General features: G+C 39.1%; 2 protein-coding genes and 1 long non-coding RNA gene across 9 annotated transcripts; all 3 read right to left on the minus strand.

Moving 5' to 3' along the window:
- Nucleotides 1-1,762: 1,762 nt before the first annotated feature.
- On the minus strand, nt 1,763-26,768 carry LOC120754952 (uncharacterized). The gene is made up of 5 exons (XR_005701617.1): nt 26,714-26,768; nt 5,600-5,638; nt 3,167-3,256; nt 2,206-2,261; nt 1,763-1,949 (listed from the first exon to the last, which is right to left on the minus strand). It is a non-coding gene; the product is annotated as an uncharacterized LOC120754952 (long non-coding RNA).
- A 15,196-nt stretch (nt 26,769-41,964) lies between these two features.
- On the minus strand, nt 41,965-89,759 carry ATF2 (activating transcription factor 2). 6 transcript variants are annotated; one of them, XM_040069257.2, is made up of 14 exons: nt 89,662-89,759; nt 86,019-86,049; nt 80,538-80,612; nt 79,835-79,904; nt 77,332-77,428; nt 75,558-75,676; nt 73,422-73,550; nt 68,310-68,488; nt 67,878-67,992; nt 67,613-67,699; nt 56,108-56,257; nt 54,102-54,308; nt 48,345-48,450; nt 41,965-44,626 (listed from the first exon to the last, which is right to left on the minus strand). In XM_040069257.2, exons 4-14 carry the CDS (start codon nt 79,880-79,882, stop codon nt 44,400-44,402), a joined length of 1,464 nt encoding a protein of 487 aa, XP_039925191.1. In that variant the 5' UTR covers nt 79,883-79,904; nt 80,538-80,612; nt 86,019-86,049; nt 89,662-89,759; the 3' UTR covers nt 41,965-44,399. The 6 variants fall into 6 exon arrangements, with proteins under 6 accessions (XP_039925191.1, XP_039925193.1, XP_039925195.1 ...); XM_040069259.2 differs by lacking the exon at nt 89,662-89,759 and adding an exon at nt 89,394-89,491; XM_040069261.2 differs by lacking the exon at nt 89,662-89,759 and adding an exon at nt 89,137-89,207.
- A 4,055-nt stretch (nt 89,760-93,814) lies between these two features.
- ATP5MC3 (ATP synthase membrane subunit c locus 3) lies at nt 93,815-97,194 on the minus strand. Of its 2 annotated transcripts, XM_040069764.2 has the most exons (5): nt 97,159-97,194; nt 97,000-97,077; nt 95,942-96,019; nt 95,405-95,598; nt 93,815-94,058 (listed from the first exon to the last, which is right to left on the minus strand). In XM_040069764.2, exons 2-5 carry the CDS (start codon nt 97,036-97,038, stop codon nt 93,944-93,946), a joined length of 426 nt encoding a protein of 141 aa, XP_039925698.1. In that variant the 5' UTR covers nt 97,039-97,077; nt 97,159-97,194; the 3' UTR covers nt 93,815-93,943. The 2 variants fall into 2 exon arrangements, with proteins under 2 accessions (XP_039925698.1, XP_039925699.1); XM_040069765.2 differs by having other exon boundaries at nt 97,000-97,178.
- Nucleotides 97,195-144,179: the final 46,985 nt, after the last annotated feature.

Consider the following 144,179-nt stretch of genomic DNA (forward strand, 5'->3'; position numbering starts at 1 on the left):
ACATTTTTTTAAATAAACTAATTCTTCAATGATAAGATGTGTATTTAATATGCTCTGTTCTGAAGCTAAATACCCGATTGATTCTTTCATAGTTTTGTGTTTACTTCTATTCTCACTGGTTTCTAAACCTGCAGCTTTTATTTCTCAGTTTCTGCAACAAAGTTCATGGTGCAGACACGGGTTTACTCTGCAGAGTCCAAGAAGCTATTTTAAAACACAAAATGTCTCAGTTTTTGTTCACTCTGACAAAGGGATAGTTTCACACTTAAAGTTTTGCATATGTCATAATCTTGTTTTAGAATAAATTCATTGAAACATGACATTACAGACACTAATGTGTTGCCTTTCTTTATGCACTGGAGACAGGACCTAGCAGTGTTTTGATTGTTTGTGATACTTTTGCAAATCCCCCACTGACTGTAACAGGCTAGAGGCCACCACTTACCTATAGCCAATTTTCCTTTGTAAACCAGTCCAACTTTTTAAATTACTATCTCTATTAGAGCTAATAAATTTTTCCAATTAACAGAATTTAAATTCAGTGAAAATGAGGATGAGAAAGTTGTAATAGTCAATGTGATTCCTATTTGAAGAAGATTTACACAGACGTTTTTATATTTGGCTAGCAGGTTTCTTGTTCTAGTCTAAAAAGGGGACAATCTGTATCTGATCAATAGCTGAACAATTTCCATTGAGGCAATTTTTTTTTTTTTTTTTTAATTTTCAGATACTGAATACACATTTATGTCTCCGCTTATTTGACTTCAGATACTTTGTATATTAATGTAAAGAAAAAATGTACCATAGAGAACACTCAAAATAGAGCAGAACCTTCTAAATAATGTTGCAATGGGAATAAAAAAACTGGAAAAACTTCCATTCTTTCATAGCTTGGGTCTTATCTTCTGTAGCTATCTTTCCTTCAAATCTCCATCCAACCTTATTTGATGCACCTCAGGTACCTGCACAACAATTTAAACTGGAATACCTCTGCTTGGATGCTCATTAACAGTAGAAATCCTTGTCAAAACAAATCTTTTTGCTATAATTCTTGTAAAATTCATGTATTGTTCTTTCCTATAGCTATATCTTGCTTAAGTGCAGTAAGTTACAGCTATACCTTTTTTAGAAATATCAAATTAACAGAGGAAAACTAGTGCTTCCATTAAATGCAGGACTTCACTTCTCTTAAATCTCTACATTTTATTTTGAAAACTGACAGACTACTTCATAGAATCATAGCTGGACTTCCGAAAAAATGACAGAGACCTGCCTGTTAAATTCTGTCAAGTAATCCTCCTTGTGATCAAAATTATAAGCTATTAACATTCCTTCCAGAGAGTGCTACATCCTTCTGTATTTAATGCCACATTGAAGCAACTAGCATATCTCAAAGATTAATTTTCTTTATCTTGACACATGATAAAAATTCTCAACTTCTATTGCAGCAATGTAATAACTTCCAGTTATACAGTAAGAGCCACATTTTGGTAACACTGCCTAACATGTCAGCATTTTTGAAATCCAAACAGTTTCCCAGGTTCTTCAGTGAAGGTGCACGACTGATGTAGTTATGAACAGATCTTGCTGGCACCAATGCCTGGTGTCACTGAACCCTTGAGCACCACAGCCCTGGAGAGGTGCTGCTCTGCTGTGCGGCAGCTCAGGGCACAGCAGCAACGTGGGATCTGCTCAGCAGCTGATCCACGGCTGCTTCTGTGTCACTGCCTGCCTATGGGACCCCACTGGTACCACTTCAGCCCATAAAATCTATGGCTCTGCACAGCTCAGTTCCTGCTATTAACGAGTCTTCAGTACTATTACTCAAACAACAGCACCAGGGGAGGCTTTAGTCTTCCCTCTACTGCTTTATTTCACACATCTAGCAGTGATGTCTGTACGAACAGGTGCATATTTCTGTACAGCTCTGCTCTTGCTCCTGTGAATTTCTGAAGAGGAGAAAAAGGTATGTTCACATGTATCTAAGAATCAAAAAGTAGTAAATTATTCTCAGTAAATGATGATACACAACAAAATGCTCTAAATTCCATTTTTAGAACAAAAGGATTTCTGAGTACCAGTGCCCCAAGGCTACTCACTCTAACCACAGCACAGTGTCCCAAGGAGCGGCTCTCTAGGCTGGACACAATTAAGTACAGACATGGAATTACTGGACTGTATGAAGCCAAAGAGCGTGGTACCCACCTCACAAGTGCAGGTTATTCTTCTAGGATGGGGAGCTTCCTGTTGCAACTGATACACTGGGAGGAGGCAGAAGTTAAATTCTAATTAATGCAGAATCATTGTGTAAGTTAGGCATTTTAACATTAAACATTGCGGTTTAAATAAAGGAGACTTTCTGCAAAGTTTAACTCAAGGTTACCAAGGATATAGAAATTTACTAACAAGTGGTCAGAAAGAAAGAATGCTGCAAGCCAAAACAGGATATTGATTTTCTTTACAACAAATTGATCAAGTAATATGAAATAACTAGGTGAGATCAGACAAGCTTCCAACAAACAGATCAGAAAAGAAAATAATAATAAACACAAACTAAAGTTTATTATATGTCAAATCAGGCTGCTGTCAGACTTTCTTCACTAAGCAGATGGAACCTAATCCTACTATGCTGGGCACACAGCCAGTCACCTGCAATATGTCAAGACTTTACAAGAATCACTCAGACCTGTGCACTATCAAAGCCTCTGCCTTTGCCACTGCAAAGAAAGAAAAAGATGGCCTTTGCATTTGCAGGTTTGAAGACATAATGAGTTGAGTAGTAGAGTAAAACAGCTAAGGCCCAAACTATGACATACACTTACATTTATATATTCCCTCCTCCTTTTTCTTTATTTTTAAAATAAGCTTCATCAAGCCAGAACAGATCTTTGCAACCAGATATAAATTTAATGCTACTAGCATGTGCAGACTTTCTAGTATAATACCAAAGGAATGACTTTCAACTTCCATGCCAAATGAATCTGGTTTGGCAAGTCACCGTCAAAATGAGACTGTCAACACTAAGTTAGTATTTCAACAATACAGTAGAAATGGTAAATGGACATTTGCAATTGTAATCTTTGAAAATTAAAGTACATTCCAATCATTAGTAGGAATACCAAGGACTACATTGTGCTATCACCTTCTTAAGATAATAAGACCTTACATTAATTTAACCAATACAATTTGGCTTCATTACGATTCTCATTTGATCCCACGTCTTTTCCACTGGCAAATGCTGTATTTATGTGTCAACCTACATGGGAATGGAGAAAATGGCAAGATGCCCAATGATCATTGAATCATAAGATAAAACAGGAAAAAAAACCCATTCTCTTTGTTCCAAAAAAAACCAACAAACCAAAACCAAAACAAAAGAAAAAAACAAAAAACAAAAAACAAACAAACAAAAAAAAACCACCCCCAAAAAAAACACCCACCACAAACAAACAAAAAAAACCAACCAACCAAAAAAACCCCTAATGTTTTTTCCCTATTGCTACTAAAATCAGTCATTTCCATGTTGGGCTGGTAAAACAAAAATGATTTTTGCAAGTGATGAAGAACAGCACACAGGTATATAAAAGTTATCATTTTAGGCATACATAGCATGACCATTTATATTGCCAGCACACAGATTCCCTAGCTTCTATTGTAAAAGCTGTATTTGCTGGCACTGGACTTTGTCCATATCTAACTCTGAGAACTGCAGAGCCAAGTTCAAAGGGGAAAAAAAAAAAATGAAAGAGCAAGTTAATATTTTTCTGAATTTCACAAAAGAGCAGTGGAGACCCAGAATCAGCATGCTCCACAGAAACTGGCTGAAAACTGAGAACTATATCCCACCTCACTTCAAGCCAGGCTGAAAAGATTTTCTGAAAGGAAATTCTTTTCCACCAGCGGCAATACCTTTCTCCTCTTCCAGTAAGAGGCACAGCAGGCTGACTAGCTAAGTTACAAAATAGGATTCCTCTCTCCTCCTCTAACTGATGTATGCAATTCAAACTGTTCAACATCAGTTTCCTTGCTGTAATTATTGCCATCCTTGCTGTAATTATTGCCAGGGAAGTCAAACAACATGTTCCTCTTTGTCTGCCATGAGACTGAAATCTAATCAAATCTCAGAATTCAGAGCTTGCTTCTGAACCATGGGAAGGTTCACCATAGCAGGAAAACCATGATGTAAGAGAGTGAGTGCAAACATATCTGCAAGTGCCCAGGCTTCCATCAAGCTGCCAATGAAGATCTGGTATTAGAGAGGTTCAACCTCCCTATTATAGATTATGGCATGGAATAAACTGAACTAGGAAGCAGCGTTCCCTGAGTCCACAGAAGGAACAGAGCTGAAAAAAATAATCAAATCTGCCCTCTTACACTTGCTCTCTTTCTAACCATGGTTCTCACTTAGTCTTTAATTCCACACCTCTGATTAAAAAGTCTCCCAGAGCAGGATAGAAACCTTTTAAAGTAACCACATTTTCTCAAGTGCTAAATCTCCTTAACCTTCAGAGAGCAAACATTTTCACAATACGAAATGTTGCTTGAGCAAATGCCAAATCCCTTTATCCAGGCTGAAGACACCAAGCTGAACATATACAAAGTAATGCAAATGTGAGTCTGACATCCCTAAACTGTTAAGTGTACTATACACACAAACATTCTGTTTTCAAAATCTGCTTTTCACAGAAGACTCTTCTTTCTTGCTGTGGTTCCTTGAGTTTCAAAATGTCTCACATCTTGGCTTTTCCATCTACAAACAACTAGAATTTATAGGTGAGCCACTGTGGGAAGCTACGATGCTCTTTTACATTTTTCTCATGTTTTCCTCCATGTCCCTAAACCTCCATTCACACAGCCAAATAAGAGCTCAGTCCTTTACATGGAATTGTTGTGCATTTAAAAATGGCCGTTTGCTTTTTTGTGGGTTTGGTTTGGGTTTGGTTTTTTTGAGATGAAAACAGCAAATTTTGAGTTCCCAAGAGAGTGGCACTCTGATCTCGGGGCAAGGCACCTGGGCTGCAGCTGAGTAGGGCAGCGTGCAGGACCAGCCCCCCGGGCTAGGGCACACACCCCCCAAGAACTGCAGAGCATGGGCAGGCTGGCAGCACACCAGGCTCTTCCAGTAAGGGCTTCAGAAAACCTGCTTGTGATTTGTCACACCGGGCCAAACAAATGCTCTCGTTTTACTACATTAGCAAATTCCTGAAGAAAACAATTTATTTTGAGTTTTCTTAATCAGCTCCGGTGATGCAGGGCACTAGATCACAGGAGTCCTAGAAGTTTGCAAGGACACCAGCTTCAAGGCATGAATGGAGTTTATGTAAGCTCATGTCTAGGCAGACAAACCATTACAAGCAAGGCCAAGCAGGAGTGGGACAATTCACATTAATAAGGGGCAGAGAATCTACTCTGCCAAATAATCTATGTTCACCTGTCCTTGGGGGTGGTTCAACTGCACCTATCTCTAAACAGAAGTGAACCCCTCTGATGCTTCTTAAACTCACATTCTCATGAAAAGAGAAATGAGTCTTTTAAAGCATCCAACTGAAACTTTTTCAGCTCTGACTTGGGAAAAAACCCAAAATGCTGAGATACTTACAGTAAGATTTCCAAACAGGTGGTCTGTATTCATCAGTATCTGAAAGAAAACAAAAAACCTTAATGTTATGTAGGAGACATTTTAACACAGAAAAAACCTGCAGAAGTGCTTGCAGAATCATTGAGATAATATTGCACCTAGGTTCTAAACTTACTTTTTTACTTTCATAGAACAACTTGTTAAAATTTCCCTCTTTCTACTTAAACTAAAAATGTGAAAAGGTATTTCTTTATCCAGCTAGAATAAAAACTGTAGAAACAAATATGAAAAATGGCAAACATGCAGATCAGAAGCATACTGTGAGGAGGAAGGATAATGTACATTATTTTACAATGTATAATCTTTAAGTTCCATTTTCAACTACACCAGAAAGAATTTTTAAATCTCAAGTTATATTCCAATAAATGAGTTTCCATGCAACTTATTGTTTTAATTCTCAAATAAAATTAAAAACAAATAAAATCCCAATGTCTTCTAAGTTCTGTCACCCTTATGACTTGTTTTAAAACTGATCTGACCTTTTGAGCTCAGGGCTCTGCTGCAAACTTTGACTCTGATCCACTCCTTTACTCCTCTGACCAGCTCCAGTTCTGAAGCCACAAGTCAGCAAGGCTTTCAGCAAGACGCTGTGCTTGTCTCCTTGGAGCTGGTGAGAATGATTCCATCCTCATTCCACGCCAGGGTCACGAGCTGAGGCACCCACACAGCCAGCCTCGCTATCTGAAGCCACTTCTGACTGCAGCGCCGCGCCTGAGCTCTGTCTGCAGTCGCCGGCTCACTGGAACTACCTGCTGCCTCCAACAAAATACCGGCTTCTAGATTTTATTATAAGGTTACATAAAGATCAAGCAATCTGGGAACCTGTTACTTGACTTTTGGCCTGAGTGGCATCTCCACTTGAGAGTCCTTAAGGCCTGCAAAACTGAGCCTGAAGCTGAGATTTTGCCTTGCCTCCCTTTAGAGTAAGCAATCTGTCTTCTTCAGATACTTGCTGTAGTCCATCTCTCACACATAGTCATGTCAAAAATCACTAAACTAGAGCTTAGTAGAAGGAGATATCTTCCAGTTTAACTGGCACAGACTTTTCCAGACCCTCCCAGAACACTCCCTGCCCTGACTATGCTGTAATTTAGTTCCATTTTTTCCCTCGTATTTTAGTTCTACGCACGAAGAGGGCCGCATCCTTGCAGACCACCTTGGTGGCAGTGGGTTTTCATAAATAAAATTTCATTATGATTTTACTATTAAGGCAGCACTCAGTGAAACTGTCATACCCCTGAATAAGATGGGGTTTGATCTTTGGAAGGCCCTGCAGATGCTCTACCACGTCCTGCAGATCAGCAAGAACACCTTGAGTCTGCAGAGAGACCTTAAGCAGCTCGTGCTTCACTGTGGCAGGAAAAGCAAATCAGCGGCAACAGATGCAGCCAGGGTTATTCATTCCTACTTTGATACCTTTAATTAAGGCAGTGCAAGTCGATTCATTCCAGAAGCATTGTAACATGATCCCTTAAGCAATGCAATGTCGCACGGAAAAGGGGCAAAAGTTTTAAGCAAAAATAATGGCTTTAGTCCCAGAAGACAATTCTTACCCCACCACCTGAATTTACTTTTGATATACTCTGGATTTTGGCAACGTGTGCTAGTTGAATTCACAAATAAATAATTTAAGTAAAGGACAACACTCAGAGTATTTTTATAATATGAGCTGACTGTTATGAAAATACAAACATCTTGGCAGTCTAACCTATACTTGCTCACACTCAAGCCATTTAATTGTTACAGCTAAGGGCATCGTGGTTATAAAACTAAAAAGTGACAATATTTGTGCCAAACAAAAAACCTCAAACCTTGTTAAAGTTAGCCAAGAACAGCAGTTACTTTCATACAAGAAATATCTAACATTCAGAAACAGGAAGGAATGATTTATGTTATGCAGCTGTGCAGAAGGATTTTGTTAGGAAAAAAATCTGTCGCTGAGCTTTATTGCCTTTACAGTGTGAGAATACCCTCCAGCCATCCCACACGAGGTAATGAAAAAACAAAAGGTCATTTCTATTGTGATTTTTTTTTAAAAAAAAAGGGTAGTAGCAAACACAAGCACAGTGAAACAGTGAAGCAGAGGGCTTGTAGTGTTTGTTTCTAAAGCAAGAATGTTTCTAAAACTATCCTACTACACAAAGATGAAAGAGTAAGCATAAACACCAGCCCTGTCTATTAGTTACCTGTTTTTAAAGGTTAACAGATGTGGTCACATTGAATACATCAAAAGTATTTAGAAATTCATCATTAGGAGAAGGGTTTGATTTTCAGATAGTACAGGCTTCCACGCATGGCATCTCCAATTAGGCATCTGAAAACCACTAATAGGTGTGATAAAAAACCCACAGCAAATGTGGAACCCAAAATACATTTTCTCACTAATGCTGCAGCACTTTCTAATTAATGCAATAAACTCTACACTGTCAGTTCTCAGATTTTTTTCACAGTAACTCAGCTCTGCTAAAGGTTTTCAGGATAAAATAGCTGCGCATCAGGTTCTATCTTAACTGTATTTTCTGCCCTGAGATGCAATTCAACTTAAAGCTATTCTTCTTCAAAGGCCTAGAGCATTACAGAAAACACAAATACATAAGCTGATGCTATCAGCTCTGTCCAGATGTGATCTTACCAGCAATGGTCAGATTTTTACCTTGCTCAACAGCAAGGACATTTTAGATCAGGAACACTGTCCAAGTACATAAATTGCAATTTCAAACCGAGACCAGTTTCAAGCTGACAGACACTTTCCCTCAGAATTAGCTGGGCTACAAACACAGGGCAGATCATATGTACTAAAAAACCACACAGATTTCCCATAAGCCAAATTCACCATGTAAGACAGTAAACACTTTTCTTCAGCTTTCTATAAAGCTTCTGACAAGTGGTGCTTCACCAGCTTTACTCGGAGCAACTCAGACATAGTGTTTGTTCTTACTTTGGCAGTTTGTACAGGCAATATTTAATGCCATCAGTTCATATACGTAGAATCCTGAGGATGACACGATCCAAATGGCTCATCCTTTCTTATTTTGTCTCATTCAGAAGTGCAATGTGTCCTGAAGATCTTCCTTTGGTTTCCTTATATTCTAATCACAGGAGAAATTCTGGATACTCAGCACTTGCTTGCCATCATCTTCTTTACTCACAGCACAGCCCTCCTCTTTTCCAGGGCTTTGCCTTCCCCTAGCCTTAGCAAGCTCCACCTGCATGCAAGATCTCATCCATCATCCTTGAGCAATGCTTGGTTTGCTTCCCAGGGTTGTCCTGTTAGGACTCACCTACCCATCCCACTCCATCTGCTCAGCATCTCATTCCATCTCCTTCCATCGCATCTCTACTCCGAGGTTCCTTACTATTTACTTAAATGCAAGGAGAACAGAGACAAAGCCCACAACAGCCCAACAGGGAGCTTCTGGCAGCAGTCAGAAATGTCACCGCGGGCAGGCGCAGTGCTCTCTGGGCCCAGAATGCCCTCCTCTGAGCACATCAATTGACCAAAATAAAAAGAAACTATGCATCTCAAGCATGAAACACCTGCAATGAAGAACTGAAAAGCATAGAGTGACCATGAGAAATACTTCCACAGAAATGGGCTTCTGCCAATAGACAACCATACAGCCATTTGGAAGCTCATATACAGACACAAGCACAAGGAGAACATCTCAGATTTTCCATAAACACAAACGTGACTAATCGTGATGTTACAATGTAACATTTCCCTACATTCTTCTGCTTCTTTCTTACCCACTCCTATTTTATTCACTACATAAATTTGGACAACTGCAGCATTTTCAGAGTGTACATTTTAACTGTAGATATGAAAACTGTTACTATTGCCTCAAACTGTTTAGAGTGCTTGTCTTTGTGTATTCCTTTTAAAGAAAGAATAAAAATGTTTACTTCTGCTTGAAATGGCTGTTTCTCTCCCCGCTGGAGATCAGCCAGTTCACGGGTAGAGGAGCAGCAGCAGCTTAACTCCCATAAAGCAATGTAGGATTTACAGAGAGATTTCCCATAGAAAATTCAGTTTAGTTTCATTTTACTGGATGGCAGTACCTGCACCTTGATCATCTCTAACATCAGTGATTAATGGTGTCTGGGAGGAAAGAATCATCTATCTGCTGAGACAGCAGCTCTTACCCCAACCTTTGGTTTTATTTGATAATATCTCTGTTGAATACAGGTGAGGCCTCAGGCAGGGAACTTTGTGGAAAAGGCCAGTTCTCAGCCATGTGGACCAAATACCAGCATGATCAGGAGAAAAAAATGTACATTTCATGTTCTGAACTCGTCTAGGACCAAAGAATGTGGTGTCAGTCACAAATATGAAAAGATGCAAGGAAGTATAAACATTCTTCTGTAAACTCCAACTAGGCACTAACCAGAAAGCGTGTGTTGCAAGATGCTAATCTTGCTTTGTTTGGCAGCAGCACGTGTCATAAATTAATTCCTGGAGAGATTCACAACCAGCCAAGTGGACGTGGCCATTTGCTGACCCATACAACAGACTCCTTTTTGTGCCTGAAAAGCAACTTCTAGAAAATTCGTCTCCAGCTCCCAGATCTTCCTTATTAGCACCTTCTCTATGCCCAAAGGATAAAAAAATAAATATAAAAAAACACATGTAAAAAGTCCCTTGACTTAGAGAAACAAAGCCATAACTTATTTGCTAGTGAGATTCTCAAGCCACAAAACCCAGCACAGTTGAACAGAAAATGTCATTTCATCTCTGTTTTTCAGACTATAAGTGCCAACAGCATTTCAGAAACTAAGCTCAAGCCATCACAAAATGTTTTCAGCAGCAGCCAAGCAGGTCCTAGCAGTAAAGGCTTTTACACACTCCAACCAAAATAAAACTCAAACAGCACAGCTGAGTTAATTGAAGGATGAATACAGCCACTGCCCGAGGCAACAGCACTAAAACAGATGGGCTACAACTCCATGGTTTCAGGGTATATATGAGAAGCTGATCCTTGGCTGCAGCAGCACTGGAAGCATTTTGCAGAAGTCTCTGGGTAGCTGGCAGCAGGAGGGGAAGATGATGCCAGGCAGCTTCTGGAGAGGGGCAGCAGGGTGAAGGGTGCAGAAAACACCAAACCACCCCATCTACAGCATGTGTAAGGGGCACACACTAAACATCCTTCACTGCTCCTAGACAAGACCTCTGGATGCCTCTTTCTCTGCACAAAGCCTCTTTCCACCCCTCTGCTCCCAGGAGCTGTAAGGTAGATGACAATCTGCGATGGGGTGCTGGGCAAGAGCAGGACCTCGGTACAAAGAGCACGTGTGACATGAGCACCTGCTGCCCAGACATGAGGAAACCAACCTGGCCTGCCCTGGCTTCAGAGTGCCACACACAGCTGCCAAAGGCTGCACAGAGCTGCGCTTCACTCGCTGTCAATGAACCAACAGAAAGCTGTGGTCAGGCTTTCCTACCTGGCAAGAAGTTTTCTTAGAAACAAATACTTTTTCAGCAATTTAAGTCCTTCACATGAATACAAAAAGGGAAATGATCCTCTGGCACAATCCTGTCCTGCCTTTACCTTTCCAAAGCAAAAGGGCAACCAACTATTTCTGACCAAAATATCTTGCATGGGCTTGCAGCACATTTTTAAGGATATGATGTGCAACATTTTGGAATATTCCTTTTCTCTTAAACAAAACCTGTTTTACTGTCACTTTACAAAAAAAGTTGGGGTTTAGAAGTCACTGAATAAATAATGTTAACCCAAATGTAACGTTGCTCTAATAGTGACTTAAAGACGTTAATGACAAGAACCTGATGGCACATATGGCCTGGGGCCATGTGGAAAACACTTAGGGTTTCACAACCGAGGCATCACAGAATTTCCTTTGTTTATGGAAGATCCCCACAGGGCTGAGAACACCCCAGGCAATAAGCATCACATTTCTCTATGTCACTCAGCAATGATGACTGATACTTCTACAATGTCTTTGATGCTTCTTTAATGTTATCTCTGGCACACAATTTCCTTTGAATTAAGAAAAAGAAAAATGCTTTGAAAACTTCTAGACCTATCAAGGCTCTTCCTAAGACACCAATGCTGTAAGGAGCTTCAGTGCAAAAGTCTCCAAATAAACCACCATCTATTTTCTCCACCTTCTCCAGGCAGGGAAAAGACATCAGACAGGCATCCAATCCAGTTCAGCATGCTGGCAGGTGTTAGAGCTCAGCATGCACCTGAGCGCTGTGCACACAGCAAATCCTCCCAGCAGAGCATCCCCTGCTCCGAGCCCACCGTGCTGCTGACACAACCCACCGTGGTGGGCAGCTGGAGTGAGGCAGCTGCTAAATGCCAACTAAATCCCAGTCTGACCACAGACACAAACCGCCTCTAGGTCCAAAAAGGAGCTTTTGCCAGCTTACGTGGTTTGTCTCCTGCCAGGGGATGGCAATCTGCAGGCAGAGGTCACAGGCAGCAGCTCAAGAGCACCCAGCTGCTCCCAGGCCAGTCCTGGGAACGCTGGCACACAAGAAAGGCACTCCACCACTAAAGCCAGCCACCCACAGGGATGTGCCCAAGCTTGTGGGGAGAGGTGACAGGCACCAGTGACAACCAACTCTTCTTATACAAAGTTTTACTCCTTTACCTTGCCCTTTGGCACAGGTAGCTACACTTCTCAACGCCCATAAATTCAGATGCACATGGTCAACTTTGGACTTTTAAAATTAAATGATATTTGAGTTATCTAAGCAAGAAAACAGTTCAATGTATTTTCTTCTCTTTTTCAGGGGCATTCCCATCTGTGAGGAGAACAAGAGGAAATTACAATCTAAGGGAAAGATGCTGAAAACAGGCACCAATAATGAAAGCATCCCTTCAGCTGCAAGATGGCACTATGTCACACACGCTGTATCCCAGGAATTTTTAATAGGACAAAACTTATTTTTATTTGCTCTTTCATCCTCTCATGCTTTTGCTTTTACCGCTCAAAAAAGGGTACAATTACGTTTCTAATTATTACTGGAGAAAAAATGATTGGTGTGAACAATGCCCCAGAAAGCCACAAAGGCTAATGGCATCTCTCTGATGTGACCAAGGGGGAGACAAGAAAGCACACTCAGCAAAAGTGAAGAGGCCTAAAGAAGGGCATGCTCTGATAATTACTTTAGTGTTGAGGGGGAAAGAAAAAAACAGATCACACTGCCATCCTGTTTCTACAAATGTCTGATCTGGCAACAATAAATTCTGTGGGAATGCTTCTAATGGGTTTGAATGAGAAACCCACTGAAAACAGCCAGAGGTCAATGCCTTTTATGAGCAGGTCTGCTATTATTGCCTCTTTATAAATGATGGGAAATTTTAAGAGGTAATATTTTGTTCATCACAAGCACTGCTGCAGTGAAATGAACTCATCCTCTAAGTGATCAAACTAGGTTGCAAATCATTCATTCCTAGATTTTCATTTAACCAAAGCAAGGGAAGCAAGTATTAATTTTTCCTCCTCTTTGCTAGATAAAATACTGGCATATGACTGCATAAGTAATGAGAAATAAAAAAAAAATTTAAAATCCTTTACAGAAAGAAAAAATTAAATTTTAAGGTGAAATTTTCACATATGCAAGGGTGACAAGCAAAACACAGTTGTTTTGCTCTTTCTCTTGACAGTAGTTTAATGGAGGGGTGGGGAAATACCCCATGAAAGCACAGGTAGCTTACTGTTTAAGGTAAGTTTCAAAACATCTAGTATGATTTCTTAGCGTTGCTGAAAGTGTAAAAATTTGTCTCTCAGAGAGGTAAAAAGATGAAAAGTGCCACCTTGTGGGCATTTAATAAAGACAGCATTTAACGTGGCCCCCTGTTTCCAGGGGGCTCTCTGTCTCCAGACAACAGGCTGCTGCTGATTTTCAGTGTTACTGGGAACACACCTTTGCTCTCTAAGAAAAGACAGACACGATGGGAATTGCTTCCTGACACAGCTCTGCAGATCAGCTGCAGGTGAAACAACAGAGGCAGGCCAAAGGCTGTCTTGTAACCCTCTGATTTATATCACCACATGTATCCTGAAATGTCTAATTTACACCGTAAACAACTCCCAACTGAAGATGTTGTCAAAATCAAACATGCCTCTCTAACGTATCTATTTAAAAGAAAAAGAGCCTTTTTTTTTTTTTTTAATTCTTTGTGACAAGACTGACCGTGACTGCAGCCCCGAAGAGATGGATCAATAAGTTTGGTAGTTTCCCATCCTCCCTATGGGTTATTTGAAAGGTCTATTGCAGATGAATTTTGCAAGGTTAAAATTTTCAGAAATAGGCTTTTATTGGATGAATTGCCTGTTTTAGATTTAACAGGAATTTTTTTCCAATTATCTTTTAGATCAGTACAGCAAACTCTTGTTCACTGTAAATTCAGAGTAATGTCAGGTTACGCAGACTTGAATACTGTAATCAGACGTTTTTGTTTTTAAACCCTGGTTTTCTTTGTAGACAGTATTTTGGTCATGGCCAGTGAAGTTCACATGGAAGGCTGGAGAAATGTCTGTGGAGGCTATTGCTTTTATACTCTCTCATTGCAACCATAGTAAGGGACAACAAAGGAGAAAACATTTACCCTTTGACATTGCCTTCCCTATTTTTTCTCCTGCAAATCCTTCTTTGTCTCCTATTTTAAAAGCTGTCTGTAGAGAGACAAAGCTCATTTCCCATTGCTTGCTTCACTTCTTCCAAACATTGATAATACTAACAAGAACACATCAGTTTTACCATAACTTCAAGCCAATGACAACTGTTATAGCCACGACCTCAAGGCATTCACAGAAATAGTGTTTTGTCTTCAGTTCTCTAAAACATCTAACAGGGAATATTGATTGGAGTTTGATTACACAAATATTCTGAACAGTTTCCCTATTAGTGAAAAAGAACAACATAATATGGTGTAAAAGTGTCTTCTAGCTATAAATTAATCTTCTCCCCTGAATACAGTGTCTGTCCAGTCAAAGCTGAGCAGAGGAGACCCTAAAAAAAGGACAAGCACTTTTGAAATACAACCCCTCCATCCATTGCATAATGGCCTAATTTGCTGAATGAGGAGACGTGCTTTATCACTGTTTGCTTGGTTGCTTTGATTTGTATTTCCACACACAACACCAACATAATGAACGTAAGTTCACTTTCCTACTGTCAAATACACTTTAAAGTAGAGCACTGTGGCTTTACCAAAAGCTAAACCTCAAAAAAAAAGCACAAGACTGACTCTGCCACCCTATCCCTTGGTAAAAACCCGCTGAGAACTTGTCCACCCTTGCATTTCAGACCAGGACAGCTCCTGTGCATTCAGTAACCACCTGGCATTAAACAAAAAACAAACCCACCCATTAGCAACCCAGGCAAAAATCAGAGCCTTCCAGAGAAAATTAAGAGCAGATCTGATTTCTGACTGCTATTACCGGCACCAAGACAGACTCATATGTTCCAAAGTTTCCAACTGTGTCAGATGGTCAAATAGATATAGTTTCTCCTTCCTCAAACTTGACCCATTTAAACTCTTAGACCATCAAGTTGTAACAAACCTATTATGATTCCTGTTACAAAGAGGTTTTTCATTTTATAAAACAGTTGTCAATAACACACACCATTGCTCAGGCAAAAATATAATTTGCATTTACATCCTTATTTTCAGAACAGATGCAACTACCAAGTAAAGTACCCCTGCCCAGGATCATGATTGTTTTTTATAGCGTCATCAAGCAAAGTCCTAAAAAAATTATTGGTAGAGTCTGAGACAGGAAATGGAAGCAATGTGGTACGATGCTTTCTTTTTAAATTGGAATTCAAGCTTTTGCTCCAAAAGGCATTCTCCAACTGCCGTGCTTCAGTCTGAGAGACGTACTACTCCTTACCTCTTCTGGTTCTCATATAAAACATTCAAGAGGCCTCCAAAGAAATTAATTAGGATGCTCCAGCTAGAAAAGCTGAAAACTTCACATTTCTTTTTTGGCAGTGCCAATGGCTCACTATTATAACTGCAGGCAAAGAACTATAGTGAAAGCTTTTCATCCAATAGTCCCTCCCTGTTTATAGCATTACATCCATTTTTTCATAATGATTTTCCTCCTTGGCAGGCTCATCTGCTGCACTAGGCAGGAACCAGACAAAGCAGAGAGAGCAGGGCCAGGCCATGGAGAATGTGTGCTCCGGGTGCACTCCTGCACCACCCAGCACACTGTGGGACTGGAGCAACAGCCAAACAATCTCACAGGTGCTTCAGCAGCTCTGCAAGCACTGAGAGGTTTTCTGCATCTTCCCCTTTGTCCTCAGTTCAGCTCCTTCTGGGTTTGGGAGGAGAAATGCAGATCAGGGGAGCTGGGAACAGGCTGCAGGAAGGAGAGATGAACAGAGGTTTGGTACTGCCCTGAAGGAATGGGAGAAATAGCTGGAAAGCTTGATATGAGCAATGCTCAGAGATAACCTCCAGGCCCTTTTCCAAGTAATCCCACATTTCTTTCCCCCTACAGGAGATGAACTCAAGATGGTTTTCTTGTCTCAGTTTTGAAATTGTTTTCTTTCTCCTTCTTTTTTCCCATTAATTAGAAGAAAGACAAATTGGTCCACAAGTAATGGAAACTTGGGTTATTAGCTCTCACGTTATCATGGTACTACATTAAACAGGTTTCCAACAATTATTAGCTACATTTTGCAGGATATCAAAGCATCCTTACTGCAACTAAGATCCCATGGAAATGTCCCCAAGTGAAAAGCAGACTTAGTCCTACATAATAACACATCTATAAGAACAGTAGCTGGTGAGAGAAGCAGGGGCTTTTGTAGATCAGTTCATCAAAGATCAGGATCTCTATTCTCAAGTCTTGCTAACCCAGTATGCCCCCAGCCAGCACTGTCTCTCTAGATAACAGCTGTTTTGTGATGTCTTCAGCCCCACTTTGACTTTATAAAAAGAACCCTATCATGGCAATTGACAGCACAGGAAAACACATACAGACAGACACAAGGATAGTGATAGGATATGACAGATGAAAAATCCATTTTATAATTTAAAAATGGTCCTGGCCTGACACAGCTTGGTGAAAACTGCTGTGAGGCAGAATGCAGCAAGCAATTGCCAGAGACTGTGATACACAGGATTTCCATACAGAAAGAAGGGCAAAGGCTAAGACAGCTCTGAGACACTGCATGCCCTGCCTGTCTTCCAAGCTGCTCTTGCACAGCAGTGGGAGAAGGAAGATGCCAGTGTTTTACATTTAAAACTCATGACTAACAGCAGCATCAACAGCACCCCACCAAAAAAGCAATAAAAAAAGATCTTTCTGCTTCTCATAGATCTTTCTACTAAGTGAGAAAAGAAGTCAAGCTGAGTTAGCCAGAGTGAGCTCTCCTCTGACAGAGCAGTCTGCAACTCCCTCATCTCAGAGGCTGCTTGGGTTTCTGTCCCAGGGGTGCTGCATGCTCTGTCCCACCCTGGGGCTCACCATGCTTTGGGACAACTGGGACACAGGGGCTACAGTTCAGCTCCTGCTAATTCTGAGCCTGCAAAAGAGCAAGTCGAGACTAAATTATCGTCTTTGGTCTAATGCAGCTGGAGGTGGATTGGGATGGGGATATCTTCTTATATAGTACACTTTCAACAAAACCTAAGGAATACAAGATGCTCCATCGAGTTACTGCTGTGCTTGCTGCTCTGCCCCTAAGGAAGAACACACAAGGGTGCTGGGAGGGGACTGTGACCACAGCTTGCTTTGGCATGACGTGGCATTGGGCAGATACACAGGTCAGCCAGGAGCTCCCTGAGCTCCCTGAGCACAATAAAGCAACAGCACAGCTACAGGCACACGAGCTCACCACTGGAAACAAATGCTGTGACAAGCTTCCTCTCCTTCTGTTTCTATTAAACCACTGAAGAATTTTCTCAACATTTGTTAAGTTCCATTTATAAATATACTGCTAAAAAAAAAAAAAAGAAAAAAGAAAGCTGAAAAGGAAATCACTAGAATTAATTGCTGTGTCAAAATCATGCTTCCTTTATTGGAAGGATAAACCCATGCATGCACGTTCTGCCTCTAAGAGAGAGGTGAGGAAGAAGTACATCCTGTTTGGGGTTTTTTTGTAGGCTGTTTTTATTAATGAAAAATTATCCAAGATTGCACTGAAATACTGTGTCCAGATTCACATGGAAACCACAAAACACAGCTGAAAAACACTGGAAGACTGGCCCTACCGAATAATTATCAGCAACTTTTACAGTCTGTAGTCTGCTCTGGACTGTACATGTATCAGATACTAATTCAGCATTGAGGACACTGATTTGTACCCTGCCAATGTGAGACAAGGAATGGTCAGGTACTACACTAAGGCACTGAGTTTGTTTTTCAGAAGTGTTCTCCTTCTTCACAGTCCCCTATTTATACAGCACAAGAAATAATTTAGTCTCTCCTTACCCATTGCTGCAGCAGTACTCTAAAACTTTCCTACATTAAATACTTTAGTGTGAGGATGCTGAGGCACTGGAACAGGTTCCCCAGAGAAGCTGTGGCTGCCCCATCTCTGAAAGTGTTCAAGGCCAGGTAGGACAGGGCTCTGCTCTAGTGGAAGATGTCCCTGCCCATGGCAAGGGGTGTAGGAACCAGATGACCTTTAAGGTCCCTTCCAACTGAAACCCCTCTGTGATTCTATGATGCTCTATTGTACTTGCTATGTAATTTAAATGGCTGCAGCTGTGGTAGCATACCACAATGCAGTGGGCAACAAAACAATTCCAGTACTTAGGAAACAGAGTTTTACCTTGATGTTTGGAGTGAAATTTCACACAAGCAAGATGCCTTGGGACACTGAGTTTCTGATTAAGATCAGAAAATATGTATTTTTATTTCAGCTTCCTAAATGGCAAGACTGCTCTTGCAACAAAGGAAGCAGGAAGGAGAAGGAGATGAGGACTGTAGCAGAGAGGAAACCACCACCTCCCTCCCACCAGCACCAGGAGCATCCAGACCCAAGCACGTGATGTTTTCAGCAGAGCCAGATCCTGCCACCTGCACCAAAGCTGGATGTGACAGTGGGCTTCCTTACAGAACTGACACAGCCCAAAGGAAGTTACCTGCTCACTGTGAGCAGGAAGGTCTAGCCTGCAACTTCTGCAGAGGTCCACAACCAGAGGACGCAGTTTTCCTAATGCATTCTCCCAAGGGACTGAGATTCAGTCACATGAAAAACAGACCACTTTATCACACCCTATAAGCATTAACAAAAATATAACATGACCAGCCTTCCATGATACTTATCATGGGACAGCTAATAAAGTCATGAGAATAAATTCAGGGATGAATATATCACGGAAATTAGACTCACAGAGGAATAAATAGAATTTTATGAGCACAGTTTCCAGTAACTTTGAAATAACTTCATATATGTGATTTTCACTTTATATACCTTTTTCATTCAGAGTGCTGTAAATGTCACTTGTCAACCAATTCTTAACACATTCACACAACTGAACCATTGGCTTTCCTAGCTGGGTGTGACCAACCTTCCTCCCTCCCCCTGACTAGAATCAGGACAATGACCCATCACTCACTCCACACACAGCCAAACCCTCAGAACAGGGTGGAGAACTGCAGGAACTCTTCCCAGCACCTTCCTGGGCATGGCCAGCACGGGTGCTTGAGGCCCAGATGTCATGCAATTACCAACTCCCAGCTATATTGTTAAATGCTTTAGAAGATCAAACATTTCAGAGACCTTTAATGGCACTTCTCCTTGTTTCAACACAGACTCCAAAAAGCAACATCTAGAGGGTTTTTTAATTTCTGCCATCATTTGTGAAGATATACAAGCCAGATATAATCCATGGCACTGAAAGAATAACCAAGCCAGTTCATGATTTTATGAGGGAGGAGGAAGCATCTCATCTTCTGTTAATAACTACAGAAGTGCCCTTGGGCAAGGTCTCGGGTCTGTTTTGTTTCACTGTGAAGACATTTGTGTGCAGAACTGTACAAGCTCTGTCCACAGGGTGGAGCAGCTCAGTAGCCTGAGCTGTGGATGCTACACCCCACCTTCAGAAAAAACAGAATTGTCCAACAATGTTTATTCAGCTTAGACTGCACAGAGCATCTACCAGTGCCTGCACCCCTTGGGGATCCTAAATAACCTGCTTTTATTTAACAAAAATAGCATAGTCTTCCAAAAGGCTTGCTTTGAGTTTATTGACTAGAGCAGTATTTAAATTATGACCATAGTACTGCCATTGTGAGTAAACAAAAACTTTTCTTGACACTGAGATGTGCTTTCTGTCCGTAGAAAACTTTTTGAACACCTAAAAAAAAACCAGACAAGACCTCTCAGAGAGAATTAGTGAGAGAATAAAGTCTCCAAAACCTGACAAAGCAAAAAGCATCAGCTGAGTCAAAAATAAACAGAAGAAACCCGACATTTACACCTGAAACATCAACCCTTGGCCAACGTGAAGTGTACATCAGGAAAATTTTCTAGATCCTCACATTCAGAATGTCTTTCACTTTGGCATTATCAGACGAGATTCTGTGATACACAGACTGTCTCCATTCTTAGTGGATCTGCAAGTGTCAAGGAAGAAAGGGATGTAATTGTTCAATGATGTGCCTGAGCTGATAATTGCATAAGAGAGTCTCTTTGGAGAAAATCCAAAAATCTCACCTTAATTCATTACCTGAGCACACAACTGGACATGTCCTTTCCAGTTTCAGCAATCATCCTCAAACATCTGATTTCTTTAGGTTCTTATACAATACTCACAACTGAAAGAAAACACGATTTTATACTAGCCACTGTGTGAAGCACGCTTCTAAGCACTAAGCCGAGAAGCCGTGACTCAATTTTTTTCATCCTTGTCTATACTGTTAGTGTCACTTCTCCGGTATTTTGATCAATTTATAACAATTTACTAGTTAATAGATCTTATACAGGTTTTTCTTTTGACTGCATTGCTGGCAAAACCTTTTCAAGCTTGCTGTCCTTATTTGTTTCATTAGGTTCTATAAGTCATAAAAGGTTAGCACAGCACTTAGGAGAAAACATTCTTATGACTCTCAGCACTTGGACACTTTTTCCTTCCAGACACGTGGATAGGAGTTGGAAGGTCTAAGTTTCTCTCTAAAGTGGTTTCAATTTTTAACAAATCACCTTCATTTTAAAGTGTTAATAAAACCCCAAACCTAAACATTGTACTAATATCCCTAAATTTTTTCATCTGATTAGGCTATTTGTAGTTCCCATTGTGACTAGATGTCGAATTGCTTAAATGTCCTCTAAAATTAGCTTTGTGTCAGCCGGTATTGAATGAAGCCCAAGTGTTTTAAGCAAGGGCTAACCACTTCAAGAGTATCTGTTGCAACCAGGTTAAATTTTGAATTCACTGCTTTTCTGGTGAAAAAGACCTAGCACAGGCAGTGCCACATGGGATATGTATCTACTTTGTTGCTCACCTTATGCTCTTCAGACAGTTTTCAAAGTTCTTTACTTTTTTTTTTTAGCCTAGCAGCATCCATGATAGGTACCGTTCCTGTCATTCTACATTTATGTTCCCTGTTGTGTCAAAAGCCCTACTATAAATGTCTCAATTCCATGAACAAGCTTCCGTTGCCTACTTCAGTTAAGGAACACTTTTCTGCTACAACTGGACTCTAATTAAGGGGCTCTGTCAGTAAACTTCAGGGTTGCCACAAGTTTTAAGCATAGTTCAGGGCCACATACACAAATATAGAGAAGAACCTGAATTATAGATGATCAGTTTATTTCTTGTTCTTAGAAGGCTCTGCACACAAGCCAAGAAATAAGCAGAATAATTTTTGAGTATTTCCCATCCTACAGAGAATCTGCAGCATTACCTGTTGCGAGCCATTTTTTAGAGGAACACTTACTTTCTCTGTACCTGTGCTAACCAAGCACTCTAAAATGGAATGCCCTTTCCCAGGAAAGAAAACATTTATTTAGAGAAAATTTTCTCTCTTTAAGACTGACACATTAGAAAATATGTGCTTGAACCAACATAAGCATATCCTACCTTTTGAAGCAGCCACGAGTCAGTAAGCACAGTTTGCATGGAGAACAGTAATCACAGATGCATAGATCTTGAAACAGTAATTTGTTAATTAGTATTTCAAGTATAGAAGAACTTATTTCAAAAGGCTCACTTCATACCCATAGTAGTAAATAGTCATAGAAAATTAATTCTGTATAGTATGACATCAGAGCTCACAGCTGGGGAAGCAATTCTGTTAAGTGGGCAAATTACTATTTATGTGCTCTTTCAGAAATGCATGGATACCTGAAACAGAGGTATCAATGGCCCCTTTGTCCCTGCCCTTTCTGCCTGTAGCAGTGTATTGCTTGTTTCTTTTATTCTGATATTTTCCCTAAAGATTTCTCTATAATGAGAAATTTCTATAAAATTTCTCTAAAAACTGCACTTGTTCATCATCTCCGTATAAAACCCTATCTGCCGTACTGACTACAGCTCTGTCTCTAATCCCATTCATCTGTAGCCACTCATCAGAGTGCAAGCACTTTGAAGATTAAAAGAGAATTGCTTTGCTTCTCATTTCTTAACCACCAATACTCAGGGATGAGTTTTCATCCACTGGCAGGCTCTGAGCAAGAAGGCAAGAGCATGAATAACTAATGACAAATATGCCCATGAAGATCTCTCCCAGCTGTTTTGAAATGTCTTCCTTTGTTCACACAAGAGAGTTGATGAGCAAATAAATGAACAGGAAGGGAATTCATAAAAGACAAGCACAACTCGCAAGCACTAAACTTAACAAAACTATTTTTCTTTCCAAGTACAACGTTGACTTTCTTTAAACATTTTTCAGGATATTCAAAGACACAAGCAAACAGTGGGATAACTTAATACTTCCCCTCCTTTTCCCTCTATGTTGTTTGTTATCTTTCCAACAGCTGAGTCATCCAAGTGGAATGACAGCGTGCACCTTAGCTGTGTCACTGTGCAATCTCGCATCTTAGGGTATGAACAGATGGCTTCAGGAAGTCTAGCCATAGAAACGTGACTGATTGCTCTTCCTGTCACTAGGAAGCTGCTACCCCGCAGGGACCCAGCACAGCAGGACTGGAGGGTAGCCCTGGGCCACCTCTCTGCTAAACCAGGCAAGTGGCTTCAGCTCAGCTTCCCGAACGCTGGGCATGCAGCCACCAGGCTTTGTGCTGTGGCAGCAGAGAAGGACACCAGCTTACACACCACTCCAGCTGCTGCATCAGGCAGAAAGAAATAGCCAGAAAGAAAAAGGAGGCTACACCTGTAATCAACACAACCTTCTGTAAGGCAACACGACTGTGCTGTAGAAGGGAAAAGAGCACTAGAACTGGGTATCTGCTCAGGTTCCGGACATCTACACACCCTGCATGTGAAAATGCACCCTTTGTGTGGACTAAGATGTTTTTAAAATCCCCACCAGCTCTTAATAAGCAATTCCCATGGATGTCAAATCTGTTGCATCTATTACTTGCAGCAAACGAAAGGATCAGCCAGTAATTTGTTTCTGCTTCTCAGAGAAAATTACTGTCTTCCAGTCTTCTGCTGATGCAGTCCTTGTGAAGGACCTGCTTTACCCTGTTAGATCAAACTTGCATTTCAGGTGCTTGGCCACTGGAACACAAACTGAATGTAGTGGTGAAACCCTACTTTGGCTGGTACCATGAAAAAGCATGGAACATATGGGTGACCACCTACGGTCACAAGAGGCTATTTCTGCCAGTGTAACTTTATCACAGTCCCTGAATATCCTGAGTTGGATCCCAAAAGGATCATGGAGCTCAGGTTCTGGCCCTGAACAGGCCAAAATCACAGCGTATGTCTGTGAGTGTTAACTCTGAGTAACTATGAACCCTGCTGGGATGACAAGTTTGCCTGAAGTAGCCAGGGTGATTGAGGTAACAGAGGTATATTTTCAGCTAACAACTTCCAGGCTCTCCCATTGCTGGCTAATTCCAAGAGGGGCTGCTCTTCTTCTTCCCATCTGTGGAGCAGCTGAACCCCTCTTTCCCATAACCCACATCACAAACAGTCTCATCATCTGTACCACTGCACCAGGGGAACACGGGCAGCCCCCTCTATATCTTCCACACAGCCAGCTGTCAGCACAGGATATCTTGGAAGGTCATGAGGGAGAGACAAGGATAAGACAAAGAAAAGAATTTCAAAATAACTAAAACTGATAAAGTGAAGAGTCTTGATGTTTTCCTCCCTTGTACTTTATTGTTACATCATAATCTTGCCAATGAGCTATAACTAAAAAAGGGTAACTCAGGAACCCCTTAGGCTTTATATGGTTTTCTGCAGAAAGACATTGTTAATACTAGAAACATTTTTCACAACCAAATTTCCCAAGAGTGCCAAGCTGCCACCTCAAAGGTGCAAACTGCAGACAGTGCTCCTGTGGCAATGTGGAGCTGTTCTGAGGACAATGGCAAAGGGCAACCACCACCAGGACCTGACTTTCAACCACCTGAGAAGTGCATGTCCCTGCCAGTTCAGGATCTGAAGCAATGCCAGCCTGGTCTCCAGACCTGTCCCCTTCTAGCAGAGTCTTTGGACTATGCACTGAAACAGCCATAAAACACACCCAAGAGCATGGAGAAAACACGTTATGAGAGTTCCCAACCCTCTCCTCTCCCTTGCCGTGTTCACACAAGTACACACTTGTTGAAAGGGACCCAGGAAACTTGGAGAATTTTCTCCCCCACCAAAATTGACATGGCAATTTATCTCAAATTTTACTTGCTTCTGGAGCACAACTTATTAGAAGCAGCCTGAGAGTGGTGAAATTTGGTTCAGTGTGATACACCTATATGGGCTAGGGAAAACACAAATGCAATGCTGAGCTCAGAATTTATGTGAGTGAGCAGAACCAAAGAAACCACACCCCTGAGACCTGTTTGCTCAGGACAATTTTACCAGTATAAGATAAATGTGATTTTAAAATAGTACAGTTACAGCTGCTTAATGCCTTAAAACAGATACATTAATCCAGACATTTATTTTGCCTTTCCTCAGATTTGCTGATATTGCTTTGGTCGGGGGTTATGTTGAAATAAACAAACCCCATCTTTTTTCATATTTTTAATGATTTACTGTGGGTCACCTCCAGTGTAATAACTGAAACTGTAACTATCCACCGGCAGCCAACATTTAAAATAAAGGGAGAACACTGTTCCTGAAGCTCAAAGCAAGCATGTTGTAGTCTGTCTTTGTTATGTGCTGAAACAAAGTGTGGCAAGCTACCTCAGCTCAGAGGACTCACAGCAACACAGTAAGCTGTGCTAGCTCAACCATAAATTAATCACAACCACATCTGCAAACATATTGCACTGACATACATTTGTGCATTTACACAACTTGCACTCTTGCACTCCTAGTTTAAGACATACTGTAAAGGCTTTACAGTTGTGAAAGGCACCACGTTCATTTGTTGATGCATATGAGCCATATTTGTTGCATTGTTTTATTGTCAGTTTTTGTTTTCTTAAAAGGGTGCAATCCTGAGGTTTTACCCTCAGCAAGATGTTTAAAAAACTAGACAGACACAGCAGAGCACCCCACTCTATCTTCTCTTGACTCATTACCTTTTACACATATCAATGACATTTACTGCAACAACAGATGTGGTAACACACAAAACCACCAAGTTACTTTGTAAGGCAAATTTGTAGTAATAGAATATGTCATGCAGTCGATCAAGCATATGCAAATTGGAAAAGAATGACGTTAAGTTTAAAGAAAAAAAAAAAAAGGAACCTGATATAGGAATGCCACTTTCTTTAAAAGTTAAAATTAAAATATTCTCAATTTTTGCAGACAAATATTATAATGGCACTCAGCATGGAGAATGCGTGTATTTCAGCCTAAATTTTTTTTCCTGTTAAGCAAAACTACAATATTTACCTCTAGTGCCAGTGTAGCAAACTACCCATTTTCCAACACGCTAATTCAAAAGGATACAATGTAAACAACAGGGGTTGTTACAAACAGCCAACCTGCCATTTGATCTCTGTGTTCACTTTCAATTTTAAGTTAAAGAGCTTGATCCTCACTCTACACCTGACAGCATGCAGGGCCCCCCAACCTGCACCTCCTGAAGCCCCGGGAACTCAGTAACAAGATCAGGCACATAACGACAGAGACAGTTCACTGTGACCTACGAACAACTTACATCATGAAAAACTCCAAGAGGAAATATAAATATGGGAGACAGCGCTGTAGCTAAATCCAATACAGCATAGATTTTATTTGCAGAGAGCTATCCTGCAACATGTGCTAAACTTCTTCTTAGATCGGGCTCAACAGGCAGAATAAAATAGCAGGTGTCAATTTTTAAGAAAATCCAAAAAACTGGTTTTAGTCTTTTAAGAAATTGTACCAGTACAAGAACCAGGAGATTAATGAAAGCGAACCATTTGTTTACATATGAAATAAAATCCACAGTCTAAACACAGTGAACAGACTTCGCATCCTCTATTCACTAGAAATCACTTGTGGTTCACGAGCTTCTTTCAATAAAGAGTATCCCGATTATCCTGTTAACTCCGTACTGACCTCAGTTGCACTAATTTCTGTTTTCCTTTGCATTGCTGCATTTACCTACTGCTGAGAGACACAATTTGAAGCTTTTTTGTTTGTTTGCCCGCTGTAAAATTGTGCACGTTAAGCACAGGCAAGCCTAGTTTAATAACGTTACTTAGCAGAACCCACACGTTCAACAGTTTAAACTAGAGTTTTCTCGAGCCGGTTCCCACCGCGCCGTCCCAGGCTGCGAAGCACGGCCAGAGCAGCACTCCCAAAGCCTCCTTTCCCGGACGGACCGCGGGCAGCTGCGCCCCGTGCGCCCCCCGGGGCTCCGCCGCGCAGCCCCTCGGCTGCCGGGGCTTCCCGGGCACCCCAACTTTTCTCATGCCGCCGCAGCCGAGCCCCCGCCGGGCCGGCATTCCCGCAGCCCCGGGCCCGGCCCTGCGGGGCGGCGCCCACGCCCAGGCGCTGCCGCGCCGCAGACAAAGGGGGCGGCGGCCCCGCGCCCGCCGGGCCGAGGCGGCGGCGCTTTACTCACCGAACAAGGTCAGAGCCATCGCGGCGGCGGCGGCGGGGCGGGCCCGGGGGGCGGCGGGGGCTGGCCGGGCGGCGCGGCGCTGGCATTGGCGCGGCGGCAGCTCTCGCATCAGCGGCGGGGCGCGCCTGCAACACAAGTTGGGCGCGGGGCTGTCAGCGCGCCCCGCGGCACCGGCGGCCGCTGCCACTTGCTGCCGCGGGGCGGGGCGGGCGCGGCCCGCGGGGAAGGGGAGGGGGTGGGCAGGGCAGGGCAGGGCCGGGGGGTGTCGGAGGAGGGCGGCCGGGGACGCGCGGCACCGGGGGCAGCCCGCGCCCGCCCCCCGCCCGGCGCTCACGCTGCGTCCCGCCGCCTCGGGGAGCCATCTTGCGCCGCGCACGGCCCGCCTCCGCCCGCCGCGGCCGCCGGGACGGTTCCCATGGCAACGCGGCCGCCCCGCCGCCGGGCACAAAGGGAAGCGCGTCCCCCCTGCGGGACGGCCCTCGGGGAGCCCCGGGCCCATCCCCGCACGCCGCTCCGGCTCGGCCCGCGGGCACCGCTGGGGCCGTCCCGGGCACGGCTGCTCCTCTGAGGAGATGCCCTGCGGAAAGCGACGCTGCCCCGGCCCGCGCCTCCTCGGCCGTGACGAGGCTGCGCCCGCCTGGTCCGGCAGAAGAGCCAGCGGTCCTGTGAAAAACGTGACTCGTTAAAGCGAGGTGAAAATTTCCACTTACGTGACGGCAAGCATGAAGAGAGCAAACACACAGATCTCCCCTCAAAATATTTCGGGCGAGAAATTTCAGCCAGCCCAGCTGTCATCGTTTTTCGCTGTCCAGGACTGTAAATTTCAGCGCTAAAAGCGCCTAACTGAAAAGGCGGCACCGTTCCTGGTGTAACTCGCTCGTGCTGCCGGCGTTTTCCACCTGAAAGCAGACACGTACCCCAGAGGCTGGCGAGCACCGGGCAGCCCCCGGCAGAGGCAGGGTGACCAGCCAGGGTCTCCCCGCGATCAGCGCGTCCCCGGCCGCAGCCTTCGCTCTCCTCTCTGGTGCGCGCTGAGAATTCAAATCCAGCCGCAGCACTATCCACGCAAGTTTAATCCGCTACAGCTGTGCGAATCCACCGCCTTCAGCAGAGGCTTCGCAGACCTCCGCCAGGGCAAGCGGGCTTTGCAGGTGTTCTCATGGGCGTCATGGAGCCTGTCCCACCCGCTCCTGGGGCACCGTGGTGGCGGCCGTGCAGTGGGAAGCCTGCCTGCCAGACACGGCTTTTGGCAGAGAAGAGCCTGAAGAATTAAAGCATGTACACAGGCTGAAATTAATGGTTTTGGTCCTGTGAATGCAGGTCAGGGTGGGCAAGTGAATAAAACAGCTTTCCTTCCACAAGGCAACTAAAGCATAAAGGCCTGTCTGAAAACCAGGTGGTTTATGCAGTCAGCTGCACTCAGGTTTTCGTGTTGGACGTTCTGCTTAATCTTTGTTTACAGACCCAAAGGAAAACACCACGGGGAGTTTTCAATACATCTAAATATTCTTTAAGACTAAAACATGGCATTTGTTATGTCTGTCATATATTTCAAAACATAGGTTTTTATGTTTATATACCTCACTTCGTGTGCAAAGTTAAAAAAATAACTGTGAGCGTGATTGTTTCCTTCTTCTTATTCCTTCCCAAATAAATTCTAGCGTGATGGACCTGATTTTACAAAACATGTTCATTTTACGTGTATAATCTGCAAAAGTTTACTGAGCAGATGGACTACCAAGAAATAACACTTTATTGCAGGTTTAAAAGGAGGTTAAAATAGATGAAAACTGGTTTGGAAAAAAGCAATGCAAAAAGTCTTTGCAATTCTGTGTACGCGATTTGGCCTTTGTGTGCTCAGAGTGTTTTCCTTGGCTTTTTGGAAATAAGTTGGATCTTCAGATTTTTTTCCCCCTTACATTTCCTGGAATTAAATCCCAAGCTTTCATTCCAACTTCCTTCAATTAAATGGCCAGCTTTTACCCTTCCACTACTCCCAAACCTTTTTTTTGCTAACTATTCAATTGCATGTTTACATTAAAAATGCTTTCCTGTTCAGGGTGCAAAACTATTTTTTGTAATAGGCAGTATCAATATTACAGTTAAGATCAGCCTGAGTGATTTGATTAGTCATTTCAATCGTGTAATAATGCCTTTGCTATTAGAGCAGTTAGCGCTAAAGCCTAGGGAAGCGTGTTGGGCATTTCACAGTTAGTTACTGTATTTTACTGTGCCTGGAACAGTAGCTGATCAGAGTTTTCAAAACAGAGCTCAGTCGCTATTTCTGATCAGATTCTTTGCTTGGCTTAGGAGGATGTTTTGGCCCCGGCTCCAGCAGCCTTCAGGGAGCAGCAGCAGCTTTTGGAAGGACTTCACCAGCAGGCTCATACCCAGAGCCCTCAGGGGTGTTGGCAAGCGACGGGGCCAGCACGGAGTGTGCCCGTCCACATCTGTACCATCTTCCACGTGGCAGCTCTGGCTTTGACAGCCTCAGCACGCCGGCAATAAATCAAAGGTGCAAAGCAGAAAAAAACCATTAGCCCGAAATTCACCGGGCGAAGGTCCCTGCCACCACATCCTGCTTTTGAATGGACCCGATTATCCTCATGGAGATTTCTCTTTAATAACAACGTTATCTTAAAATTACGTAATGCCTTATCAAGCCCTCACATCTTATACACAAGCGATAACAATGACTTAACTACAGCTCCGGGAATTTCATTGGCAAAGAGCTGGAGCGCAGGGAGCACGGGAGGAAATGCGGACGCTGGGGAGCAGCGGCACACAGCTCCCACCCGCCCCTGTCCGGCCGCAGGGGCTGCTCCTTCCCAGACACCCCAGCTCACAGGTTTGCCCTTTCGGGGGAGACAACAAAAGAGAACCCCGCCGTGCACGACCTTGGTTTAAATGGCAGCAAGGATGAGCTTGGCGTTTTGTCCCCCTGGACCTTTAGCCCTTGAAAAGCCCTCCCTTGCCAATCTGGCTCGTTGGCTTCACATTGTGTAGCAAAGGTGCTATTGTATTTTGCCACTTGGTAGGGATATTTGCGGGTGTATTTACAAAGTGCACCTGAAGGATAAAGGCTCCAGAAGACAAATACGTGTGTAACATGCTATTTTCTGGCCTTCTCATTGTCCTTCAGAGGTCTCTTGCCTCATCTTTCAAACCTCAAAATTGTTTAGAAACTGCAGTCAGTTACTACAGCTTCATTATTCATGTAAAATATCACCACTGGAGTTTGGGGTTGATTTCTACGGTTTAGTTTGGTGGTTTTTTTATTTTTGCTCCTCTTGTTTTGCTGTCTTGCTCTGGGTGCTGAGCACCATGGGACTAGTGGCCCATTTTCCAGTGGCTTTTCTGTGATCCATCACCTTGCCTGAGAGCCTGGTACAAAATTGCTTTTAATTACTTGACATTCATTCTTCAAACCTTAACTAATTCAATCATATTGTGATAAATGAGATTTTAAAATTAATCACTGACATTTTTAAAGATTTATACATAACTGCAAAAACAAGGTACCTAGCTAGTAAATATGTTGTGTGAAGGGAAAAAAAAAATCCAACCCACCATAAATTAAAGCTGTCCTGTATTAACGGGAAGCAGTAAAAGTAAAGACATGGTGAGATGTTACCTGATGAACAGGGGTAGCATCTTATCACAGTGTCTTCCTGCTATAGATCCCCTTGACAGCAGGAAAACAGCATTGTGGAAGCCTTGTCATGTGCAGAATTTAATTTAGCTTTTAATGTGTAATTGCTGGAAGTTTGTGGGGCAGACAGGGGAGTGGCCAAGTGCTGCCTTACCAAGCAGATTTGGAGCTCACAGTATTTTCAACGGAACATTTACTCCGTGGAAAACAGCAGGGCGGATTTCTACCTCTTCTTCAGTAAGATAAATTCAATTATTTTAGCTAATTTAAAAGTAATTAATAAAAAGTTTGAAGGCTGACCAGCCAGCTTGCTAGTTATAATTAATATTTATACAGATGACAGCTATTTGAATATAATATCAAGCCTATTAACCAACCCAGAACAGCCATTGCACATTGCCAGCAGTTTGGATAATCTTTCTCCCTTTGATGACAGAACTGCCATTTGAGCCTGTCTTCTGGATGCTGCTGTTGTTCATTATTAATGGCAAAATCATTTAAGCCCAATATTACCAAACACTGTACAGGCACAGAGGGAGAGAGAATCCTGCATCAACTGCAGCAGACATGAACATCCTTGGCAAATCAGACATAATCAGTGTTTTACTAGGATCTATGCTAGTCTGTAGATTTTTGAGGTTTTCTGGGTTTGTTTTTTTTTTTTTTCCCCTTCTTTTGTCTGCAGTGTACAGACTAGCAAAATAACAGTTACTAGGAGGAAGTTGCATCTTGAATTTTCTGATCATTGCTAAAGAAAGTGAGATATGTATAACACCCACCACAGCTCCTGTTTTAGATCACAAAATCCTAACTACCACATTTAGAAATTCACATTTGGCATCCTACCCCGGTCCACAGGACTTGCACTATGTCCTACAACAACTTAAAGCAGTTTGGTACACAGTGGGTCGTGTACATCAGTGAAATGAAAAACGGGCTTAACACACCTGCTTTTGGCTCTTGGGGTCATGAAAAAATGTTTGACAGAAATAGGTGACAATGACAACCTTTAGAGTTCGATTTTTTTCTGGTTACAGTTGAAGTGAATGCCGAGAGATCCAATGGGAAGTGCACACGAGCAGAGTCTTAATTTTAAAGCTGAACTATTGCTGTTTACTTGAAATCTAAAGACTGTGCTGTGTTTAGACTGATGTTGAGACATTATGCCATTTTTGAGTGGAACTGCATCAAAGGAAAAAACCTCCCTCTTGCCTATGTTTTCTGAACAAAGCCCTTTGTAAAGGAATTCTTAAGGAATTTTGCATCATGACCCCACTTAATTGGATTCTTTAGATGTGCATAAATGTGGTGAGAATTACATCATAACAGGTACTGTGCATAGGATATAGTTGATGCTACCTGTGTATCTTGGCAAAATCATGTGATCTTAAACTTTGATGCTGACATGCATAGCATTTCTCTTGAAGCAAGTTCCAGGTAATGTTTAGAGCTAACAGTATCAAAACTATTTATAATTGCAAAAGGGCTTTGTTCTTTTTCATTTGCAGCTGCTCTGAATGCACTTTAACACCAGACTTTTTATGAGCTTTCTTATTGCTCATGTGCAGACTTACTGGCATATCCCATAAGCACAGATTCTAATGTGAAATCAGCTAGTAACTAAATTATTAAAATACTAGGAAGTCTCAAAACTGCTTGCACTTTTGCTCAGATATAAGAGCTACATACTCTCAGTATGTAAGTAGTCTAAGTTACATTTTCTAAGAGTCCTGTGTAAGAAACACAATATGGTTTTGATTTCTTGTTTTATTAAGTGAAATGAACTGGCTAATTAAAGAAATTCCAGGAAGTTTCTGCTTTCTGTCTCCCAGGGACAAGCCTCAAGTGTCAAAGGAGATAATACTGATGGCTATAAAACACCCAAGTGTGTTTATATTGGCTATAAAATGCAGCTTATACCTTCTATTTAACTTTCATAATATTTTGTTTTTATACCATGCTTAGAAATTCATATTAAGCATTAGTTGAAGCACTGATTGTATATATTTGAAAAAAAAAAAACACCAAAAAACCATGGTAATTGCAAGTTAAAAAACAGAAGGCAAGCCACTGGCAAAACAGTCTTAGGAATAAACTGTTACGACTATAATTTCATCCATAAACACTAAGAACTAAGAACAAGCTAGCCATCAAAAAATATAAAACTCTGCAAGATACTTCTAGTCCGATCTTTCAAAATGTCTTTAAGCCTGGGTGATCTCCTACCTGAAGCCATAACCTGTACCACAGAACTGGCAGTGGCTCTGCATGCAATAAGTTGAGGCTTCTAGAGCTACTGGACCCACTTCTAGATCCCCTGGATGGATTCGGAGAATTTTTAAATATAGCAATTATATTTATAATTATTCATATGTATATGAATATATATTAATAACAATTCAGCAATTCGGAAGTGCTGTATAGAACCAACACACTCCTGGTGCAATTATTCAATGTTCTAGTATCAGTCCCTCAAAGTAATTTCCACATTCCTAGAGAAGCCAATGTATGTGTTACTGAAGCCAGTCAAAAATAATGTTTTTAATGAGGGTATTAGCTATCCCATGCAACCTGCTTCTCAGACAGAGCTGCACCTTCTAGAATATTTAGAGTTCTTTGAGATAATGTCCATGATTCAAATCACATGAAGCATTTAAAGGTATTTTAAGGTTCAGTAATGCACTTCACATGAACAAGGGTGTGTGGGCCCTGGCAAGGCAAACTGTACCAGATTTGAAGTAGAATTTTATGTAATAGTTTAGAAAAATAAAGAAGAAATTAAGTATAGAAACTGTGAGAATTTTCTGCTGTATAGACACAAGCAATCATATTATCAAGGGCCTTTGTAGCTTGAAATTTAATGACTTAAAGATACTTCTAAGTCCAAGCCTCAAAATGTTGAGATAGCAGAAGCACACGATAACTAATGAAAGTTCAAAAAATGTCCGATACATGTGTTTACCTCTACCAGTAAGACTTCAGAAGAATAAAAAACCTTCCAAACTGAGCAGGCAAGCACATGCACTGCTGGTACCTTCCTGCTTCGCTGCACAGCTCTCTGTGAGCAGCCAGGTAATGGCAGCAGGACACAAAAGGCAAGAGAGAAAAATCTTGGAAATATCTTTCAAGAACATCATTAGCTCTTCAGCATTGCAGAGAGATGACATTAACCAAAGCAGCTTCAAAGAGCTGAAGGAGATTAAAGTTTTTCCTCTTAATGATTCTAAAGTGTTATTGAAGGGATCAATAGCTCTTCCTGTTAAATAAGCTGTTCAAATCAAGTATTCCTGGAGAGGAGAGAAACCAGTCCTGGAAGTAATAGTGGGATTTAATTACAATTTGAGATTTTTCACTATTCATTAATTTATCTGCCAGTATCATAATAGTTTTAGTGAAATGTAAGTTTACAACATTGAGATTGCTTATGAAAGGAGAGAATTACTTGAATCCTTCTGAGCCCTTTTAACTGTGCCAAAATACATTTTACTACGTGGCCCACACAGAGAGAAATTTCTCTTTTCTGTACCTGATGTCACGGCTTTTTTTCTGGGGGAGGAGGAAAGAAGGAAGGGAGGAAAAAAGCATTATTTCCCCTTTAATAATAAAATAATGACATCCCATGGTGGTGCATGTTTTGCTTATTGTGTTCCAGGACACATAGAAAGTCACTTAGCAAATCAAAACTAAATTAGACTATTGCTAAGACTTAGCAGCTTTTCAGCTGTGCAAGCAGAAGTTTTATTTTAAACAAAATCAGAGAGAACTAATCTCTGCAACCTGACTTGCACACCACCACACCGAGCTCAGATCTGGAATTCAACCTCATGTATTCAATTGTAAAGTCATGCAATCCTCAATCAAGCAGATATACAGGAAACGACTTCCTGCTTTAGTCCTTCCAACACTCAGTTTCTAGTGGCTTTCAACACAGAGATATGATACCAATGCTTTCAAACCAAACATAATGACTTCAGAATTCAGAGTTTATCTGCACCAATGAGTCCCTGATAAGGGAAGCACTTTCCAAAAGAGTTTGTTTTGTTTTTTTCTTTTTTTTTTCTTAAAGGCCAGTAAGTCAAGAAAATACATTTTGAAAAGCCACAACCAAGCAAAGCTCTTTGGCAAACCCTGTGCAGTATTGCAGGAGCAGAGGGAGCCCAGCTCTTACCATTTCTTTGGGCATTGCAGAAACATTTCAGCTGCCATTTTGCTTCTTGTTGTCAGAAAACAGCTCCTTGGGCCCCCCATGGAAAAACTGCTCTGCTTTCTGCTCGATGAAAATGGATGCATTTTCATGACAAACGTGTCTTAAACTGTTCTGGGATAACAAGGGCCAAAAAAATCCAAAAAGTTTATTGTCTGAGTGCTCAAAATAAAAGCAATAATCCAGATTATACTGTTATACAACATTAAAATAATTTCCTCCTTACAGCATATAACCATTAGCCATATAAAGACAAAAAACCCCCGCTAAAACATTGGAAGTAACATTGCCTGCATTCTGCCCAGGTCTTTGAAACTGTATTCTATTTCACTTGCTTTGGTATAGAGCTAAACAGCTTCAAAAACAGATGCAAAGTTCAGATGGATTGCTACTGATCAGTTGTTTTCTCTTTTCTTTATCTGTTGTTTCAAGGTTTAATCACAGGTTTAATCACTTGCTCTTAAGATTTCTTTACTGTGTGCACAAGAGAATGCCTTCTTTCTGACTGTGGAGAATCATAACCTCCTAAAGCATTTTGCTGCTCTGAAAACTCGGGAGTAAAGGGCAGATGCAGCTGCAACAGCTGCAAGACTGCAGTTATTTCTCAGAAAAAGCCGCTATTCTAGCTCTAAGAAACTGTCACAGATTTGGGGTTTACTCATCTATTTTTAGCAAGCACAAACAAGATGGATTTCTTGGTGCTTTTCAGACTGCTCTTGCCAGTGCTCCCCAAACTCTTCTTGTTTTGCCAACCTAAACATGCTTCCATTACAATTTACTCCCACTAAACCAGCGCTGCTCCAGTCCTCTTTCTGCTCCCTCCTCTTTCTCTGCAGCTGCACTGGCTGTTAGCCAATGCCAGTGTCTAGGAAAATAACCAGCAGCACTCTAGAGGGACAGATGAGTGCATGAGTGCTGCATCACAGCAACAGCAGTGACCACAGAGCAGCCCTAACTCTCAGATGATCCTTTTAATGACCTGCACCGAGTGCCCTTGTAATCGGAAGCTTTAGTCTGCTGCAGTTTACTTCAAATACCACACAAAACAAGAGTGAATGTTAAGGATTTCTTTATCCATCCACAAACTCCTTCCCAGCCCACCGAACCAATGTCATACCATCTTCATTCAGAGATTTCTACAGTGATGTCAGTGGGACAGATTAGATTTCTGCACCAGCCTGCAGAACACATCTCAGACACCCTCAGTCTGATTACAGCCCTGGCAACTGCTGCTGCCAGCATCGTGCAATGAAATAGGGCAACATGGACCAGCAGATGCAGGAATTCAAATGCATGGAGAAAACAGATCCATAAACAACAACACAACCCCTAGCACAATGAAGTGCAAACCCATGGAAAGATGAAACGCTGCAGAGCTCTCTTCAGTTGGCTCCATGTATAAAGCCATGTATCTCCATCAGTGTGCTTATATCACATGCAGGCTCCTATGCCCTATTTACATTTATGAATATATTTAAATAGAACCATAAGGTTTTATTTTTATTGCTTTTTCTTGCCGTACAAATAAAGTCTGTTATTCAACTCTAAAAGCCAGTTTATGGCAGTTACTTTTTCTGGAGTCTCTTCTAGAAGCCAAACTTTAGCTTTGTTAAATTTTTTTTAGAGTACATATTCTTCTCTGAGGAGTCCAGGAGGCAAATTATGCTATGGAGAAGCTGATACCATTCCCTGGTAGTTCATTAGAGGAGCAGAAGGGATGGCTTCCCCTGAGCTCCTTGGAGAATGACAGCTCAGAGGAAAAAGCCTACGAGGAGAGACACATGAGCAGTCAGTGAAGGAGAGGTGGCTTTCAGCTCTTTTCATACAGCAATGGCCAAATTGTATTTTAGTATCAAGTAACAGTAAGGTGTGGCTTACCAACTAGGTATGAAATTTTATCCAACCTTTGGCAAGGGAAACCTCCCTGACCTGCCTCAGGCTAGCTGCAGCTAGAGGCAGCTTAGGCTAGAGGCAGAAAGAGCTCCCAAGTAGCTGGGCAGTGTGGCATCCCTGCCACTGCTGGCCCAGCTTGCAGAGACTGCACCTTCCCTCAAACTCTTTATCTTCTCTCAAAACCTCAATGTGTTGTAAAGTGTAGAATACCAGGGGAAAAAAAAAAAAAAATGAAACCTTGATGTCAAAAGAAAAAAAAGTATTTGCTCAAAATATCCAGTAGCTGCCACTAGATGGCATTTTGTTCCTGAGAAATTAGAAACTCACAGGTTTGGGATTATTTGTTACACACAGCAGGAAACAGTAAAAATAGAATTACTTACCTCATTCGGTTAATAATTTATTATCCATTGTTTCACATTGTCACTAACAGAAGACATTTCATTTGCAGATTGATAAATCCCGTTTATTTAACTATGGCTTGTGACTCTTCAACCCCCTGCTCAGTAGGTAGGGGTTTGAGCTGCTCTCAGCACTTATCAAAAATCTTTTCCACACTTTAAATGAAAGACAAATGTAGGCCAGGTCACAGACTTTGAGCATGCCATGGAAATCTGCCAGAAATGCCTTGCTCCAGTAACCATATACAGTATTTCCTGTGTTATTTTTGGATAAACCCTTAAAACACATTGCAGTATAAAAAGGTTCCAGTTAGGAAGACAGCTGTTACAATTTTCTTATGATGAAATAATAATTTAAGAATATTCACTTACTAATATTATGTTTTTCTGTGTTTCATTTTAGTTTCAGCTTGTATAAGCTGTGGCGATTCACATTTTTAATCTCTGCAGGGTACAATGTATCATATCCAGAGCTGCAATGAAGCTCTACTGGGTACAGCCTGGGGTGACATGTAGGTGGCACGCTTTAACACGACATTGTTTGGCATCTGTAAACCTCTGTGTCAGATTAAACCAAGTAGAAGTGTTTCCCTTACTCTGCAGCAGTAGTAAGGAAACTGTACATGATGATGCACAGCAAATCTATGCACTGCTCAAATTTTCTTTGACTAAATTATGCTTACTGACAGAAAAATTGATGGTCATTAGCAGTGGCTAAATCAGATCCTGCTCTCATACTTGCTTGGAAAAGATGGAGAAACCTTATAGAAGGAATCTTACTTCACTAAGAAAACGAATCCTCACATCTTCATAAAACAGACACTAGCTTCTTTCAAATTGGTAATGCAGAAAAGCTGCATTAAGTCAAATATTTTAAGAAACTGTGTGCTGCAACACTTTAAACAACATTAAATAGTTTTAGTAATTATATACCTGCACTTTTTTCTTAAGTTTAGCTTAGTACTATTCTCCAGCAACAGAAACTGGAGTAGAATAAATCACTAGGCATGTCAAACTGAAAGTTTTGTCAATCCAACTCTGACAAAGGGGTGACATTTTCTTCAATAGATGAGACCAGTGGGATTTATGCACCCTCCAGAACACGCCTGGCATATTATAAAGTGCAGTTCCATGAAGGAGGGGTGTGTGTCCTCATCCAGTATGTGAAAACAACAAAAAAACCCTAAACTAGAAATGAAATTACAAGAGCATGTAAAGATTGTAACTTTCCTTCTTGGAACAAAAGAATTTTGCCACACCTTTGTGACAAGGAAAGGTACAGAATTTATAGAACAAACAGGTACTTACAATATAAGGGAAGCATCCAAGCCAATATAAGGTGTCTCCATCCCAAGAGGCCAATGCTGTGCCATACATAACAAATACAACCCTTCTGTCAACTCAGAAGCAGCGTTCCGATTGTATGGTGACTGAGAACAGAGCTCAAGGCTCCATGGCCAGCAACCTTCCTACACAGCATTCAAAAGAGTGCTGCATAATTTAGAGAAGAAAAAAGTCCTGTTAGAATCAGGACTCTGAAAAGTTTGGGTAAATAGTTAAATACAGGATAAAGAAATATTTTACATATTCACACATGTATTGAAGTCATAAACTGTAAACTTCATAGCTTAAGAGTCATTAAATAGTCAACAAAATGAGCAAGTGCTCAAAATGTCATCCAGAGAAAATATACAGCATCTCCTCAGTATTTACAAGGATTATATATATATATTTAGCAAAAATCATTAGCCCTTTACAGCAATTCTGCTGAAAGAAAGGACAGAAAGCAAGCAAAGTGAAATATTAGCCTTTTGCTTGTTTTCAAATCATAAACAGTCTGACTATAAAGTCTCTTGGCATTTTACAGGCAGCCAGAATGACTGTACTATACATTATATCACCTTTAAGAGTATCTTTCTCAACACAGCATTATGAATAACAGGATGTTTATACTACTTACCTCAAGTGAGATCAAAACATTTCCAACATCACTGTAACCATTTGGAAGAAACAGATCTTCACAGAACGCATCTCTGTGTCAGAGAAAAGGGCTGCTATAACTGAGCAGTGAAATGCAGCACCTTCTTGGTGCAGACGTTTTCCCCCTCAGTTTCATTTCCTCAATTTATTCAGGGCAGTTTATTTCGTTTGCTGCTAAGGCAGAAGGCTCATTCTCTCCTTGCTCATCTCCTTTTTCTCCTGATTAGAATCCCAGATGTAGGACAGATATATTTTCCCATTTTATTTTTAAACATAAGCCAATTAGTAAGCTTTTAAAAATCATTCAGTTCATAAAATGCAGCAGCCCAGTTGTTTCTCAAAGGCAGTATTTTTGCCTCCCGTAATGGTCTAGAACAAGTGATTCAGCGAAAGGGAGGGAAATACTATTCAGGGACTGTGTCAGTAATGGCTTGCAGCAAACCGAGAACAGGAACATTTTAGGCAGTAGGAAAAAAATAGACCTTAACTTTTGTCTTTCAGGTAGCTAAACACAGCCACCAGGCCAGCTTTCAGCACATTGCATCCACCTGGGCACAGATGGTGTGAAACGGAGTGGTAACAGCTCATGTTTGTACTTCGATGTAGACAGCCACAGGCGAGAGAGAGGCAAGGGAAACATGGCTACCTGCAATCCTGTTTCTCTGAATATTCTCCCTGGCAGTGCCCTCATTCCTGAAATTCATCTCAGCCTGGCACTGCCGGTCCTCCCTAAGCCAGAGTACTCTCCTTCAAGCTCCTTAACTGCAAACTGAGTATCTTCAGGCCCTGCTGCCCAAGGTGGTTACAAATACTGCCCACCCTGCCCCTGCTCCGTTTCTGCTACTGGTATTAAAACCAAAGAAGAGGTCCTAGAAGCATGACTCCTTTTCTTTGCTTCAAGCTGTTCTGCACTTTCTATGATTATAGTAATTTCTAGTCAGTCTATGAAGCTTAAGCTACTGTCTCTATACCTATGGTCTAAAAATATTAATTGTCCTTACACAGTGATTTTACAACACTTTCCTGATTAACGATTCACCCCAATTGAACTAAGCTACAGGCAGGTGTTTAGATAAAGAGCCTCCTCTCTTGTGCCTCCTCTTCCCCAAAAAATGAATAGGATAAAGCGCTTATAACAATACATATCATTATAGAAAATAGTCATAGAAAAGGGATAAAGATTTTCAGCAAGGGTTAAAATACAATAATTACAGAAACTAGATCAAGTTTATGCATCTTCTTGTTCTACTGACAGACATGTGATTAGATGATAACTTGCCCCACACCTAGGAAGTTAAAACCTCTTTTTTTTGGAGAGAGTTGTACTTTGCAGAGTTATGAAGCCATCAGCATACAACCTGCGTTCATTAGTTGTGCACAGAATCTGTAATGAAGCCTTTTTTGAAGAAATCTTCTGAATTAAATACTCAGAAGTTCATCCATACCTGAATATATATTTTATAATGTATCTTAGTTTAGGAAGACTTAAATATTAAGCTTCTCATATCTATTTTAGCTGTAGACAAGATAAACAGTGTGCAGAAATTCCTTTTCTAAATTCTGACTTCTAGAAATAGAAGCTTGCTATAGAGGGTTAACACAACCAAGGAGGAAGCAATATGAAAAAAGAAAGAATTCCACACTGAATACATAAGCACTTTCTGGGGCTCATCACACAAAGAATAATATTTTGAAGAGGAAGAGAGTAAAGAAAAAGAAAGGCCATGACCCAACATTCCATAAAGGAATGAATAATAATTTTTAAAAAGTCACATTAAACCATAATATTAATTACCATTGAAGAATATGAAACTTTGAAAATTTCATGATAAAATTGTCCAAACCAACCCTACAGTGTTACACAACACGGATTAAATAAATCATACCTCTGTTACATTTGATACAATGGTTGAAAACAAATGTAAAGACTTTTGCAAACCAATCTTACACTGACTGTTCTGCAGCGTAAATGAGCACAGTTCCAATTATGTCTCTACTGAGGGAAGCAACAGGCAACATATAAATGCAAACAGCCTTCATTAGACACATTGTCATGAGTATATTAATCATGTCAAGAAGCATTGCTCAAGTTTCCTTCAGCGCAATTTAACATACCTTACTTTATTAGGATGCACTTAATTTCACTATGCTTTCTCCTCATTATCATTTATGATGACCAATTAAAATGTTTGTGTCTGTCTCTAAGCAAATTACTCCCATAATTCAGGTAGCTGAAATCGCCGCTCATCCCACACTTCTGTCATCTCCTTTTCTCGGTCTAATACCTTCCTTTGCCCACCCTCTCTTACCCTTGTAAACAGAAAAAACTCTTACTTAGATGGAATAGTTTAGATAGATACCTGAGTCTTTCTGCAGCACAGACATTGAGAAGTGGGCTGGTTCTCCACCCCTCACACTCCTTGCCCCGAGTACCCGTTGTCCCCTTGGAGTCACAAGTACAATTCATAAAAAGAATTATCAGAAAAAGAACATAATGAAGCAAGGGAGGCCTCACACATTTTTCTCATATTGGGTTAAAAGTTGTGTGCAGCTTCACTTCATTTGGTCCACACACAAAACAGAAGCCTCTGTATTGGGGTTCTGGCACAAACTTTTCAAATAACAGAATGCGCCTTTCCACGCGTGTTTCCAACATCCATAAATAAACCCAAACCATTTTTATTAATGTGAAAGCACGATTTCTTCTGAACCTTTGACAACGTAACTGTGAGCCATTAATTTGATTACAGCTGTTATTTCTGGCTTCATGTATACTGAAATAAGATTAAAATAACTGGAAGTTAGGTGGAAATTCTGATCACACACAGAGCTTTTGCTGTGGAACTCAGGGCAATCAGGAATGGCTGAGCAACATCTGGGATCACCAAGCTATATTTATGAACTCATTTATCTGTGGATTACCTTGGGCTCCTGGAAATAATGATACAATGCTCGTTCCTGAGAAGCTGCTGGAGCTCAGCTGCAGAGCAATGATATTTGCCTCATTTTCTCAAGAAACATACGTGTTTTTGTATACATAACATTACTTTGACATTACAGTAATGACTTCCAGAAAAACGCTGATAATTGCAAAGATGAAGAAATAAGTCTGAAGACAGTGCTGCCTTTTAGAACAATTATAATTTCATTAAAATAGGAACATAACTTAAAGATAGATTTTATTCTCTTTGATGATTTACTCATGCAAACTGCACATAAAAGAAAACAGTACAGTTTGTGAAACATGTCAAATGTAAAGACCCAAAATGCTAAGTACAGAAGTAGTGTGACAACATCTCGAAACGGAATCCATGATAGTACGGCTAATACCTTTTCTCTATTTGCTGAACACAGATTTTAATGGTTCTTTTTCCAGCCCCACTGTTAAATTCATTAACTGTTTACACATCTCCTATACACTTATGTAGACTTATTTTACAAGCGCAACAGTTTTGTTATTAAAAAAATCCACTTATATGATTTAAAAGCCTTTGTGTTTAGGAGAGCAAATTATAGTATAATCAATGAGGCTGCATCTAGTCCACCAAAACTACAATGAAAAGTGACTGTAGAGCATTCTTGCAGAATTCCCACTTTGTGCCTTTGCAATTCATTTCTTTCTCACAAGAGGTCCATTGTATTTTACCATCCTGGAAATGTTCAATAATTGTTACAGCTTTTTATCTTGAAATTGGGAAAGTAAGACTTTTAAACACATGAGGTTATCAACACAACTTTCTTAGTTTTAAAATACAAAATATTTAGAATCCCTAATATTTTCATGCTTAAAGCCCTGCAATGATACATATATGACTTAGATACTTCTTTGTCCAGTTTTCATTACAGTATGGTTGTATATATATTGCAGAAATTATATTTTCCTGTGGATCAATTACAGTTTCAGATTTAAAACTGAACCAAATAGAAATTTGATGGCACTGACACTTGAAAATGCATGGTATAGTGTGGAGAAGGAAGAGCAAATGAATACACAACCCATTATAAATGCATTAAATCTTTGTTATATACATAATGGAATCCTGCTTTACTGCCAGTTGCTACTATGCATCTGTTTTCGCTATTATACAAAGTTTTCTGACCTGAAAGCACACATCTACTTTTTTTTAAAACAACTTAATCTATTGTAAAATATTGTACTGTATTTTGAACATGAGTACAGAATCAAAATAGATAATGGCACATTTAAAAAACTCAATATCCTACAGATGATTGGATAATGAGAAAAAGTGTACCTACAATCATCTCATCAGAAACAAACTACATCATGGAATGTTAGTTATCCAAGTTCGCACAGTAAATAACATTTTAAAACTGCAATCACCTATCAGCCAGCATCACATTGAAGGCATCTTTAAACATTCAAGCAAAAGACTGCTGGCATTAACTACGGAACCATTCTCACACACACACCACACACACCACATTATAATTACATTGTTTCCAAGATACGGTAGATACTGATTTTTTTGTTTCCACAAGAAAGGTATCAAAATTTTTGCTACTAAAAGATGACAGTGCTTACACAAGAATTAAGTACAAGTTAGCTTGCAAATACAAGACAATGACAAAAAAAAGTCGAGTTTTCTGAAGAAGGATTTTAGGCTTTTCTGGCATCCAAAACCATGAGTAAACTCCTTAGTCTGCGACTCAAAAATCCACAAAATATCAACCTACTCTGGAATAACAAGTATTCCATATTTGATAACCCTGTATTTTACAATATGCTTACTGGTTTCAGCCTAGCAACAAGGGGTGGTTATAGATATCTATTCTGACTGGAGAATTAAAGCTCTCCTCCCACCAGAATCAAGTGTTGGAGTGGGGGAAAAAACCCACCTGACATCAATTAAAAAAAAAAAAAAAAATCTAATCTATTTTGTAATGATCCTCATCTAGGATTGGTATGTGCATAAGTACTGTATCTCATATACTGTACTGGCCCTCTTAAACAAATTAAAAACCCCAACAGTTAAAAGCCAACCAAAATGCCATACATAAAAAACCCAAATGTTTTTCTTCCAATGTTCTTCCTCTCATAATGTGCAAAACAACAAAAAGGCAAAAAGACTAAAAGCAAATTTACTGTTACTGTCTTTCTCTTGCCTAGTGCTTTATGACCTTGCTAACTTTACAAAGTCAATAGGGACTATGCAGAACTTTGGTATAAAAATGTCACATAATATTCCTATCACAGTCTTGGGGATGACCTTCAGCAATTCACCCCGATGTTTGTTAAAATAACACCAAATTAAAAATGAAATAAACCACATTGTACTGTACACACACTTTACACATTAAGCACAAAAAATAACTAGTAAAACTAATACTTAAAAAAAAAAGTCTTTTGCAAAGAGACTAGAACTGGTCTTCTGTCTTATCTCCACCTGCCAATCGTTAAAGCCAAATTTAAGTCGGATTTTTAAAAATTAATGATTTTAAGCTACAATTTCTCCTAGATGGAGACCGGTCTGTTGTTGGTTTCCCTTTAAAGTCACAGATGCGTATCTAAGGAACCGATGCAACGCAAGTTTTTAATCAACTTCCTGACGGCTGGGCCTGGGAGGGAGGCGCCAGGACGATCTGGGACAGCACGGGCTCCGTGCTCTGGTCCGCCATCTGCGTGAGCACCGAGGTGGCCACGGCCTCCGCCTTGGACGTGGAGCTGACGCCGTTGGAAGTGCTGACGGAGCTGTGCTGGATCGCTTCCGCGTGCGGGCTGCTGGGCACCGAGATGTCCTCCGAGCTGTCATCTTTATCTGCCGCTGAACAAGAACAGTGCGTTTATCCCGGCCCCGGAATGCACGCCGCCTCATCCCACTAACAGCAATCACCCCCAATCACTAAAATTCACGTTGTAATGCAGCACGAATTGCAAAACAAGCTCGTTCCCGTTTTTTTAAAAGAAAATACCGCTTTATAAACAGAAAGAAAGGACGGCAGTATGGACTATTCAGGAAACCGGAACATTTTCACGTCTTCAAAGCCATGATTAAAATTTCCTGCCTAGTAAATCAGCCAGTGGGTACCATGCCTAATTCTAATGATGCATGTTCACATCAGTGAGCATTATTCACAGACTATTGTGTCTGCTTAGTAATCAAACAAGAATAATTCTACATTCAGTAATAAATATTTGTGATTGTGAGTAAGACATCTGAAAAAATATTACTTACAGTGCTGTATTTACTGGACAATACTTACACAAGTTTTCAGCCTCCGTTCTTCTAAAAGAATTAAGTTCCATAACTTTACAGATACCTCTCAATAGGCTTTTAAATTGTTAAAACTGGTTTTAAAATATATTTGGTGTACTTCAGGTGTTCTTCACAAAATCAAAGTGAATTAGCCACAGAACTGAATCACTGTCTCATGACAGAGTTACGGTAAGCAGGTTAAAAAAAAATATCACTGTGCAAAACTAGAATTTCCAAAATGATCATGACTTAAAATGTCCTTTTTGCACAGAAGTCATGCTAAAATCATCCTTTTTTCCACAGCTGCATAAGTTAGCCAATGCAAACACTGCCAAACTAAAAGCTGAGTTCAAAACTAAAAAAAAAAACCAAACAACAAGAATGGAAAACTATCCTACTGTTTTTCACTCAAAAATAGAAACATTAACACTGAATTTCCTTATAACCTTTTTGTATCACTTTGTGCTACTTAATGTTTGCAAGTACTTTTCACACCATTTTTATAAACTGACCAAAACCAGTACCCAGGTGGAATACTGGAAGTCCCTTTTAAACTACTACTGACTATCGTGATACAAACACAGCCAGAAGCAGGCACAAACTACTGCTTGGGACAAAGCAACGGAACAAAGTTCGATCTTCTCTGTCTTGTCTTTGCAATCCCTTTCAGATTTGCTTGAGATTGGGCTACTACAAGCCCAGAAAAATCCTGACAAAATACAGGAATTATCATAGAAGACTTCTAGAAATTATCTGGTATAGAAGATAACATGACAAATAAATGAACAGCATCCAGATTTCTTTATATACAGAGCACTTTTCCTATCACAGCTGAAGATGCAGTCAGAACCAAGAACATCCTTCTCTGGAAAATAAAAAAGTTTAAGCTGGCTGAGTTTTTTTGAGGCTGACTCAAAGTACAGTATCCATTTTTCTGGTTTCTTTGTCCTGCTGGCACCCTCTTTTCAAGCAGGCACAAGACTTGAAAATAAGGAAAATGTGATCTCGAAAACAATTTTAGAAGAAAAGCACTCTTGTGCTTTTCACTTGGCCTGAGGAAAAAATGTGTCTGGGAAATACAAAAGATATTAAAAGATATATATATCTTTATATATATTATATATATAAAAGATATATAAAAAGGCCAAGTGATAGATTATTTGCTCCTGTTTAAGAGCATAACACATGAAAAGCCATCAAATTGTGGACTTGGCTGTTAAAATGTGGTATGTGCAGAGCACAATACTCAGCACCGCAGGAGCTCTTTAAGCTAGAGTCTCCAATTTCTTCCACAGAGACAAGACTGTTAAACCACTCGCTACATTTTTGAAGCAATTCAACTTTGATTATTTGATGAATGTAATATGTTTATTTAAATACACTTTATAGGAACACCATTTTCATGAACATATTGACTGAAACCAATTTTTTCTCTCATAAACTGTACTATGGGTATGTCACTTACCCAACATGCTTTCCTAACAATATTCATGCAGAGTTAATGTGATGAAATCCTTTCAGAGGGATGGCATTACAACTATCATTCATATTAAGCTTTTGCTTTCAACAGATTTTTCAAGAAACTGAGCTATTTCCTTGCATAATAGTATTTTTTTCTAAAATGTAGGGGTTTGCCACTGATTAGTATTTTAGGTCTCATTCATTTTGTACTTTTTACTAAATCAGAAGCATTATAGTCCTTTACTGAGGGCTGAAAACATGCACTACTAGACACATGATTCACTAGTGTCCTTCAACAAAGAAATCCTTGGCATGGAATTGACAGTTTATGACTTACGGTGAAATATTTTACATCCCAATTCAGGAACAATGAATCCTCAAAACATCAAAATTCAAGAGACCTACAGTTTGTTTTTTGTGGGGTTTTTTTTTGTTTGGTTGGGTTTTTTTGTTAAAATCCTTGCATGCATAATGCTATCCCCAAGTAGCTTCTGTATGAAATTATGTTGTTCTGTCAGATGGGAGCCATAATGGCCTCATCCCTGCAGCAATCATTGTTAATATAAATCCCAAACGTATTTCTATACTGTTCCAATTTACTCCAAGATGCTATTTTCTGTCTTGTCAAAATGACTGGAGATCAAAGGACCAAGATTTATAAGCTCAAAACTGACAAAATCAGTAGTCTAAATATATATGGCAATACAGAGTTGCTAAATCTCCTGAATCTTTTAAATTAAAAAATATTGCCCGTTCTGATGAAATTGCTTACAATGACTACAAGTAAAGATGGTGGCTATTAAGTTTTATCGCAAGCACCTGAGGATCTGTTTGCATGCGGTACAAAATGTTCCTTTATTCTCCTGAATTACTGACACTGGCAAATTAAAATGAAGTGGCTACATATGGCAGAAACAATCTTCACATTTACAAATATCTTGAAATATCACTAAATCATAAAAACGAAAGCTGTGGGTTATATATTATGAATGTTGCCTAATGCATTCCCAGCTCAGTTATTTGTAACAAATTTGTGTACAATGGACAAAATTGGCCATTTATTCTACAGCAGCAGCAGCTGGTTCTGGCACTGTGTATCACAGCCAAAAAGGAAGCTACAAGTCAGGAAAGCATAATTAACCTTTAAAATGCTGGAAGGATGAAAAGTCAATAGAACAACTTAAAATAAAAATATGGATTAGAAAATATTGGTATTGACAGTGTCAGTATTCCCCTCAACACTAGAACTGTTTTTGAAAACACCCTCCCTATAGAAAAGCAGTCACTTAATGTGGATATCAAAACAATCTAGAAGACACTGTACAGTAGGAGCCATGAACCTGCATCTGATTATTTTAATGGCTCGACTGATCCGGGATGTTATGGTAAATGAGGACAGCTGTTATAGTGCCTCTACTGAAATCTCATTACAATGAAGGAAAAACACCCACAAGGACCTTTCACTGTATTAGGCTACGATAAAGTATAAAAAATGATTTATCGTGTGCTCTTAATACTTTAATTATATTTTCCAAAGCAGGTGTAGTAACCGATAGTCTTTAAATGCTAATTATCATATGCATTCATTAAACCAACATAAACCTTCCAATGTTACACAACAATTCAGTTTTGACTTAAATATATATTTTTAAATATCACATATTAATTCCTGTCTTTCAATAACTTCAAGATTATAAAAGAAAGATCTTTAATGTAATATATGTAATATTAGAACTGCACTTCTCAATTTTAATGCTCATTCAGTTCATTTTGGCAGTATTTCATCGATGCAGCCTCAGGCTATAGGTAATGGAACATTACTCACTATGATAGCCAGATTTCTTCTGCATGGCAGTTACAGGGCAATCTTTATGAGCCAGAAGAAGCTGTTTCAGCTGTGCCACTTCATTTCTCAGCAGGGTGACTTCATTCTAAAGGAGAAGAAAGTTATGTACTTTACCCGGCTCAAACTACACATGTTTTGAAGGCAAGCTTTAAGTTTTATAGGATTTTCAGTTGTTCATTTAGGGATAGCTGAAATACAAGAAGTTTCCATTCGGTATATATTGCAAATATGTATATATTTATTTTATCTTAGAAAATGCATATATCAGCTGAAACTTGGCTAGCTTTGTTACATTACCCGGGAAATGTTTTTGGTTTTGTTTTTTTTTAAATAAAACATATATTTTTCAGTTTGCAGATGCAGAGTCTACATATAGTCTCATTCACATGATCCAGCTACTGTGAGACTCCTCTGGAAGGTTTTGTGATGAATTCTAATCTGAGTAAACCTGCATTTAGCTACACACATTTTAACAGATGTCACAGCCAACATTAAAAAAGGGGAAAATATAAAAGAAAATCCAAAGAGTCAATACAAAATAGTTTTTAGTGACTCTAATTATACTTGGACTACAAAAAAGAAAATCTCACATACTGGAAAATAATTTAGCAAATATTGGTTGATCTCCAGACTGATTTTAATTTTGGCAGCTATACCTAAACCTCTTCTCTGAAGGAATCATTGATAATAATGACAAAATCCAGAGATGTCAGCTTGTGCCACTAAAGCAGAGTGCAATCCAAGAGACAGCACCTGCACAATCCAGCGCCTGGGTTCATTTCCAGACTGTGCCTTTCCACTCTTGGGTGACCTTGAGCAAGGTCATTTCCCTGCTTTGTGCTTCACCTTCTCCATTTGTAAACTGGAGGACAGCAATACTTATCTTTCCTGGGAAGCAGCTTGGTGTCTAGAGATGAGGAGTGCTATGTAACTGCAACACATGTGACAACCCAAATTAAGAATGGTATGGCATTTTGATAGACCCATTTTCACTTTGTCAAGTAAAAAAAATATTTATGAATCCAATTATCTGTAGCACTTGGTGATCTCCATATCTGGACACAATATGGTTTTTTCATGGGTTATTTTATTTTGAATATAAATCTTTTCTATTAACACTTGAAGTTACTTCAAGTCTAAGAACCTTCGCATGTTATTGTAATATACCACACATGCGACCTAATTATTTAGTAAATGCTTATGTTTATGCATTTAGGAGCAAGTTAAAGAAGAAAAAACAACAGAGGAAAACTGGACTGCATCTGAAATTATCTGCAAAATAAACTACAAGAAAGTCAACCTATTTACTCGCAAGTAAGAAATAAGGCAATGCAGCCAGAGGTGAGATGATTTACAAGGATTCAAAAAGAAAACAATTCTTCTGGAACAGAACTTATTCGGTTTAATTACACAAAGTAACTAAAATAGCAGACTGTTCAAAGAAAAGCTCCTCTTTTGTGTTCTCTCTCTCCATTCAGAAGACAACAAATTTCAAGCCTTTATACCTGCAAAATCCTCTTAAGGTCTCCTTTTCTAGTCAGTCCTTTTATGTGTAAGAATACCCTTCAGAAACTTTTTATTAAAGGCAAAAGCTGAAAAATACCAAAAATCTGACTTCACAGACATTTATAATGAAAGAAAAATGTGACTGCAAACAAAAAGGTTTGCAGTGAAAGAAACCCAATCAAAAGCCCCACAAATTTTCTACCAGGTGGTGTTATGTGTCCTGAAACTTTAGGCTGTTGAGAAAGCACAGGACTACTGCCTCCAGCTCTGTCTGCCCTGAGTTCCTCACATTATTTACTGAGGAGCCACAAATCATGACACCAAGCAAGCAGCTGCACAGAACTGACATAGGCTGGGTAGCAAAAACCACACTGATGTAGTTTTGAGAGACTTGATAACCTAGAGAAGCAACAGTGTCCAAGACTATGAAATATAGTTCCGTTAGCTCAAAGGAACTCTGGCAATCAGGAAAAGGTTTGCAGAAATTTTCTATCTTGTCTCCCACATTTTAAGGAAGAATTTTATATACAAACAGCACATGTAAGTATGAAGTTGCTGTTCATCTGTGGAAGTAAAATTATATGTTTATGAAAATTTTTATAAGACAGTTTATAGGTCAATGTCAGCTGTACTAAATTTATTAAGACTGCTGCTAGCATAAATATAAAAAGCAAATACATTCTCTTACGTTAAAGCAAACTTGGAAAACATGGATCAGCATTCCCATACAAAAGAGACAGAGGTAATGTCTAGAACAACGGTAGTTGTATATTCCATAACAAGAACACTTGTGCCACCAGTACTATATACAATGCACACACCAGTTGTGACACTAGAACAGAATTCTGTCTGCTAGACACATAGATGGGGAATGTCACAGAAAGGCAATCTATGGCTGCCATTTATATATTGCGAGTAAGAACCACTTCTAACTGGTGAAGAGGGGCTGTTCAAAACCCCTTCTTACACATACTGCAGTTAATTATCTTGCTTGTGGTAACAGCAAGTCTTTCCGTCTCATTCAAAACATGTGAATGTGTGGTGGGCATTTAATATGTGGTTAACATGTTGAAAACAGGTTACCAAGATATACATGAAATAAACACTTTTAACAGCTGGCATGAAGAAAGATTATTTTGAATTTTCACACTGGAAAGGCTCTCCTCATTAGTGAGATAGAACCAAGTGCAAGCATCAACAGCTCTTTAAAGAAATATGTAATACATGCTCACATGCTGTTGAGGAGAATTTGTATGTTCCCATATTTCAACATGTGCTAGCATGAGAAAGCAGGTTTCTGGAGGAAAGCATACTGACTTGTACCTGCACTCCATCCTTCAAAACATACTTTTCCTTCTGCATTCCTATGAAAGGAGGACACAGTGTATGACACATTCTTCTGTATCTGCCTAGTCTTCCCTGCACCCAAAGTGCAGATGCAATAGTGGGACCATGGGAACACATTAGCCGTTACTCAGCATGGTGTGGGACAACATTTGTGATGTGTTATTACTCAAATAATCATCAAAGGCAGGTAAATGTGACTTCTGGGGACAGGGTATTGTCTGTGGATGAGATAAACAGCATTCTTCCAGTTTCTTTTTGGGTAACTTCCTCTATGTGAAAGGATCTTTATTTATGGGCATACTTCCATAATTCAGCCTTCCTAAACAGCTTCTGCAACATCAGTACAAACCATCACTTGATTACTGCTCACTGAAAACCTACTGTGACCTCATGAGGAACACAGGCCACTCTTCCAGAGCTTCACCCTCTAAGACTATTAAAGCAACAGGGACCAAATACAGAATGTATAATGCACTTTGGCACCTGATCCTGCAATGGGGCTCAGCGGCCACTGTAGACATTGTGAATACCTTCCCATACTCTGTAGGACTGTGCAAGGCACAGAAGTCACACAAGGTGGTGAATAAAATTTAAGATCAGTAAACAAGTCAACAATTAATAGAAAACACAGTCCTCAAAAATCAAAACAGTAAATAAACTCCAAAATGTTGGAAGCATGAAAAAAATTTACACAGCAGAGCCTATAATAACGACAGCCTATCTAACATATATATGTTACCAGTGAGGTAATAGAAGGATTTTTTTCCCTTAAGCAAACACTTGGAAAATACTGCTTAAAAATGAAGTTACCTTCAAGCATCTAAAAGAAGAATTTGGTAAAAGTTAACCTACAGAACAAAATAAATACATCAACCAAGTAAATCTCTTCAAAATCCATATGTACTCCTAGTGAGCTTCCAGTCTTAAAAACCTTCACAGTGACATTAGAATCTCTGACACAGACATTACCAGAAAGCCAGTAACAGCACTGAAAGGAGTCAGAATTGTTACATGAAGCAAATGCAATGCGGGCATTTCTGTATGAGCCTGCTTTTGGAAATGTGACATCTTAGTAACTTCAGCTGAGCAGGCCACTTAGACATTAAACAAAATATGAACTACTAACCCAAACACAGTCTATATATCTGCATTAAGGCAAAACTCCAAATTTATTAAATTTTCTATTAAAGTAAGTAATCATGGGTCATTACTGCCTGCTGCTGATCAGCTGTGTTAGCCTGTCAAATTATTATTGTGGAAATATAGGACTGATTAATGTTTTCACATGAAGTACAGTGTAATTATTTGTCTGATATCCAATGTTCTTTTCAAGTGGCTCTATTCTTTACAGTTAACAGTTTTGCTTTTGCTAGACTGTAAGAAAATCTTTCTTGAATTCACTATTACTGACTTAACACTTGGAAACCTTTTGTTTTTAAGTTTTTAAAAACTGGTGGTTTTTAAGTTATAAAACTTGGTATGTATGTGAAAGGCAGTTCACATGACACCAAACATTACTTTCACTAAAAAACGGGCTGATTTTTTTCATCCTCCTTCACTCATTTCTTTGATTATTTAATCTACAGTGCTACATATAATTATGTAATTAATGGACTTAAGTGAGAACTGTGCATTAAATGAGTATGTCTAAAGACTGTGAACAGGTATGAGAAGAATATATATTTGCAAGAAATTTAACTAATGCTTGTGCACGATGTCATGACTCCTGGAACACAGGAAACCATTTCATGGTGTGTTCTTAGGCAGGAATCTTTTACATTTCAGGGTCTAGAATGCTGAGTATTTTTAAAGGCACAAACATGAAGATGACTGATACACTCTAATTTTGATTACATGATAAAAAACAACCTCGACATGCCCTACTTTCCTGTTGATGAAATTGTGATGTTTTCTATACCGAACAGCACGAGATGTGAGTTTTCATAGGAAGATGATGATCTGTGAATTTGACTCAGTGAACAGCTCAGATGAAGAAATAAAAGTGACACTTTAACATATCAAAATACATCTCACTGCAGTTTCTAAATGAATGCTTCATTTAGGAATTATATAGTTTTTTTTCAGCTATGTTCAAAATGAAGCTTTTAGACTTTTGAAAACAATAATTTGTGCCAATTTTTTATGTGCTGCTGGAAAACATTAGGAAAGTATGCTTTAACATTTAATAGTAGTTTAAACAAAAGGGTCATGGATTGTTCTACGGGGGAAAAGTACATTCACATGACAACTTTCTAATATCAGATGAGGTGGAAAAGTGACCTGCAACATACACTGGCCCTACCCTCTTACAGCACACCTCATCTTTATAGGATTTAGGCAGTGGTGGTAAAAATTCGCACTGCCACTGCCGTAATCATTCTGTGGACAAAAGAGGCCCTCAGTATCCACTGATGTCAACCTGGCACCTTTCACCAACATTACACTCACTTTAAAGGAAAAAGAGTGAAGTTAAAAAGAATCAAAGGAAATAAGAACCAAAACTTACTCAAAAACAACCAGGCTGTGATACAAATGAAGAGCACGATGTGTTCAAGGTAAGACTATTACTTTGCTCCTAAGTGTTTATTCCAACACATCTTGTCATCTTAGTTTATCATCATAGTCCAAAAATTACTTCAAATGGAACAAAGGGATAGAAGGGTATGATCCTTAAATCTACACATCTTGAAATATGAGTATGCTCTTATCCTCTAATTTTAGTGCTCTATGCAACTAGCTCTGAATTTTAAGCCTGAGCTGAGCCACCAGGTATAAAACCGTTTATATTTCAGATTTCATGCGAAGTTTTAAGCTCCGCTAATCAAGGATCACTATGTAAGAACAAAAAAACTTATTAATTTTCCCTTGAAATAAGAAATATACCTGTAACTGGCCGTTTAGTGAGCTCAGGTCCTCAGCTTTTTTCTCCAGTGACTGCACCCAGACTTTCCGTTTCTGCCGGCACCTGGAAGCAGCAGCCCGGTTTCTCTCCAGGAACTTTCTCCTTTTCTCATCAGGGTCTTCATTGGCAGCTCTTCTTCGCCGACCGCCTGTATTTGGTGTTTGTGGCGTAGGCTGAGCTGGTGATGCCTGCAAAGAGTCATGGTTTAACCTACAGCACTGGTATAAATAGTCATCACATCTTGAGAAAAGCATTCAGGGCCATTTCTAAATACATTCAGGTTACACGTATTTTTTTTCAAAGCTGGGCCCTTGTAACTCTACAGTGATGTTTTTAGAACTTTTACACGTACTTGCACTCCTGATCATCTTACATTAACATATTACATCCAAAATAGCTTTCAAACTACATTTAGTAGGAAATGAATTTTCTATTTTTGACTCTTCCCACACACCTAGTCACAACTGAAAAATGACACAACTGCTTATGCCCACTAGGCACAAGCTGTCTGACAAACGCTGGCAGTGCTGAGACTCCTTGATCCCTGGATCTCCAGACAGCAATTTCCTACTTGTTGATGTGTTCCCCACCACTGAATAACAATTTCCCTTAATCTACCCATATGACATGACAGTATCAAAATACTTCAATACTTTAAATTATACATTCTACTCATTTCACAGTTGTATACAGACCCTAGGCAAAGATTTAATGAAACATAGTAACAATATAATGGATCTTAAAATCCTTTAAAGGGGTAAGATAGAACGTAACTGTCCACATGACATTCAACCTAGCACAGCAAGAAAGTTTTATTTTTAAATTAAAAACCTCAAACATGTATAAGCTGGCATATCAATGTGGCATTAATTCTAAAAGCTAAGAATTTAAAAAAACCCACAACATGGAACTCAAATCATTGTTTTAAGAATGAAATACTTGCTATTTTTGATTAATACTAATTGTAAAACAACTCTAAAACAATCAAACAGCAATTTTCATCTTGAAAATTCTGCTATGCGATATTATGAAAATATTCTTTAAAAAAAACAAACTCAAGGCAGTATGGGGAAACAGCATCCTTAAGATAGAGATGCTTTGATGATGGGTCACTTTTTTCCTCTGTTCTGTTCCAAACATGTTTGTTTTGATACATTATTTGATTTCATTGGCCAGTGTAAAAATATGAGGCTTTCACTGCAGATTTAAGTCCTGTCAGTTCTGGGCCAGGTATGTAGCTTTTATAAAATTAGTATTACACTACAAATTCTGAAAATAACTCTGAGATTTTTAAAAGCATTTTAAAAACACATTCTAAGAGTTTTTTAGAAACAGAACAGCTGCAATCCACCAGGATTCACCAGGAAGTGTATCTTTCTTCCAGCGGCATGCCCACTTCCAGTCTGACTCCCCTGTTCTGATCTATCACACCAAAGGGACAACAAATCACACCTAAAACCAGAGCCCCCCATTCCAGAGCCTGAGATGATGAAGTACACTTGATGACACAGCTGAAACTCTTTCTGTGGCAGCCCAGAAAACATCCTTCAAGCAAATTAACATAAGCATGATACCGGATACAAAAAAGACAAATTTTTAAGCGCATTTATGATATAAAATATAATAAATGTAAAACAGATGCAACAGAAACACAAAATAAAAGCACTTATTTTTTCAAATATATATACTGACCAGCTGTAAAAATTTCAGCTACCACAGAATCTCCTACCAATGAACTCCAGAAATCAGGACTTGGTTCTACATTTGAGCAGACAGATACTACCCATTTTGAAATCATCATCTCGGATAATAGATTTTAGAAGTTTTTAAGAACATGTAAGACCTGTAAACATTTTACTGCTGCAGCGCTATTGACTAAAAGAGAAGTCTGTTAATATCTACTTTACAAACCAAGAGTATAGGAAAAAAAAAAGTATTTGCAAAATAAGAGGAGGAGGTAGGAAGCACATGTCCACCCTTGTCATACCGGTGTTTCAGTTGTTGAAGTCGCAGGCTGTTGTAGTGACTGTGGTCGTGGTTCCTCTGACTGAGTCCTAACCAACCCACTCGCATGTCCCTTGGCAGTATCTCCATTTGTTACCTGAGGGTGCTGCTGGGTCAAGGCTGCTTTCAATCTCTGAAAGCAGAAAATAAAGAAGAAAAAGAAAAGAAATATTCTATCTTGCTAATTTGAATGATTAATCATTTATATAAGCAGTTAATTCCACTGTGGAAACAGGAACTCCAATTCTTAAACAGTTGTTTCTTTTTAGAAAGAAACAGGCTTTCAACTGTGACCTAGACATTGCCTAAAAATAAGGGGTAAATTCCTGCAGACATCACAACAGCAATGAGGTTTACATAAGATCCCAGAAAGGGAAGGATGGTAAAGTGTATGGAGAAGTTAACAGAAAGTCTCATCTGTAGTGAACTGTGCCCACAAACAGATGAGTACAAGGCCAGAAACAGTTGCTGAAACTGGCAGCACCAGAAGAGTAAATATGACACATGAAGGAACAAAGGTAACAACCAGAACATAACATCCTTCCATTTTAAAAATTCTGGTGTTCTCTTTCATTTCTAAACAGCTTGCTATGCCTCTGCTAATTCACGATCTTTACAAATACTCATCTCTGCAATCCTTTCTATGGATAATTAGATAAAAGCCAAGATCTTTGCTGAAACATCTTAATGATGTATGAAATACTAAGAAGCTTCAGGTTATATGTAAAGATTATTCATGTAGAAATATGCAAGATAACTACTACAGCATGCTACTCTGCAATAAAAAACTGCTAAAAGGTTTGATGTTCTTCCTTTATTGCACCCAGCCACTACAAAGAACAGTAATGTGCAAGTTCAGCTGTATGTAATACACCCCACAGACGATTTTAAAGCATTTTATCGACTTCCTGTTGAAAAATACTTCATCCAGGTTCTGGAAAAACCTATTAAAACTGTAATAGAATACATTTTATTTAAAATTATTTCTTAATCTTAAGTGAGAAAGTGTCCAATTTCAGCAGATACAACTGCTTGCAATCCCAGATACTTTCTTAAAATTCCATGAATACTGTATAATTTCTTGGTTTTACTGAAGAATTCACCTTACTAGACCAACAGCGTTAAAAAATGTTTTTCTGCTGAGCACAGGATTTTCTAAGAATCCAACACAAGTTTAAGAAAAGATCAATGACATAAACATGTAAGTTTGTGGAAATTCTGATAACATCGTAGTTTGAAATAAGAACAAAGTGTCACCCACAAACTAACATTAATAGAACCTTTTAAGAATACTAGAGAGAGGCAGCATTTGGCCAGCTCAGAATAAACCAAAAACTTTGCACCTATTTATGAAGGTATTCTCTATAAACTGCAGTATCCAGTGTCTCCTAACAATTAAGTCCCTGGAATATAGGAATAGCTCTCTCCTACCTTCCATGACAGGCTTTCCTTGATCCTTTACTACAATTAAAACAACAGATGTGCAGATTACCTCTGCCAGAACTGCAGAAAATGTTCAGGTCTGAAATACGGCAAGTTACCATCAACCACATGGATTTGGTAACACATAACCAGCCCCAGTGGGTATCCTAACTGAGGACTACAAAGAGAACCAAGAAACTCCAACACTCCTCTACTGGCTTGCTATTGAGGAACCTTTAGCTAGCGACTCCTGTGCTAAGTCTGTTCTGTTGTGATTGCTCTGGATTGAATTAGCAGCACATTATACCAGATTGGAACCATTCAAGTGCATGTGAAAACTGAGAGCTAATCCCAACAGCTAAATGACCTGTTCCTCACCTCATTTATTAGATCAACTTCCTAAGTTGACCAGAATGAAGAAGACACTTCAGAAAATTACACAAACCAAATTTTCTGCGGTTTCCCCAGTGCTCAACTTCAACAACAAAAATTGAGGATAGTTGCAAACATTAGGGCAGGATGACAAATTTTTAAGAAAATACGTCCATAATTTTTAGTGTATGTACAGCACTCTGAAAGCCCTTAGGTAGTTAACAATTTCATTAAACTCAAGAATTGATTTGTACTTTCCTAATTCTCCTCTGAAAAACAAGCTAACGAAAAAATATCAGTCCCTTCCAGCAGGCCCAAGCATTTTCTAACTGTCTAACTAAAATTACTAACACCAAACTCAATGATCTACCTGCAACAACTGCAAAGTTGATTCCTCTCTCTCTCTTTAACTAATTGTTGTCTAAAATCCAAAATTTTCTACACAACCACCACCAGGACTACCAGGGGAACACATCACATCCAAGTCAGTTCTTAAAAACTTAAAAAACCGTATTTTTAAAGAAACTAGCAAGTATTTAACCCCAATATGACAATAACCTTTCTGCGTGTTATTAACATGTAGAACATTAAGATTTTTTGCAGTGTATTTTCACTTATGACTTGAATTACTTTAGAAGTATTTCTTTTATCATAACTTGCTGTTTAGGCAGGTTGCGACACTTTCATCAGTCCTAATCAAGACAGTAGTGAAAGTACAAATCAACTCTTCAACAAGTTAAAAAGTATGCTCTCTTTTCTTTCAAGCTATCATACTAGGAGAGTTTCAAGTTACCATCTCAAAAATTATGTCCATTGGGTGTGCATGGCAAGGTTTTGTGCAGGGGTGGGGCGGCAGGGGTGGCTCCTGTGAGCCGCTGCCAGAAGCTCCCTCCTTGTCCGACAGAGCAGCTGGCTCCAGGACAGACCCGAGCAGAGTTGGAGGGAGCTGAGCCTGTTCAGCCTTGAGAAGAGACGACTGAGAGGGGACCTCAGCAGTGTCCGGGAGTATCTGAAGGTGGGGGGGTGAACAGACTGAAGCCAGGCTCTGCTCAGTGGTGCCGAGCAATAGGACAAAGGCAATGGCAGGACCTGATGCACAGGAAGTTCCAGCTGAACGTAAAGGAGAACTCGACTGTGCAGGTGAGTGAGCACTGGAACACAGTGCACAGAGAGGATGGGAGGCTTCCCTCGCTGGAGACAGCCAAGAACTCGCTGCATGCAGCCCTGTGTCATGTGCTCCAGGATGGTCCTGCTGGAACAGGGGAGTTAGACCAGATGACCATTGTGCTCCCTTCCAACTTGGCCCGTGCTGTCATTCTGTGAAGAGTGAGAGGAGTCTGCCCCAAGCAGAGATGTCTAAGGAACCGACCATAACCACCATTACCCCTTCCTGCTGAGGGGCAGGAGGTAGAGTTTAGCCCAGGAAGAAAGGTGGGGGAGGTGTTTTTAAGTTTGGGGTGTATTATCCTAGTCAGATGTGATTGGTGATAAGTGAAATTGATATCCTCAAGATGAGTCTGTTTTGTCCATTACGGTAACTGATGAGTTTGTACTGGGACGTGCAAACAAAGCTGGACTTGACTTTGCTTACCGTAATGCTAACATTTAAACATTATATCCTGTAAATTCATAAATAAACAAACTCCTTTGGAGAATTACATTGTTAAATGTAATGTACTATGAAAACAAGAATAGGAAATAATTAGATTTATATATTCGTATTACAAAGTTTAAAAATTGAAATTAAAGTAGTTAGGATTAAATTATCCACAAATACAAACATAATGTGAAAATTTGAGGAATACTCACAGATTCTGACAAGGAGATCTCTAGTTCGTGTGTTTAATAGCTTTCATATTTTAAAAGGTAATACCATACATATGTTGTGATTCTTGTGAGTAGGGAGACGGTTACCCCAAATTCAATGATAATCTCATTTTTAACAATCAAGAATACAGAAACATATATTAGAATAAATGCATATAAGCATTTTTATGCAGGGAAACTTGATGATAACCCACGTTTTTTGATACTGTTTGGTTATAGGTCAACTAAAACTGGTATTTTCAGATAGGTTAATAGCTTTTAAAATCTTGATTAGCGAGGTTTTATCATTCATGTATATCCTTGAAAACAAATCCTCACCACATCTGTCAAAATTCGGTAGGACTAGTTCATTCCATCAAGAGCTCACAGAAACAAGATAATATACTCCAAAAACAATTTGTGAAAAACTTAGATCCATATTTCATATCTGCCACAAAAGCTCATCAGAGTAATAACCCTCCTTCTCCTGGGTGTTATCCTACCATCTGCTCCTCTATTACTTATCTTTATTTCGCAACTAATTAACAGCATAATCTTCTAAATTCAGCAAGTTAATTATCATTATTGTGGTCTTTGCAGCATCATCAGTCCTTATGAAGTCTTGTCTCTCCACCCCCAGAGAACATATGAAAATGAAGTAGGTTGTGAGAGGGTCTGTTCCTTTAGAGCAGGCTCATTAGGTGTTTGCTGATTAGCTCGGCATGCAGAGAGACAGGTCAGAAGAATTCTGCTGAACACAAGGTCCCATGCCGGGCTCCAGCAAGCTAATGTCGGTTCCTGAACATTTGCCAAGCTGCCCTCTGTCACTTCTCAGTAGAAACCTCCTGCAAAAAGTCTACTGGTTGCCTACTGAGTGCAAGGTATTTTTCAGATTGTGACAAAAAGTTTTGCATGGGAAGGAGGAGACCGAGGGAAATATTCCATATCAAAGCAATTCTGAAATTCTTCAGAAACTTCTGCAATCCATGCTGAAGAGTCTGAATGCTAAGTTTGCACCCACAAGCTGCACACTCCAAAAGGATGCTTTACAGCTGCAATTCAAGGCTCATGTTTCATACAAAGAAAGCATACAATTACAGATCTTCTCATAAAAACATCAAAAGCAATCCTACAGTTATTTAGAATCATGCCTCCTCATCTTAGTGAGGAAGGGTTTTTTGGGGTTTTGAGATTTTTGTTGTTTCTTGGTTTTGGTTTCTTTTTTAAAGACAGTTATTGCATCTATTTTAAGCCTCTCTAAAATACCACAAAACTGACATACGTGTGATTTTACTTAAGTATGTGAAAGTTACTTTCTTTAGCATACTGACAAACATGGAATCATGTCAGAAAAACTGACAATTTATATTAACTGTGACACAGAAATCAGAAACTCAATTTTACTCCTACTGAATGTCATTCTTGCTGTAAGATGTAAGAATATTTTCAAAATAATAGCAATAAAAGACAAACTTGTGTCTGAATAAATTCGCTAGTCATTTTTCACTCCAGTTCTACAAGCAGTAGAGAAAAAGGATCCAAGAATGTTCAAAACTATGGTAACAGCGCCTTTCACAGGTGTGAATGGACCAGCTCTGTTCACTACTACAAATTCAATATTGGTGCAATAAAATTAAAATGCAGTCTGATTTAATGGAATTCTTCCACAGCACTGAAACAGATAAAACACTGTGTATGTTTCTGTAGTGAAAGAGACCCTAAGATTATGCACTCTTTCACTTAATGTCAACTACTTGAGTTTAAAGCCTCTTGAAATAATGCCACCAATCATAAGGATTTGGCTCACTGCAGAGACAATTTTAAAATTTGTCATCACTTTTATGTATTCCTTCCTTTTATGACTATTTTTTCCTCCCAGTTATTTGTCCTTGCAGTTGGTATACATTTTTCCATCTGCTATTTCACTCAGTGAACCTGTTCCCACATACAACTGTTTTCTGTGGAATTCATACAATCTTTTAATATCAGGCAGTAACCAGAGAAAAGACCATTTCAGCAAAGAACAGAGTTCTAGAGGTGACATCTCAGCAACTCATTTTGCATCAAGAACCAAAACTGCCATGCTGAAGGACTGAAAACTTAATCAAACATAGAAATAAATACACAGTTTTGATTATTGTGCATTAATCTTGGAAACCCTAATAAAAAACCCCTTTCAAATGCCGTAAGAGAGACTATTTACAAAGGTAAGAAATCTCCAAAAGCTGTCCATTGTAGGAAAAAATTCTCAGCAAGTACCTTAGTTCCTTTATCCTTAAAAGGTTTTACAACTAGGACAGCTGAAGAAAAAATTTAACTATGCTATAAGAAGGCATCCAATGTCCATTACCAAAGGTGTCTCCTGCCAGTTATTTTAAATTTTAGATTTTAGAAATGAAAACATCAATTTGTTTTACTAAAGTTCATTCACAAACTTATAAAGAAGAAATACATTTCTTCTTTGTACAATTGGCAACTCGTAAGGGAACAACAGGTATTGATCAAAATAAAAATGTGTTGTTCTCGTGTTAATAAAAATATAGAAATAAAGTTACTAAAATTCATATTTAAATGTCAGAGCATCAGGAAACAAAAGCACTACAGTCTCTAATCTGACTTATCTAACTACTTCTCACGTTCACTTTTAAAAAAAGTCTACACAACAGCAGACTTTTGTAAGCAAGTAAGAGTGAAATGAATAATTGCAATGAGGAATGAAATCAGAGCATAAAGTTCTTTTCTTACTATAAAACTCTAAAATGTGTTAGCTCCTTGAAAAATGCAGAAATCGCCTCTGCAAAGGCCCAAAGCACAAAAGTGCCTGGTTTGCGCCAGGTATTTGATCTGGAAAAAAGAGCTGTACCTTCCTACACAGGACAGGTCTAGAACTGAAAACAATGCAACAACTTGGTGCTATTTCACATTAAATTTACTACAAACGGTTCTTCAGGAATTTTACCCAATCTCTGAAGTTACTACATCTGTGTCAACTTAGAGTACCTTGAAATAGTTTTGTGGCACAATAGCAGAAAATGCAGAACACTAACAGCAAGTATGGTCTTTTAAAACAGGAGAGGTTCAAAACACAACTGCCAAAACCAGGTACAATAAAACCCTTCGGAGATACAAATAAAAATAAACCATGTTAACTTTCCAAACTCTACATCCCATACAGTATCACGCTTACTTAAATATCCAAGGAAGTTAGGGAAGTTAGTTAGGAATCTACTTCTGCACTCTTTTTGTATTTGCTACATATTCTATTCTTACATTTTATAATGCAATATGAAAAAAATCTGAGACCGCAAGGTCCTTCTATAAAGAACAACAAAAACTTTCCTCAAATAGTAAGTGAAAAATAAAGCAACAGCAAAACAAATCCAAATACCTATACTCCTGGGAATGTTGTAAAGGGAACATCACAGCTTCACCTCTTCACCTGGCTTTTTGTTCAAAACACACAAAGAATACCATGCTGATAGACTTTTTAGGTTCACGGAATTGTTTGGGCTGTAAAAGACCTTTAAGATCAAGTCTGACCATTAACCCAGAACTGCCAAGTCCACCACTAAACCATGGCCCTAAGTGTTACATGTCCATGTCATTTAAACACCTCCAGGGATGGTGACTTCACCACTTCCCTGGGCAGGCTGTTCCAATACTTGACAACCCTTTCCGAGAAGAAATCTTTCTTAAATATCCAATCTAAACCTACTCTGGTGCAACTTGAGGCTGTTTTCTCTCGTTCTATCAACTGGCTATTTAGAAGAGGCCAAGTCCCACCTGGCTACAGCCTCCTTTCAGGCAGCTGTAGAGAGCAAGAAGGTCCCCCCTGAGCTTCTTTGTCTCCAGGCTAAAGAGCCCCAGGTCCCTCAGCCACTCTTCAAAGGACTTTCTCTCTAGACCCTTCACTGCTCCACTGCCCTTCTCTGGACATGCTCCGGCACGTCAGTGTCTGTCTCCCCAGTGAAGGGCCCAGAACCGAACTCGGGACTCAAGGTGTCTTCACCACTGCCAAGTACAGAGAACAGTCCTTGCCCTGGTCCTGCTGGTCACACTATTGCTGACTCTGATACAAGCCACAATGCCACCGCCTTTCTTGGCCACCTTGGCTCACACCAAGCCAGCTGCTGACCAGCATGCCCAGGTCCTTTTGCAACAAGCAGCATTGCAGCCACCCTGCCTGCAGCCCGTGGCTCTGTCTGGGGTTGTTGTGACTCAAGTGCAGGACCCGGTGTTTCAGCACGGAGAACCTCATACACATGGCCTCAGCCCACTGATTCAGCCTGTCCAGATCCCTCTGCAGAGCCTTCCTACCCTTCTGCAGACTAACACTTTTGCTCGGCTTGCTGCCGTTGACAAACTGACTGAGGGAGCACCACGTTTCCTCATCCCGACCGTTGATAAAGATCCTAAGCAGAATGGCCCCAACACTGAGCCCTGGGGAACACCACCTGTAACTGGCCACCACCTGGACTTAACTCCATTTACCACCACTTTTTGGACTCAGCCATCCAGCCAGTTTTTTTTACCCAGCAGACTATGTCTGTCTACACCATGAGCAGTTTCCCTGGAGAATGCTGTGGCAAACACTGTCAAAGGCTTTAGTAAAGTCCATGCAGACAACACCAACAGCATTTTCCTCATCCACTGAGTAGGTCACCTTGTCACAGAAGCCAAGCAGGTCAGTCAAGCAGCCTGCCTGTCACAGATCCACACTGGCTAGATCTGATCCTGGCTGTCCTGGGTGTTCTGTGTGCACTACGATGATCAAGATCACCTGCTCCACGACCTTCCTCACCACCAAAGGTCAAACCAACAGGCCTGCAGTTCCCTGGATCCTCCTTCCACCCCTTCCTGAAGATGAGCATCGTATTTACTGACCTCTGGTCAGCTGAGACCTCCCCAGTTAGTCAGGGCTGCTGGTAAATGATTTAAAGTGGCTTTGCTGAGCTTCCTCCCTAGCTCTCTCAGTACCCCTGGGATCCCATCCAGCCCCATAACCTTCGGTGTGTCTTAGTGCTGTAGCAGGTTGCATTACAGAGGCTTTGCTCTCCTCCATATGCCTGTCTTCCAGCTCAAGGGACTGGGTACCCAGAGAGGAACTAGTCTTACTATTAAAGACTGAAGCAAAAAAAGGCTTAAATTACTTCTGCTTATGGCTCATCCTTTGTCACTATGTTTCCCCCATATCCAATAGAGGATGGACACTGTCCTTAGACCTCCTTTTGTTGCAGATGTACTTACAGAAGTATATTTAGTTGTCTTTTACAGCAGTAACCAGGTTAAGTTTCAGCTGGCTTTGGCCCTGCATAACTTCCTAACAGTCCTTCTGAGTTGCCTGCCCCTCCTTCCACAGGTCACACACTTCCCTTTTTCTCCTGTGTTCCAGCCAAGGCTCTCCCTTCAGCCAGGCCAATCTTCACTGCTGGCTCATCTTTCAGCACGTGGGGACAGCCTGCTCCTGCACCTTTATGATTTACTTCTTAAAGGATGTCCTGGACTCCTCTGCCCTTCACAGCTGCCTCCCCACATGAAGAAGAAATGTGGCCATAATAGGCAAAAGGACACAGGACGTGTTCCCAGTGTTCAGCCAACTTAACCATACCAATAAACCCATAAATTGCAGTATCCCATTAAGACACGAAACATACACTGTTAATTTGTTAAATTTTAGTGTAATAGCTTATATTTCAACATTAAATGTGAACTATTAACAAAATGAAAAGGGAGCTGTAAAACTAAATATTGTCTTCTGTTGGCTTAATCAGGAACACAGGTGAAAAAAAACCCTGCTTAGCAGACCTTCACAGAATTTAGTATGCAGCAAGCAAATTTTTTTTAAGAGAGACATGAAAGGAAAGGGTTTGGTATCACAAAGATTTAAATTTGAAAAATTAAATTGTACTTTGCAGTTAATAAACCATCACATATCTGCCAACAATGTATCCCATGGCACAGTGAATTAGCCTTACTCTTGGAGGCTTCTTCTACATAAACATTAAGTTTCTCATTAAATTGCTTTTACTTTCAGAGGGATAAGAAATTAAGTTTTTCATTTTTGTGAATAGGCACTATATAAAAGTAAATGAGAGTAAGAAATATACATAATTCTGATATTCTTGAATTCTGCTCATTCCTCATATTAAACAACAAGGGAAGGAAATACTGCAAATACCCTTTTTACAGTCTCACTTAAAAAAAAAGACAAGCAATCACTGAAGTGCATATATTAGCTAAATTGTAACGAGAAGGCTAATGAGACTGTTAAATTTTAAGTCTAATGATCTTTGTTTTCCTTTGCATTTGAGTGATTGCTTCTTGCAACGTGAGATCAAAGTCTTCACCACACACATGAATTTCCTTCCCACCTTTAAATCATTCTAAGAACAAATCACTCAGTAATAACCTTAAAAACCTAATTTCTTGCCCATCTAAAAAAAATCACTTGGAACTAATTCCTCCTGATTTTCAAACAGAATTCAGAGCATGAGTCTCCTGACTCTAAAACATGTTCAGTTTCTGAGAAAACAGTTCTTGTTTTCACTTTCTTTAGATTCTTCTCTCCTGGATTTAAGCTAAATTGATTTTGTAAGAGCTAGTTACATTTAAGTATTTTCTGAGGTATTAAAAGATTCCTTTTCCCATTCCTAGCGGGGCAAGGATGCACAGAAACAGACCTTCCTCCCTTATGTCCTCCTGTATACTATTCCAAAAGTCACTGTGTTCAACAGAGCAGGGAAATGAAGGAAGACCTGACAGCACTAAGCAGTCAATGCACCTCTCCACAGTAGTTTCAGTATTTGGTCAATGTGGTCTAGGTGTGCTCACTCTACTGGAATCCCTTTACTCCAGAAAAACCAGACTCACTGTTTTTCATATTGTGGCCTGAGAAGAGAAAAACAGGTAAGAAAAGAAAACCCACAGGTTTAGATCATGAGAAATGAGGTATCTAAGAATGTTAAGGGCATCCTCCCACTTACCAGTATCAATGCAGAAAAATGTATTTTACCTAGAATCAGGTGTTCCTGATTCTCTTTTAGCACAAAGTAAGAGCTGAAGGAAAAGGAACACTTTCACAGGATAGACACTGTTTATGAAGGCATCTTGTAAATATATACATGGGTTAATTATTGTTTAATAATAGAATTTCTATTGCTTTAGAACAGTTGGAACAAACAAGACAGAAAAAAAGAGAAGCAACTGCCTAATGCTGCACAAAATATTTCAATAAATTGATTAATTCGAACTATCACCATAAATGGTCACTAATATTAAGTAAAAAGAACAGCCCTCTCAATCGAACAAGAACAGAACCAATTTTTCTCATTTTAGACATTTTCCAAATAATTCTCATCTCCCCCCAATACAACAGAAACAACCTCCACACAGAATAATTTGTTAACTACATAAGTACTACATATCTAATTGCAAAACTCTTGCCAGAGAGACTATATTCAGTTGAGATTCTAAAATCATTTTAAAAAACCGTATTTTTCTTAGTTTTTTAAGTAATATCATTCTTTTGGGAAGAAACATTCTGCTTCTCTGAAGGAAATGTTCACATGCTACTAATCTTGTCTTTCTCCCAGCTAGCACTTCTGATCCTCTGATACAAGAAGTAAGAAGGAGTTTAGTGAGAAATTTAGTTTATTTAAAAGAATTACCAAAAAATAAGATCAAAATGGCCATTAAGAACAAAACTAACATAGGCTGGAATTGGAAAGAACTGTAAAATAAATGCAGCTGTTATTTTTCTGTTTTTATTAAATTTGTACTTGCAGAATTTAGACTAATAAAAGAAAACTAAAGCTGTTTTTAAAAGCAATAGAATTTAATTAATTTCTCAAGTTATTCTTCTTGAGGAATAATGGAGTTTTTCACTTACCAATTTAGCCTCAGACTGCACTGGCTGTGGGGAGGAAGGCCCTGGGATTCCTGGGATACTAGGCACCATGGTGACAGGTCTAACAAGCTGACCAGATAAAGTATAAAAATGAAGAAAACCTGAGTATGTTATCATAACAGAGAGCATTTGACAGCACTACCCTCTGAAGCCAAAACAGCTATCAAGGTGCTTAAAACTAAGTTCTATGCTGCACTTATGCAAATCTGCTCCACTTTCAAATTAATATAGCATCATGCTTACTTACTGGAACTGCAGCAGGGACATGCACATTAGAATTTGTGATAGATGCAGGAATAGCAACAGGCATGGTTTGTCCATTAGGAAGATGTAACAGCAGAGGAAAAGGACCTGGAACTGGACTGAAAAAGGAATGAACTATATAAAAGAAAACTTATCCAGAGAAGAGAACAAGTTTACATATTATTTTAAATTGCTTTGTTTCTTTACAGGTGTAATGCAATATTTATTTGGAGATTAAAAATATGAACTTAGTGATGCGGAGAACATGGCATTATATCTCACATGTAGTGGAAGTCCAATGTTTCATGTGTAGTAAAGCACCACATTACACCAAAGCATCTCAAATTCACATATTTACTGCAGAAACAATAACTGAAAGTAAATCAGACTTTGAAATTCTGCAAGAAAATGTTTTATTAAGATTTATGTAACTTACACTATTGGTCTGTTAGATGATGGAGCTTGGGTGATAACAGTACTGGAAGTTGGTGATGGTATTGCCTGCTGAATAATAACACTTGAGTCAGAACTTGTAAGCAGTACATTAGGAACCTGTAGCGATGCTGGACGAACTATTGTTGATGTAGGCTGTGCAGTCTGCGGCAGCGACACTTCCTGAGGAAAAATAAAGCTTCATCAGTTCGCAAAATACAATTACAGACCACTAATTACAACTGTTAAATGAATGCAGTTTGATGGAACAAATCAGAATTTCCGCAACATTATGCAAATAGAATCAGTTATACAATTAAAAATATTCAAAAACCCCCTCTGGATTAATCATTTAAACCACCAAAGTAAAATTGTTTCAACAACAGTGATTTTAGTTTTATGACAAACCTGGCTCAATTTATGCTAAGGCTACCATTACTTCTATTACTTCTAATTCAGATTTGATCCGATTTTAATTTTTTTTTTTCCCCCAAGAAACCCATGGCACTACCAGCACCATCATGTTTACCCACACTCCGAATAAGGAAAATGTTTTATGGTCTCCTTATGTACATTTCTGTTTCAGTCCATTGTTCTGGATTTAAACAAGAGAAACAAGACATTTACGGTTCAGTAAAAACGACAAAAATATTTTTTTGAGCCTGTATCTCTAACTCTCTAGCTAGAGTGATAAAAGTACTTGGAATGTTACATTCAGAGCTCTGCAAAATATATGCATATCCCAATGGAGAAAAAATTATTTGAGTACAGAAATTAAACTTTCTTAGGTGCAAATAAAAAGCACAGAAATGCCTATAGCCCTTAGCTTAGCAATCAGGTAAAGCACGTTATCAATTGAGCACTGTACCTGTATTCACTGCTTCTGAAAATCCAGAAAGGCCTTACTATAACCGGTGCCTTCCTTCTCAGGAAACCCCTGATATTGCCAGACTTCAAATTTACCTTTAGGCTTTTTTTCAAGTTATTCTTTTGACAATGGCTACTGCAATCAGTGACACATAAAATCACATTCTTAAGACCAGCAAACTTTAGCTGCTCTGCTGGTAAACCGTAATTAAAATAGAACATCTCTATACCTGTCTCATACAGACTGCACTGTATGATTATTATTTCCTTTGAATGAAGCTTCATTTATGAAAATTCATCCACAAAGCTTTAAGTAGTAAAGTTTCAGGTCTCTTAGCAGATTGATTGCCTTTTTGTATATTAATGCACAAATGTGTGAGATCCTCTGAAGAACTCACAGAACTGTACACTTGCTGGCAAACTGTGGGCTTTACAAAAGAAAAGACTTTAGATGAAGAAATTTTCTCCCTTCAAAAGCTCAGAGGCTAGATTTGTCATCAGGATTCACTAGCTTGTTCACAATTTTTCCCAAGGGACCTAAAAGACTATTTACAGTGAATGAGAGTTTTTGGAGAATAGCAGTGAGCTGTGCTGAGGAAAGTGAAATTGTTTTATTATCAATCTGAGGTATAATATTTGAACACTGCACTTCGCACTACAGGTGAGCACTCATAAAAAGAAGACAACCAGTACAGAATTGTTGAAACAAACAAAAAGAAGCCCAATCATCTTGTTGGATTAAACACTTCTTTGCAAATAAAGAATTTGGTATAACAACTTACAGATCTTATTCAAGAGTCACAGGGAAAACATAAATGAGACTGAACTGCTTGACTGTGGGGAATTCAGAACACCAGCTGAATCTGTGTGCTAGCATGGACAAGCTGCACGATTCAGGCAACATGCAAAATCATGGTGGTTCTAATACACGAACGAAGACTACAAGATTATATGTACACTTGATAAAGAATGGACCCTTGGAAAGACTTTCACAGGATCACAGACTGCCTGGAGCTGGAAGTGACCTTTAGAGACCATTCCAGTCCAGCCCTTCTGTCATGGCTAGGAACATCTTTCACTAGATCAGGCTGCTCAGAGTCCCAGCCAGCCTGACTGAGCACGTTCTGAACCCTGCCTAGAAGCCACTGGAGTGTCAGTGCCACCTCCTACCTCTGGGCAAGCAGCTGGGATTGGGCTCCCAGCTGCTGCTGCGAGCAGGTAACTACGTACAAGTGAGCAAGTAAGTGATGGCACTCTGTCAATACCTCTTTGCTGTTCATAAGAGGAGCTTAATTAATGCATTTTCTAATAAATACTTACTGTAAAACTGGACCTCTCCCTGGCCTGAACACCTATCAGGAAAAGGGCAATCTGAAATTTTTAAACACAGGGTTCTATGGAAATCAGATTTCAGGAACAGTCAAAGATTAAAGTACAAAACTCTGAAATAAATCCGTAAAATTCTGAAAATAGAAACCTCACATACAATTGTTTCTGTGCTATTAAAGATGGCATTTTTGCTCTGTTTAAAAGATCAGAAATGATCTTCAGCCATTAAAAAAGAACAATGTTTACTCACGAGTGTGTTTATACAGCTGAAAAAGTATTTTCAACTTCCTTTTTACGCTAACTCTTTGCTACACTGATAAATGCATGCAAGTGCCAGTTATTTTAACAACGTGGCAAAAACATAAGCTGCAGATTTAAGTATGGCTTCAAGGGAAACTGACATGTTATAAGCATATGAAAACAAAGCCATAGGCCCAACAGTGTAATTGATCACTAATGCATTGCACTAATGAAATATAAATTTCATTTATATATATACATTGTAAATATATTCTGCTAAAGAACAAGAAAAATAGAGTTGAATTTGCAGTCATAAGATTAGGTGAAAGTGACCTACATTTCCTTACAGGACAGAAGTTTAAGCCCACCCAAAGGTGGCTTAAACTAGGCTTGTTAAAAGGACTTCTCCGAATCCTCTAAGTCCTACTGAAACTAAAACCCACTGAATGGGAAACTACAGAACAGGATAGGTACTTTAAGTGTTCTCAGATGTGCATATTCGCAAGTATTTGCTATCTAACAGCAAATTTCATGCAAACTTTCTAATGCTATCAAAAATACATAAAATTCTTTATATAGAAATGTAGAGGGCTGGAACCAATACAGTATTTTGATTATTACTCTAAGAAAACAACTGGTTTTAAAATAATTAAGTTAGGCAATTAGCTACTTGGCAACAACTAAGCAACTTTTAAAACTCTGCTGAGGGTTGCCCTTTTAAAGTACCGTTAATAAACAACTATAATGTTTGAAAGCCCTTATTATTACTTTAGGGCTTAAAGACTTTATATACTTCTAATGATATCTCAGTCCATTCAAAGCAAAGTATCAACTCTTACCGAAGCCTAACAGGAATTCTCAGAAAACTAGGAAAATAATTAAGCATACCTTTTTTAAGAGTCTCCAAGGAATTCTTTTGACATCTACAAGGAAAATTAGAACTGCCTTTCACATACATTAATAGACTGTAATCATTTAAGGCCACTAAAATATATGCAGCCAACAAAACGGTTACAGTGGCACATACAATTTACAAACAGGTATGCCCTGAAAAAATCCCTTCTTTCCCTCAATGCATGTGTAGAAGGAGAACACAAAAATCTAAATAAGCAACTCTGCTCACATTTCTCAACTTCTGCAGGTCACGTTGAGCTGTACACTCCAAGCAGCACCCTCAGCCTGTCTCTACAATCAGACATCCCAAGGGCATTGAGCAGCAGCACTGCCACAGTGACACACCAGAATCACATCATCACTGAGACAGGTTTATAAATACTGCCACGCATTGAGATGGAATTTTCACTTGTAATGATGCTATGAGGTACTGAACCACTATTGTATGAAGACAGTAATACTATCTTCTGCCAAAGTTAGATTACTTGGAGTAAGTATCTGCAGGAAAAAAAAAAATTAACCACTGAAATAAAGAAGACTTAAGATTTGGACTACGATTCACTTAATCCAAACAGCTCCTTACATATATTCCTTTAAAATGCTTTTACTATTTTTGAGACTCCGTGATTGCCTTGATTGCCCATGATTACTCATCCTTGCTAACTGATGAACCACAGAAAAGCTTAGTAAGGACAAATCTGAATTGGAAGTCTTTTCAGCTTCTGTCACACACTTAAGGTTGTTCTCATACTAGTTCCTCTGGCAGTATAAGAGCTAAAACCAGAGAGGTTCAGAGGGGATCCAAAGAAAACCATTCTGCCCACGGGAACAGCCTGGTGGCACCGAGGTTGTGCAGCCCCTCTCCCAGAGTTTTCAATACCAGACTCTGCAAAGCACCGAGTAACTTTGTCTGATCTCAGAAGTAACCCTGGCTTTGAGGACAAAGTTGGACCAGGAAATCCAACAGTCCCTTCCTATGTGAATTACTTGGATTACCTAAAAAGTCCTGCTAATTTCTGGGAAGAAGGCAGCTAAGCCCCTCATACACAGTGCCCACTGAAGATGCACATAAAGATTGACTAGAACAATCTCAATGCTTTATTACGGTCTGCTCTTAATGTTTGTACTTATTGAAGTAAGACTAGAAATAATTAATTCACTGATTTTGCTGCCTTTTCTATTCTTCAAGAGAACTCCATAAGATAAAAACATGGCAAGCCACATATTGAAGTGATCATTACTATTAAACCACTTATCTATTCTTTAAAGCTCTAATTCTAAAACTGATTTGACTCCAACATCCTCTAGAGACAGACTATACCTTAGTCTCCTGGAAGTAGTCAGGTAAACTCTAAAGAAGAAAATGCCTGACATCACTTTTAGACAGACTGCTCTGTAATTTTTGGGAAAACATAGGCCTAACAAACACGTACACATGAAGAGTTGCAAACTGCTGATATTATTTAAAATAAAAAATAAAATCAAACAAACTAAACTTGGGGTTTTTCTGTTATGAATGATGATGCACAAACAAGAATAAAGAGCACTTTTAGTCTTTTCTAAGATAGCATTAATCTTAAATTTGATTTCCTTTCAGGCTTTACTGGTAAGCAAAAAAATAATTCTAGTGAACAAAGCTACCTGAAGAATTGAACAAGTTACTTATATGGCCACCCTTTCCTTTCAACCAGCTAAGTAGTGTGGCTATCACCTTACATAATAAATTTAGGGATCATCAGAAAAGTCTAAAATTAAATTCCAAAAAGAGAGAAATAAAGGTTCTGACCTTTTCATCATTGGTAGTAGACTCTGGATGAGGTAAAGGACTATCTTGATGAGTTGTCTCTACAACTGAAGGTTCTTCAATTTTATTTCTTATAATTGGTGTTGCGAGAGGAGACAGATCTAGAGGCATCTATGAGCAAAAATGTGAAACAAAATCAGTCAATGTTTAAAAAATTAGACTGAGCAAGAAAATACAAATAACTGAAGAGAAATATCAGCCCATTACAAGACAGAGGTGCTGATGTTTGAAAGATCTTGATGCAGATGCATTACCAGTCACGGCTATTTTACCAGCACCTACATGAACACCCATCTTCAGTAACACAAATGTCTTTCAACATCAATGTCAGACTAAATATTTTCTTCTTGAGAATTAAAAACATCCCTAAAGATTTCCATTTCCAAGGGTCATAAAAAAATTATAGCTGTGGAAGGACTGTGTTACAGTTAAAAAAAAATACAGCTAAATTAAGGTATTATCTTTCTGTATATTATTGTATCTCATGCCACAAAGCACAAAATCCTAACCACATTTCCAAATTGCAAAAGTTAGTATACACATATTTCAAGCTTACTGCAGCTAATAATTACTGAAAAAGCAAATTTTGTATTACTACACTGGTAAAATTCACCAGGACATCTGAAATGCCCAAAGAAACTGAGCTACAAAAGTACTTAAAACAACACTATAGATTTGAAAGCCTATATTCCTGTCTAGTCTGCTATCCAAATACTTTTAAAAGAATTTCCCCCAAAGATGTTTTTCCAAATGCTTTTTTTCCATTAAATTCTTAGTCTTCCTGTACAACATATTACTAATAGACAGGGAAGACTGTAGTAAGCAGAATCTCATCACAAGTGACTTTGAAACATTACAGGAAAAACTATCAATCTCCTAGAAAGTCTATTATTTTTCCACACTTTGCCATGATTGTTCATGTATATAAATCATCCAGGGATATGGCAGGACTGTGTTTTTTCTTGTTACACAGAGGGCAGCTAGGAAAATTAGTATCAATTAAAGAAATAGACAAAATTTTTAAAATACTTTGCAATACATACAACCTTCTCTAAGACAGTGAACTATTCAGAAAATACAGTCTTGGTAAATCAAAAATCAGTATTACCGTATGTCATGTTATAAAAACAGTCAGCATATAGCAAAAGTAAACTTTAAATCCATTATTTGATACAGTTGTGGTTACAAAGCAAGGGTGAGGCTTAGTCAGGAATGGATAATAATCCATACTATTTAGAAGTACCTTTCAAAACTTTTACTGAAACAAAGAAAATGAAGCTACTGATTCTGCAAAACCTACATAAATGCATATAAAACCATATTTTTAATCACTACCTATAGAAGTCAACTAAATAATCAACTAAAGACAAAATTATTCAAAGGAGACACTGAACAAATTTTTATTTGCAGAAACATTTAAATGTTTAGGTTTCTAACCAGTTATGACTGGGAAGCACTGAAATAAATAACCGTAATACTACAATGTATGGCACGTTCCTCACAAAATCATGAAGTTGCTAAGCAGATACAGTTCAAGTTTTTCTTATATTTTAATCTGTACATTAAAAAAATAAGCGGATCTTTATGATTTAATCAATAATTTCTAGGCAAAAGTGCTTTCAACACATAATGATATAATCATAACTAATTTACTGACATTTCTTTTAGTCAGTACTTAATTCTCATTATCATGATGACTGAGTCTTACACTAACATCAGTATTTCAAAACGAATCAAAATGATCAGTGTTCCCATACTATTGTTTTCATGTGGGTATTTCTTTCTGCTAAAAACTCTACTTTCCAGACTCTTTTGCTTATCCAGGACCTATGAAATTCAGTCAAAACTAGTGGTTAACTTCAACAGATATAAACGAGATACTTACATAATTAGGACAATGCATCCCATTGTCAATGCTGACTAGGCAAAATTAATCAGGTAAACTAATCTTCAGAAGAGAAACCGTAAATTTGTATTTACGAACAACACATATAAGCAGCTAACATGATTATTGGTACAGTTTAGAAGGCAGTATATAAATCCAAAGTTCGCCTTTTCAATGGAATTTCTGATACAAAAAAGTAGAAGCTCTGAGGAAAAAAAAAGTTTTGAACATACTTTCTTAATGTCATCTTCAGAAGCCTTTTTAAACTCATTTTCAAAAGGACTTGCTAATTCATTGAATAAGCCCACTTCTTCACAGTTCTTCAAGAATCGAGTTGGTGTTGGTGTCTGATCTGAAAAGAAGTGCATAAAACCCCCACGATTTTATTTTTACAATACCATTTACGACCCTACTTAGAACTTCTAAATACCTTTCAGCATACAAACAGACAGAAAGAGACGAGGAGGTGGCTGGGAACCCTCGGGCTGCGCTCTGCCCTGCGGGGAGGCAGGGGACAGGCAAACTCCACCTGCTGGAAACAAGAACCCGGAGCCCGCTGACCACCAAGCCCCTAACAGCTCTGGCAGGGAACAACAGCACTGCTTTTGTGGCCACAAACCCCCGGGAGCTATTCCCAAGTGCACAGCAGAACACTCCAATGAGCAAGCCAACTCTATTTTCAAATAAAGATAAGGACTACATGAAGGCTTTTAATTAGAAAACAAACGAGCAAAGTGCACAGCTCGAAGCCAGTTTGCTTCTGTCTTTTCCTAACTTGACAACAGTAGTGATCACTTCCAAGTGCATGGAACTTCTAAAGGAAAGCGTGATTCTGTGCACAAGGTAGAATTGACTCCTATGATGCCTCTGTATCAAGCTGGAATCCTTAGACTTCCGGCATCTTTATATAAAATTCCTGTTAGTATATAAATTTATCTTATTTCACTGTTATTATCAGGTCAAAATGAACCACACTTGCCATGAAGTTACTCGCATTTGAGATATTGTGAAGTGGTATGATGGTGTGGACTTATTAAGTCTGGTGTCTACTACAGTTCCTACACTAGAATGTGGCTGCACAGAGACACTCTCATGGTTTCATTTTTAAACACCTGATTATCTGAAAGCTCCTCTTTCTTGTGGTGTAATTGACAACGAGCACATTTAGAATTTTAAAATTTGTAACTGCCAGTTTAAGAGCAGCAATTTTTTTTTTTACTGCTCCTTGTAACAAGTTAGCAATGTACAAGGAAAAAAAAAAACCAAAACCAAAACCCAAACAGAAAATGTCAAACTGTTTTTGAAGTTCATTTAGGCTGCTCCACCACTGAAAAAAACCCAGACTGACTGTAACTTCAGCATACTTAGCACATGCTCTCTTCATTCAAAAACTCTCAAATTTACAATGCAATCAATCATTCATTGCTGATTACTTCTGATCGTAGACAAAAGCTGTAATAACTAAAGTTATAACATGAATTCAGAGGTGGGAATAAAGTATTCTGAATTTAAGCCAAAATAAAAACAAAAGATTTGATCTTTCTTCTATCCCATTGGAAGAATAATCACTGATTCATTCTTTTAATATCCCCATGATATGTAAAAGATGCTATATGTTTTAAAATTTAAGAGACAAGTAATATCAATGAATAATTAAAACTGAAATATAGATTAATTTAGTTACAGATCCTCTTAGGCATAGCCTTTATTAGCCTGTTTTACTGAATGCTTATATAATTTAATAAATGAATTAAGTATTGATAATTTTAAAATATTTGGATTATATATCAGATAGGAATAAAAGTAACGAATGGAAAATAATACTGGCTTCAAATTCTGACACGAATTACGCAAGAGAACACTGCCTAGGCACATACCGCAGACAATACAGTGAAGGAAATGTATCACATTCTCTTAACATAAATATGTATTATGTACAGAAAATGTATAAAGCATATGCCCATTCCAGCAGAAAAGTGAACAAACTTAATAGAAGTACACACTTACCAGCCACAATGACACTATCATTACGAGCCGGACCAAATTTCAGTGTCATCTCATGTTTATGTTTATGGACAGCCAAATGATCCTCATTGGTAAAACGCTGCAGCAAAAAGTTTTAAGAAACAGCTGTAATTGGGAGTGTCAACACAACAAATGCCATTCCACAAAAAGGAATTTTTAAAACACTTCAAACTACCATTACTATGTTAAAAGACAACCCTCTAAGGCAGATCTATTTTGTTCCTTGGTCAACAGTACCAAGCAGAAATATTACCAAACTCAAATGATGTTCACAGTAACTAGATATACCAGGGAAATTGCAGTGTAAGTACCTGCATGCATCAACAGTCCAAGATAACATTGCAGCCTGCTGCAGCCTTCATCAAACAGCCATTTGCTGCATTAATGGATCTTGACAACGTCTAGTAATTGATCACCACTACTTGATTACTGCATTGTGTGTCTTACCACATTAATGAGAATTGATCTGTAATCACAAACTTCACTGCATTTAGCAGCATAAAGATAAAACATACTACAGCTCCTGCCCCTGACCATTTACTATGTAAAACAAGGGGAAATACCAGAACAATGCCAGAAAACTGAAATGCCGTGAACAAACTAAACCTACTAGCATTTTAAAAACCTCTCAGGTTTCTCAGGTTTACTCGTTTCATGCATACTTTCCCCAAAATTCAGAATATATGCTATAAAAAAGCAGTAACCAGACAAACCAGGTGCTGTAAAACAGATATTCTTACTTTCACTACTTGTTTATTTTCAATAATTTACTATGCACCTGTAATTGTGGGTGAAGTTAGCGTTTCCATTGACATAATCTATGAAAATGCTTCCCAAGATGCAGCTTTCCTAAAAAGAACACATTTTATAGAAAACACTGAAATTCTTATTTTCTTTGTGAACATTTGAGCCCCAAATTATGTTTCTGGTTATGCCTCACTAATTTAAGTCACTCCACATATAACAGATCCACACCAACAATCACCTCTCAGGAACTAAAACAAACTGAATTGACCTCAGAGTACAGCAATTCAGAATGTTTCCATGAGAAAGGACATGTGCACGTGGAAACGTGAGGGAAATTAAAAAGGCAGGATCACTGTAAGACAGGTTGAAACGGGCAAGGGACTTTTCTTTTCCTTACAACTCCACTGCCCAGAGTTCCAAATGCCCAGCTCTCCATAACTCCTGGGCCCTATCTCAGCATACAGCATAAGGCAGAAATTCCTGCATTCAATCATGCTAAGAGACGTAAGTGTATCTTTCTGTCCTCTCTAAGTGCTTCCAGAGGGAAGAGGATGTCCAGAGCCTGATCCTTCTCCCTGTTCTACACTGCAAAGCTGGCATCTGGAGAAGCCTTTTTGCTTTTGCCCATTTGCTGGGACACGAACTTCTCTCTTCACCTTCCCTGGAACCATGGGCTGCTGTAGACCCATGATATGTCCTCTGTGATATTTAGTTACCAAAACTTCTGACAGTCTATATTGCTATGAGATTCAAATAGGATGGGGACAAACGTTGCTGAGGAGAAAACAGACCTCTTCTGTTACTTTTGATGTCTCTGAACATACCAGACATCTTTGAAACAAAAAATCTTAGTCCTCTCCTGCTTTAAATACAGAAGACTACATTAATATAACATTAATGCTGTCATTCATCATAAAAACTAAGTTTTCAGAATAAAAATGAGAGTATTTTGAGTTCAAAACCCGAATAAAACAAAGTACACAAATATAATGAAAACCACCTTGTTTAAGAAATCAATTCTATTTAAAGGCAGAAGCCATTATATTATTTAAAAAATCAGCTTATGAAAATAATTTTATACAAAGGATGCAGGTATGTCCATCTCATGCAGCAGAAATGCAAATGCAGTTATTTTCAGGTTACTAAATAAAAGTGCTAAGACAACGTCCGTTTAGCAACCATCTCCTAAAATACTCCATAATATTTTTACCATTTTGTTCACATTCACCTATATATATACAGTAATGCTATTTACTAGAATACATTAAACCCATGATTGGAATTTAAATATATTTTGTGGCATGCATATTGTTATAATCTTCCTATACAAAACAACATACATAAAACAAACTTATGCCATTAAATATCTGCAATCACCACAGCTATGAAGATTAGTGACAAGCAACCTTCACAACGAGCACCCCACCAACACTGAAATATTCTAGAAATTGCAGGTCACCTGATATAAATCAGGTTGTTTCTTGATTATTTTTCTAATGAAAGCAAATAAAGCAGAGCTAACAAATGAAATTTGTTTTAACACAGAAAGGATAATTTGTTTTTTCTTCTACAGATAGCATTTTGGATAAACATGTATATGCTGCAAATTCATGCTTTTCAGCAAAACAAATACTTTGTAGCAATTATCATAAACCCCTTTTCTTCAATCCCTAGAAATACATTTCACTGTTTTTAGTGTTATTTGAACAATGCTAATAACTTCAGTTGAGACCATTACCTGGCCACATCCAGGGGCAGTACATAAAAAGGGTTTGTCATCACTCATATTCCACAGGTCGTTGTGCTACCTGTATTAAAATCAGAATGGAACAAATTTTACATAATGCAACGACTTATCAATACATCAACATCCACGGGCTATTTTAATATTCTACAGGCAAGAATTCCTGCATTCTGACTACAATAACATTCTAAATACCCATGATTCAAACAGAGTATGGATTTCAAACTCTGTCAGGAAGGTGGAAAAAATCCACCACAGCAGTTTCTGAAGGTACACCTCAATCAGAAATCCACATGTTCACATGTAACATGACTAATTGCAAAAAGTATCTGAAAACACAGTAAGAACAACTTGTCACTGAAACCAAATACATTGTAATAATGATCCAATTCTCACAGTTAAAAAGAGATCAAAAGCAGCAGACAACACCAGGCAGTCAAGGTTCTGGTGCCAGCAGATGAGGAAGAAGTGTTCATTCCTTAGCCTTTTCACAATCCATATTTAAAGCTCATCATTAGAGATAAACTGGCACATAACCCTTTGTGTAAACTGTTACGAATTTAATTACAAAAACACGTACTTCAGTAATGTTTCAGCTATTAAATTACTGACAGGCTAAAAACACTTACGAAAGAAGTAAGGTATTAATGGTATCTGGTGCTGTTTTGCATACTCACCCCACATCCAACACACATACCTGCCAGATTTCACATATAAACCTGTTTCATAGGGCAAACTATCATATCCTCCTTTTCATGGCAATGAACTGTAACTAAAAGAAGATATTAATTACTATTGCACGCTAAAAATATAATAATGAATGATTTTGTAAAGATAAATTATAAAATGTCCACTATTCACCCATGAAACACAACTCTTTTTCAAAGAAATGGTTTACTTCAATACTTCCTCTAGTTAGTTGTGGCATCTGTGACTTTACCCTGGAGGAAATACATTCATCTTTAAATGAGTATTTGTACGGAGAACTAACAGTGCTAGTTCTAAACACTATTTAGATTGATGAAGCAAATAAAGATGAATAAAGATGTTTTTATGAATAAAGATCATAGGCAGAATAAATCCATCTCTTCCCCAGCACGCTGGTCATGTAAAGTTGCAAGGATTCTCATACTTTTTAACCATCCTAAGAATGTGCACTTCTGGCACACATCTGGCACTAGACACAAGACATATCAAGGAAATAATTTCAGACTTACTACCTCAGAGATCTGTAGGGAACACAGTATCTGATCCTTCTGGATGTACCTGTACAGTAAAGACCTACTGTGTACAGACTTCTTTGGATATTCCTTCAAGGAGGAGGAGATCCCAGTGCCCTTGGTAATGTACACCCAACAGCGAAGAAAGAAAAACATGGCATGCAGGAGATTCTAAAGTGCCACTTCTATAAATATATATGTTTCAAGGAATGAGGATACTGAGCTGAGATCAGAAGTCGAGAAGAAATGAACTGCTGCCAGAAACTTTATAGTCTTTGGCTCTGACACCTCAGGGAAGCATTTACATCCCAGAGGAAGGATGCCAAAACAAATCAGGGTTGAAGACTGTTCCGCTGTTCTTTGCAAAGAGTTCGTAACCTGTCTCAAGTTTCCGAAGGAATGAAGTATTTTTTGAACTGTTCAAACTGTGAACTTGGTACTTTCACTAATAGGGAATATTCACAAGATCATGGGCAAGCCTGAATACTCATGACTAAGGCCTCACGGTGAGAAATAAGGTCCTTATCCATGACACTTTAAGAGTATATCCTTACAATATGTGCAACTTCAACAGAGTTAACAGCTATCCCCCCAAGATTATTCTTCTTTTTCAGCTATGCAACAATCTAGTTTTTTTAAATGCAGGCTCAAATTAACAGAGTTAGTCTTGTTTACATCTCAAGAGGAATTAGGTTTTTTTAAAACCCGTGATCATAGGGCACTGTATACTTATTTAATGGCTACATATGCCACCATATGCCAATATGCACATATGATGCATATGTATTGTGAGTAGACGAGTAATATCCGTATCAGAAACATCTAATGGTGGAAGAAACAATTACGGTTTGGAGGTTTTTTATCCAAATCATGCGGATTTTGACTAACCAAAGTGCACGTAGGACATTTTTCCCACTCTCTTACTGTGTCTTGTTGTCAGTCTCAGAGATGCACTTTCAGCCATAAAATCTACTCCCTCCATGCTGTCAGTGTTTTTCATAGATGAGAAGATGTAAATTTTTTAGTCCATTCGTTTTCTCTTTTCAAGGAATATTACCAAAGCTCATATTTGCATGTGGAGTTCTTATCTGGTTCCATGTCTTAGTTTGTGAAGCCTGTGAATTTTGAACACGTGATATAGAAATAAAAAACCCGAATCCTTCTGAAAAAGAAAAGCAGTGCTGTCCTTCTGGCAAACTTACTGGAAAAAAGTTGGAGATAAATTCATTTCCTCATCTTTGTAATATTATTTGACTGCAGGCCACATGGAATTTTGTGAGGTAATCCCTTGTAAAGAGATTCCGGATAACATCTGAGGAAAAAAAATTATGTTGAAGCACTGAAATTTTTGCACCTAAAAGAATAAAGAGGTCCACTTGCATTCTAAGCAAGACCTTGGACATTTTAAATCTAAACAGAAACTGGATCTGACAGGATGGGAAAAACAAAGGGCTCACGTTTGTTAATGCAGCCAAATTGGTAAGAACTGTATTTACCTATTACAAAGACAAATGCAAGGCTTGCGCTTAGAACAAAGTAACTCCATGCAACAGCGGAGGCTGAGGAGCAACTGGCTGTCAAGCAGCTTTGGGGCAGAACCTCTAACTCCCCGTGGACAGCAAACCCAACACGACTCAGCATCATGTCGCTTGCAGCACTGAAAGACAAGAGGCTACTGGGATGAATTAGCAAAGGCACAGCAATGAGATGAAGGGAAGTGATTCTTGTCCTTTATCTGGCACTCTAAGACTACAGCTGAAGTGCCATATCCAGAGCTGAGCCCCTCAGGAGAGCTGATGAACTGGAGAGAAAACATCAAAACAGTTAGGAGTCTGAGCTACTACATAACAGGAGGAAGCTGTTTGTTCAGAATGGAGGAGGAGTGCTAAGGAACTGCTTACTGTTTTAAATTACCTAATGTATTGATACAGAGAAGTCAGAACCAGACTTTAGGTAGAGTGTAATAAAAGGATGAGGTGCAACATTCAGGAGACACACCAAGAAAGTTAAGAGCAAGTGTAGAGGAAGAGGAAAACACAGCATTAAAAAAAAAAAAAAATCCCACAGCGAGGCTTGCTGAACAATGGAACAGTTTGCCAAGTGGGGCTGTGGAACCTCAGCCTTGCAGAAATTCAGAATTTGACTAGATAAAATTCTGAGCAATCCAAGATAACTCAAACTTAAAGCATACCATAAAGATGATATAGCGAGGAACGGAGGTGAACAACCACAATTGATAATCCAAACTTGGGTAATGTTATGACACCTTTAGAAGACTGTGTGGTCAAAAACCTGTTGCTGCTACAAAATACTGACAAGCCCCATCCCTTGCCTCCTCTTTTCCTTCTTGCATGCTGCCTGACAGGGATAATAAAACTAACACAGAGAAGGCAAATTTTCAGAAAAAAAAATATTTGTAATTGCCACTCTAATTTCAAAGGAGTCTCTCTGTTGTAGACTGATTGCTCAAAGTGAGAACATCACAGTAAGAAAGAAGAATTTAGAGAATACCTTTCCCCCTGAAAACCAAAATGACATCTTAGATGCTGTCCGGACAAAAATGTTACTCACCCAGCCAAACGAGAAATGTAATACATGAAGTGATAACCCTGTCTGTCACTAGAGGGGAATTACAGTCACCCTGGACTGTTACCTAGGCAACAGCTAACACCTTGCCCCATAGAAAAAGAGACGGCTCCTGAAGGAATCCAATATGAATGCGGAACTCCAGCCTAAACTCATCTCTTCAGATAAAATGAACATTCAGCGAAATGGTTCTTACTACTGTCCACTGAACTGCAACTTTCTTCTGTAAGCTTCAAACCCTACATTCCTTTCAGCAGCATAAAGAAATCCAAATGTAGAATTCCAGTCACACAGTAACAGCATCAGAGCTGAACACAGGAAAAACCTGATATAATCTTGATGGTAAAACCAACTTCAGTACTAATATCAGACTAATAATCTCAGTTTTGTGGTGTTTGCTTTGTACTTCCAACACAGAAGTAAAATACACTCACATCACACCTATTTAAAATTTAGCAAGCCTCTTCTATGATGTCTGGAATGTAAATGGTACAGTAAATTATATAAATAAGTATAGATCCATCTTTAAAATATATATAATATGGAGAAATAAAAATGAGTTTGCAAGTAATTCACTCATATTTAAGGCAGTGTGCTTACTTAAAAAATAAAAATGTCTCTATAAAATGTCACATTAATATGTATCTAAATGTGCTACAAAAAGAGCTTCAACAATTACCTGCATATTTCCATAAGATTTTAATTAAACACCTTGGGTACATTTGGTGGAAACTATTACTACATAGTCTGAGGCTTGCTTCCAAAATACCTTTCAGAAGACAATATTACAAATAGAAGCCTACACTGACTTAAGCCATGTTTTCTTGGCTTATTTAACTGGTAAAGATTCTTCTGTTTTCTCTTAACTACCTACATACAGGAGCATGGAAAATACAACTGACACCTTGTTTCAAAATTTTTCTACTGAACATTTAAGCCGCTATTTAAAAAAAATAGATATATACACCAATAGTCCTTGCAAAAACTTCTACAAATTTGCTGAGAAAAGTAATTCTTTACACATACCTGGTAAAGACTCACCAGACCTGCAGCTAAAGCCTCTACTTTACCTGTAGAAAGCAAGGCGTGTGCGAAAGGACGTCCACACACAGAGCTGTTCACAGGCTGTGCAATCTTAGCCTGTGATTATTTTAAGCACTGTAGCAATACAAAGACTGCCCTCCTGCAACATCAGGGCTGACACAAACAGCACAGAAGAAAAATGCCAGAACCGAACACAGAAAAGACAGCTATGAACACACATAACCGCATGAACAAACAAAAACCGTAAAACGTTTGAAGGACGGCATTCTCCTCCTGGCCAACATGCAAGAAGAGATGCATATTCTCACAAGTGTGCCACCCTCCTAAACTGGACAGTCCACAAAAGACAATCTGTCAGTCTGCAGCCACAGCAGTAACTGATTTATCTCCTACTGCTTCCATGAGAAGCACACTCAAGCCATGCAGCCACACTGACCACTGGCATGTGGCTCCAATGCAAGAAACGTCTGTATGTTCTGGTTTGAAAAAGATGGAAGTTGGACAAAAACTGTATCAGGCCATTGAGACAAGTCAGAATTAGAGTAGCCCATCTGTATTCAGTCTCCTCTGAGCCCAAACACTACAAAGTGCTTATGTTACAGTACCAGTGATGCATTTTCCTACGGATGTTTGCATTTCCTCAAGACCGATCATGTCTAGTCAACATTTCCTCTCATTCATTACACTGGATCTGGGATTATGCCCCCTTTTACTGCAAGATATAAAGCCTTACTTAAAGAGAATTATTAACACTTACTAAATTTTTCTGTTATCTCACCATAGTTTATAACTACTTTGGGTAATGTAAGACTTTACTTTAAAGCTTCATTTTATAACAGGAAACTTAAACATAAAAGAATCGGGTCAAAATTTTTATCAACTTTTAAAAGTTCTACTTAAGAGCACATACTTATTCAAAGTGAAGTGAGCTGAACATATTTGCCACAGTAAAGAGGAATGCTCTCTTAATGGTTACCTGGAGAGCTGAATTTAGTGTTTTGCTTAGCTCCTTCCAAAATGTCATTAGATAGAGGGGAGGTACCTGTTTTTGTTTTCTAACCAAACAAGTAACAACAAAAATCAAAATGAACATAGTGTCTTTATACTTTCAACACTTGCATATAGCATTCACATAATAAATTTTAATCACTTCCCACATTTGAGTCTACCTTTATTTCTAGAATTTTCTGTACAGGTAGACTTGCAAGTCGTGATTTCAATAAAAATCAGAAGTCAGTAGTTAGAATACACCACTTAAGAAGTTACATTAATCTGAAAAAAAAGTAATTTGTATTTTAAAAATAAGAAAACCCCATTGCTCTACTTACCTGCAGAGACTGGAGCTGTATTTTCTGTTTCCTGTAAAGCAAAATAAGAAAGATGAAACAAAACCAGTGTAATTAATACTTGACCATTACAGGGCACTTCTAGAAGTGATCTGACTGTATTTGTGCAACACTCTTGTATTTGGAATTCCTAAAACATAAAACTGAACCATGAAGCAAATAAAACTTGAAAAATTAAAGCATTCCTCCTCATAATGAAAGTGGGATTGGCAGAAAGTTACCTTGTAGATTCTGTAAGAAAACTATAAGCCATAGTCCAGAATATTTAAAGTTCATAGCTAGCAATGGCTGGCAAACAGGAAAACAGGAGCTCCTTCTTCATGTTAAGCTGCTAGCATAAGGTGCAGGTTTTTTCTTTTAAAAAGTCAAATGTTAGGCACTTTTGCTGATATTATTAATTAACTGCTAGTATCTGACATCTAAAGTTAATTCCATACCTTCCCCCATTTGTCTAAATTCTATAAAGGGCAGAACATCCGGACAAGGAGAAAAGATGATTGACTTGATGACAAAAGAAAGGATGATTGACTCAACAAGTTCCAATGAGAACAAGGCAGCCAGCTGGACAAACAGTCTCACATACAGAAACAAAGCAATTAAATACCTTCAGCTGCAGGAGTGGCTTCTTCCACAAGATACATTTCTGGTAAACAGAGAGCACTAATGGCATAAAGAGAGGTCCTCAGGCCTAACACGTCCTGTTGGCTGAACATGGTGGCTTCTAACTCAACCCTTTGGCTTAAGTATTTTTCAGGAGACACACCTGATTTTAACTTACTAAAAATTCAGGCTGTGTGAATACAGCTGTTGTTGATTAGGGAAATGTCAATGAACCTCACAAAAGAAATGCAGAAGGGTTACTATTCCTCCCATCTTCTCACAATCTGCTTACAGAGATATTAGAGCTTGCTTTCCCCAGTTCTAGGTTTCTAGTTATCTAGGTTTGAACATTTTCAACCTAACATTAGAAATCCAACCTCATTTTTCTACACTTGTTTCAACAAATTTTAAAAAAGTTTACTTTTTTTCACATTTTCTTAGATTGCATCCCTGAAGTCTAAAATACAATTAATTAATTAATTAAGAATTTAATTCTAAAAATCTTCAAATATATCAGATATGTCACTACAGGATTCCTCTTGCTCATTAAAATAGAACGATCTTTTTCTTTCCTGTAAGCATTTATATAAATGACCATTGGATTTACCTAGGAAGGAAACAGAATATATTGCTTGGAATGCCTTGCTTAAGAAAAGCTCTTATCTGAAGCAAAGCTAATGGAAAAGTTCTCAGGCTGAACTGAAGCTGACACTGAACAAAGCTGAAAACAGTACAGCACAAATGTGGGGGGGAAAAAAAGGCATTTACTGCATAATTATTAAATATTGACTAATATTTCTAACTAACTAACTATATCCAGAGCCTCCTGAGAGTGCATGTTATATGTGAAACAGACACAGTTCAGTTATGCAGAACAATGGTAACCTGAAATCTATTAAATATTAAATAAAAGTTAAAAGTATTGAATCATAATTGCTCTTTTGAAAATAGAAAATGCATAGTTTTTATACAGAAATTCAAGACTATGTTAAGAAACCATTAAGAATGTTGATATCATAAATAAGTTAGGAAAACTTCACAGAGGTAAAAATGTACTTTTGTAAGTTTATTAAGTGTAGAAGAAAAAAAAAGCTGATGACAGAAAAGCAATTTTTAGCACTAGGCACATTCAAAATTTAATGAAATAAGAATGAAAATAATACCATAGTTCATGATGTTCAATGTGGTCACAAAAGAAAAGCAGCATGAAAAACAAGATTATTAATAAAGTATGTGTGATGAAATTTAAGATCCGAAAGTATCTTATATTAGATACCACACAGTTCAGAAGTTTCTGGAAAAAGACCTACTAAACATCCTAGAATTCAAGTCAGGGTAGAAATATCAACTACATTGTGAAGAAGATCAAGAGCTCAACTACTTCATTAAGCATTAGCATGACATGTCAGTATTGAAACATAAAATACCAATGCATTTTTAGGAGAGCTGCTTCACTCTATATATACATTAAGGTTTCTTATTAGTTGACAATTCTTTTGAAGCATTATATAACAACCAGTCCCCGACAAAATTATTGTTTAGTTTTTTTAACAAGACGACTTGACAATTTTGATTCTGGATTGCATGATTATAAACACTTCAGAGTTAATTCAAGTGAATGCCAAATTGGACTACAGTTTGTCCCTCTGTCCATTAACAGACAGCAACCTGTTTCAGTGGATGGCTGAAGAAATTCCATCTGGAACACCTGTGGAAGACCAGAACCACAAGGACTGGTCTGATCCTATCAGCTCGTGCTGAATTTAGCATCTAACCAGACCTAGAAGTCTTACGACCCAAGCTTCAGAACATTTGCTTTTATTACCTCTTATCTGGCTTTATGCTCAGCAAGAAGTGCGGACGTGACATTCGCTGCCATGAGTAGAATATGTCAAAAAGAAAACAAAACCACTGTTTTAAAGGGTGGTAAAGAAAATACATTTCAGCCATGTTTGTGGTCACTGTTTGGAAAGTAGGGGATGATTCAAAACGTTCAGATTATGCAAATTTCTCATTTCAGTGCAAGAAAACAGGCGACAGTTATCACTACTGGAAGATAAACTCCTCGGGGAGAAAGCAACAGAAGGAAAAGCAAGTGAAGGACAGAGAGTGCATGAACAGGGTATAAAAACACACTAATGGGTCTCCCAAGAACAGGGATCCAAAACGCTGTAGAACGAGCAAGACTGCAGAACCAACATGGCAGCACACATTTCCCCTAACTCCAAACATGAGGTTACACCTTGACATAAAGCATTTGTGCCTAAAATAACGTGCAGCTATCACTAACTGAGGGTCTGTGATATGTTTTTTCACGTGAAAGCCTCAGAGACCTTTTATTTGACAACTCGAGAGGCATTATGCACAATAACAGGCAAAACCAATGAGACAACTGGTCCAGGAGTTTCAGCTCCGTGGCCAGATACCAGCCAGGCCAACACCTCCCTCTGGTGCAGAAAAGCGGTTCTTACCCCCCGCCCAGCATCCCCCACACCCGTACCCTTCTCCGCGCCGGCATCGGCACGGACCGTTCCCCTTCAGAGACGAAGACGGATGCAGACGGAGGCGGCCTCCGGAGCAGAGGCGAGGCGGAAAGGCGAGGCCTGGCTGCCCCCTCCTCCCGCCCTCCGCGCCGCGGGCCCGGGGCAGCTCCCGGCGATGCCCCCGTGGGGGACCCGCTCCCGGATGCGCTGCAGCCCGCTTCACCCACCCACTCGCCTCGCCGCCCCGCATCCCGGGCCGCCCGCCAGGCCCTACCTCCGGGCGGGTACCGGTGTCCGCGGAGCCGGCCGGGCCGCCCCGCCCCGCTCTAGGGGCGGCGGGAGCCGCAGGCCGCGCTGGGGGAGGGGGCTGCCGCGGAGAGGAGCGGCGGCGCCATGTTACTGCCTCCCGGGCATCCCCCGCCCACCGCCGCGCCGCGCCGCTCCCGCCCCGCCGCCCCCGCCCGCCCGGCGCCGCCGCAGCGCGGAGGGAGGAGGAGCCGCCGCGCCGGGCCGAGCGGGCCGGGCCGTGTTTACAAACTCACCGGGAACGCGGCCGGACCGCACATTAAAGGCCGGGTCCCCCGCGGGCTTCCGTCACCTCTCGCGAGAGCCGCGCTGACACCTCCGCGGGGCGGGGCGGTCACGAGGCGCGGGGGCGGGGCTGGGCGGGGCTCCCTTCCCCGCTCCCAACAGCGACCCGCGCCGGGCCGCGGCATGGGCGGCCGAAGCACGGCACGTTGGGCGAAGCGCGGCATGGCCGGCCGAAGCGCGGCACGTTGGGCGAAGCACGGCATGGCCGGCCGAAGCGCGGCACGTTGGGCGAAGCGCGGCATGGCTGGCCGAAGCAAGGCATGTTGGGCGAGGCGCGGCATGGCTGGCCGAAGCGCGGCATGTTGGCCGAAGCGCGGCACGGTCGTCCGAGCCACGGCCATGTGCGGCATGGCAGGCAAAGCCCTCGTAGTGGAGCAGGATTTGTGCGGCCGTGGCCGAGGAGAGCTGAGGATGAGATGCCCAAACTCTGTGGTGGGATCTGCAGAGGGCCGCCAGCTGAAGACAGCAGGCACGACGTAGAGATTAAGCCACTGCAAGGCTTCCCTCAGCGGCAAGGCATTTGTGCGCTTTCACGTCTAACTTTTGGGATAATCAGCACTCCAAAGCCCTGTAAAGGCGAGATTCTTTCAACACAGCCCCACTCAGGGCAGGAGCGAGGTGTGTGCCTAAAGCCATGGCTGTGCTAAACATTCACATTTAGTTAATATATCAAAAATGCTGCAGCACTGTAGAATAATGGCAAATGCCTATATTTTACACAGGAGGAACTAAAAGAATTTTGGATTCATTAAAAAAGTAGCATAACCCTACATGGTAACAGTTTAGCTAGTGTGTACTCTGAATCACACATGAAGCTTTAATTCTGTGCATATGTATCATTTGTTCTGATATGAGAGTGCAAGGCCATAACAATAAAGTACTTCTAAAAGAGTATTATCAGTTCCAGTAAAAAGGATTTTGGCTGAGTTTGTCTGAACATACAGAAGACAGTATGTATGTTTCATTTCTTGTGTATGGTTTTGGTGGGCACTGTACAGCAGTTCTGCAAAGTTCTTTAAGATACAGTGGGATAAAAAGCACTGCATAGAAGTACACTGTTTACTTAAAGGTAGAATTATTCTTTAGCCCGTTGCAAGGACTCAAATGTACATGCAGAAGAGAGGAATAGAGATCTTTCTTCAGAGAGCAACTAAAACCTGTATTAAAACCAAGTATTTTTTTATGGTTTAGCTTCACCATTAAGTAGCAGCAGCAGTCCTAAGCCTGGACTAAAAAACTGAACTACAGGTGCCTTTCTTCAGTGTGAAATTGATGCAAAAATCTAAGAGAGGGAAAGCAGAAAAAGGGGGAAAAAACTGGCAGGATGTTCAATTTTACCTGCAGCAAGGGATTAATCACTTTTACCTGCAGCAGTAACTTAACAGCATAATTTAACATTTCCTTCATTTTCCAGTAGAATAACATGGCTATTTCAGAGATGGTGTGATGTCTGATCTACTGGAACAGGAGGCAGAACAGTTACTCTCTGCTTTAGCTGGCTTCATCTTCAACAATGAAACATGGTCAGTCTTTCAATATGGAGAACCTACAAGACAAATTTTCATGAGCTGACCATCTCTTAAGTCCAGCATGGTCCATGTCAGAAGAAACTGAAAAAGGTTTCAGGGAAGTAAAGCCTACAGTAACACCTCATGAAACTTCAGTTTCTGAGTCTCTGACCTACGGGAAGATTTTTTGATGTAAACTCTTACAGGAAGATCAAGAGACCTTGGTCTGTTGCTGCCCTATTAATGCAAAGAGACTGTGTTGGGGTGTTTTTTGCAAGAAAAAAATAAGTCTTTTATACACTTATAATTGTTACTTTTGTGAGCATTTTAGGAAAACTGAGAGTAGTCTCTGTCAGACCACTAAAATTAACTAACCTCTGTTGGAAAGGGATTCCATGTGCCCTGTAATAGTTCACCTGTCAGTATCTGCCCATCATCCCTCATTAACTCTAAGCCCCTTATTGCCTATAAGGAGGATAATCTTCTGTGTGAAGGTTTGTTGCCTTGTTTTGAAAGTGATTAATCTTTATCTGTAGAACCCAGTTCTGATTCTTTCATGACTGGTGTAACTAAACAGCCACTTTGCCTGAGTTTGGCCTCACTAAGAGTGAGTTAAAGGCCAATAAGCTTGGGGAGATGCTACTACTTAAACTACCTTCACATCCACATATAGGATCACCCAAGATGTCCACTGCCTTTCAGGCAAGGCTGATCACAAGTAAAAGGGTTCACGTTTGACAGGGTGATGCACGTGGTAAAAGATGGGATGTAAATCCAAAAATCATCATTCAAACCTGATTCAAGTAACTCCTGGTGACTCAGGTGGCTTTCTTACTGAAGTTACAAAGCAATAGTTCAGCCAGGTCTTCTATCTACACCAAACACCATTACAACTCAGCAGAAACATTTTATATGCAAACAAATTCCTAAATAGTATTAGCAGAGTTGCAGCTGAACTTTACCAAGACAAATCTGAAGATGCCTGTTTGGTCAAATCCCAGAGATACAGAAACCTGAAGCTTGAATTAAGCTAGTCCACTGGATGGTCCATGATTTTAGGAAATACAGATCCCCCCACCTCAGATGCCTGCAGAGATCCTTGCTGTACTGAAAGAGGAAAAAAAGTTCTCCACCTACCAGGACAGCAGTACACAGATGAGCTTTTGAGTCTAGAATACCTTTCAGCCAGGACAAGTGCACCGTCAGCTTTGCAAATCAACAGCTTCCAAGAATGGGTAATAGCAAGTCCCTAAAATCACCACTGCATGAGCACAGACCAGATGGAAGATAACTGCAATATACTTCACCTCCTATACCCTCTCACTCCTCAAACCCACGCTTCCTGATCTAGTCATGTAAGACACTAACAGTGTTCTAAAGCCACTAATTTAAGATGCTTCAAATTCTACACTCCTAAAATTCACATATTTAAAAGAACATTCACTGCATTAGATTACTTGTTTTCTACTAAAAACATGTAGGGAAAGTTATTTCTCATGCTAGGTTCTAGAATTTTGCTACATAAATTCTACAATCATTTAGGTTGGGAAATACCTTTAAGGAAACGTTTTAGACCTTTAAGATCATTAAGTCCAACTGTTAACACTGCAAAGTCCACCATAAACTCAAGTGGACTAAAGTCCACTGAACCATATCTCTTTGAATACCCACTTGGTACTTTTTAATTTAAAACAAAATCTTACCCACACATTGCACTTATCTGGATCATTAATAATTTCTCCATTTTCTCCAATAAAGTTCCCTATATTTAATTCAGTTAATTACCCAACAATGACAAAATATTAAAGTGACAAAATATTTAATAAGCTTGGCTTACATTCTTACAAAGTTCAGCTTGTATTTGTTATATGATCTGATTATTTAATATTGTGGATAAAGTCTGAGATGCTATCAACCCCCCACCAGGTAAGTATAGTGGCACAGTGTTTTCCTCCAAGAATAGATGACACCAAAAATGTATTTAGCCTGCCACAAGAGGAGCGAAGGCAGATACTGTAGCTGTGTATTTTAATCAAAATGCTTTATTCCTAATGCTTCTAAAAGAACATGCAAGATAATGCAATGCTGACTACAAAACTGGAAAGCTGGAAGTTCTCTTTGTATTAGGTGATGGCAAAAATCCAGTAACTATATAAAATATGTCCATGCCTTGGACCATACTAAAGCAGTTGTTCATTTAGCTCAGTGGGGACGCTGGTTAGATCCAAGTGGAAAACCTACCGTGGTAATCAAAATATCCTGTGTACTTGAAAACTGATACAAGGAAGTTTCCTAACCCTTTCATGGATTTATGTTTGGCTCCTTCTATCCAGAGGCACCAGAATGTGTGTGTCAGCTAGCTTGGAAAAACCAAAAACACAAGTGAAGGAACAAGGCCAACAGTACAGCCTTTCACACTTAAATATCTGTGTCCTCTGATCTTTCAAGTATATGCTACGTTAATTTTAATAAATAAAATGTTTGACAGAAGGGTTCTATGCAATGTCATTATCAGGAGTAATCCATGGAGGCTGAATTACAAAATGCCATCTTTCAGATATCCTAGTGAGTAAGACAATAAATGAAGGCAACAAGCTGACAGTTAAAGTTGTCATCTTTAATGAAATGACTTTGGAAATAGCATCAATTTCCATGACACCAACATTTTGGGAGTCCCATAAAATGCAGTTACATTCCAATGCCAATATTACAGGCAGATCTCCATTCACATGGCAAATAGGATCAAGAAAGCAACCATCAGGCAGAAGAGACCCATAGCTTCAGACAGGGCGAATCCCAGGATAGCATATGAGAACAGCTGCTGCTTCAGAGAAGGATTTCTAAAAGAAAGAGAAGGTGTAAGACCTTTTTATCCTTACAATTAATATGTTTTTCATGCAGTTTAACCTCACAGTTCCTTGCTACTGATTCTGAAACAGGAAAATCCAATAAATCCAAGCAGTGTTTTTGCAAGTATTTCACTGAAGGCAAATTAGTTGGCAATTAAGACTAGTCTCAGGTTATGTAGATGGTTAAGGGTTTTCCAAATGAACAGTTTTTCTGACTACACTCATGTAATCTTTTGAAATTGACTTCTCTACATCCTCCCATGCGGAAACTATCAGCACTAGCCTTTAGAAATTTATTTTGTTTATGTGACATGAGAACTATACTCCAAGGAATTTCATGTGTATCATGCTTTAAGCAGCTCTCAAGGCAAATACAGGAACTGAAACCACTTAAGAGTATAGAAAAAAAAAAAAAAAAAGGGAAAAAATGCAGCAGTTTCTTGAAAAAGTGCAACGAATAAGCCTTAAAGAAGTGAGAGGAGAAAATCTCTAACACAGAACTATGAAGCAATGTTCTACAACCTCTTGTTGACATGTTCATGCCAAATTCAAAACCTGATATATCAATTTTGTATGGAAAACACCTGTTTCTTCAAGTGGAAGGTGAACTTCCTTGTCTTCAATAAGGCTTAAAAATCTTTATTAAGAATTAACACTTAACTGGTTGAAAAAATAGTGAAGAACATGAAACCTCTTTTATGCCTGTAATAATTCTGCTCTTCCGTGATGCCATGAGAACCACTTCTATTACAGGAATGCTGTAAAATTACCTGAAAGGTTATCTCTGCTACAAAATCCTCACCCTTGCCTCCTTCAGATTTCTGAAAGGAATGATAACTTTTTTGCTAAAATGACTGCATATTCTGAGATGCAAATCTGAATGTATTAGGAAAGGAAATCAGGCATCCATTCCTAAGCCATGATTCATGACTATGAAGACTAAAGCATAGGGACTCTCATTCCTTATTACCAGTTCTCAGACTGTTTTTCTTCAGGACTTTTCATCTTACATGGGAAAGAACACAGGCTGGATTTCTAATTCGGTTCTGGAACTGAATGCTCAAACACTGGACTTCAGGACCCAAAGACCAACCAAGCCTAGTGATGCAATTTCTTTCATGGCTCTCCTCCAGGAAGAGTGTACAAAGTTCTGAATTAACAACAGAGCCATCCTGATGAATATGGTACAGTTTCATATGATTCTCTTCAGCCATGTGTATCAGTAACACTAATCATTAACAGAATTTATTACAGTGCCATTATCTTTTCCACAGTTCAGCTGCCTCAAGATATATCTGCATACAATTAAAGAGTTTTTAAAGGAAGAGATTGATTACCTGGCATAACCAATGATTAGACTACCGAAGACTGTTCCAATACCAGCACCAGAACCAGCCACACCTACTGTGGCTGCACCAGCACCAATGAATTTGGCAGCAGTGTCAATGTCCCTGCTGATAGCACTAGTCTGGAATTCTCTAAGCGCTACTCGGGAGACAGTATTTTGGGCCCCGTTAACTGTTGACTTGCCCTAAGAAAACAAAACATGAAAAAGCATTATATTCAGACAAAAGTTCATGTAATAGTGTTATTATGCAGTTTTAAAAGTTGTATTAGATCCGATGTCTACTTCAGAGTGATGAGACTTCAGTCATAAACTTTGGACTGTTACCTGTTCCACATGAAAGTATCAACTTTAAATGTCAAAGACTTCTCAGGGGAAACAGCAAGACAGCAACAAGTATTATTAGGTGTTTGACTTAAAGCAAGTTTCACACTATAGGTATTTGAGTTAGTACAAGTGAACTCTAGGTTGAGGACGTTTAGGCTCACCAGGTAATTTAGGAAGATACAGAATTTTGTTTATAAGGTACCTCTCCATTCTTGACTTCTGGCCTAGACAACACAGACGCCGAAATTGGTCTGTACAAGACTCTTGATCCAGCACGGATCTGTAAGAGGAGGAAAAAAACTATAAAAAAAAGAAACATTCGATCACGGCTGTTCCACGCAATAGTCTGTAAGATAATAAGACTCTTAGCTAGTAAGCCATTTGTCTTCCTTAAAAGACAGCAATCTGAACAGCTGAATACACAATAAAGATACAGAAGCAAGCACTGCCATGCAATCTGACAGCAGTTTTCAGGAGATATACTGTAAATAGCCCCACCGTTCAGCGAACATATACATGCATTATGCTGACAGAAAACAGAGCAAAACAGCGACAAACATGCCCGACCGACCAGGAGGCAGTGAAATGCATTTTGAACTGAATAAATAAAAGCCATCAAAATGAATTTCAAAGTTGTTAAATGCACAGGTGTAACCTAGACTTTTGAATTTAGTGAGGCACAAATGAATGAATCCTTTTTCACAAGCGGCCTGCATGTGTCCTTGGACTCCCAGCAGTCTAAGGTCATATCGGCTCTTGCACAAAGCTCTTCCTGCAGGGGAAACCTGGGCCTGGACCATGCAAAATGAGACCTTCTGCACACCACGGAAGGCGTTTTCATGCAGGACAGCCTCGTATCTCCGCAAGGGCAAAAAATCCCGGCCTTGCACGGGACAAGCAACAGGCTGGAGTTTGACCTACAGCGAGGCACGGAGCGCAGTAGGCCCAGGAGCTGCTGGCTGCGCTGACCTCCCCCTCCTTCGCCGCCCGTGTGCGAAGGCCCCTCACCTTGGCACGGGTCCCCGGCCGCGCCAAGGAGGCAGGAAGGAGAACGCGGCCCTGCCGCAGTCCGCCCGACCCCCACCCCCACCCCTTCGCTCTCGGGCGGGCAGCGCTCGGTACGGGCTCGTCCCAGGGCGCCGCCGCGGCGCTCGGCGGCCCGCCCGACCCGCCATCGCCCCGCGACCGTCGCCGACCCCGCCGCCGACAGGGACGGGGTGGGTGAGGAGGCGCAGGCGGCCCCCGCGCACCCCCACTCACCAGGGAGGGCGAAGTGGCGAGCTTGGCGCAGGCGAACATCTTAGCGGGCGGCGTCCCGGGGATCGCGATCCGGCGTCTCTGCGGAGAGAGGGAGAGGGTGAGGGTGCGGCGGGCGGGGGCGGCGATGGGCGCGGATGGCGCGAGCGGCGCGGCTCTCACCGCTGCGGTGCCGCGCTCGGGCCGACGGGGGGGGCGGGCGGGGCCGGCTGTGCGCAGGCGCGGCGGGGCCGGGCGGCGGAAGGGGCGGGGCGCGGCCAAGGTCACTTTGTGCCGGCGCCATTGGCGGCGGCGGGGGGCGTGGGGCGCGCGCCGCTTTCCCGCGCAGGCGCAGCGCGCCGGGCGCGCGCGGGGCGGTTCCGCCCTGAGGGTGGCGCCGTGAGGGCGCTGTCAGTGGCGGCGTCATTGTCGAGGTGTCGGGGTGCGCGTCCCCTCCCCGCGGCTCGCCTCACGGCAGGGACGCGGGACGCGGCCGAGGATGCCTGCTGGGTGCAAAAAGCCCCTACTGTTCAATTAGTCATTTCTGCACGATGAGCAGAGTCACGCCCAAGTAACGAAAGAATCCTTTTAAATCAAGATTAACCGAAATAGGATTATCTTCACTGAGCTGAGCATGTGTTCCCGAGATTCCCGTTTTAATCGCTTACGTGTGCTTTGATGTTTTTCATTTGATAACGGGATCGTTGTTTTTATGGTCATTTGCTATGGCACGTGGTATTAGTGCCAACTAGTAAAGATGCTGAAAAATCGACGCAGTGAGTAAAACTCTGGGAAACATTTATTTAAGTCGTACGATTTTCATTTGATGCAATCTGCCATAAAAGCATTCTAAAATCGTGTGCTGCAAACGATCTCCAACGGACCAAGTAAGGGGCTGTGTGTGCTGTATTTAGGGATGGGAACAGTCTCAGGATGGCTGCTGGGCTCCTGCAGACACAGGACAATTGATGTTGCTGTCACTGGTTAAACCACAGGTGCCACAAAGCTGACACATGCTCCGTATCAGCAACTTGAACATCTCCCCAAACAAACATGATCAATAGGTGCTTTCAACAGCTACATACCAACGTTCACCATAATGTTGCTTTTATAACCTACAGCGCAGTGTCTTCTGATCCTTAGGTACAGGGAAAGTGTACTCAGTTGTAGGTCCAAAGGTACAGCAGTACAATTTGAATTTTCCAGCCTCCTGCCTCAATCCAGCAGCAAGCTTGGTTTGGTTCCAGTGTGCATCCAGAGTCTTAGTAATAGAGCAGTAAAAAGTCAGTCTGTAAAGGCCAACAAAAAAGGTTATAAGCCAGTGGGTTTGGGGTGGGTTTTTGTTTGTTTGTTTTTGTTTTGTTTTTGTTTTTTTTCTTTTCACATCTTACATCTTTTAGATCTGCATGGGCAGATCTGCAGCATCTGCCACATGGTTCTTTCATAGACAAGCACTAAGAAATAAGTATCAATGGCAAAACCTTTTAGAGGTTAGGCAGAACTTTTCACCCAAAAATAAAAAAAAATTCAATCCATATGCTATTTTGGGAATAAGTATTCCCATCACCATGAATAAAACCACAAAGCAAAGCTAATGTGTAGCATTGGGATGACTTCAATGGGACATGCTGCTGTACATTCAGTGACATTCAGAGTATCCTATTTCTGAAGATAGGTACTTCACCTTAGGAAGCACAGCAGCCAGCAGGGTGTCTGCAACAAAGAAATTTCCTTCTTCATGGAAGGAAGAGCAGCAGTTGGAGATGTGCTTTCTCCTTGGGACCTCCAGGCATGAAACAAATCTTCCCCCAGCTCTCATGAATGGAGAAGAAAGTGGAAATTACACTTCTGTGTACACACAGCACAAAGTCACATGGATTCAAAACCACATTAAATAGAAACCCTCTTCTTTCACAGTTCCCACCCCAGAATGTTTTGTAAAAAGTGTGTTCATAAGCCATTTGTTGTGAAGTGTCAAAAACACTGTTAAGCACTGGTTTATTGTTGCTTTTAAGACATAACATCTGATACTGTATTTTGAATCCAGCTCAGCTGTTCCTTTCAGGAGGATTTTGAAGAGCTGTTACTGATCTCTGGGGGCCAGGCTGAGTTTAATTCAAGCAGACCTTCATAAATAAATGCGTGTTAATCTCACACCATTTCCTGTCCTGTGGCTGACCTGCTGGTAGGTCACCAAGGAAGAGCATCAGTGCACTAAAGACAGTGTAATTTGTAGTTGCCCACCACATTTCTGAAAGTCTTTTAGAGCAGGTTCCCAGTTTTCCAATTGTCTCTCCGTGTCAGGACTAGTTATGCCTGTGGGCAGTACCCAAAGTTGCCAGAAGATGTTTCCTCCCCATTTTGCCTCCGGCAAGGAAGATAGAGTGCAGATGTTTGCAATACGTGGTGCCTGAAGAGCCGGCCCAGTCCTCTCCCACAGCTCCTGTGGCCTTACAATTCCCTGCTGCCAAGCCAGGTTTGTGTCAGGGCAGTAAGAACAGCAAGTGATCACTAGCTGTGGTTCCACCAGTATGGCCTTCTCCTTTCCCAGAAGGGAAAGACAAAGGGTCATGCCAATTTTTCCAAGATTTCTAAAAACTTCTCCTGGACCCTTAAAGCTTCTCCTAGTCTTTCTGTCCTTATTTTTAGAGAAGCAACATCTGTTTCACCCTCACTGCCAAGCAGTTCATTTCCTACATTCACCATACAGTGCATCAGTTCTACAGTGACATGAGTTTTCACTTTATAACCTTGAAATGAGTGAAAATATCTACACATATCAGGCTCTGAATGTTACCACACACAATTATCATCAGAATGGATGTTGAATATAAATGGCATTTTTCTGGTGCTATCAAGCCTCACATCTGTCCAGAGAGCAGGTAATAAGGTAACTGGGCACAATACCCATAAGCCTGCCTGATAGATATGGGTTGGTTTTCTTCCAGGTACAGACAGATGATGGTAGTTGCACACTGGTTCAGTTGAACAATCCTGTGCAATGCTAAATAAATGAGCATGTCCTGAGTGCTTTGCACTGGAAGTTCTGCTAGAATTCAACATTTATTATGAATAACTTAATAAAAGGTGAATGTCTATATCTGAATGTTCTGTATTTGCTGAAGGAGAAATCCTGGCTAGTTAAGAGAAATCCCATTGTCCAAAGCCTAAATAAAATGTTCTGCTTCTAGATCGAAACCTATTCCTTCAGGTTAAATTTTATCTCCCAGCAGAGGATTATTACCTCAAAACATGTCACACACTCACACTAGTCTTTTTTTTTTAAAATCTGTTTTGAAGAGGAGATGTGCCTAGAAAACCAATATATTCCAATAACTCTTAATTGTTGGAAGACCCCCAAAGCATGAAATTGGATCAAAGGCCTCCTGACATTATCCTAATGTTTGTGAAATATTTTAAAACTTAAGGTGTATTACCTCAAGGTTAGCTCTCTTGAACATCCAGATTTATGATGTACTTTGCAGGGCATTGATTGATATTGATTTAAAAAGTCAGGGGTTTTCAATGCTTTTGAGAGCCTGGGCCATGTTTCAGTTCTACCTCTTCCATTCACAGCTGTGTGGTTGAATCTTCCCATTCAGGACTCATAGAACTGGAGCAATGGCTTGTGGAAATAATATATAGAGAGAGCAGAATTAACACGCTCCAGAGTATTGAAACAATTTTTGCTCTGGGAAGAGGGAATAAAGCCGTTATCAGATGGCTCTGCATTAAGGAGAAACTCTCTTGGTAGCACTATTTTAATACCTGTTTACCTACTGATTATTAGTAGTTGGCCAACTTTGACATAAGGAATGTTGTTTTAATTGCAGAGTTGGCTGGATTATAAGAGATGCTTCATAGAAATATAGACAATAAAGATTTTTCTCAAAAATTTAAGCTTCTCCTTTACAAGGGAACGGGAGAAACTGCCTCTTCAGCGATCTTTGACCCTGAGAGTACTTACCCAAGCAATTTTTTTTTTCTAAATTTTTTTTTTTATAGTCTCAATGGCTTCTTTCAATGGAGAGCAGGATGCAATTAAAAAGTAGAGCTAATTTAGGCTGTTGAGCAGAATGCTCAACAGACCATTGATTATTTTAACACCTGAGTCCTAGAAATGGATGACATTAGCCACATACCATACCAAACATCATACTATATTCACACTAGGCAAGATTTGGAATGTGTGAGAACTGTTGAGAACATTCATGCAATTTGAATGGGAAATCATGATAATACTTATCATGTAATTTTTGGATCTTTAAGATCTGGCTTAACTATCACAGTGATTATATAAGTAGGGTCTGCTACACCATAGCCTCTATATGTCAAAAGGGGATGTTGTCAAGAGGAAAAACATTCTGCTTCAGCAGAAATTCAGCATGGAAAAGAGGCGTACTCATCTTTATCCAAGCTATTGGATTCTGGTGGGAAGTGACATCAAGGCTCTGAGGAACCTTGCCAGAAAAGACTGGTAGAGATGTTTTCCCTCTGGATAACAATCCCTATTGTCTAGCATTCAGGTTCTACTGGTTATTTTTATGATGCTGTACAACAGTGCAAACATTAAAAATACACCTAGCCTTTTGTAAAACCCAGAATGTCACAAGGTGGAAGACAATCCACTTTGTGGATTGTACTTTTTAAATTAATTTTATATGTCAGCTAAGATTTTGTCTATGAAATTATGATTCCCTGTTTTAATGTAACTTGTATTTCATACAATCATAGAATTTTTTAAGTTGGAAAAGACTTCAGAAATTATTGAGTCCAACCATTAACCTTTGCAATGTAACTTAAAGTGGAAGGAAATGTCATGTTCATTAATAGTTTCACTTTATGCTTCACATCTATTGCACTGTGTGTCAGGATTGCCACATTCAGTGTGAACTCTCATGTGTTTAAAAAATATTATTATGTATGTACCCAATATTTTCTGGGAATTGATTTTTGAGGAAAAGCTGTAATAAAACAACCCACTGATGTTTAATCAAAGTAATTTTTATAAATGCACAGAAGATTAGAACATTTAGGATAAATATACCTCTTCATGTATTACTTTAGAACATAAACTCATTTAATGAAGTTTTCTTACTCCAATGACTCATGATATTCCTCAAGGCTGTGTTGCAAAAAACAGCCCATACCCGAAAAGGTCAGTCAGTTCAAATGGTCACATGGGATAACACATATGTGGATTTCTACATTACAAAATATCACTGGATTAAATGAAAATAAATTCAGCAATGCTTTTTATGCTACTAACAGTACTAAACACCTTTTGAACAGAAAAAAAAGTTCAGCTGTAAGCTGACACTATTGTTTTCACTGGTTAGAGCACAACATGAGCAATCCAGTTTTATCACCTTTCTTATAATACACAGCGCAGACAGCCAAGGGTTTTACTAAATTAGAGACATTTTTTCAGAAGTTTTTCGGAAGTTCTTTTCCATAAATTTTCATAGCCGAAGTTGAAGAAATCCAAAATGAAGGAATGTTTTCTTAGTGGGCTCTTCTGGCAGTACAGGCTTTTTGTGCAGGGAAAACACCAACAACAGAGTCTTAGTTTTTAAACATAAATAATTAAGCATTTTTCTTAGATTTGTTGTTTTTCCTGTTTCCCAGAATTATATAAATGATCCTAGGCAAGTATTTTCGGGTAATATATTTTGGCTGTTCATAATCTGAAAAGAGAAATAGGAAATGTAGCTGTTCAGTGCTCGGAAAAAACCCACAGGAATTAGTAAACCTTGTTTGGAGACTAAATTTGTGTTTTGGATAACTTATCTGTTATGGCTATTTGTGCCATGAAGAGAACAAAAGCCAGGTACACAGGACTGCAGCAGAAGGACTTTGCCTTCCCTTCTTCACAGAGGCTCTACTTCCAGTTGATGATCCCTGGTTGGAGGGGAGATGGGACTACAGCCCATTAAAACATGCAAGATTCATCTGCTTAATTGTAAATGACACACCTCTCAGCTGAGTTTAGATTCTCATACGCCTGCAAATTTCTTTGGGCTCACAGCCTGAAAGGCAGTGTACAAATGAACAATATTCATCATAATCTGAAAGCTTTTCAGTCTGAACCACTTAGCAGAAAACCTGTGGAATCCTTTTCACTCTGGTGCACAGGTTCTGCCCTCTAGGACCTGGTGCCATTCTGAATCCAGAGAAAAAGTTGCTCTAATTCAGCTGCCTACTGTCATGCTTTGTATGGCTCAGATGAGCTATTTTTAAATGACTATAGTTGGTTTTGCTCATAGTCACAAAAGAGATCATATATTCTCACGTTTCATACCTATAGCAGAGAAACCCTGGACAGCCTGCCGTTTCTAAATTCTTGGAAAGGACTCTGTCCCTAATACTCAGACTCAATGAACGTCCTGGTTCTCTGGCATGCCTGTATTCATTCCCATCTGTCGTGTTGGCATTTTTCCCACTCAGAATTATCTATGCCAATTTCAACAGGGCATAGGTGCTAACCAAACATGGTTTTAGAGGGACAGCTTTCATAACACAGCAAGTGCCATCTCTCTTGCCAGGAGATCCTGCTGTTTGCAAATAATTCCAGCTTAAGGCCACATGCTTCATTACATGGGATCACATCTGTAGATGCTTGTGGGTATTATTAAAAAAAAAAAATCAACAAATGTCTACTGTATTTCTCTTAGAGTTTGGCACAGTGCTTGGAATTGTGCACGTGGAGAATGAATGCTCTGCACCTTGTTCACAGGAGTGAGCCATAGGCTGTTATATACTTGGAGCAGACTTAACAGCTTACTGCATCAAAGCTGGGACAACGAACTGCGCAAGTTTACCAGAGCTGGGCTGCTTTTTTCAGGTGCCTTTTCACTGCTTCGTGTCTGTAGTATATTCTGAGGAGAGAATGATAGAGCATTGCCTTTTGCACCACAGCTTTTTCCTTTCTGGGTTCTCAACAGATTTTTGTGTAAGGCATATTCTGCCCCCACCCATTTGTAAAATGGCACATATGTACAACAACATTCATACTGCTTACTAGTCTATACAATACTCTATGTAAGATACATTATATTGATATATTATATGTAGCACATTAGTATCATTTTAGTATATTGTATCTTGACTCCTGTTTTGCCTCCTGAACAGATTACTTGTGTTAGCAGAATTACACTGTATTGTATAAAGGCTAGAAATAGCTTAGGAAAAAGCAAAACATCTTCATAAGCCTCAACTCAACAGCCTGCTATGCTCAAATTTTAAAATATAACTTTGTAGTTAAGCAAAGGAATATTTTGCCTCAGAAAATACTGTTTGGAACAAAATAAGATTCAGGGTACATAATTTCCAGCCATGTGTTTCCAGTCATAATTTCTGACTCTTAGATATTCCATTGTGCAGGCAGATTCTGTGGAAAATAAACCAAAAAATGCAACCCCCTTGACACCTATAGTATTTTGGCTGAATAGCACTAGGAAGACCTTGGTTCACATGTTGTACATAGAAATGTATTTTTGCAAATCAGGAATGGTATTTTCAGTTGTTCTCTTTACTAGCAAAAACCACCTAAGGCTGTTTTTAGTTGCATTTTACTTCTTTCTAAAAAATGCTGAATCTAAGAATCACAGAAGAGTCAAATGTTTTTTAGAGTCCTAGCATTTCAAGAATGCAGAGTGACAAGAAGACACACGAGTACATGGAAATATTCTCTTGGGAATCAAGGTCTAAAATAACCAAACATTTCTACTGACTGTATATTTCAGAGTAGTAATGTGTAAATTTCTGATCATTTTGTTGTTTAGCATGTTTATGAAATTTGGTACAGTTGACAAGACTTCATAGGCTTTGAAGCATACTTTATGTGCTTCTCCCATGCTATTGATAACTTCAAAATACTGTACTGAGCTCAAGAAACAAAAAATAAGCCTCATTTCACAGTACATTACTCATCAATTGTAACTAAGCTTTATGTCCTCTCACCTGTCTTCTGTCCTTAGTCTTTTTAGAAGCTAACCTGACGCTATGGGCTGTCTGCACTGATTTGTTTTTCACACCACTTGGACTCAGAGATACTTTTTTTTTTTTTCTTTTTTCTGTCTTCTCTAAGGATAAGGGAAGATAAGTCTCCTAAAAGTGCTCCCTCATAATAATTGTATACCTGAGAAAACAACCTCAGGTGAAGGCAGCAGTGTGGTATGTTATTAGTGCCAGGGAATGAAAAACTTCAAGGCATATATGCTTGAGAGATCAGGGGTTTTCTGACCCAGTAGCTCATGGTGGGTGGAGTAGAACCTTCTCCAGCACAGTCAGACCAGGAACTGCCTCATGGGAGGGCTGTTGCACTTTAGGGTGAGTTGTATTTTGATTGTTTCTTACCAGCCATCACAGCAAAGTTATAAGGCTGCCTGGTCAGAGTCACAGCTCTGAGATGTTGCAGTGAACACAGATTCACTGCAGTGAGCCAGTCTGTTATCTCTCTATACAGACCTCAAATCTTTCCCCTAAGATATGAAGTCAGGCATGGGACACTTATTAGGGAATACCTACCAGCAGCATTGCCAGGGCACACAGCTGGGTAGCTGTAGAAAATGACTGGTGCATGTCTAGGCAGCTTGGAAGCTTTGGCTCATGGAAACTGCTATCTCTAGAGCAACAATAACTGAAGATAGCCGATTAAAAATGTGTCTGGATTGCTCCAATTAATGGCTGGACTGTGTTTTTTGTGCCTCTAAAATGACTAATAGTGTGTATAAATAGTGACATCCAGTGTTCAGTTAGATCAACCACAGGTCTGTGTTCTGTAAAGCCTTTCAATTAAAAGATTTATTACAGACCCTATTTAAAATGCCTATGTAAAGACAGTAGATAACCTGCCAACTGCAACACACCTCCACAATAAAAGTTTCCTTCCTGGCTTGTTGGGGAACAAGTATGGTGTGGCTCTTGTATAATCCTTTAGCTTTCTTTTTTTATGACAGCAAGCGTCTGATAATTCCCAGGTGGTTTTGATTTCTTCTTTCTCTGCTTCTGTTGCTGTGAATGTGGCCATTAGGGCAGCAGCCATAAAGGATGTGTTCACCACTTCCTTCTCTGTCTGTCTCTTAACAGAGCCACAAGTCCACCGTCTTCTACTCACATTAATTCCCTGAGGTATCCACACAGTATTTGTGTTGACTGCCTTAATTTTGATCTTCTCTAATCATTCCCTGCCAGATGGCAGTTAAAGTTTAATGGTCCCTGTAAAAATAGTTCCCTTTCTTCTTTTAATCAGTCATGTGTGTTTGCTTAGCTAACTGTTAGATGTTCAGAAAGCACGAAGGGACCACCAACACAATTACTTCAAAATACACATCCGTATTGTGATTTCAGTGTTATGTAAAAGTGAAGGGTTATAGTGTAACCAAGATTCCTGGAAATTAGTATGGGCTACATGACCTTACATTTTCTTTTTTTCTTTAGATTTATTAAAAAGATTAAACTAATAATTTCTGATATTTCATATAATCAAACAGATTACTTTTAGTATTTTCTAGGCTCGAATGTGTTTTCTATGCTAGAAAGCATATCAGGGTTATGCTTTTAGGGATGAATCGAGCAATACACTTAAGGATATGTTTAAGTATATGTCTATGGCTAATGATAGATAATAGGGCCTTGAGCAAGGTACTTTGACATAGGCTTCATTTTAGGCCCATTAGCAATTCCAATGAAATAATTTACCTTCTTAAATTTTTAAGAGTATGTATATAATGACACAGAACCTGAAATTCTCCAGTATGTGTTTACTTGATTGAAGCTTATTAGAGATTTAGCCTTTTGCTGAATTGAGAATTTAATTCAATTGCATATTCATGCTATGCCTAAGTAGCAAATCACTTCAGAGGCAAATGGTTTAAGCTATATCAGACACCTATGGAGTGAGCAGGTAAGATTATACCCCTTAGGAATATGGACAGCTTGGGAAAGTGATAAACTGGGAGCCTAATCCAGCTCAGAGTACTGCCAGATAAAGGGGTGCTGTGGAATTAAATGGAGACTGGGTCAGGCTCTGAATGCCTTGCCTAGAGCAATACAGGAAATATATGGCAGAGTTGCTAACAGAACCCAGATATCCTGATTCAAATTAGACTTCTTTTGTATCTAACATCTGTATATGCTGCAACTGGATGTGTCATCACAGTCTGCTCAGGCCAGCTTCTAGATTAAAGCTTGCGTGATAACTCCTACACACACTGCAGGAATCACACCCACTTACACATCCCAGTAAGATGAGACTTAGCACAAGTGCAGACCCTCCTATGTTCTCCCTAGCAGAAAGCTGAGAAAATAGGGATCCTTGTGCCTTCCTTGAAAGCATATTTTAATAAGCATCTCCAGAAGATTTCAGATAGGACAACATGCACTACAACAATACTCTGAACCTTCTGATCACTTAGCGCTTTTTGATTTTGCCATCAATGCCAGGGAGCTGGACAAAAGGAATCGTTACAGCTCCGATTTTCCGCATTATGCCTTAATTAGCAATAAGCAATTTGGTTCTAACATAATAGAAATTTTGACCCAAAGGAAAAATTCTAGGTAAAAATTCTAGGAAAAATGTCTAGGTATTTTCCCCAGTTTCTTTCTACATGCAGGTTTATTTGGTAAGATTTAGGCCTGAGGGCAGAGACATGGATGGGATGGCTTGCATTATGATGATAACCAGATGACCTCGTTGAGATCAGAGCCTCAGGGTACTGGATTCTGGCAAAAACCTAGTAAAAGTTGATCCCTGTGTAAAAGAACATGAAATCTAAATACTCAACTTCTTCAGTAACTTTGGGATGGGGAGGTTGATTTTTCCACTGTCAGACTGTGGCCACTGCCAATGACTCACTCTTCATCTCTTGTGCCTTAGACAACAGCCTTAAACCCAGCAGCATCCTTCTTCTCTACTTACAATTAATTAAAAGCAGAGCTCAGCTTTGTTAATTTTGGTATGTCAGAGCTGTAAAATCTGTCAGCTGTGGAAGAGTGGACATAGGTTTCTCTTTCTTTCCCCTAGTTTCCTCTTCTGTTTCCATATCAGAGAAACATGCACTGGTTCCTTCCTTGGTTGGCTAAATATTGCAAACATAAACAAGCCAAGCGGAGCTTGCTGAGCAGATGATGGCTACTAGCAGGTGTCAAAGTGAAGGCGTTCCCCTGTGGACACAACCCATCAAGGTTGGGCGAATGCCCGGATCATAGGAGGAAACATGAATCTTCCAAATGGAAAGGGAGATAAATTGCATCTAAACACTCTAATGATGATAATGCAGAGAGACAGATGTGGTAACTGAGCGTCTGAATCCCTCCATACGCTCTTTACTTCTGTTATACTATCACATCATATACTACTGACTAATATAAGCCAGATGCACAACCAGAATGTTGTTTGAGTTTATGTTCTTGACATCTTCAGATCTGTACACCTTATAGATAGAAACATTTTTCTCTGGCAAATTCACACAAAGGTAATTTTTATGAGCTCATATAAAGAGTGGATTGGAAAGCACTCACTGGTGTTTGTTTCAGCTGCACCACTTCTGTTAAAGAATCCTTACTATAAAAATCAAGCCAAGCACAGCTCAGAAATCTGGATTCTGGGTAAGGAATTTTGTTTGCTTGTCCCTTGTGGGGCCACTCACACCTTTGCAAAGAGGGTGCCATTTAAAGGCTTGTAATTCAGGAGTGGTTTGGATCAGCATTACATAAATGTAAACGATATAATGATTTCCCAAGGTGAAAGGCAGCAGAGGAGACAGAGCTCTGCCAGTGAGGTCAAATGTGGAGAACACGCAACAACCATGCATAACATTTATACACCTGGTATAATACGTGCCAGTTGTTAAGGCAGGGAGCCAAATGTAATGAGCACTGTGAGAATTACCAAGAGCTCCTTTTTGGCGCAGGTTCTTGCTTGTAATTGGAGTGCTACCCTCTACTGATCCTTCAGGTAGCATTGGAATGATTTTATCCAGGCTTCAAGGGAGAACCAATCCCTACAGAGTAAAAGAAACTTCCTTTACATTATAGCTTTGTGCTAGAAGCAAGCTATGGATGTGACTCATGAGTATTCTTAATAGTTTTCAAAGAAAGTGAAATTCCTAAGTGAGATTTTGATTTTAATTTTGAAAATGATTTTTATGCGTGCTCCAAGATGACTGGCAAACTGTATGTATGTTTACGTATTTATGTTATTAGATCATATAATGAAATGTACATTAAAGTGTCTTTGTTGCATTTATTAGAATATATATTTTAAAATATTTCTGCACAGTATTAGAAAAAATAAGCTAAATAATAGTCAGCCAAGAGTATTCTCCCTCAGTCAGTACTCTCCATCAATTTTAATAGGATATTTTTCTTCAACCAGATTCTAATGTATTCACAGACAAGGAGTGGTTATAAAACACTGTAGTATTATTCCTGGATAGCAGATTTTAGCTTTTATGTATCCTAGTCAGTTCCTTCTCTACAATATTGAATTTCCAGGAATTGGTGGCTACTCTGTGACATTGAAAATTTCTTTCTATCTTCAGTTACCAGCCTTGAAATACTTTTAAAGGATAATCTATACTTGAGAAAATAGACTGAAAAATCAAAGACTGACTTTGACTTGGCCATCTCATTGAAGTGCATGTAGTAGTCACCTGGCTTTCCTTGCCTTCCACACTTTTCATATGTTTTTACTTCAGTTACAATCTGTTTAGGACCAACATTTGCATTTGCAATTGAAAGGAGATCTGGGACAATTATCTGGTTCCTATATAATCAAATTTATTTTTTATTCTATTCATTTTATGGTATGGGACATCTGAGGTCAGAAGCATTCTTCAGAAATATCCATTTGGGAAAAACAACCAGAGATTTTTAAAGATAGAGTAATAATCCTGGGAGGCACTGAATGTTTAAGTGAAAAATCAGAAATATAAGGAAAATAATTTTTGGAGCTACAGAGAATCTGCAGGTTTACAGAAAACTATAATGCCAAATTTGTTTGCTGATTGGGCTTGGTTTTTTTTTTTTTTTTTTTTTTTTTTTTTTTTTTTTTTTTTCCCCCTCTGGAAGTTCAATTATGGATTATAATGAAAGAGAGGAACTGTTAAATTAGTTTGAAACTGAAAATTAAAAACCAGTAGAGTTTTCTGCAAATATGAAGCAGTGGGGAAAACCCCCTGTGATTCAATCATAGAAAACCAGATTGGGAAAAGCACTACACTTGGTTGCACAGCTGCAAGGATAAAGCAAACTGGCCTCTCTGTTACTGCTGAATTTGGTCTGGGAAGACACACACTTACTTACTAAGTAACATTAAATACACTATTTCTATTATATTTTTCAAGATCAAATTGTGGAAAAGACCTCCCCTTTGGCTGTCTGTAGCTGCTGAAGAGCATCACAGTTCATTTCTCTGTTTATCAGCAAGGCATTCTTTGAACCACACAAAACAAGTTGACTGGTAGGATGAGAAACCAAAACACCACAAACAAGAAAAAGGAGATAATACTAAATTACACTTTAGCTACTAGTGGAAGGAGACTGACAAGTGTAATATAAAAGAATCTTCCATATTACCTACTATCTTTTTATCTTTTGGTAAGAGATAGTTTAACAGGACATTTACATCTGATTTCATGCAGAAGGCTTCTTTGAGAAACAGAAACCCAAATTACAGCTGAGAGAACTTCGGCAAAGAAAATTCATCTTTCTCAGAAGAAACAATGTAAAGAAAAATTATCAGCTGTATAATGTATCACTGCTTCAGAGTTCCTAAGGGGAAGTTAGGGTGATATATTAAACTGGCAGCTTATCCTCTTGGAATATAGTGTATCCACCTAACTCAAGAGGAAACTATAAGAACATTAAAGAACTGCTTTTGCACCTGTTATATTACGCTTTGCATTTTTAATGCTTAGCAGAAGCTGTTGGTGTTTAAAATCTTCACCAAATGTATCCATGCAGCATGGAAAGAGCCGAAGTCATTAAACAGCGTATCATACAACAGAATCATCTTGCATTTAATGACTAGATTTCTAAAGTAATTACTAAATTTGGACCAAGTGCTGGCCTAGGGGGAAGCCAAGTTTTTCTCCATTTTGAGAAATTAGTCTCCATGGTGTGCAGTAGGAGTGCTGCTGTTGACATAGGCAGTCCCCAGCAAGCGGGATGCCACGCAGGATGTGTGAGCACAGCCAGGCATGGGGCGTGTAGGGAGACTTGTCACAATGCAGCAGGTGCAGGTGGTGGCTTCCCCTGCCCAGCATGAGCCCAGCAGCACTGCCAAGGCAAGCTAACCTTTCTGCAGGGGGTAAAAAGAGCCAGCCTTCCCTTTTCAATTGAATGCAACTATTTTTTCTTCACAGAGACTACATCCTTGAGTTTTTCTCTCATTTTTCCTTTGTGTTTCCATGATAACTTGACACAGAGTAAACATAAAATTTGTTTTTTAACTCCAGACAGGCATTTGGTAAATGCCAGAGATAATGAGACACTGGAAGTTTGGAAGGAAGTAAACAGCAGTCACAGCAGAATTGTATTAAAGAGATTGGCTCAAATAATCTAAAATAGTAAAATGACCAAGTTCCAGAGCTGAATTACTCCCAGAAATAATACCATGACTTCACTCAGGAAGCATTACTCAGTAGGATTACAACTGGAACACTTTCAACCTTCAGGATTCATCTTCAGAAACGTCATTCTTGGAGTGCAAAATATCCTGCACTTCCCATTCCTAGAATAGGTTCTCTGTTAATAACTCACATTTCTGCACATCATAAACTTCAATTTACTTGTGAGTCATTTTGCTGTTCAAGAACTGTGTAAAATACTAATTTTACGTCAGTAAGGGTTAAGAGTCCAAGAAATTAAGCTTTCATTGAAACATGGAATTTCCCTACACACACTTGAAAATCCTGTCTCCAATATCAAAAGATTTCACTTTTTTTCTTTACAGAAGAAAATTCCATGCAGTTATTTATGGCTTCCCTGTAAGATGTGATAACTTACATCCAGAGGTACAAGATAAGGTGGTCTCCTACCATGAAGTGGACTGTTTAGTGTGGTGAGAAAAATAAGGGTCTTTTTAATTATTTATTTACAAAAAATAAAATCACCCAGAAAATTGGCACTAATTGAAGCATGCAAAGCTGGATGACATGAAGGGTTTTGGGGAGCTTTTTCTCTTTTATACATGCTATGGGAATTTCTTGCCTGGTGAGATAAAATAATGGAATGAAAAAAATACACACTCTACCTAGCAGGAATTGCAGTAAAGGAGTGTCTTAGTCCAGAGTGCACTAGAAAAAACATCATGTTGATAGTATCCTTTGTTTCTATTTCACAAGAAATCAAACTGAGCAAGAGTGTCCTTTATTCCACTCACAGATACTGTGTGGAAAACTGACAGTCCTTAAGCTTTTATTTTTCTTTATGGTATGGGGTGGTGGTCTTGAATAGATATTTTCATCTGGAAAAACATGTCGAGTAATGTTCATTATACTTAATTTTTAGCCAGCCTCATATGAACTTAGTTTTTTTCCTTGACTATGTCATTCTTCTATGATTGTGAAAATGTGGTGCCCCCTTGTACGATCCCTTGGATGCCCACATAGAAACATTCATTGGAATTAGGTTAAAGTAACTCATTCCTATAAGAGACTAAGTCAAGAAACTGGAACCATCTATAGTTTTCATTGCATTCCTCTCAAAGATGCTGTTGCTGCCACTGGTGGTGGTTTTTTTGTGCTGGACAGCCAATGTAAGAATTATGAGTAATTGGAAAGCTTTTCTGTATTTTTCATAAAACTGTATTTTAACGTTAGTAGCTCAGATCACTAATCTAAGCCTGGCTCCTTGTGTACCTGCATGTAAATATGTAGTCAGCACTCCTGTTATCATGTCACTGCTTCCAAGTGTACCCTCACAGACAAATATATTTCTTGAGGTGAAAGTAATTTAGTTATGTAGATCTCCCTATTATTTCAGTCCAAAAAGCTCAGCTTAAATAGAGACCATCAGCTGAGTTGAAATGTTTTTGCAATATGCACTGATGTGAGACCAACAAACCTATTTTGCTAAGGTGCCTTAAAGCAGACTTGGATGTTTAGTTTTAGCTGTGCTATTACATTTCCTTGAGAGCTCCCTTATTCATAAAAAGTAAGAGGGGAGACACATTTTCTTGTGACTTAAAGGCATTTGGTTGTTGGTGTTTATGTCCTTCAGTTTAGGGAATAATGAGTGGGAAATAAAAATGCCTTGTGTCCGAATGATCAACACTTGCATTGCCATGTGCTTTCCCGCTTGTGTGAAGGTGTGTGCTCAACACTAACGTCAAGCTCAGATTCTTTTTACAGATGCACATGAGCAAATTCTGCAGCAGTGAGTGAAAGCTGGGCACACAGATTAAATTTCAAAACAATATGACATTGCATCCTTTTGCCTTGGATGAAAATTTTAAAGTATTATCCATTTACTGTAATTCAGTCCTTTAGCTCTTTACCATGTTCATATTCCAAAAATAAGAATGCCTTGTATACACACGGTGTTAAACAAAGATTAAGTAGGAGGCGTGGAGTGGCTTGGCTGGGAAATCATGTGAATACTATGCACACACATCTCCTGAGTGAGGTGCTTAATGTTTCAGTTATTGTAATTCTGAACAATTTCTTTTGGCAACAGGGTACTGGCCATACATTCAGAGTTTTGGGTAGAATCCATTTTGGATGCTAGTTTGCATCCTGATTTTTATCTAATGATGGCTTTGAAATGAGGATTTTTTTTACATGAGGTAGTTCAGCGCTTTATAAAAAGAATCATGGTTGAAAATACATGAAATTGCAGTACATATTCCAGACGGAACATGTCAGATAAAGAAAAGTTCAGTTTGACACAAAAATTGTGGCTATTCGCTAATTTACATATATAAATCGTGAATATTTTATTTTGTATTCTGGAACAGTTGTAACTCCATATTGATTGTAATTTCATCCTTCACTACCAGCAGAGGGAGCAGCAGTGACTGAGCTGCACAAACCGTGGGGGTCTAATCCACTCCATCAGACAAATTCCCTCTGCAAACACCCTGAGAATAGCGCTATCAGCAGGAACCAAGGAAAAATGGCTGAGGGTAGGAGTGGTACGTGAGGGTAGTACGTTTAAATATTCTTATTTTCTTCTAAATAAACTCTTCTGTACCCCCCAATTAAAAGAGTAGGATCACATTTACAGTTTTGTGAAAAATACATAGCATAGGAGGTGTATTTGGAATAATATCAGAGACCTGAGTACACAGACCATGGCTGTCACATCTCAAAAGCTGAAATCATGCTTCAAAAATGTTTAGCAAACTCTGTTTCTGATTTTGCAACTTAAACCTCAGTTCTGTGGGAAGACACATTTATAGTTACTCAAAACCTAAGATTTTGAAAGATGTTGGAATGCCTTTCAAAACTGTGAGTTGTTGCAGTTTACTTTCAGACAGTGTTTAAAAGTGTCAGAATCATTGAATAAGTCCTCCACAGTAGTTTTAGCATTTTCATGCAACCAATTCAGAAAAAAAAAAGGAAATTCACAGTTGTTAAAAAAAAAAATATGTAAGAGAAGATTGGATTTAAAGCAGTTTGGTGCATCTCCAAAGCTCTAGGTTTTTAACACTTCTGCTAGGGGAAAGCAGTAGAGAGACCTTCTGTTATGCAACTAACACTCCAGTGAATATTTTAGTTGGCTTTGATATTTTACCCATTTCAGTAATCATCTTCACCAAATATGAATGTCTATACTATTGTCACTTAAGCTTATTCTCTCACATTTTCTCAAAACAGCAAAAGCATTTAATAGCAAGGAATTTAAGAGTTAAGCCAATGTATATGTTCCACAAACATCATCCTATCAAAGACGTAGACTAGATGACAACACTGTGCACATAAACTCTGTCTTCCTTTAACCTTATCATCACCTCTAATGGAAGACACTCTGACTACAAACCTGATGTGCTTATAACAGAGCCAAGACAAACCCAGCAGCTTGGTCCTTGCCCAGGACCGTGTCAGTTCAGCTCATCCCAGAAACAGCTGACTAAAGCTGAAAGCCTAACTATCATCACAGCCTGACTTTTATTACATTGTTTCTGATGAATGCAAAGCAGTGATAATACTGGAGGAAATGGTAATTATGGAGACTTTGTATTGCAAGCAGAGAAAAGATCAGGGGTTTTGCTGGTGGCCTTGCAGGAGAGAACTGAGGGATGTCAGAGTTGCTCTGGGCTGTCCATCACTGGGATCACTTGCCTGGCTGTAGGAGACAGTGCCTAAGGAAGCCCTACTGCAGGTTGCTCTCAGCCCATCTAATCCACCAAGGATCTGGTTAGAATGCCTGGCAGATGGGGAGTGGACACACGCTATCTGAAATGTTCATAGTGTTGTGTAAGTAAATTATACTTAGCCAACAGAATTTCATTTATCCACTCTCAGTTTCCTGACATGTCACTATCACTCTGGAGTCTCTTAGCTATTGGAGTCAAAAATATGAAAAAATTAAATCTTCTTACCTTGGGAGACTTTACAATACTGACACACCACTCTTCAGAATCCAGATCCGCACGGTCCTCCCAGCTACTTATTTGGTTGAGGGCTGGCATTGACCATAGATTTTTTTTTTTTTTTTTTTTTTAATACCTGCACAGAAAGAAATTTCATAGCTTTCCTGACCAAAAGTATCTCTGATAAAGGTCAGTGTTTCTGTGTCCAAACAGATTATTCAGTGGGCTATATTGCCATATGGGCTAAACAAAAGTCACAAGGCTTTATTTGTTGTTACACAAATATAATTTTAGCCACTTTGAAGAAAGGGCAGAGGATGGATTACAAGTATAACTGTATCATTTCTTCTGTTTGTCATACAATACAACAGTGCAGTTTGGTTTGCAGCATGTGATATTATTAATTTATATGTATTCATATTAATAACTAATATTAAAATCACTGTCATTAATTTTTGCCATTGGATTCCCTGAAAGGGAATTTAAAGCACAGTTTCACTGTATATTGAACAAAATCTATTCTAAAATTTTTTATATGTGATTCCTCTTGAATTTTTAAAATAATTTTTATAATTTGCCAGAATTGTCTACCATGTAGGAAAAGAAGCAACAATTTTAGAATTCAGAAGGATAAGGAACACTATTAACAGTGATACTAATATTAAGTCAGTAATTGAAGTTCTGTGTATCTCTCATACAGCTCTAGTCACTGGATGTTAACGAATTACATAGTATTTACTAATGCAAGTAAAATGGGTCTAATTTGTTGGATCTATAAGCTATTTTTATCTGCATCTGATAAAGGTGCCTATTTATCTTTAAAATATATTGCTTTACAATGTTGCTTTCTGGTCACTGCGCGTGTCACTACTTAAATCAGAAACATTTTTTTGCCACTAGTACTGAACAGCTAAAGTTTCCACATGCTTTAAGTGCATACATATTCATCAACAACATGATTGTTTACTTTCCTGTAGCTTAACTTGCCCAAGTATACAGAAATCTGCTGCAATGTTTTCATTGAAGATGACAAATGTGCAATGATACCGCAGGCTGTCTGGTTTCAGTTGTGATCCATAAGTGCATGTGCCATTTAACAACCAGTAAAATATGACAGGCATATACAATTCTGTCTGAGCAGGAAAGGAAATTTTATTGTTCAGGTTTTAGTCACACATGCCTTACATAAAGTTGTACAGTCAGATCAGTATTTTATTGTTACTTACCATATGTGTTACACTCCCTGGGCATGGAAGAGCAAGCTCAAAAGCATTAACCTTATCTGCAGAAGAAATTACTTCAAATAAGTTTATAGTCAATGCAGTCTTTCTTTAGGAACAAAACAATAAAAAACCTGGAAACAAATCTTCAGATCTCATAGACTTTGGCCACACAATATTACAATCTTAGTTTTATCAGCTACTTTCTTGAATACCATATCTCCTCTTACACACCAAAATAATTCAGTACGCACTACTATGGATCACTAACACCAATAAGTGCTGTCATCTCCTTACCTGGTGTATCCCTCCAAAACTCCTGGTATTGGGGGTCTTGGCCTCATGCAGAGAAAACATTGCTAATCTTATAACAAGGTTATATGCATATATCTATGCATAAATTTATCAGTATCACCAGGTATGTTGTTCAGGGGTAGATTTGTGGTGAACAGAGAACTCAGCAGGACACATCTGCACTCTGTTCACACTTCTTGAGTTCCTTGTACAGCTCAGCAGGAGAGGACAAAGGAGAGGTGATGATTTTGAGGCACTTCTGCAGTTACAGAAGAATTCCAAACCAAATTCCACTGTCTTGTTATCTCAGAATATATAGATTATATTTTCTTTAATACACATGTGAACCAGAATTTGTTTTTACGATGTACTACCGGCATTTATCTCCACCAGTTGAAGAAGTATGCCTACAGCCTGCAAAGCATTACAAGGGCAGGATATGAACCTACACAGGATATGAATTTATAAATGCCAAAGGACTGTAGTAGTATCAACGTGTAAATCAAAGTTCAGAAAGCAAAAAAATCTTACTTTAAGATCAGCTGATGCAAGGCACAGTTATTTTTTGGAAAAAAAAGACTGAGGGACTGAGTGATCAGTAGGCAATGACCTGACAATGATTGACTTGTGACAGAAAAAAGGGAGAGAAAATAAGTTGTATTTCAGATTCCAGCATCCAACATACAAAAAAGGCTGAGCAAGGTCTCTGAAATCCAAGTAACAAAGCTTGTCAGCTTTTCTATTTCTTTGGGCACTTTATCTATCAAGACAAACTGAAAAAAGAAGAGCTACAGTATCTTCATTTAAAATGTTCTAGGTACCTGTCTGGGATACATTTAAGCAGCACTGGCAGAAATAAAGGAGGATCAAAGAAATAGCATCAAGAATACTTAAGACATTTATTCTGGATAAAGTTGCTAATCTCAAGCTTCAAATGAGCTAATACAGTGCTTACCAAAGCAAAATTTCAGTGCAAGTTCTGTAGAAAGCACAAAAAAGTGCTTTTCTCTGTGATCACATATTCACACAGAAGTAGTGTCTTTTTATATGTAACTAATGTTTGACGACTTTTATGGCTGACTGTAGAACTCTGAGGATTACAGAACCATTGCTTGAAGAGCAAATGCTTGAATTTAGCCTTATTAGTTGTTAATTTTTTTTTTTTTTTTTTTAATAAAGTGATTTCAGGTTTGTGAGCAGATACCTATAATAAAAAACAATCCATTTGAAACACTGGAGAGTGTAAGTAGAAGGTGTTAATTATAGCTAAATGCCCAATTCCCATCCCCCACTCTGGGCTAAACCCTACCGTTTTAGGCTACTTTCATTTCAGTAACCATTTGATCTTTCCCAGGAGAGGATTTTGTACTATTTCTTTTAATCTTCTCTGCATGCAGCTCAAAACTGGCTTGCTGAACTCAATTTAAGCTAGCGTTTGTGTTTATGAGGAGAGGATCGCAGGGTCTACAACAAACCAAATAAAAATAATGTTTATAAATGTCAGCTAAAGAAAATTGTGTGAAGTAAAATTAGGTGCATATGAGTGCATCCATACAAATTTTAGAATGATGCTGTTACTCCCCCGCTCACTATGATCTGCAGGGAAAACATAATTTAGAAACCTTAGACCTTTGATAAGTACAATAAGCTTTTACTATAGTAACTTTTCAACTCATAAGCAATTAAGCAAGTAATTTAAAAAATATTTTGACAATAAAACACATTAATGTTTCACTCTATACATGTAAGGATCTTCTGTGACTGGGAGTAATTAACCAGGCAGAACAAAGTTAAACAAACACATAAATCTTTGCAGGGTGGACATTCAATGCAGTAAATAATGCAACACGTCCACTGTCATCAGATAACGAGCACTGTGCTAAATTCCACAGAGCCACATTTTGGCACTAGCATCAGTGCCAAACAGACTTACCTTGTAACTTTTACCTCTATGGGTTGAGTCTCCAGAAATCAAAATGGCTCCATTGAATCAAACTAGATGGGGTTTATGTTAAAGTAAAAGCAGGTTATGCAGTCAGCTAAAAAATTGCAACATGTGTTTACCCATCTCAAAATATTGCTCCATATCTCATTCCTTTTGTAAGAATGTTTATAAATCCTCAAGCATTATTTTCCACATCCATTGTTTCATTAAAGTTCCAAAGAGACAATCATTTCCCAACTTCCTGCTAGCACCGCAATAGCTAAATATGCTGCTGGTGCTGGCCATAGTCATGTCCACAGTTGGGTTCAGGCAAAGTGACGAATCAGTTGTGAGATCCAAATACACACAGAGAAAGTTGCAGCGATATCCTAATTATGCTTACAACAGAAAAATATCCTGCCAGAAGTACTGAATACTTTGCAAACAAAAGAAAAATAAAGGAAAAAAAATAGATAAAAAAAAAAAGAAGAAATGAGAAATTTAGCACAGTATGTACTGTCTGGACCCCACAGAGCAAGGATTTCCATGCATAAATATTACAAAAATACAGTTGATAACTTAATTTGGATTGCCTCTACCAGTCCAAATAAAACCCAACAAAACAAATTTGTAGTCAGGCCCCATTAAAACTGACTAATTTCAGAGTTCTTGAATGTAGGAGAATCGTACTGTATAACTGGAAGCAGAAGTTAATGTACTGAGAGTTGAGTTTTACTAAGATAAAATATTAATTCAAGTTTATTATGAATGTTGATTGTTTTAATACCCTGAATTTAGATACAGGAGATTAGATGTAATGGGCTCTTTCCATATGTCTAAGTAATACAGTTGCTCTTTTAACTGTAAATTCTGCAAGATTGTTTTTCTTACCTAAAAATTCAAGCAAATTATTTAAAATTAAACCATTTTACCAGCACGTGTAAAAATGTGTAAATGATAGAACTGGCAGTATGATGATTGCTTTACAGATAAACATTTTCTTCATCATCTTCAAGGACATCCAGATTTATGATCTAATCACTCAGCCCTTTAACAGAATGCATTTGAGTTTGATTAAAAAAGAAAACAAACAGCAGAGCGGATTTATTAATGAAATCTGGGTGACCTTTTCACATATGGAAAGCTCTCAAAATAGCAACTTTAAAGCTGAGTATGGTCTCCTTAGCTACTTTAGCTTCTCCCATCCTAGTGTACAGCATGTTTTTGGTATGCTTTTCTAAATTGGCAAGTGCAAATTTTGGGAAACCATTTCCCCCTCCCCCTTCTTGAACTTTAATTGCTTAACCTACATCCTAATTCAAGTTGCTCATAAACCTTAGCCTTTGTTGTAGGTCCGACAGCTGCGTTATGTCAGTAGCAAGTAAAACCTTCACAAAGTTCCGGAATGCTGCAAGACATTTTATAGGTGCTGCAATAAAAGGCAAATTGAATTTACAAAAATGCATTTGTCACTGATTAAAAACTTACAAAGTTAATTGGAAACACAGCGTAGGTGTTGCCACACAACTAGAGGTGTAATTGGTGGTTTTAATTCAGTTGGAGCATGGGGGAGAGTAGCTGTTCATGTAAGGCCAGCAATCTTTTTCATATTCCTTTTGCCTTGAAGGAGCAGGGTATTTTTACTGGAAGACTTGCGTGAATGGTCAATAGCATTTAGATGTTAGCTGAGGACTAGGGACCACTTCCATGTTCAGCTTTCAAGGCTGTGTCAAAGTGAAATTTGCAAGTACCAGCCAGTGCCCATTAGTAATTGCAGGGTCCATTGGGAAAGTTTTCTGGGCGTTTTCTTGTTTTAGGTTGGCAAAACTGACACTAAACTGTAACAATCACTGCTTCAGCAAGTGAGGAGGGGAGAGGGAGGTAACCAACAGCCCTGGCAATCAGCACCCTCCCCCTGGAGCTGAGTGAATTATCTCCACATAATCCACTTAACCTTTGCCATTGTGAGACCTGGGACGCTGAAGGTATTTTTAAACTTGAGTCTTTTAATTGCCATTTTATAGTGTCACTAGTCCAGCTCAGCTGGAAGGAGGAGGATTGGAAAATAGTTCCATGAGCTTTTCACCTCAGCTAGGAGTCCTAATTATTGTTGGTTTTGTGGCTCATTGTCCTCTAAGACTGTGGGGACAGTGATCTGCAGTGAATCCACAGGTGATGGGGTTTCTTTAACATATCACCATTTCTGGTTAACATGGCTGAAATATCAGAGATTGTAAACTACTTTCAGTGTTCAACTTGGGTAGCAAACGTACTGTCATCAATTTTCAATAGGCAGAAAAATCCAAGTGAACACAAAATGTTGTGAAAATTGTTCTGTAACAATAAGGTTGAGTAATATGAGAAAGCTCCTTTGTAATTTCTATTCTTTGCAATCTCCACTTGACATAAAATTTATTATTTTATTATTTACTTGATGTCAAATTTCTTAAACTCCCACATAATCCCCTTATCAGAAAAACGTGCCTTGAACAAATGCTGAAGGATGCTTCTGAGCAGTTTTCAAAAGACAAGCTATGGAAAATTTAATTAGGAAGTGATTAGTTCAGTAGATTGCAATAGCCTGTGAGAGCCTTCTGCTATATTTTTATTCATGGCTGTTTAAAATTTAAATAACACTTACCTATTTTATTGATGAATATTCCACTGTGCTGGACTGGGTGTATGTCCACATTTCAGGGATCATCAAATCACTTAGGAGCCATGCATGTGTTGTTCGCAGAGACACCAAGAAATGGACACTGCACCTTTTCCTTAACCTTGTCTGCACACCTTTTCCTTGAATTTTCAGAAAAACCATAAAGAGTTAGGCATTCAGCTTCTCTGTACATCTAAATTTTAGAGTCACTGGATCATAGAGGTCCCTTCAAGATCTCTGGGTAAAAATGTGATACTGATTCCTTTTATTAAAACTCAGGGAATTATCAGTCCTATAGTTTTTACTTCTTATTCTCTTCAAAATTTTAAGTTTCCCACCCACTGGTAGAGGCAACGGGAGCACATGGATCTCTTGCACACTGAGTGCACGTATACTTCACTGCGCAAGGATGTGGCAGACCGATAATGTTAGTTACTTTGCAGCAATGCAGATAATCAGTGTCCATCATTCCTGTACTATATATACCACTCCAAAAAACCCCAATGGTGCACACTCCCAGAGCATTTCTGAAAGAGAATTGCTAACTCAACTATCTCCCTTATTAATGTTCTTTGGCGCATACTCAACCAATAGAAAATCTCCCTGTGTGAGACTTTAGCATCAGTACAGAAAGAGAATTATTCTGGGAAATTCATGTCAAAACAGACTTGCTGTTTCTCACCACAGTCTCTGTGTCATCTCCTTGATCTTTTATTAATGATAAGGAAGTGAACAGCAGTAGTCAGGACTCAGAAGTAACAGCAGGGATGATCCAAATAGTCCCTTCCCATTCCTGCTTCTAAAATTCAACAATATATATGGGAAAGTCCCTATTACATATTTTCACTTGCAATCTTTGAAAAGAAACAAATAGTATAGTAGGAAAAACAAGCAAATATAAAAGGATTTCTAAATCTAAATGTATACTTTTATCCAGGCTTACTGAGCAAGAAAAATGCTTACTTTGTTTGGTATCCCTTCTCACCTTCACAAGCTCATATTAGATGCTCAGGTTTTCAGAGAACTTAGATAATTGAGAGGGAGAGAGAATGCCATGGAAGACTGTAATTGTGTCTGTGTCTTAGCCAAGTCCTCCACTGGGAGAGTCCTGGGCTAGAATTTCAGCAGATTTTTTGGTGAAAATTTGTTTTTCTTGACCCATATACCAAGATGACCAAAACACATGTTGTAAGAAGGAAGAAATTGGATTAAATAAAAGAGAAAGTGTTTGGCCTACTTTTCTAATTTTTCTGTTATTTCTGCAGCTAAGACTTTATTGGAATGATCAGCATGAATATAACATTTTGCAATGAAAGGATGAACAGAAAGAGGGGACTGCTGTCTTTGATGCAAGACCAAAGGACAGCACATCAAGCATACCTTTCTTTCCGCTGGACAGGTTACAGATACAAAACAGATTGAACGTAACCCTGTATTCATCCTGATATTGGGAGCACTCAAAACCAATTTAACTATCTGCTCTGGTTTGGACGTTAATTCAAGTTTTTCAGATGAGGATTTAGAAACAGAAGTGAACAAGTGGTAAAGATTCTCTTGTTTCCAACTCAACCTAATTTTTTTAACTTCCCCCTCCCCTTTTCTCTTTTGTATAAAAACCTTGGAGGCATTTCCAGGCTATACATAAAGAGCTGAGATTTCTCCTCTGAGAAGATCCCTTTGTGCCTGGCTACAGCATAGTGAAACTGGCCATTATAGACAGATGCAAGTCTTGAGTACCTTCTCCCTATTAAAACCATGGAATAGCCACAGAGCCACTCCCTGGCCACCTTCTGTCCCAGCTCTCATGCCCCAGACAGGCTGCCATGGCTCCAGCCAGGTCTGCTGGGGTGCCTGGGTGCCCACTGAACCACCCTGGCATTAACGAAGGGCTTTGTTCTACTGCACAAATGAGGACTAGTAACTGATACTTGGGGGTATACAGCTCTGTACTAAAACCAAAAAAATTTACAGATTTCATCCCAGGTGATACAATTTCCATTCTGACCCTCCAACATCTTCATGAATAGGAGATGTTTTTCTTAATAGAAGTAGTAGGTGAAACACAATGCAATCTGCATGGTGAGGGTTTTGCCATGGCCTTCATCTCATCTTTCCTGAACAGCTGTGAGCATGTAAAATAGCTTACATTCATGTTTCCTCCAGTAGGAATAGTCACAAAGATGGTGAGAAAGAAAATGCTTTCAGAGCTTTACTGGTAGCTGCTGAATACAGGAGCCCATATTATCTAAAGTGGTATTTTTATATAGCTGGAGAAAAGTTTATTTTATATATACGTTCTCCTTTTGTAGCTTAAGTTCACTTGCAGCTAATGAGATGGATCTTTTCCTGAGTCACAATAAGGTTCATAAGATCTCAGTCATACTTTTCCCCACAGAGGAAAAACACCTCTCACTGTCAGCCAAAGGATTGTAACTCCAGCTTAAAGTGAAAGAGCAGAAATGAAGCCTCTGTGAAGGAGCATGGTGCTTCCCTCCTTTCTGTAATCGGCTGCAGCTGACCGAACAGCAGACAGACAGCTCCTAAAATTGTACGTGTGCATTATACCATAAACTAAATTGGAAGTCACATACCCATATACCCACCACTTTCATCTCCACCACGTAGGTGCGTATATTGCTGCCTCTCTGAGCAAAAATTTTTGACCATGATATGATTGAAAATACCAGCATGGTAGAGCATACTGTGGAACAATTTAGCCAATTTCATTCATTCACTTTCATGAATATGAAGTGTGATATTACTGCTATTAATTTAATAATATTATCCAAAGCTGGTAAAATCCTTATCTCTGTTGTCTGATCTCAAATTTAGGAAAAGAATAATCACTGATTTCTTACAAGAACCTTAAAGCCAGGTCAGGTTGCCCAAAGAGATCCCATGGACAGGAGCTCAAACAGTTTTGATTAATGAATCTAAGTAATGAACTGCCACCTCCTTTCTATTCCCACCACCCCATCATAAGCACAATTCATATACTTCTTTTGTGTTTAAAAATCTGTATATGCTGTGCTTGCTCATCTCCTTAGGATGAAATGTGAGGGAAATTGTCAAAAGAGAAAAGGTTCACAGTGTAATCAAGAAAAAAAAGTATTTTTTCCATCCCATGATATGTTCCTTGTATCACACTTCCTTCTCAACTGGAAGATACTGTTGTAGTGGTGAAGAGAGAGAGAAATTGTGATTGCACTTCAACAGCTTAGAGCAGATATCATATATTCACATATTGTTTTATTTTAATTTTCAGGAAGGATTGTTTTTTTAATATATTATTTTATGGGGATAGGAGTAATAGAAAAGTGAAACAAAGAAAATCATGAAGAGCTGTGGGTGTTACACCAGCAGTTAGAAGGACAGAAAAAGATGCTTGGAAAGTAGGGGCTGTGAAGATTTGAAAGTCTTTGCTGAAAAGCAGCAGGAAAAGATAGGACAGAAGGACAAAGAAAAGACCTAATGTGGTTCTTCAAGATGTAGATGGAAATAATGGGAAAAATGTGAAGGTTGGTAATAATAGTGATGCATGTGACACCAAATCTGTTTCTGAGGCAGCGTATTTGGTGTAGGATGTACCCACCCTGGGGAAATATGTTGACATATCAGAAAAACTCTGAGGGAAAAAAACGCTGAAAAATGGGAACCTACCTTTCTATAGAGATTTGCAATAATCTCTATAGTCTATTTAGTTCAGTTAATTAAGAGATAATTTGATCATGGCCTACAATTATCTACAGATGAAGGCATCTGATACCTATAAACAGACACAAGTATAGGAAGATCTAATGGTTAGAGAAAAGACAGTGAAGCATAAAGCAAGATTAAAGTGCGAAGAGTACTTAAACACTGGAACTATTTCCACATGGCAGATTCATCTTCATCTGAAGATTTTATATCAAGTTTAATGTCAGTCTGAAGAAGCAGACTACCTTGCCAAGAGTTCAGAAGCTTGATGCATGGACCGTGAGGTGAATTTCTACTGCCTCTTTTATGCAGGAGGCCAGGTACTGTCAGATGAACGCAGGGTTGATGAAGGATTAATAAGAGCTTGTGATTATTACTGATAAGCATGACCTCCCAGAGAATGAGTGTGTCTGCCTGTTCAAACAAAGATTAAAGAAGATTAAAGAAGATTAAAATATTTTGAAGATATTTATTTGTTCGGCTGAATGAGCTGTTTTTCAGTTATATACCACAAAACTTCATTTTTAATCAGAAAACAAGGCATATAATAATTTGTTTGCAATATCACTGTGAAAGTCCATTGACAGGAGCCAGTTGTCCATAAAATAGAGCATATTACCTAAACCACTAAAAAAAATAATTACCTAATTATATACATACTTCAGAATTCTTACCTTGTAGCTGGTTTTCTGGTTTAGCCAGAGCTTTTTTAGAGTCTTCATCTGTGAAAACTTCTTCAGTATGCAGAGATCCTAATAAATGGAAACAAAACGAGGAACATTCATTCTGGAAGAAAAGCACACATTATTGATGTAGTTTTATGTTGATTAGAGATCAGTTCTACTGTAACTTTTTATTGTACTCTGACCAGAACAATAAGCTACATCCAAGACAAGGACATCAGAAGTCTATTCAGTTCAGTATTTTCTTTGAAAGTCCTTTCCAAATCATTCTTGACGGAGTTTGCTTTATGAAAACTAAGGAATATCAAGTTCATGATTTTATGAAGCAACCCAATCCAAGACGACTTCCTTGAGTGGAAATAGTTTGCTTAGACCTGATTTCTTCATACACTTCGCCATGTTATTTCCCCCTTATTGAATTTTAGCTACCATTTTATTGTCCAGACAGTTATTATGACAGCTGCAGGCAATTTCTATTTATGGTTTTACATTTGACTATTCTCAGTAATAGTATATCTTCAAACTTTGTCCTTGGGTAACATGTGTCCTTTTTCCAGCTTAGTTGTTAATTGAAAAAAAGGAAAGAAATAAAGGGAAATATCTTTATATATATGCAAATATAAAAAAACGTACATTTAAACACCATTCGGTCTGCTACTTTTCTTCTTTTAATTTCCCTCAGACATTTTCAGGTTAGTATTATAAAAAATTTCAATCTCTGTGGAAAATTAGTGACAGATTATGAATACTTTTTTAATCACAGATTCTGAGTATTAGTAACATTATTTCTACGGTTTTTGCTATCTGACTTACAAATCTTACATTTTATTGGCTGTCTCATTTTGCTGTCTTTCGTATTTCACATTTATGATATGTTCAGACATACCCCTGTTTTGTTAAGTAGGAATCTGTGTGGTCTTTGATATAAGGCATAATTTATTTGACAAGGAAATACGAGATGGTGCCCTGAATCTGCATTTAGTTGATGGATTGAGAATTTTTAGCATTGCAACAAGACAGATTCTCATCCAATGTGTCATGGAAGGAGAGTTCTCTTAATCTCTTTTCCTGTGAATTAAAATACATGTATATGTATTTTGAGGAGCAATTTTTAAAGTTCTTTATTGAAGGTAGTTAGCAGGGTTTTCATACATATCTGACATTCAAATACTAAAAGTGATTGATGCTATTATCTGTTCATAAGGGTATTTTTATATCCATGAGAAGTGAGTGCCCCATTCTGACAAGTCTTCAGAAAATATCACTAACATTGCAAATGAAGACTAGCCCTTGGTAGAACATTGAGGCTGGATATTAATATAACCTTTTACCAGCAATGCAAACTTGATGTGAGTTTGTGCTTGTAGTTAAACTTCCTACCATCTAAATATCAATCAGCCCCATAACAAAAATTCTTAATTCATAATTGCATTGTATTCTTTTCCATGGTTTGACATAGGGCTGTACAGCACACCAAGAGCTTTCAGAGATATCAGTAAAGTGTGGTACGATCGAACTTGCCATCTTATACAGGCTTCTGCTCATTACTATTTCTGTTTATCATCTTCACAGCTCTTCTAGCTATCATTTAAACTTATGGGATGCCTTCAATCTGAGACAACTGTCTTTTAACACTTACGTATTTATTAACGCCAATGCAATCCCTGGTTACTGGTACTTCTTGAGACATTTTCATATGGAATGTAAAGACAGGTTTTTAGTCTTTTTTTCTGACAGAATTCTGCTTCTTAAGTATTACAAAGATATTTTTAGAGCCCTGGGGATGCTGGCAACTAACCAAGCCTCTGAACATCAGGTTTTCAGTATACGTTTGTCTACTTTTTCTCTTTGTAAAGGGAAATTTTGAGCATGGCTACCTCCAGCAAACTCTACTGCCTTTCCTCCACTTTACCCAGCCATGATTAACCAGGAAAATACTACTGGTCTATGCAAACTATTGGGTTTTTACTGGTTCAGTATTTTGGCTGTTTGGAGAGCTTATGTGTTTGGTTCCATTCCTAACCCCAAGTACAATTGTAGTGCTTTATAAAAAAACAGGTTTTGTGTCTAACGCTCTGACATAATTGTGAAGGTGAGTTAACAAACTCCCAAACAGCGATACCATTCCTCAGACAGTGCCCCATGGAAATGGCACATTTTAGCAGAGGGCAGCTGTGGCCTCCTCAGTGGCACTGCAGCAGTGGAGAACCAGGACTAAGAGTCAGTATCAGAAGGCACTCACTCATTAGCAAAACCTGAAAGCCAAAGGAAGAGGCAGATAGCTTTTATTTACCTACAGGACAAATGGCAACAAACTATTCTAATATCCCTTAACAGAACAATGGCAATCTGTGTTATAAAAAGTATCAAGACTGCCCTTGTAAAACCTTCCTGAAATGCAAATTTGGTATTTTCATGACATCTTACAGAGCCTCTAGGGTCTGGACTGGTAATCTAGAAAGCCTGTCATTTGTTGTCGGAATAAGGATTGCAAAAATCAGACAGCATTTTTCAAAATTGAAATGAAAATAAAGGTGAGGTATTATGTTGCAATGGCCTCCTTCATTTGTAGCAGCTTCTAGTTTTTACCTTGCCTGCAGATCTGTGCGATAAAAAAATCTACATTTTTCTATCATTATGTCTTTATATCTTTCATAAAAGAACAACTCTCCTAGTTATCTTTATTCAGTGCCATTTAAAAAAAAAAAAAAAAAAAAAAAAAGTCACTTCATAAAACAATGCCTTTTAAAAGCTTTCAGTTTAGAGCTAGTGTTAGGCCATGATGAATTGCTGTGTGGTTGATTTCCTGACACTGTTTCTTACTAACCTTTCATGACAGCTTCTGGATTACTCTACCTGGTAATTTGCACTATAATAATGGCTACAGTGAGATGTCTCCTAACTATTTCCTTTATTTTTAACAAGATTCTTAACACCCTCTGTAGGTGACAAAATGCAGTTACAGACATGAAGTGTCCCCTCGAGGAAAGTTGTTCACAGATGCCACCAGTACTTTAGTAGTGCAACTGTTAAATGAAACAAAAACAAAGAATCAGATTTTCTAAACATCCAGTTCAAATAAAAATTTAATTAAAAGTTATGAAGGCATTTTATTGATTAACAATCTTAGTAATTAAATACTGTCATTGACTTTTTTTTTTGGTTGGATTTGTTCTTCCTTGGAGATCTCTAATTGTAGTATGGCTTTACATTTATTGATAACTCTTTTTGATGAATACAGATGCCACCTTTTATGGCAGTCGTTGACAGAGTAATCATATTGTGAGAAATACCAGGCTTCTGTAGTAACAGGTGTTGCAGTTATACATGCTGATATCCACTGGGAAAATGTGTTTGCTGCTATCATGGGTACACAGTAAATGGAAGGTGCAATAAAGCACGAGCTAACATTTTGAAAATCCTTACAACTCTAGGAACTTTATTGCAGATTACAGGCACTTTGATCTCTGTCCGGTACTTAAGTCTTAATTATCAGACTAATTGCACAGCCTATGCTCATTTTCAGTGGTAATTCTTTTGTGAAATGCTATGTGAAATGATGTGCTATGGAGGAAAAGGTTCTGCAGTTTTGCCCAGGGCCACTGCAATGCAACTGTGTGAGAAACTACAAAGCAAATCCAGAGTCATCAATGCCCAAGTGTGCAGACTCTGCCAAAAAGCCAGATGCTGCTATGGGAAGCATTATGTATCTTTTCTAGTTTGGCACCTGGGTTCTGCTATGAGCAGCCATGTCTGTAACTTCAGATTCTACTGGTGCCTTCATAACAGCCTTTTTTTTTTGATAATACGTACAGATAAAGATTCCCTTCTAATCCCTCTTCCCCACCATTAGTCATCCCGATTGATTCCAAAGCAAGACATGCTAAGTTCTGAAATTTGCCTTCCTCACTCACTCATGTGGGGAGTCACCTGTGCTCACTCCATGTACATTTTTCTCCATCTTCTGATTATGGTGAAGGAACCTGATCAAACCAGACTTCTAAAAGAGCGTCTTCTTCACGGAAATTGTTTGGGTTTTATACAGTTAGTTTGGGGTTTAAGATGTAGCTTTTTGTTTCTTGCCACTTGCCATTCTAGTAGCTATTAACCAGCTGCTCAAAAGACAAATTGAAGAGGAAAATTATCATATCCTATGTATATTGAAGGCAGCAACAATACTCCCATAATTTCATTGTAATTAATATCTCACTTGAAAAGAAAAAAGAAAAATCCTTCTTTTTACGTGTCCCATTCTAGAAATTAAGATAAAGCAGCGCTGCCTCTTAGAGTTCCTCCAATGTGTTCCTTGTGTTACTCTTATGATGTATATAGTGAGGGTGGCCGAACCACATTCCTTCCTGAATGGAATGGAGATAAAAGCAGCATTGTATGTGAAATCAATAGAAGTGACTTGTGGCCTGTGATGGGAGTGTCTGGCTCCAGAATTATTATCTGGTGTTAAGTGCTGACAATACAATAGGATCTTTACAAGAAGTAAGTACACGGAGGGATCTCCAAAAGCCTAATGCTATCCTGGGAAGCAAGTCTGTTGAGACTGCTTCTATGGAGTATGATGAGAAGATACTCAGACCTGCACTTTTGTGAAACAAATGAAGACTCCAAATGGAAGCATCTCCTGTCACATATAGAATGAAAGGCTGAAAGGCTCTACATTAAACCTTATATATGTGCTATTCTAAGCACTTTAACTAACAGCATATTTGACTGAGTTCAGAAAGTTATGAGTGGGCCAGGGACTTGGACATGTTTTCTGAAAGTTACTGACTTTCATGTATTAGTGAATTTGAGGATTACCTTGCATTTAACTACAGTAATCTGTTGATTTTTGGTAATTCTGTGTTTGAACTAAGACTGCTGATATTCATTGTTGCTCACATAGTCATAGCTAGCTAATTTTTGCTGCCTGCTAAAAAAATTTTGAAAACTCAAGGGGAATTGTGATGCCTGGCATAGTCACTGTATTTTGAAAAACAGGAACTGTTTATAAGGGGAGACCCTTTCCTTTTCACTGACTGCAGAGGAAGCCTGCCTACATTAAAGCTAGTATCTCTCCCCAAACCCCTTGCTCTCTCTCCCTCCCAGCGTATGCCAATTAATTTGAGTAGCTGCACAGAGCCACTTCACAGGCAGGTGACAACCCAGGCAGAGAGCTCATAGCCCATTCTTTTGCTCTTCACAGGGAGATCCAAAAGCAGTAGGGAAACCATGGCGTGGCACAGCGGTATGAAGGTCATCGCCCAGTCTGTAGTTTAATTCCTGCTGGACATTAGTGAGCTCTAGTTATTCACTTAGGATAAAAGAGCCATGGATAGAAATGAGCACATCCACTCCACTGAGAGACAGTCACAGAGACAATTACAGATATGAAATGCTGCCAAAGTTACCTGCTGCTGGAATTACCGAACCACAAGAGCAAGGAGATCTAATAGAGCCTCCAGCTATGGACATACAGATAAAATACCAGAATGCCCAGAATCAGGGAAACAGGTGCTGTTCTGCCATCTTTTTCCATTTCAAAAGTTGTAGAGCACTGGGCTACCCAGTACAGCTCATTCAATCTCACTAATACCACATGCAGGATCCATAGGAGCTGTGCAAACACAGGACCAAAGAATGCTACTGGAAATTCTGACAAAGCAAAGGCAGAAGGTACTACATAATTATTTTCCTTAAAATCACAAAGACTATTTAAGGACATTCCTTATTACTTCCCTGTGACCTTCCCAGGAAAGTAGTTTTATCCCTGTATATTTGATTGTGGTTTCACTCACTCCCTTAGTCTGGGTCTTGAGGTAGAAAAAACTATTACACTCTTGAGCATAAAGGAAAAGCCTTTTCTTACAGAAACATTTACCTGTTTGTGAATGACAAAAAGTAAACATTCTCAGCAGGTACTGAGACCACCACAAAAAATATTGCAATGCTGTTAAGAAAATGCTGGTATCTCTTTTTATACATGCAGTCATCACAACACTGTCAATACTGGCTGCACCCGAGCGGCCTCGGAATGACCTACTGCAGTCTAATCCTCACCTCATCTATTCCATAGTTATCTGCAACTTCTGATAAGGCACAGAAATCAAATCTGTAAACAGAAAACAGCATCCAGTTTTGGTTTTCTCATCTTCTGTTTGGTTTTTCTGGGGGAATGGTGGTGGCAGGGACAGAAGCCAGAGGAGGTCTGTTAGAACAGCAGATCGCCTAGGCAGCACAACTCAAAATAGTCTTTTCATTCCCATTATAGCTAGAGTGTGATTACACGAGTATTTGGTTCTGTGATCCTCTTACCTAGCTGACATCTGTTTAACTATTTTATTCACTCTGCAGCACTATTCTAGTAAATCTACTGTCATGTTTCCAAGGCCCCAGTTCAATACAGTACTAAGACCATTCCTAACTTTTACTGTGAGTATGAATCTACTAATAAAGCTTTGCTCCAAGCCTAATAATATTACTGTACCAAGTCAAGACTAACATCTCGGGAATATCAACGCATTTCAAATGATAGCACAAGAACCCTGTATTCTTATGAGAACTTTAAAACCACTGTGAAATACAGTTAAAGCCGATCAGTACTTACTGTAACTGTAAAAGTGAATAAGGGAATTAGAATTAGTGGGGAGGTTCTTATGGGGAAGTAATTATTAAAATCCTGCCCAGAAAATATGCTGAAGCTCCACATTTAAAATAGGAGATATTGATAAGCAATTGTGCTATTTAACTACTGAAGCTGAAAAATATCTTAACTCCATGTTGTAATAGATGATAATCAGACGTTTTCATGTGGATGCTCTCACACTGAAAGAAGCTGCCAGACAAACTGGAACTTTTGTCCCCAGCTGAATTCCAACTGCCAATTTTAGATGGTTGAGATGTGGCTTTCTCATCTGCACCAGAGCAGACGTAGCAGCCTATCATGTTCCTGTTGCTGCCAGCTCTTTGCTAATTTGTACAATGATAAGCGCCTATTTCCATCTCTCCTGGTAATCTTGTCATTTCCATGATGTCATCAGCCGCAAGTCAGAAGAGAAAAGGTCAGTGGTACAATGACGAACCGTATATAAAATGAGCCATTAAAAAAAGAAAAATGGGTAGACATTTAAAGGCCCAAAGCTTGCCACAGCATAGTAATAGCTATCCTGATCATCTCAGAATGTATTTCTTATGTTATTCCCATCATAAGCAAAAAAATTCCCTCCGCATTGCATTTTCCCAGAGTGGTGCTTCGTTTACTGCACAAGGGAGTTATGCCCAGGGAGACCATTGTCATTCTGGATGAATGTACTTTTAATAACAGCCCCTATGTGTATTTGCTGAATTTTTTGAGCATCGCATTCTGCCTTATATTTCCTCTAGTGTCTGTGCTACTTAACAGAAATAAGAAATACATACTTAAATGTGGCATATAGATTTTTACTCCTTTTATGCAGAGAGAGTAACCAAAAGCAGTGTAACAAAACCTTTTTGCACCAGAAATGAAACAGGAAATAAAGTCAAAATTCAGACAAAAAATAATTATAAAAAACTTTTGAAATCAAGTGACTGTGTTTATATGTAATGGGGGGAGTAAGAGAGGGGAGGGAGAAAACAGAGAGACAAGAAGCCACACTGAGAGACCAGCACCAGGTAACCGGTGTTGTGTTACTTCTCAGCCTGCTGCCAGACCCCATGACAGGCACTATTCGAGGAGCCCTATGTTGCTCTTGTGTTACTGTTACCAGTGAAAGCAAAGCTGGAGAAAAAGTGATGCCATTTCAGAAGGTAACCAGCTACAGGACTTTGGCTAAAAGTGGACAGCTGGGGATTGAAGTAGGTGAGCTGAAATGTTACTGTGTCCTTGGCTGCAGGGACAAGATCCAGCAAATGAAAGACATCATGTGCCGAACAAGGGGAATGTTTCTTTGTCAGATCTTACACATTGTTTAGGAACAGAGAGCTCAAGAAATGTCCAATATTACTGGCTACTTTTCCTTGTCCTTCTCTCCAGCCTCTCTCTTTAGAATTATGATTCATGTCCTTTCAGTTAACTTCAGAGCATATCTCCCTGCTCCACTTAGCCTGCAGCTCTTTCCAAACTGACAGAATCAGCAGGATTTGGTATGCATACACTAGCATATTATCTGCATTTTAAATCTGGGATAGTCGCAGTACTTTGTGGATTTCCATCACGATTGCTTACAAAACTAGTGATGAGATAAGAAGATTATGGGATTTAATTGTTGTCAAGTAAATATTTCAGTCACTGATTAATTGCTCATTTCTATGAGATGCTGTTGCTTAAGTTAGGAAGTGAAAGAGTGGAAAGCACAGCACTGTTCTATGCCAGAACCAAGGGATGATCAGCAATATGCTGTGGATAAGAGCGAACAGACGCTTGCCCTCATGGCTAATGCTGGCACAGTAAGGCAGCAGATAGTACTGTTTGAATTACAAATCCTTATTTAGCAATGATCTTTGACCACAGGTGAACACTGAGGTGATAAAAGGCAAAGATTACACAGATAAAATGCACTAAATTATTCAGATAGGTAAAGACTAGGGAAGGCTGTGAGCTTGAGAGGAACTTAACTAAGCCAAATACAAGATGTACAACAGTGTTTGAAATACACTGCCAACCAAGGGGAAGTAACACATGTAAGAAAGAAGACCCCAGGTTTCTCATCTTTTAACTCCAATTGCTTTGGAGAAGGGTGTGGGCATGTCTGGCTAAATGTACTACTGACAAGCTGACTCTGTGAGAAAAACTAAGGGACTTCCTCCACGTGGGCTTTTCAAACTGTGTTACTCTGAAGCTCTAGATTTTGGTATCTCCTACAACCTGAGTATTGGCAAATGCAGCAACCAGTTCCTTCCAGGAGTACAGTCCCTATATCCTTCAAGTTAAATATAGCCAGTTTCATACCACTGTTTGTATTGCACTTGTACAATTTATTGTTTTGTTTTTGAAATGTGAGGAAGTCATGTGATTTTTTTTATGAAGACTACACCACCAGTCTATTTGTATTGTATTTTTACAGACATTGCATTGATTGAAAGAGAACTGGCTAACCTGAGATGTAAACAATAACTGGCATTTGCCTTAACCCGTGTGGCTAATATCACTGATTTGTCATGCTGAGTGATGTGAGAAGAGGAACGACTGGTTACTGATTATTGAACAGCTCAACACAGGGCACGTTTGGCACCCCAGATGAGAGACTATTCTAATGAGTAGTGCTGCCGCCAATTACTTAAGGGCCAGTGCCTCCTCTGCTAGACATTTTGTACATCTTCAAGGTGTTTAACTAAATTCTAGCTTGGTAACAGATTGTAAGTAAGATGGTTAGTTTTGAGGTTCCATGCAAATATATTCCTTTAACATCATCTCACCTGCACCTGCCTGCTAATGGAGCTCCTCACTCTCTGGTGATGACTAATGAACATACCACACAGCAGTCAATTTAACAAATGTTTAGTTCTTTGTATAGGTTGACAGACTTGTGTAATTGGAACATTCCCTTGTACTTTTACTTACTTATTTGATTCAGGAATGAAAATTTTAGCAGCCTTGAAATTTGATAGATGAAATAAGGCTGGAAAGAGATTTATCAGGTCATTTATAGCCCATTATAATGTTTACTTTCAGGTCAAATCTGTAGGTATCAGAGAACCAGTTAAATATAAATATAATATCCCTGATTGTATCTCAACACTGAAAATGGTGGTCACAAATATCTCTACTTAAGTATCAGAAAAAAATTCCATTTTATATTTTTTCTGGTTGTGAAATAAAATTTTTCTTTTTCCAGTAGCATAAACGACATCCATGCTCAGACCATCTGTGAACATGTTGTGAACAACCAAGAAGACACTCCAGCCAGGCCCATCCAGCTACTTGACTCAATCCCTCTGCATAGAGCATATATGTGGATGCGTGATCTTGGGATGCAAACACATAGTCCAAAAAACTTAGATTAACACTATTAACCTCAAATACTTTTAGTTGCTGCTGATCAGGAATTATTTTAACTGACAATTAACAACTAGCTAAACACATTTCCATTTCAAATATGATTAAGTGATTTAAAGCTGTATCCAAGTTAATCCAGACTTTCTAGAGCACCGAGTCTGCTCATATGAGCATGGGACCTTCAGTGGCAACAACCTCCACTGTGTGCACAGGTAATGATAGGAGAATGTTTTCCATTTTTCCATGTGTTTTATATGGGTCAAATCAGTTGCTTATTGTAGCTGCCATGGTACATGATAGTAATATTAAAGAAGCAAAATCACATAATTATGTATTTTTGACAGAAAATATGAGCGTAAAATATGTATGATTAACTTTATATTCATGTGGGGACACATACCTCTTCTAGTAATGGAACCATGAATTTTTTTAAAAATAGATATTTAAAGTTGACTATTTATTTAGATCTGTGTTTAACAGAATCGAAGGACTTATCCAAGAAATTCCTGAAGGTCCTTTCTTTGTAGTTTTATTGTGCTACTAAGAAAGTAATAACAACAACAAAAACATCTTCATTTACTTTTTGATTTAATTTGTGGTCTACATTATTTACACTTAAAAGATTCTTTATAGAATCTGCCTGTAAACTGGATATTGAAGAAATGAATGCTTTTGTGAGCCTAATGGCTCTTGATAGATTTCCAGTTGTAACACGTTTGCTTTCATTTTTGTGCAGGTTACCACATAGCATGCCCTTTAGCACACATGCCCACAACAGAAATAACACTGCAGTACCCTTCATTTCATGGCCACAGAGCCTGAGTGAAATCTCACTGTAAATGCAAGATATCTTTAGGTACACTAGCACCATAATTTATGGGCATTAAAACAAATAATTTTCTTCTACTTTTCCTCTAGATATGTAGGATTTGAAAGGCTTCTAGATATAAAAAGGGGTTGTAATAATGTGTTTGGGGTTCCGTGGTTGAAACACCTTTATATTTTTTTTCCAGATGAATTATATGTTGTTTTCAATCACCTGGGGGACATTATCTTGATGAAGCCACTGAAATATGCTCCATCAGTCTCAAAGGGTTTTCCTAGCCTACTTTTCACCCTCTTCTTGCCAATTAAGCTGCCACATTATGTATGATAGTGAGGGTCACTTGTTTTTTCCAAGTGTTATTCTGAATTGGTGAAGATGACAGCAGCATACCGGTCTGGTGAATAATTAGAGTGTCTTAAACTCCCAAATCCCCACCTTGCACTGCCACATACTATTTTTAACCTCAGCTCCTGTGTTCTAAGAGGCTACATGCATTTTTGCCAGAAAAATTCACTGTGGTGTTCTGTCCTGCGTGCCTATATTTTGTACTGAAGACCTACCAGATAAAATAACTATAGAGATGATGTTAAAAAATAGGAAACATTTGAAGTGAAAAAACATGCAACACAGGGCTTGCCTCCACAGGGTAAAGATGCAACATTGCTCGTAAATATTGATAGGCAATCCTTCAGGTTTTGAATTTGCATACATCAGTTTAAATGTGGTAAAAAAGGGAATTCTTCTCAATGCTTTAAAACCATGAAGTGCTATTCTAATAATCCTAAAGCAGTGGTCTCCACTGCACCAATGGCAATTATTTATTATTTTTTCAAGCAACCGTTCCACAATTTCTGCAGAGCAGCTTTGCCACTGCACAACCTCAGAACAAACTGGAAGCAGAGAACCGCACAGGTCAGTATGTATCCTGCAGTGAAAGATCTTTATGAGCCTAAACCAGCCTTTCCAAAAGGGAGACAAATATCCTAAATGTTCAGGCTTAATCCACTGTCCAAGACGTTTAACACAAAGGCTTCAAGGAAGAACTACTGACACTGGGTGAAGTTTTTAGCGAAGGAGCAGAGATGCTTCAGCTTGCCTAGCTTCCCTTATATAGCTATTAACAATGATCTCCAACACAAAGGAGAAAATGGTACAGTAACAAAGGGATGAGTAGTGACCTTTCTCCCTCTTTTGCCTCATTTTTCAAGTTGGAGCAATGATGCATCCTGTGACCAAACTCCTTAATTGATCTCTCGTTCTGTACAGAGCATGAGAACTAGATTTGCAACCCAGATCAAATATTTAATACCAAAATAAAAAATACTAGCCACAAGGAGGTACTCCAGTAGCTCCCAGTCATCTTTCTCTTACAAAATGCAGCCACAGAAGTATAACTTCCCCCAGCCTCACCCTCTTCCTTGTTACACTCTCTTCCTGAATATCAGTTCAAGGTAAGTTATTTTGGAACTGTTAATTGTTCTTGGTTTGCCCAGCTCTGGCATAATAATATCCCTTATACTGAGAGGATCACTGGATGCCTATCTCAAATATAAGTAATTATCTATAATTAAACAGAGTTGTTCTTCTGAAGTGGGTGCAGCCTCTAATTTGCCAACTGAGAAGCAGCCAACATGTGCTAAGGCAGAGAACTACAGGTTCCACTTGTCTTATGCCTTGGGTCACCATGATCTTTCAGCTATGAAAATCACCTTCTTCTCAACTCTACAAGAAACAGGGTTATTTGTTACTTGCAAAATTTCTCGAAATGGAAAACAGATGGCTGATTTCATAAACGAAGAGATTCTGGGCAGCTGACAGCAGAATTACCACTTAAACCATGGCCTATGCTGTTTCAAGCTATTGAGGGTTGCATGGACGCAGCCAGCCCCAAGTATGTAGGTGAAAAGATCCTCTCTGCCTGTAGGATATAGCATACCTTGTATTTTAGTGAGTTTTCCCTTTCTCCTAGCACATGAAAAATTTTCAACTTAGTGTCCTTCCAATAAGAAAATTTCACACTGGTTTCTATGTGTGAGATTGCCTTCTCTAGACAGGATTTCAGCTGGCAATTCTGTTTTTGTTTCTTTCCCTTTTGCTTATTAAAATTTGAAAAAATACATGTGGCAACAATACTGAAACAGAGTGCAGGCAAAAAAAACCCTAAACGAAACAAACCCATATCAATGTTCGTATGCTGGGTCTTTAAGATATTCTGAAATGGCATAGCAAGGGCAGTAGCAAGCAGGTAAGTTGGATATAATGTTTATTTTAGAGTTAGTGATAAATCACTGTGAGATAATAATGGGAGCATGTGTCTCCAACAGCTTTTCAGAAAAGGTGTTCTATTCTAAAAGTAAACTAGTGGACTAAAGAGATAGAGAAGATTTATTTCCTCTTTCTTGGCAGAAATAAATTTCTTTCCTTAGCATATTAATGATGATACATTAAAAATGTTTACAAAATACCATCATTTGAAATTATGAAATGAATGAAATTAGATTGCCTACAAGCCCTTAGGGCTGTGAACACCAGCTTAAGCATTAGTGAGACAGATTACAAGCCAGGAATCAAGTTGTTTCCCTCATGCTGAGGAGAGATGGAAACAGTAGTGCAACTGAGAGTTGTACCACTGCATGAAATGTAAATCTGGAATATGGCAGGGAAGAAAATGTCCAGCAAAAGCTAGCAGCAATGTGAAAACCCATCCACATGAGCAGCATTGGTAAGTTGCATCCCTGACAAAGATTATCCTGGAGAATACTCACTATCATCTCTTCGCTAAGCAAAATTTGGCAATCATGCATATTTCAAGTATATTAAACATAGATGCAGTTGGAGTAAAAAGATCTGTAAAAGAAGGGTAGGATGTGCCAAGAACAGAAGCCCCAAGTGTAAAATTGAGTTTGGTTTTGGGATTTTTGCTATGTACTCCTCTCAGTAAGTAATTTTCTTTTCTTTGTATTCTTCACGTATAAGTGATGAAAATAAAGCTTATGAATCTGTGCTTCAGACTCATTATACAGCTTAAACAACTGATGCTCTAGCAGTTCTTTAAACACAGTCTCAATCTTTCCAAAGACCTCCTAAAAGTGTTTTGCATTTTCAAAGCAGAATATTTTGGAAGCATCCAAAATTAACTGAGATTTCATCTCCCTTTTTCAGCTTACCTATCTGCTTATACACTATAAAGGAAATTTCCAAAGAGAATAGGATGACAACACCAAGCTGTAAATCTGGAAAACCCTTATGGCAATAATTACTTCATTAAGGACTTGTCCCAGGTCTTGGGAAAACTCCAGTGGGATCGCAGTCTCATGTAAAAATTAGGTAAGCTAATGTAATAAAAGATTCTGTTACATACATATCCCAAAAGGGACTTGAATATGAATAAATTATCAGTAAGAAGTTATAACTCTATAAAATCCTTGTGGCAATGTGTCCTTACCTAATTCAGAAGGTGAACACCAAGCAGACTGGCACGGACTCATATAGTGAAGAAAATTAAAAGCCATGCTGAAAAGTTGTCATGCTTCTTGGGAATCATCCACACAGTGAAATTTTGGGGTTGTGTAAAAGGTAGGTAAGAAAATGTAATGAAATATAGTATAATGGATGACTCTATTACATGTTATAGGCTGGACTAGGGTCACATTTACAGTGCAATGCGAACTTCCAATTTCATACAGTAAGTCCAGACACATATGAGCAGCTGAGTACTGCAGACAAACTCTCTAACAGGAGGAGTGTACACTCCTACAGGAGTTACATTGTGTGCAATAGGCTTTTATGCCCAGTGCACATCAACCAGGAAACACCTTCCTTGCATTTTTGAGAGGGCGCAAGTACCCTTTCTCCCCTCAGGCTGCAGAGTTGTGTCCTTGGACTGCCTTCTCCCTGGGCAGGCATCACTCACACATACCAATAAAATGGGGTTTTAGCAAGTTTCTAACAACTGCTGAGATACAGAAGACACGTGGCAGATTCTACATCAACCAGATCAGCTTAGCTCCCACGTGAAACTGCATTCATTACTGCAAAGCAGAGCATCCAGAAAGAATCACTGAACTTCATGTGAACAATTGCACACTAAATCAGAGTTTCTGTATTAGATATGCTACTGTGGACAGCCAGTAGACAAAAGCAGAATATTTCACCACAGAGAGTCCGCAAACAAATCAGTGGCTCTGAAATGTTCTCCCACAACTTGCGTCACCAGCACCTTACCTTATGCTGCTCGTCTTGGATGCACAAGAAATCCTTTCAGCACATATCTGAGGGTCATCTAACTCAGCAGCCAAGTCCACAAAGTAGTTTCTTTGTGCTGCTTATTGCCAGCTTCCTGAAACATTTTACACTTAGTTAAAGCCTGCCTCAAAACCTGGAGGCTCTGCAAACTGAGAAAGACAGGTGTACTGAGAGCAGGTCCCAAAGCGTTTTTTCCAATTAGCATGGACACTTGCCAAAGCACTCAGGGTATGGCTTTTGCTGAAAAATGAATCCGTCAACCTAGAGTTGGTGAAAAAAGAGCTAAATGAACACTAGTATTTAGAGGATTTCTCACGTAAACAACAAAACTTCAGGATGAAGGAGTCACTTTGCTGCTTTGTTAATTCAGTGCTCCCCTTTAATCACTGTTTAAAATCCATCTTACTTTCCTGTACCTTTGTGGATTGCAGAGAACTGCATACTTTAACCATGGCACTGCATTTATTTTCTATGTTACAGCAACAGTACCTTATTCTTATACCTAGTCTGTTATTTTTGTAAGAGATAAATTTCTGTTATCTATGTAGCTAACCTCAATGTGGCTAGAGTGAACTAAAAAGAACAGGAAAAGAAAGTATCAGATTACTAGAAGTTAAAAAATAGCAAGCAAACAAAAATCTTACCAGTTTAAGTCCTTTGCAACTAAAGCATTCTCAGACTCTACCAGACATGCTAGAAACACTTAAAAGCACTTCCCAGATACCCAAGAAGTGTAAATTTTCTCTCCTGCAAACTTAGCACTAAAGAAATGGAGCAGAAAAAGCTTGATATTACACTTTCTAATCATTATTTTCTTACTTTAATATGAGGAACACTTACCCCATGAAGATGTTAAACATGAGCTTCTTGAGTTACTATTATGCATTTGAGTTTATTTCAAGGACTAAATCCAAGGAGCTGAGTCTGATTTCAGGTGTCAGCTCTTAACCTGAAATTAAGAGGGTTAAGGTTGTACCTTCATCTTCATGGAACTTGCACAAAATCTCAATGCATCTGGTTTCAGAGAACAATCTCAAACAGCCATGCTTGCCACTTAGAACAGGTCCTGATTCCTGATCACACTAAAACCAGACAGATGTGCAAGCCTCAGTCTGCCTGTTTTGACCTGATAAGGTTGTCCAGCTGACTGGTACAGGAGAAGGCCACAGTGCTATGGCCTCTGAGACAGCACCGTAGAAACAGTTTGTATTAAACCAATTGGGAAAATGTATTTGTTTGGCTCTTCCAACATGGAAAGAGATCCTCTTGCAACAACACACATTTATCTAGTTTCAGATCAAGCAACTTTCATTTCTGTATCAGGCTCTTTTGAGGGAAGTCAGGACACTCACTTGGGTACCACCACTTGATCACGTGCTTTTCTCAGGTGACTGTTTCCTGCAATTCAAGCTTCCCTGGGTGAAACAATCCAGCTTCAGCAGCTGGGGAGTTTCAGGGCTCATCCCTAGAACTATGAAATATCTAGGGTAGCTCAGTCGAATATACTGCTGCCTCCTGTTGGAAGTTCCTCACTTTCCATCTTTGTACCTCAGGATGTATTCAGCCATCTCCTGTACTCTCCAAGAAAGGCAAGAGGACTGGGCTGGTCCAGGGCTCTTGGGAGCTCAGTTGCTGTGAGTCCCCTCTGTCCTGCTTGTAGAGTCATGCCTCTTTGTGCTTTGGAGTACCCAAAACCAAAATTAGGATACCAAGTGAGATGTGGAACCTCCAGACAATTGTTATCTCCTGCTGTGCATGGAAATGTGCTCTATGGAGTAGCAGCAGAAAATACTGAAAGCAGATCATCTAAGAATAACCTTACTGTTGTGGTTTGATGCTTTCCTGGGAAATATTTAAATCCTGCATTCCAACAACACAGCCTAACTTAATCTCCAGTGAGAACTTTGTATCTCCTGGTTTATAGAATTAGCAAAAAACGAAGGAGAGCTCTTCCTCCATTTTGTGAGTTTAAAATGAAAACATGCCCAGTCAGAAGTATCAGAGGACTTAAAAGCACCACAGAGTGTTTCAGCTCACCTGGAAAATCTATATTAAGAAATAAAATAATTTACAAGACCATAAAAAAATACCCTCCCCTGAGGGAGGGACATGAATTACAGTTACAACATATCTATATCCAAATTTGAAAGATCCATACAGAGGGTCTCTCTAAGCAGACATCTATATTTTCTGAGCATTTGGATATATATTTTTGATCAGAGTTGTCTCTTTTCTTGTTTTGTGTTCCAATGCTCCTCTGAGGCTATTCATGTACCAGGCTGGCTTGAAGTGGTACATCTGTTCCTTCATTATGCTCTGCTCAGGTCTTTAAATACCTGGAGCAAACCCCAGACTCCAGATTTACCTGCTATTTTAATATAGCTGAACTATCTTTTCTCTGCTTGGCAGTCACTGTTATTGCACAGGCTGTATAGCTGAAGATCATAAATTTTTCTTTGTGCCCAATAAATGCATTCTTTCAATAGGCTAATGCTTGTATCCTGCAATTATTCCAAACAGGTGGGCACTCTGACACTTGCCATTAGCCAGCCCACAACACACAAATGTATTGATCAAGGCAAAGATGCACTTCTGACTTGTGCTAATCAATGTATCAGTTCTCCAAGGATTTTTACAGTGTAATGAGCAGGAAATATATATACCACTGCTAAGTTTCTCTCTCTTCAGGGAGTAACTGAGTGCACTTATAGAAGAGCTGATGTACTGATTCGCAGTAAAGTGAAATGACATCTCCAAATAAAATTTTAATATTAAGTATGTATGTAAAGTTTTGAGGAAGACTGCTGGGAAAACTTGCAAAGTTTGCAGAATTGTAAGACTTAATATACAGCTGTGGATCTCCTGTGCAATTGTACCTTTTACTGTGGGCTTTATGAAGTTAACTAGAGTTCAACCTGCTTTTAGCACTCCCCACAAGGAAGCCAAATGATGCCACAGGAAGTGGATTTTAATGAGGAATTAGTAGTTTCTGTTCCCACCAAGCATGCTCTTGAGCTTTTAGCTTTCAGAGGTGATATTCTCAAACTCTGTATTAGTGGCTGATCTTTAATTTACACGCTTTGCCTTCAGTTTTGGTAGTGCAGCTCTGTGTCAAGCAACAGTAACACATTGTCTGTTTATTTACCAAA

This window comes from Hirundo rustica, chromosome 7 (assembly GCF_015227805.2).
Source record: "Hirundo rustica isolate bHirRus1 chromosome 7, bHirRus1.pri.v3, whole genome shotgun sequence".
Taxonomy (NCBI): domain Eukaryota; kingdom Metazoa; phylum Chordata; class Aves; order Passeriformes; family Hirundinidae; genus Hirundo; species Hirundo rustica.

Coding starts and splice junctions, on each gene's coding strand:
- ATF2 (XM_040069257.2), bottom strand. CDS start 79,882: ATGAGTGATGACAAACCCTTTTTATGTACTGCCCCTGGATGTGGCCAG. Junction 67,993..68,309: donor TCATCTAACAGACCAATAGT/GTAAGTTACATA, acceptor TTCCTTTTTCAG/TCCAGTTCCAGGTCCTTTTC. Junction 54,309..56,107: donor CTTCAACAACTGAAACACCG/GTATGACAAGGG, acceptor GACTCTTTGCAG/GCATCACCAGCTCAGCCTAC.
- ATP5MC3 (XM_040069764.2), bottom strand. CDS start 97,038: ATGTTCGCCTGCGCCAAGCTCGCCACTTCGCCCTCCCTG. Junction 96,020..96,999: donor TCGCCACTTCGCCCTCCCTG/GTGAGTGGGGGT, acceptor CTCCTCTTACAG/ATCCGTGCTGGATCAAGAGT. Junction 95,599..95,941: donor CAGAAGTCAAGAATGGAGAG/GTACCTTATAAA, acceptor TTGTTTTCTTAG/GGCAAGTCAACAGTTAACGG.